We start from the raw sequence: 123,424 nt of genomic DNA, 5'->3' as shown, positions 1-123,424 counted from the left end.
TTAAATCATGTTGAATGAAGTCGATGTCTTGTTATTCTCATGACGAATCCGAATGAGCAATGTAATTATTTCCTGACAGTTTACATTTAAAAAACACACAGCAGATCCTACTAATTTAAGTACACATTATGATCTCAAAAAAGGAGAGGCAGCTTCAAAGAGAGACAGATTTGTTTTTTTACAGTGAAACAATCATGGATGTCTGCAGCATTTTTTATGGGTTGGCCTGTTCTTTTCTGGGGCCCAATGAGTAGGCTAACCTTAGGGGGCCGCCCTCATCACAAGGCCCAGGACAACTTTCTGGGTTGTCAACCCCCCCAACCATCATCCCTCACCCAAACGAAAGCCCAGGTCTATAGAGGAAAAGTGTCTGGGAAGGACTAATCGTAGGACAAAGAGAGTTGCTGGTGAGATCACTGGTGCCTTTCAGCATGGGCAGTGCACATATGAGCTAACCAGGGTGTGGGACTCGTTTGACCTTTTGGCTCAGGCTGGCGGGTGCAGGCAGACTGGAAACACAGCAGGAGGGTGGTGCTGGTTGCCAGACTGGTGTCTCCGGGCTGCTCATAGGGAAAAGGGGCCTGAACCACAGCAGGTGGTCAGCAATATGGCAGATCACCATGCTGAAGCTGTCATCCTGACTTTCAGAATCCCCAACAGGGTCCTGTCATGACTTGCCTGATGTTAGTTCCCTAATCGGACAGAGATTAAGGCAGACGGAATGTAACATCCTACCCTGTGGCAGGCTACAGGTCAAGGATGTGCTTGGTGTTTTCATTGATCAGGTCAGGTGGTAATTGTGTCAGATGGATAAGGCTACAATTATTAACCTCCAGAAAATAAACAAAGCAAAATTCTGTTATGGCAGCTGATACCAAAAAAATACATCACGGTGATAGTTTCCCCCAAAATACCACAGCTATGGTTACCAATATTAATAAACAATTTTTTTGTAACAATAACTGTACTTGTATTTTGAAGAAATCAATGGTTGCCGAGTTCTCCATATGAACAAAATCCAATAACTTGTGAAACATTTGTGACCCACATTCAGTTTTTGGGGTCTACAAGGAAAAATTGTAGAATACAAAGAATTGTCAACAGCAAATGAAAGGCTAGCAGTTTGTATCGGTGAGCAATAGTAAATTAACATCTGCTTGTACTAATTAGGAAACATTCTCGTCCAAACTATTAAAGGGATAGTTCAGCCAAAAATGAAAATTCTGACATTATTTACACAACCTCAATTTGTTCTAAACCCATATGAAGTTATTTCTTCTGCTGAACACAAAATAAGATATTTTGAAGAATGTCGGTAACCAGTTTCTGGTCCCCACTTTCCTACTGACTTATGTAGCCTATATTTTTTTCTATGTTAAGTCAATGGGGAAGTGGGGACCAGAAACTGGTTCCCCACATTCTTCAAAATATCTTATTTTGTGTTCAGCAGAAGAAAGAACTTCATACAGGTTTAGAACAACTTGAAGGTGAGTAAATTATGACAGAATTTTGGGTGAACTATCTCTTTAATGCTGTTGTTTAGCCTACTAAAGACAGCCCAATGTCTAAGCCCAATATTTTATACAGAGTTGTCAACTATAGTTGAAAAAGCAAACTGTATTTTTTTTAGGTTGGGTAAATAGTCACATGCCCAGAGCCTTTTTCTTTAAAAAAGCATTTATTTTAATTGTATTTACTTTTATTTTTGTTTGATTGCTTATTTAGGAGGGCCAGCATTGTAGCCTACATCGAGCTATTCCAAAGAGTAAAGCTGATCCCTAATTATAATTACGTATAGGCTATAGCATTGTGCCTGTACTAATTAGGACATCATTTTCACCAAAGTATAGTAGGCTTATGTTTATGATGTTGTTTACTTAAAGACAGCCCATGTGCGCCCGCCCCACCCACGAGCTACAGCGGGCTATTTAAAGCGTGTAGACATCAGCAGAAGCAACGAGACCATCAATGCAACATTACAGATCATGTTGGATTTATCTCCGGTCTGGATTATTCAACACATTCAATATTAAAATCAACTCAACTTCATGATATAATCGAATGAAGTAGCAAGACTTCAAGTAATCTAATCAACCAAGGACTTATTCTTCATTCTTATTTTCAAGGATAAGTTATTCAATATGATTCCAGTGCAGCTGATCTCAACTTTGATAGTGGCGTGTGGTTGCAGTGTGCTCGCGGACGCAAGGCAAGCAAACTTCACCCTGGAGAATGACATTCAGTCCAGCTTCATCCAGCGGCGGCTGAAGAGCCAGGAGCGCAGAGAGATGCAGCGGGAGATCCTCTCCATCCTCGGGCTGCCGCACCGGCCCCGTCCGCTCCTGCTCGAGAGACACACCGCAGCTCCCATGTACATGCTGGATCTGTATAACGCCATCCTGGAGGACGGAGATCGACGCAGCGGGATTGCGTACTCTTATGAACACGCGTACACGACCCCGGGACCCCCGATGATGACCCAACAGGACAGTCGTTTTCTCAGCGATGCCGACATGGTGATGAGCTTTGTCAATATGGGTAAGTATCTTATGATATATCATTTTTAAAACACATCGTTTATAAAAAAATATAAAAAAAGTGTATATGGATTGCTAAGGGAATTTGGTAGCAAAACGCGAATCCTGTAACTTAAGAGTCAAATATCAGATCAGTTATCATGTTGTAATTTAATCAGTTTAGAAAAGAGGATATTAGGATTCTGATATTGGTGATTCCATTATTTAACGTTACTCTTAGATTTTGTTTTTTGTATGGTTTTTATGTCAAGCAAAGAACCCCTTTTCATATCAAGAACCGTTTTGGTTGTATTGGGTTTTTGAGAACTATGACTCTTTGGAGATGACAAAAAGTTATTGTTTCGCTCCTGTTTATTTACATTATAGCTAAATAGGTGTATTGTAAAGAACTGGAGAATAATCAATTGCTGCCAAAGCCATTTGCTTTTACTTTGAACCTGAAGTGTTTAGTAAAAATTGTTAAAGCAATCATTTGGGATTATTTTGTTGCGAAAACATTTTAATTAATTCTACATTTTCATATACTAAACTATATTTAGATATAAATGAGATTATGTAGCCTATGTGATTAGCTCAATGATTGTGATCAGATCAAATATTCTCAATATTTAATGTGTTAAGCAAATGAATGCCCAAATCTGGGATAGCAGCTGTCATTTTTCATACAAATAATGTGTTATGCAATAATTCCATTTCAGAGGGATAAATATTTTTTTGGGTTACTCTTTATTTTAAGGTATTTACATTGTTCTTACTCAAAAAAGGGACTGAGTAAAATTAATTAACTTCATGTAGCCTACTTATATGGTTAGTTACTTGTTACTAATTATGCAAAATGTACTGTTATTAATATAGTAAGTGCATGTAACCTTTTTTCACTTTCCTAAATTAACATATTCAACAGTTAAATGTATCGCAGCAACCGCATATCCAATTTCCACAGAATCTTCTCAAAGCTCTGAGACATGGGGTTTAATGGGGCTTTGTTTCGCATGACTAGGATTTAGGGAGGCATTTTTTGGAAAGTGCTGAGGGCAGTAGACATGGAGGGTCACATACATCATCCAAACACTCTTGCTTTCAAGACTAGACCTCTTAGTTTTTGTGAAAAGTGTGTATGTGTGTGGTCGACACAAGTTTATGCTGAATATTTGAAATGCGGGGCTTTAAATTTATTCCGAGATGTGTGCATTAAAGCAGTCGTGTGAATTGAAACAAACGATGCAAATGTCTTTGCCAGAGTGTGTTTTTATTATGTCCAGAAGGGCAAGATCCGGTCAGGGACTTCCTTGAACATTTCTTAAACCCAATTTCTGTCTTTGTTTCCCTTGGACAAGGGAAACAGTATTCCAATGCGCTAGAATTTCATCAAATGAATTTCAATTTCAAATGTTTTTTACATATAATTAGTGGGCAGGTGCTTGATGTGTTTGGAATAAGTGTTGGACGGGGTGATCGGGCTGGTGTAGCACAGGGTGTTTTCTTTCTGATGACTGGCATAATAATTTCACCCTGGAACCCACCCAGAACACCCTAACAACTACTCAGAGCACCTTAGCAACCATGTAGCAATCAGCTAGAACCTTTGCAACTACCTAGAAATCACCCTATGAATCACATTTAAAGGCCCTAGCAACTACCAAGCAACCAGCCTGTCAAGTAACCACAACCTCCTAGGTAGACATGCATCCCTTCATACCTGAAATCTCTCTTCAAACTACCAAAGAGTATAAGCACACAAGGATTATATAACAACCTTCAAACTTTACACCTCTCTTCAAACTGAACAATTTTGATATAGTTTTCAAACTGTTTTAAACTTCCTGTAAATTTTTTTTAAAATCTAAATATCAAAAAAATGAATGTGTTAATAATTCTGACATTCTTCTGTTCTTCTCTGTTTTGACTGACCAAGATTAAAACTGGTTGGAATGGACCAAATAAAAATAAATAAAATACAAGCTAAAATCTTAAACAATGCGTTGTCAAGCTAACATCAAAGTTTGCTGTCCAAACTTTCTTTTTCTAGTTTTAATTTACAAAGAGGTTGTGGTTTTCCAGCAACCTGGCTGTGACCTCATAGAGCAGCTTGTGGTTAAAATGACTCCCATTTTCCATGTTTACGTGTTTCACTTGGAAGTTTGACGCAGACACTGATGCTCCTACTATTGAAAATATAAATATCCTCCCCAACCTTTCTTATCAAAATGAAGACCTTTCACACTTATTCGGCCTAGTACATTTAGACTGGCATGTCTTTCAGCCAAAAATACCTTAAATTAACTGTTTGATATGGAACATGAGGCTGCAGCAGACACCTAGTCAGTTCACATTTAAGATAAAAAGTCGACCAAGATTATTATAACCAAACAAAAATGAACAGCGATCCCTTATGTGAATTGTTAATCCAAATTCCCTGCAACTCTTAACTCTAAAAGTAGAAGCTTGTACAACAAGCAGCGTACAAATCCACCTGTCTATGTTCATAAGCTGATTTTGAAGAAAGTAAGCAGATCTTACCTCAGATTTCTTGCATCGGTATCAAAAGCCGATTAGACCCCCAATTAGTTTTTCAGCCATCTCAGAAAACACATTTGTCATTGTCTGATATTTAGCATTTAGCCTAGCATTGAGCCAATAGAATGTTCTCTTGTTAACTAAAGCCACTATTTGTAAAGTTTATGCAATAATTTAATTATCTTTTAATAGTTTGAGGGCTTTTCTAAGCAAATATTGATATATGCGATTGATTGATTGATTGCCATGTATATAATTTGATTAAAACCTTTAACTGATTGATAGCACATATCCCACAACTGAAAAGGCTTTCATCTGCAAGTATAATTGTTTTTGATTAAGAGAGATTATAACAATTAAAACGGTTTGTTCTGCCAAGTGTATTGGGCCTCATTCCTGTCCTCAGATCAAGAATTAAGTGTTAGAACACAGCACATGTTGCAGTATGCATATCTGAGCGTAGATCATTGCATCATATAGTATTTCACATAAACGCACCAAGCCTTATACAAGCAATTATTACCTCAATAAAATACCCATGTTTTCCTTTCCACTGTTTAATGGAGCTCAAACAAATGACTCGCTATTTTGAGTATGCACAATCCTCAGAGTTCTTCCTCTCAGAGTGCTTCACCAGTAACTGTGCTTTCGTAAGATAGTGAGATGTAGGAATCATCATGCCTTATTCCCTGCATACCTGCAGGAGCTCACTTGAAAACCTTAGAGTAAGTGTAGGGGTGGTAATCAAGGATGACAGATTGGTTAGCATTGTAAAAACACCACAATACCTCCAGGAAAGATTCGGCTCATGCCACCATCAGACTGGAAATTCTGAGGATGGCCTCAGCTGAGTTAGGGCAGTGAGGAAAAAACACAGGCCTTAAGTCTGTGTCGGGTGAGACTTCATTCATATGATTTTTTTTACTCTGCACCCATGGAGATGTTTATGGGTATGGATTAACAGATTCAGATGCCAATTGTCAACAAATGGGGAAATGAGGCCTACCCCACTAAAAAAAAAAAAATAGCTTGGACTTGAATTTCCATGATGGTTCAGAAGGTTATGCTGGAATGTTGACCAGAAATTATCTTTGGTGAAGCTAGTGGATCCTAGCATCCACAACCCATCAAATGCTGGTGATATGGTGGTCTTTTCAACAGGATAGGAACAAACTTGTCCCAGATGTGGTCAACCATGTCTAGAATATTTGGAACATGCCAGATGCTACACAAGACCTCTTCCTTATCCGTAATTAGATTAATTTACCACAGTTAACAGGTCTCTCAGGTTAGCATGCCAGTCTCCATCTGAGCCACCAATATACCATCTGAACGTGCATGTGTATCCATTACGTATATGTATATGTGGGGCACCGTTGATTTCCGGGCCAGGCTCTTAACAGAGTTTTTCTTGTGGTTGGCACATGTGTGTGATTGAAGTCTATGGTGGGTGGGTGCAGGGCATGTGGTTTCTCCCCCAGCTTCACTCCCCAGGGTACCCAGCGCCCAGATCAATCACTGGCTTATGGAAGCAAACATTTCTTTTTTGGACACAGTGATGTGGGTGAGGCAATCAAGTGTAAGCGTTCAGTGTGACTCGACTGTGTTTCTGACAGAATGAAGTCTGGGTATGGTGACTTATGCTGTGGTGTGAGTGTGTGTACTCATTAGTGGGCAGCGGCACTGTGAAGTTGAATGAGACAAAAGCCTGTAGTTTGCATTGAGACCAAACCGACTTGAGTTTTTAACCAACTCAGCACAGTGTTTGACATTTTACATAGATAAGGTCTATGCAAAATATCAGTTAATAACATTACATTGGGGGAGTCACTCCACAAAAAATGAATGTGGACTGTGTCAAATAGAAATTAACCAATTAGATAATGATTCTTTTTTCAAATAATATTTCTATCCACATAATGGAGGACAGTCACACTGTGACTATTTTTCACATTATTGTCTTAAAATATCTAATAATAGATTATTGTATTTTTATGTACAGCTAAATGAAATGATAATAGAAATAAAATTATAATAGAAATGGCTGTTTTGTTCTTGAAGGACAGTTAAATTAGATTTCATACACATTAACTTCCATTTACTGAATCATCTCCCTCTTTCTGAAGTAGACCCAGATGAAGACCTCCATTTATATCATCAGCACCGTAGAGAGTTCCGCTTTGACCTCTCCCGCATACCGGCAGGAGAAACCCTGACAGCGGCAGAGTTCCGTATCTACAAGGACTTTGTGCACGAGCGTTATGAAAATGAGACATTCCGTGTCAGTGTGTTCCAGGTGCTTCGACAGCAGCCAAAAAGGTATGTCATTATAAAATACATTAGAAAAAGTAATTGTATTTGGCCATTCAGCCCATGACATTGCCAAGAACATTCCTTGTTCAATTGTGCATGATATTTCAAAATGCAATCAATTGCTCCTTCTTTCAATCTACTTTCTGTTTCGACTGACTTTACAAATCCCTTCTCAACTCCTCCCCTCCAACTTTCTGTTCCATTGTGGAATGTAACACTCACTTTCATGATCCAATCAATTACCAATGGATAATATCGCGTCTCGTTCTTTCATTGAAAATCTGTTCTATTGTACAATATATCAGATATTGGAAGTAAAATTGGCATGGTGTTTCACATTGACTTTAATTTAGATGTGCATCTGTTTGCCCTGGGCCTTTAATGGTTCTGTTATTTATTGTGTCAGCTGTGAGTAAAGGATATAATTTTTCAGATATGTGAAATCTAGTGGTATGTTAAAGTTGGTTGGGTTTGTAATAGAGCAGTGTCTAACGACCTCTAGTCAATAAAAAAAATACAGTGAAATGTCTGAAATGAAACATATGCCACCACTCACACTGTTTAAGCCTAAATGTGGGAGGAATAGGCACACACACACACACACACACACACACACACACACACACACACACACACACACACACACACACACACACACACACACACACACACACACACACACACAGACACACACACACACACTGATTTGTCTGCCCAACGGTACATGTCTAGTGCCAGGGCTCCCACAGAATTCCTCTATCTGATTTACGGTGTGGCCACTAACAAGCACTGAGGGCCGCCGCCATTACAAAGCTATTACTGTCAATTATTGAGATGCAAAGTCCTCAGTGGAAGGGAGGTTCTTCGCCCCAGACATCTGGAGAAACACCCCATTCCTCAAAATGATTTCCCCTTCATTCCCTCATCCTTGATCACAACTCTTTGGAAAGTTCTGATTGTGTCCATAAAGTAACAAACCTGAAGAAGTCCTCCAGGTGAGACATGTTCAGACAGACTCTCTCTCTCTTGAGTTCTCCATTGCTTGTCCTAAATTACATGCACACTAAAGCATTATCCACCCCCGATGCACACATTCCCTGTGAAGACCACCCATTGTGAATCATCCTTCCTGCACCTCTCCCATTGTCATGCAGAGACGGTTCGCCCCGTTGTTGTGCACAGACAGCAAGGCGACTAGACACCTAGTCTCCTGATGCCCTCAAGGTTTGAAATCCTACCTGTAAGTCAAGTCATTGTTCAGGAGAACCATCCAGAAGCCCCCTGTTTTCATCACCAGAGGACAATCTGATGTCTTTTAAGTAATGCCACATTTAATAAGAGAGAACTTTGAGCTGTCTTGGAAACATGTTGTTGCCTGTGCAGCGTCATTTGTTTTTGATTTTATGGGTCATATGAGCCAGACCTCAAGTTCTTATCTCATGGAATAGAGCTTATTTTGTGTTATCTTTATTTGAGAAGGATAACAAGTTCTGGCATGAGATGGCATTTTAGCTTCTCATTCCTTGTCTGCAAAGAAAACCTCATGAAGGAATCATGATGTTAATGCTAATGATGCTCCTGTTCGACTACATTATGAATTATGCTTTACATTTAAACTACTGTACACCGAAGGGACAGGCTCATTGAGATATTTAAGGTGTGGCCACATTTACCAATGTCTGGCAAATATCTGGCAGATATCGTAACAGTTTTATGGTCTCACAGATTTGCTCTGTGTTGGCCAGGTAGCTGCTTGGTTTGAAAGTTACCTATGTGTGAGTTATGCTTCATACATTTCTACTGCACTGAAAAATCCAGCATTTCTGGTCACCAGCTTAAAGTATGTTTTGCATGCTAGGACCTGCATTGGATGCTGGCTTGCTGGTCAACAGCAGAGGAAGCAGGAGGACATGTGGACCAGCTATGGCTACCAACTAGCTACCAACATGGAATTTATCCCGGGTTTATGCTGTATTTTTTCAGCAGGGTACACTATTGACAATAGACAATGAATGGACCTATTTTGCCTGTGAAATTTCGCTAATGTAACCCCACCTTTACTATACATATATAGAACATTTAAATCTACTACATAAATTAGAAGGTCTAATCATTCCATGTCTGTAGTTAGTGGTGCTATTGTGGTGTTATTTCAACAAACTTACCCATAAACATTAAAGTTCAGCATGTATCTTGTTCCTCACACTTAATGCATCATAATTGATTCCCTTAACTCATGTGACTTGTTGAGAATTGGTGTGCTACTGAACTACTACTACTAAACAATCTGACTTTTAATTTTCACCTGGCAGACAATCAAACAGACGAAAACTCCCATAGACTTACACTGAATGAGGGGCTCGATTCAAGCCATATCTAGGGACTAGAATGTCATAGAAATTTGGGGGTGGGTTACTACTACTGACTTGTACAGCGCCCATTGCATGACAAAAAAAGATAATCTGGCCACAAATTAGAAGCCACAATTTACCTAAAACAAGGAAAGAAATTAATAAGTCATGATGGGAACAAATTCTTAATTCAAAGCCACACTATCTTGTTTTTTCCCCCTATGTTTGTCATGTGTGGGGCCTTGAAGATTTGTACCAGTAAGCCCAGAACATTCTAGGACCTGCATAGCAACATGTGTTTTCTATTGTTTCAGTCATCATTTACACTTATATTTTCGATCATATAGAGCTATTGACCGATATATAACCTCTTTTGACCCTGCTTAGGGAGCTGTACCTGCTGGACTCGCGAGTCGTATGGGCGGCAGAAGAAGGATGGCTGGTATTTGACCTCACGGTCACCAGTAACCACTGGGTCATAAAACCTGGTCAAAACTTGGGACTGCAGCTTTCTCTGGAAACCGCATATGGTAGGTAACTTCAAATATCAACATATCTTTATAACATAACCTGCCAAACTTCCATCCTACCATATGGCAGAATGGCACTTAAAGGACAACTCCGGCGCAAAATGAAACTTTGGTCTAATTACACACTGGTACATAGTCAACTGTTCTCTGAAATTTGTTTTCATGATTATCAATGTAAAGAGTTTTATCTCTAAGAACTGTTTAGCTTATATCCCCATCTCTGGCTTATAACGCTAGTAGATAGGGCATAGAGTAATGGAACTAAAAATCGCTAGTTAATACCACTAAGAAGGCTCAAAATAGCCCAACACTAACACGGTAGCATAATCTGTGTCCCTACCTGCAAACTGAAGCATTTAGAACGTTGTAAGTGTACAGACAGTTTAGTATGAAGATATTTTATAAAGACAGTCCACTTCGCTTATACAGGCAGGAGCCATCTTTGGAAAACAGTCTCGACCAGTCGAATCATGAATGCCGAGCCAAGTGCGCTGAACTGTCTTGGAATCTCATTTGGTGTTCGGCGTTCATGATTCAACTGGTCAAGATGGCTCCTGCCTGTATACGCGAAGTGGACTGTCTTTATAAAATATCTTCTTATTAAACTGTCTGTACACTTACAAAGTTCTCAATGCTTCAGTTTGCAGGTAGGGGCCCTGATTATGCTACCGTGTTAGTGTTGGGCTATTTTGAGCCTTGTTAGTGGTATTAACTGGTGATTTTTATTTTCATTACTCTATGCCCTATCTACTAGCGTTATAAGCTAAACAGTTTTTAGAGATAAAACTCTTTACATTCGATAATCATGAAAACAAATCTCAGAGAACAGTTGACTATGTACCAATGTGTAATTAGACCAAAGGTTCATTTTGCGCCGCAGTTGTCCTTTAAAGGGATGGTTGATCAAAAATGAACATTCTGTCATTAATTACTCTCCCTCATGTCGTTTCAAACCCGTAAGACTTTAGCTCATCTTCGGAACACACATGAAGATCTTTGTAATGAAATCTGAGAGCTTTCTGTCCCTCCATTGACAGCCTGCGCAAATATCACTTTCAAGCCCCAGAAAGGTAGTAAAGGCATAAAAAAAAGGAATCCATTTAACTCAGTGGTTTAACCTCAGTTTTCTGAAGCGACTTGAGCGCATTGTTTTGCTTTATTTACAAAATGTTAATCTCCTATTTCTTGTCTAAATCCCCAATGTCTTTACTTCCTTTCTGTAGCTTGAAAGTGGTTGTTGCATAAGCTGTCAATGGAGAGACAGAAAGCTTCTCATTTGTGTTCCGAATATGAACGGTCTTACAGGTTTGGAATGACATGAGAGTGAGTAATTAATGACAGAATTTTCATTTTTGGGTGAACTAAACCTTTGCATGTCAAAGTTCAGGCAAAAATGAAAATTCTGTCATCATGTATTCACCATCATGTAAAACCAGACCTGTACGCATTTCTTTCAGCTGTGAAAGACTAAAGAAGATATTTTAAAAAACAATGTCTCAAAACATCAGGGGGCTCCAGTGTTGTTCTGAACAACAAAAACAAAATATTGTAACATGAGAACTCATAAGCAGAATATCTATCTTAAAGTCATCATGCAACTCATGTCGCCCTCTGTAGGTGAGAGAATGAACCCAAGGAGAGCAGGTCTGGTGGGCAGCAGTGGACCTCAGAATAAGCAGCCATTTATGGTGGCGTTCTTGAAAGCATCAGGAATCCACCTCCGTAGTGTACGCTCAGCATCAGGAAACAAACAGAGGGCCAACCATCGTTCTAAAAACCCCAAACCTGGTGTTGCACCCAGCCAGGTGGCTTTAAAGACAGCTGAGGCCACAGGTGACACTTTTTACAATAAAGTGTTAACATGTGTTGGTTCATTGTTGTAATTTTCAGCCTTATGCATTTTTTTTATTTCTACCATCCAACATAGAGTATATACCATCATACTACATAACCCCTAATAAATATACAGTTTATTAACATACAAATGTGCTACATTTAATTATCCTTCTTCCTGTTCTATGCAGACAGTGCCAGCGTAGATCCCAAACAAGGCTGCAAGAAGCATGAACTCTATGTGAGCTTCAGAGATCTGGGATGGCAGGTACTGTGATGAGCTAAGTGTTTCACACTGCTCGTTTATTGTATGCCTTTATATCATCTTAACTTTCTCATCTTTCTTTTTTTTTTACAGGACTGGATCATTGCTCCAGAGGGTTATGCTGCATACTACTGTGAAGGAGAATGTGTGTTTCCTTTGAACTCTTATATGAATGCCACAAACCATGCTATTGTACAGACACTGGTAAGTCCCACAATCATTTTTTGCGTTTAATGAATGTTTAACCCAAAAATATTGTCATCATTTACTGATCAACATGTCTTTTCAGTCTCATATAATTGTCTTTCTTACATGATGATTTTCGGCTGTTTTTGTCCATACAGTGAAAATCAATAGGGTCAGAATCTGAGCAAAAAAGTGGTTATTCACTCTCAAATCAAATCAATTTATTGATCAACTCAAGTACACAAAGCTCAACTAAAATATAGTGACACGTCAATGACACTCACTGGTAGAAAATTTGCGAGCCAAGGTATTCTAAAGGGCTTTTCACACTTGAAATAGTTAACCCTGGGCCTTTCTAAACCCCACTTAAACGGAATCCTGGGTTCACTTGCTTCACGTTCCACACTGCTTATAATTTACCCAGGGCTAATAATTAATCCTGGATATTCATTTAATGGCATTTCACACTGTAAAATCCTAAACCTTGGGTGAACATTGTAATTTGCATTTTGATGTGTCAGTGTCATTGATTGGACGAACACAGCACACAACCTGTTTACATATAGGCTCTAGCATTGTGCCTCCTCATATTATATATTTCAGACTGTACTATCAAGCTTTCGAACTATAAATGTAAAAATTATAGTCTCTTTGTTACACCAGCTGACACATTTTCCATCACCTTTTGACATTTTTCCCCCATTAAAAACTATTGTTCATGCAACATGCAGTGTTTCTGTGACTGTTCAAAACACAATAATATGAGGTACTTGACTGGTTGTCTGTTGTGAAGCATCTAGCCATAACATTTTAACACAGCATTGTTTCACGGTGTGCACGTCTGGGCTTAAGACTGTAAAAGTTGTGCTAACCCTGCTCCGGAGCAGTGTTTCATAACTCCAGGTAAAAAGTGGTTTAACCCTACTTCTGAATTACAACTGTGAAACATTCCTCTACCTGGGGTTAAAAGTGGGGTTTAGAATGACAGTAACCTGGGGTTAAGATCAGTGCCCTTAATTAAGCCCTTAAATTTGCAGAGCTCTCTTTGGAGTTCTGTACAGGAGGTGGAGATTATTAATAAAACATTTTAAACATTGATATACTTATGCGCTGCAGTTGTTATAATCATAATTGTTCACTTAAAATAATTCGGTAGCACTTTGTTTTACAGTCCTGTTTCACATGAACATACTATGTACTTATTGTTCTAATGACACTAACTATGTACTAACCCTGAACCTACTCCTAAACCTTAACTTAACCCATGTAGTTACCTTACACTACTCATTACTTTTGAAGTGTTACCAATAATTAATTTCTCTGGTCTTTCTAGGTCCATTTCATAAACCCAGAAACAGTCCCGAAGCCCTGCTGCGCTCCAACTCAGCTGCACGGAATTTCCGTTTTGTACTTCGATGACAGTTCCAATGTAATATTGAAAAAGTACCGCAACATGGTCGTCAGAGCCTGTGGATGCCACTAATCACTACTTCTGCCCTTGCTGGAGGGATTCATAATGTTTGGAAAAAATATGGGACGCAAATACTTATTTTTTTAGTGACTATCAGGTGCCCAGTAAGGAAAGAGACTCATTACTGGATCAAAACTGTACTTTTCTGTTAGAAGAGAATACACTCAAAGCATTCATTTTCATGTAAGACTCAAAACTCTTGGAATTGTTTGAGGTTGACCAAAGCTGAGTCAAGTGTGGGGCCTTCTGGCTTTCATTTCTGTATAGAAAGCCAAGTTTGGAGTATCAAAGAGGACATGAGAAGATACAGAGAGAGAGAAAAAAACTGGCCTCACAGATTTAACCAGGGAAGTTGCAATTGATTTAAGCACATTGCTCTATAGAGTTGTAATTACAAAAAAAAAAACAAAAAAAAAAAAACACTTGTACACACTATGGCATGTTTTCTGTATAGAATTCACTTAAGTAATTTCTAAGAAAAATCCTGCCATGACTAACCTTATCAAAAGTTCTGAGACCACTAGTGAAAATGCTTGTGTTTTGGTGAAATGAAAATGAATTTATTTTTTAATATGTCCTTTAAAAACTATATTATAAGCATAACAATGTGAGTAAAAAGTTTAATGAAAAAAAATATGAATTTGAGAATGTTTTAGTACCTGGTATGTCCCTCTTTCAGCATGATTTGAAAATGTGTGCTTCAGTGGGAGAATTTATAATCTTAAATATTTATTTTGAATTCTACATCAAATTTGGTTATTTGCAGGTTTAAATGAGATGTTAAATCACAGAAATTCCTTGTGGTCGCAATCTTTTAGACCCCAGCACAAGATATATACAAAATATAAGTTCTGGGTGTCTGTTACAATGAGTCAAAGCAATATTTTCACTCTTCACATAATTGCACTATTTCAGGACACTCAACAAACCCTTTCACATATGTTCAGCACTCGATTAAACAGAACTGCAGAAAATATGAAATTAAATTTTGCCTTGGTTTCATCGCATACATGAAAGAACCCATGTTTTCTCTCAGCAGTTATCAGTTCCTCAGACATATCTGGATTTGGCCTTTTAGGGGCTTCGGTCAAGCTCATAGTTTCGTGTTTACAACTCCATTGGCAATTGATTTCGAGTGAATATATTTAAATTTCTCTGGATCTCATTCATTAATAATTTTACACTTATGTCGAGCATAGAACAGGTCCTCATGCTAAATTTCTCACTATGTGTGTATTTGTTTTGTTCTGACCCTCATTCTGTTTTTGATTAATCCAGTGTCAATCAAGATCCTCTCAATATACCTGAATAAAAACATTAGCACAATATCACAATCTCTTGTATTGGCTAAACAAAAGGGCCATTATTAAAAGGGCCATAATAGGCCATTAGGCTAAGCGCTATCTTGCTAACCAAAGGCTAACTGAAAACACAAAGAAAAGGAAATGTTGGTAACATTTTATATGACGACCATGCTTATAATGAATTATAGCTCTACTGTATTTATACTTATTTATAAGTATTACTATTTTATAAATGTATTTATAAAGACTCGTTAAGACCTATGCATTATAAGGACAGTTATAGTTACATTTATATTATTTTAAAAATAACTTATAAGTCATGCATTTGCTTTTTCAATGTGCATGCTCATACACTCATTTATAAGTAGTCAGTCGTATATGGTTAGAATGACTTTTTAGTAATTCAGATTTATTTGTCAAGTGAATATATTGTGTTCTTATATATACTTATTGTGAGTAATAATACAGTTACTAACCTCCATTAATGCATAATTGATGGCTTTAAGTAAAATGAAAACATAGGATGCAATTTTCCTAAAGCAAATGTTAAGAAATTATGAAGATGTGCTCATTATACATTTTTAAGTTGTTTACTTGTAAATGTAACCAATGCACAATAATTCATTCCTGCAATAAAATAATGGAGAAAAAAACACAGAAATCATTAATACAAACAGTTGAAAACAAGTATCTTTTTTTAATGTTACATAATAGCAAAACGCTATAACAATATTTTGTTACATTGTAATTCCAAACTGCTATAAGCAATACCATGCATATGGCTCAGGAGAGATAGATTTGAACAAATCATGACTTCTAATGCAAATATTAGCCATTAAAGACATAATTGATAACTAATTGGTACAGCAAACAAGTGTCCCTGGAATTATTTTATATTCAATGATTTATAAATCAGTGTATAATGGATTATGAGCGTGCACATTAAAAAAGCAAATGCATGACTTATAATTATAAAAATATAATATAAATGTAAAACTGTCCTTATAACGCAGTATAGGTCTTAATGAGTCTTTATTAATAGATTTATAGTATAGTAATACTTATAACTAAGTATAAATGGATGGGGCTATAATTCATTATAAGCATGGGCTTCATAGAAAGTGTTACTGGAGTGTTTCATTGTACTGTTATTATTATAGTAACCATAATAAAATATGTAACAATTAACACATTAATTAACATAAATATCTTTGTGGCGAGCAGGACGAGGCCGAGGGCCGTGAGAGAGCTGCGCGAGCGCCACCTGTGCGATGCACCGGTCTCGTTTCTCTCACGGAGGAGCGGAAGCGTAAAAGGAGGAGCGATGACAGTGGAGATCGAGAGGGGCCAGGCCCCGGATTTTATTTGATGTTTTGTTTTATCACGTGTGGCGGCGTTTTGTATTTGTTTATTATTAAATTGCTTGGATGTCCGCCGGTTCCCACCTCCTTCTTCCCGTAACATCGAACCTCGTTACAATCTTAATTGAGAATAAAAAGATAAATGTAATTTCTACCAGACACTAAATAGAGTAGCCTACACATAAAAAGTTGGATGGAAGCGTTTTTGGGTTCATTGAGGATATATTTCTGATAAGATCAAATCATTCTCAGTCAGAATATACAGTTTGGAAACCATTACGTCTATGGAGAGTCCCACCAAAGATAGCGCGCGCATGTGTGTGTGTGTGTGTGTGTCTGGCAACTAATGTGACTCATGTGACTCATGTGTCAGTATTGCAGGATGTGTCCACCTGCAGTATCCGAGTCATCACTTAGCTCGTCCTCTCCTGTGAAGAGTGGCCAAGTCAGCAGGTGGGCGGTATCAGGGGAGAGCATTTGGTTGTGATCTGAACATTCGGAATACATCAAATGATAAAATGAAATGAATAAAACTGTCTAAAGAGGAGCAGGTGTGATAGATTTTGGCAGATGAAAATGTGACCCGTGCAGCTGTTCTTAATAACGACGGTACAATACAACATTGTAGCGGTTCGTTAAAGAGAGGTTCCAGTGATGGAAAAGATGACTTTCGAAACCAGATGTTTGGAGAACTGAAAAACATGTTATATGCCATATATTTTGTTTTTTAATGTCGTCCAGGAAATATGTTGTATCATTATGAAAATCGCAATACAAAAAAAAATCACAAAGTAACCAATTCACGTTAATCAAACAATGTAAATGTAAATATTCTATGAAAATGAAAGTTTTATCGAAGGGTTTCTACTTGAGACATGAGAATGTTAATGATTAACTCGGCATTAGGAATTACATAGACTCCCTTGTTCAGAAAAGACCACAAGTATATTCCATACACCTATTTTCTACCTACAATATCTTTTTACAAATAGTGTGTAAAACAGTATGCATTATGCAAATCTTTCAAACAGCAGTATGCAACATTATTGTTACATGCCCTCATTATATTAATTCAGCTAGTGGCATCCAGTTATCTCATGAAGTTGTGTGTGTCTGAATGGAAATGATAACGGATAGTTTTCCCCAGGTATTATAAACATCTGTAGGTTGCATAGGTATGCTATAAAATGCAGACATTTATTGCACACAAAAAAATAAAAAATAAAAAACAATCTACACACTGTTGATAAAGAAATTATGTCATAACTATTTTTGCGTAGGCCTAAATATGCTGTTTATTTGGTCGGCTTTTAGGAGTACACCGGCATATTACCACTAAGCTAACATACATTAAGTCCAATGTAAAAAAAGAGAAAAAAAACAAAGAGTCCAATATCTGTCAGGGTTCTGTCACTTCTGTCTAGTTTATATCTTGGTTTGGTGACAGAGCTCTGACATTCTCGGGTTTGTCATGTGCTTGTGTTATAGTCCTGTTTGTTGTGAGCAAATGGCTTCCTTGTGCCATGTGCTCTCCTGTCCATTGTCTACCCCCTCCCATCTTGTTATCTGATTATTGATTAATTTGCCCCACCTGCCTTCCCTCTTACCCCCTTTTGTTTGCTTCCCTATTTATTCTCCCTGTGTTTACAGTCTTGTGCTGGTTTGTCATCTATGTATCCTTGTGTTCCTGTGTCCTGCTATAGTTTCTGATGTATTTTGATGCCTGCGTTGTTTTTCCCCCACAGGGAGGTTTTGTCTGTATTTTGTTTCCTTTTTATTATTAATTAAAGCTCCTTCCATTCTCGCACTTGAATCCTCGCTTCACCATTATTCCACCTGTGACATTACAAACCAGCCATTATGAGGATGTTCATGCCGACCACCGGTCTCCCCTGCCTCCTGCCCTCAGTACGAACACAAACTGAAGTTAAGGAACTTAATTTCCCTCCGTCAACTGAGGACTGGGGACCAATGTGAGAGAGTTTGCCCTGAGGTTCAGCACGGCTGCAGAGGGACTAAGGCTTGGTGATGCGACTCTTAAGAACTTGTTGAGTTATGTCCTTGATGAGCCCATCAACATTTGGAGAATGAGAGGGCTGGATCATTTGACGTTTGTGGAATTTGTGAATTCCCTTGATCGTCAAGGGACTCCTCCAGCTAAGGCAGTTGCAGTCTGCCCAGAGGTGGTCATAAGAACCACAGTTCCCCAGTGGGTGGCGGTTGTTGTTGCAGCTTCTCCAGAGGCAGTTGTTTCCACACCTTCCGCATAAGGAGGAAGGCTCCTGTTGCTCCCCTAGTTTGGCGGTCCAGGAGGACATGACTTCGGAGGTCTCAAGTCTGGTGATCCGAGAGGAACTGACTTTGGGGGTCTCAAATTTGGTGGTCCAGGAGGATGTGACTTCGGGGGTCTCAAATTTGGTGGTCTAGGAGGACCCGACTTTGGGGGTCTCAGGTCAGGTGGTCCAGGAGGACCTGACTTCAGCTGTCCCAGGCCGGGTTGTCCCAGAGCTCTCCCTGCAGCGCCCCAGTGTTGGCCGAAGAGGCTGCAGTGCCCCCAGTGGTGGACAAGGAGGCTATAGTGCCTGCTGTCAGCTATAGTTTCTGATGTATTTTGATCCCTGCGTTGTTTTTCCCCCATGGGGAGGTTTTGTTTGTATTTTGTTTCCTTTTTATTAAAGATCCTTCCTTTCTCGCACTTGAATCCTCGCTTCACCATTATTCCATCCGTGACAATATTAGATATCGGAAAGGTTTTTAAGATGCCGTTTATACCAATGTGTGAGCTTACAAGAAATGATACACTGCAAAACATAAAAATAACTATTGTAATACCCTACTTTGTTGTACTGTGTTAGTTGTAAGACGGTCTGTTATGCGTTTTTTGTAGCCTAACTAAATAAACTACTGTTCAACTTTTGGGGTTGATAAGGTTTTCTTTTTTAAAGTGTAAATTGCAGGTTAACCCCCGCAACCAGTTAATTTGTAAATTAAAGTGTAATATGTATATATCTAAACATTTCTGTCTTAAAATGCGTTAAAATAACATTTATTGGGGTTTCTTCAAAGGTAGCAAGTTTTTTTTACCGTAACTAGGTGATGTCATAAGAGGGAGTAGCAACCCATACTCTGCTAGATTCCTACTATTTGATGCTTGTCTATCGACGATTTCGAACCAGTCATGCTTGAGAGAGGGGAGGAAATTGCCAGAAATCATGGCCCTCAAAGAGTTATCAATGCTTGTGAGGAAAATGAGTGCAGGGTTGGCCAGGTGTCCTGGTGAGTAACGGTAGCTAGAGCTAGCCTAGGTTAACGTGGTGCTAACCTGGATAACATTAGGGAACAAGCCAAAGTCTTTTCAAAATCTTGTCATGTAGAATAGCAAGGAGGGACAACGACTGAAGACATTATTTACTTACATGGTGTTAGTAGTCCTAATCAGAGCTGTAGAGCACCACCCTCCCAATACACCACCCTTAAGGGCATTTGCTCTAAATCTGCGCCAGTCTTACATGGTGTGCCACAAGGAACGGTGCTTGACCCACTGCTGTTTAATATCTACATGCTACCTCTTGGGATGATCATCCGGAAACATGGATTACACTTCCACTGTTACGCTGACGACACCCAGCTCTACATCAGTACTAAGCCTTCTACTCCCCTTCCACCAGTGCCACTTATCAACTGCCTGAAGGACATAAAGAACTGGCTGGACAGTAACCTTCTAAAACTCAACAAAGACAAAACAGAACTCATGGTGTTTGCCCAGCTGTCACTTCTTAAAAATGTTGATGACATTATACTGGATGTGGATGGCTGCTCAATCTCTTCATATCCTCAAGTACGCAACCTTGGCGTCATCATGGACTCCACTCTCTCCTTCCAACAACACATCAAAAACACCATTAAAACTGCATTTTACCATCTTAAGAACATCTCCAGACTCCGACAGTGTCTCTCCAACTCTGTAGCTGAGACCCTCATTCACTCCTTCATCACCTCCCGGTACCTCCCAGTATCCTGTTCGGTCTGCCTATCAAGACAACTGACAGACTCCAGTATGTACAGAACTCTGCGGCTAGGATGCTCACTCACACAAATCTTGGACTTCACAACACTCCCATCCTGAAGAAGCTTCACTGGCTGCCAGTTAAGTCTCGGATCAAATATAAAATCCTCCTCCTGACGTACAAATCTCTCCATGGACTTGCACCTCAGTACCTTATTGATTTACTCCATCCCTACACTCAGCAACGGTCCCTGCGGTCCTCTGACAAGGACCTGCTCGCTGTACCTAAGTCCAGGCTCCGGAAATTTGGTGATAGAGCTTTCTGTGTTGGTGCTCCATCACTCTGGAACAAGCTTCCTCATGCCATCCGCTCTCCTCCCTCTCTAATAACCTTTAAAAACAGCTTAAAACATACCTCTTCACTGAGGCTTATGGGGTTTAGCTCCCCTGGCCTCTCACCTCTCTCCTCCTATCCCCTCCCTTCTCCCCCCTCTTGCTTTTGTGAAGCGTCCTTGGGTTTTGTGAAAGGCGCTATATAAATTAAAGTTATTATTATTATTATTATTATTAGAGATGCACACACTGCCCAGGAACAATGGCGCTTTTGCTGGCATCTGCAGACAGAAGGCGATATTGCGTGTGCTAAATCGCAAGTAATTAGCGATGCTCATTGTAAGAAAGAAAAAACGAGATAGATGTCCCTATCGCTGTGTTTGACAGGTGTTTTTGTGTGCTATGCCACCCAATGGAATAAGCAGTGGAGAGTACTGTATGTGCTGCCGTGAGGTGAACCCGTTTTGGAGTTTAGTGGAGCAGCTCGTCCCGCGACCGGCAAATCTGACGTGCCTCACACAGCATCCTGGTTTTGACGCATGCTGCCTGAACCCGTTTTTTTTTGCGAATAGCTTACTCTCATTTCAGGCAGGATCACGGTCCTCTTGAAGCCAGCCAGCACATGAGTATGTTTACAATTGAGTTATTTTATTAATCAACAACATTTTTGCTAGCTGAGTTAGGTCTCCATTATAACTGCTAGCCTACTTGCCGTTAGACTAACGGTGACTCTAGGCTTGGAGTCCCTTTTATGACGTCACGCCCAGCCTAGTTTAAGAGAGAGGGAGTGCTTAAAACCACTGTAAAAAGTACCAACTTTTCATATTATATTCAGCAATTTGGTATAAAAAACCATACAAAACAATGGTGGGCGGTTCTTATCTTTTTGTTTAATAAGCACATTGTCTTCGTGAAAAATATAAACTGCAATTTACACTTTAAATCTTTATTGAAAGTAGTCTCTATGCTCACAAAAGATTGTGAAATATTATTACATAAAAAAAGTTCTATAATATATTTTAAATTGTAATTAATTCCTGTGATTTTTCAGCAGCCATAACTCTTATTACTAATATGCTGATTTGGGTCAAGAAAACATTTATTTTTATTATCCAATATTTGAAATTCTTGCTCTGCTGCACTCCATTGTGCATCACTCTGTATGTTGTTATGATGACAAAGGTTTAAAAGTTACATTTATACTTTGGTCTTCCTCAGCATTCATCACTGTCAAATTGATTGAAATGGCCAATCAAATCAAAGTAGGCCGAGTTTACAGCAAGAAGCCTCAGTTCAAAAGAGTATCCTAAATAAAATATGTAAAAAGAAAATCATTTAATACATGTCAACTGGTTTATAATTAAAAAGTTAAATGACTGACAGTAACATCCAGTGATGCAAACTACCTGACTTATTTCACAAATATGGCTGTTTTGAATGGAAAATGTATGTTATTCATATAACTATTGTTTTACAATTTTAATGCAAACCTTTTTAAGACATGGCTATGGCCTTGCTATAATTACACTGTTGACCCTTCCCTTACCCCTTACCCCACTCTTAAACCTACCCAAACCACCAAACCTGTCCCTAACCTTACATGTATCCTACCGCAATAGCAGCAAAAGCGTTTTGCTATACAGCATGAACTCAATACGTATATTGTACCATCTTGTTTTTTATGTAAGTACATAGTAAACCTCATATAAAGTGTGACCATAAATCTTACTGACGCCAAACTTTTGAATGGTAGTGTACTTGATTTGGTAACATTGCAGTTACTATGTACATAAACATATTTGCAAAAGATGGCAGTTACAATGTACACATAGGCCTACTGATGTATAAGTGTAATATTTGCTTTGCGCTTTCCTGTAGCTCAAACAGTAAAGCATTGATGCTTGTAGCGCTAAGGTCATGGGTTCGATTCCCAGGGAAAGCAATAACTGAGAACTGATAATAATATAAAAATGTGTTCCTTGAAATGCAAAGTAAGTTGCTTTGGATAAAAGTGTTTGCAAAATGCGTAATTGAAAATTTGACTAATTCTGATATTTTTAAAAGACAAATAAACTTTTTGGTAATAATTCAACAATATATAATTCAGCCTTTATTTGCTCAATCTTTGATTTTTGGAATTTCCCTGAACTCAGGAGCTGTGAAGTGTCTCTTTCTTGATTTATCTTTTATCTGTGGTGTGGGCTTCTTTTCGGCATTACACTTCGGGACCAAATGATGTCCACCCACTTCAGTTATGCCCTGATTGGTATGTTGTGATGAAGAGGCGGACATATGCGTCAGTGCCAAGCACACGTCGCCCACCCTTAGTTGGCGGCATTGTAGTCTGCAGGATTGACTTGTGTGTTGAGGGTTACAGGAGGACCAGCCATGCCCACACACGATGAAAGGCAGCCCTTCACTCACCTCCAGAGACAACTGCAGAAAATGTTTTAAAATTTTAAAGAATAGTTCACCCGAAAATGACATTATCATTTAATATAATTTTTACTCCTTATGTCCTTTCATTGTTCTAAAAAAAGAGATCCTTGGCAGAACACATATTTTCTGTTTCAGAGAAGATGGTTGGAATAGTAATTCAATATCAATATATAAATATATAATATAAACCTAATTCAATATCAATATGCAGCATATCAGGAATATTTTCTGTCCATGTGTGTGCTTACCTGCGAGTGGTCATGCTCAATCTCCACGTGCAAACAAGACAGCGCAGGTGTCTGTGAAGGTGTGATCTTTAATACAGTGAAACGTTTCAGCATCAGCTCAGGATGTAATTGAGCACACTGCTCCAAATCTTCTGTCCTTAAATCCTCCACCCGCTTCAGTCGACCACCCTCAAGCTCCACCAAAGAGCCTTCTATAAAGCGATGGAGAATGCATAGGGCAGAAGAGGAGGATGTAGATTGTGTGATAGTGTTCAATCCTGCATCTCCTCTCCAGACCAGTAGGGGGAGCTCCTCTCTTGTTTGATTTTCACCTTGCCACTTTGATCCTTCAGGCACTGCATGAGTAGAACAGTTCAAATCAAGCGGCTGATGATGGTTGTATTTTGTGTTGTGTTTAAAATACTTTTTATTAGAATCTGTATAAAGTAGCGAACCTAGAACTGGGTTGTTTTTCACATAATGTCTCTCACTGTCTCTTTTGGAGCAGATTCTTTGACTTTGTGGTTCGTGGTACCAATGTGAATACTTTGATCTCTCATTTTGCATGCACATTTTGACTTCCTCATTTGGAATATCTCTTCTTCGAACGTCCCTAACAACCCCTGTATAGTAATAAGAAGCTGACAACGGGTCGACTTGTGGATTAGGCAGCTTTCTGAAACCTTTGACAAGTCCATGTCCTACTCCTGGAGTTAAATAACTCCAGTATGAAGTATCCCTTCCAATACTATGCAGCGTATTTGGGTCAGTCACAAGTAATTTTGATGAAGGTGGCAGATATATACTGCTAGTAGAGTTCTGACTCAGTGAAGAGTGGATCTGATTCGCTCCAATAACACAAGAGAGGTCAGGAGTCACAGAGCCTAAATCGTACCTGTAATTATACAAGTTAAATGCATCTGTGACAATGTCAGGTGTGGACTCCCGTACATGTCTAGGTCTTCTGAATATTAATTCCTGATTCCAAAAGGGTGAGGGGGTTTTAAAAATATGTTCAGATGACTGTTCATTGGAATTTGGTACAGAATTCCATTTATCTAATACTGAGGAGGAACTTGTATTTCTTGCCATCAGCACAACAAAGATTGCACTGTATCACATTTGACATAAATGATCTGTTGTCCTTCTCGTTCTCTCTTTAAACGTCTTGCTTAGTGGTTGTGGAGAAATGTCAATAACTTAGTTTATGAATTGTTTATGGTGTCAATTTGCTTATGGGAAATATCATTTAAGATGCTTTCAGAATCTTAGGGCATCAACTCTTAGCATTCAAGGCTTTGATAGTTCTTTGTGTTGTTGTGATGGGTACATTGATTTTGATATTAATGGAGACTTATGGCATCACACTAACTGGAGAACTGTTGGGTGGTTTCCAGTGCTAAGAATTTCTGAAAAACAAAAAAAACAAAGCACCTTTAGGCAACAGATACAATATTAAGTCTTAAAACCCCTCTGTAAACTTAAATAATACAGTATATTGTGAAGTTTTCTATTTTGTACTTTTAGGAGGCACATTCTTTTCGAAGTTTACATTTAACATTAAAATAACCAACTGGGCACCACACATTTACTAAATAGACAATTTATTCGTCAAGTAAATAAATAAATATTGCTTGACAATTACACATGCGTCTAGCAAATTTTCTACAAAAGCAATGACAATGGCAATTTTAGCTTTTGTGTAATGCCGCATTCACGCATTCAGTATAAAGTCTAAGACCATTTTTGTATCAGCAAATGACAACAAACAAAAATTTAAATTCAACATAAAATCAAATATGACGCTATTTACTGTCTTAATGCATGGTCTCATGATTCATCAGACCATATATTTCATATTAAAAATTACTCGAAAAACTTTTCTTAACTTTTCTTAAAATGTAATAATTAGATCTTCCTCTGAAAAAAATATTGAGTAACAGTTTATTTTGTAATCCCTCCCTCCAAACACCGGACTATTTTTCATAATGTAATCATCATAATCTCTGAATATCCTGTTTAACTCAGAAATACATCAGATTACTTAAAAAGTGCATTTCATTACATCATGGTAAGGTAGTGTTGTTTTGATCAGAAAAAAAACTGCTTTATTGCATGGCTCTGTCTTAATGTTTCTATTTATCTCCTTTAACTGCCGAAATAATTTCTTTTTTTATCCAAGTGTAACACTGTGGAAAGAGTGCTCTATACTTTACAAGTGCCTCTTCACTAACAATTTGAAAACTTAATGGTACACTAATAACAGCATTCAGCACCAGACGGTCTGCCTCACGCCAGCCTTTAGTCTACAAACTTCAGTCTGCCCCCCTGTCAGGGCTTTGGCTACAAATTTTCCATAATAACAGTGCATGTTGGACTGCTAGAAGAGTTAAGAGTGAAATAACTGACAAGTAGGAAAGGTTTAAAAACACATACTGTTTTTGGTATGAAATGAATCAAGAACAACTAAATATTTGTTTGATCTAATTTCTGAAGGGGATACAATCTGTCCTTTTCCTTTGATTTTAAACCCAAATATTGAACTTATGAAAGTTTTCAATTCCCACGCTGTCAGAAGGACATTATACTTATCACATATTATCACCTGATGTATGAACTGTTGAAATAGGTATTTACCTATTCAAATCCTTCAGCTCTTTATTCAAATGAAATGACTAATACTGTCATCCAATATTTATAGCCCTCAATCTATACATATACTTTAGAACATAAAGAGACCATTTTTCAATAACACCCTCTCAGACAATACTATACAAAACATCAGCACCAAAGGGCTTATTTGAATGAGGGATAGGCAAATACAAGAATGGCTAATTACGGTGGGTTGATTTTTCCATGCAAAAGTGAATATTTATCATGGAATTGGTGCTAAAAAGAAATTAATCAGAATTGCATAAACAACTGAATGATCTAAAAGAATCCTTATCAGTTCTGCAATTTATCTACAGCATGATATATCTATTCTATGCCGACTTCAAACAGTTCAAGAGAAATTCTAGAGTATCTGTAAAATGTATGTATGTATGTATGTATGTATTTATATATATATAAAATTATTGTTCTTCTTTTTCTAAGTGTTCCATCTACATAGCAATGACAGCACATAATCACAATATATCTTGCATTTGTTAAAGAGGAGGTTCTGGCTCTGGTAATATCATACTGTTCTCTCTAAAGCTAAAAATGAAACTGTGCATAACATGCAAATTAAATAATGTAGGCTGACTTATGAAAGCAAAAGTGTTATGAAATGAAATGAAACAACTAAATTGAACTATTTTTTAAAATAATTTTAAAACAACAACTTGTGCTTAAATATATTCATATTACTGCAAATAAAAATTAACGTTTACGAAACAACATTTTACAGTCCTAATTTCTGACTCTATATAATGATTTCTCAAGTATAAAAGAGGTACCACTTCAGCCAAAACACATTATTAAAGATGTATCTTACCTCTAGACAGCCCCTTGCTTTATGTAACATAAGGGCATGTGTTGCTGAAATGCTGCGCATCCAGTTGTGATGCTGACTTGCATATAAACTCTTATTTTCATTCCTCCTACTCTCTCTCAGTCTCTCCCACTCTCCTCTCAACTCTGTCTGACGCTGACTCTCTCTCTCTCTCTCTCTCTCTCTCTCTCTCTCTCTCTCTCTCTCTCTCTCTCTCCAAAATAATTTTTTAAGCATGAATGAAGAATAACCAATAGTTTTATTCGGCTGCCTCAACTGATTTAAACAGTCATGGCAGAACAAGTTTAAAGAAATTAAAAAAGCTTTTAGGAAACATACAGCCCAGACCTGAATCAGCCTTTCGTGTCATATGAATTCTCCGGTGTAATGCAATCTCATGCAGAATGCAGGGCAGTGGTTGGAGTAAACAAGTTTCTTCTCGTTAATGATGAGCACCAAACCGCTTAATGAACCGAGCCGCTGAAAATTGTTATCACAATTTGCACGTGCACACTTCATGAAACACAATGCTGACATATTTACTGTATCTAATTAAATCGTAGCCAGTTTGCGATTCCAAAATCGCACTGACTTAGCAATATAGCGATTTCTATTTAATGTTGGTACTAGGGCTGCAGCTATCGATTATTTTTGTAATCGATTAATCTAGCACTTAATCGATCAATTAATCGAGTAATCGGATTTTTTTTTGTGTGTGTGTTTTATTAACAGAATAGTTATATTAAACTTGTGTCTATTTCAGTTAAAGCTGTTATAAGTTATATACTATAAGTTATATAGTATGCAAGTTATAAAGCTATCTCATATGTGAATTTTCCTTTAAGATGTTATAATATAACCTCTCTAAGCATCTAAGCATATTTGTGTATTCTGGTAGTTTAACGCTGAAGAAGAGCTGTAACGTGACTTGTTGTTGAACACGCAGTACAAGCCGACGCACTTTTTGTTCCGTGTGTTTTAACTGAAAAATGAGTACTCCGAATCTTTATTAAAAACCAACAGGCTGGGGACTTTAATTTTTTGTTGTTGTCTGTATTTGGCAGACGTGAAATACAAACAAGGTCTCGCAAAGACTGCAATACAATATTTGTTCCTCCATCACGTCCCGGTGTGTAACAGTGAATGCATGCTGAAATTATTGTTGCGTGGCTACATAAAAGTTTAACCGTATGTGATGCATTGCTGCAATCGGTCTGACTGGCGTGTGTGTGTGTGTGTGTGTGTGTGTGTGTGTGTGTGTGTGTGTGTGTGTGAAGGGGTTCCTTTTTAAGGCTATACTCTCTTGCAATTGAACGTGATAGTTACGTTTACTACTTAAAAAAGCTAAAAATCATATCTAGTCAAACCGCATCACGACGACATCGCTACAAATACAGTATGGGATTAAAATCAGCGAACATCAATAGGCTTAGACTACGTCACCTTGTTTCAGCGAGTTAAGTGTATTAAGTGAATTAAGTGTGTAATCCCTGCGCCGCGCCTATAGTGCGCGTCATAGGAATTTAACCAGGCTTCGAGGCAGAGTTTTTGCCTCGAGGAATTTTTGTAATCGAGTAACTCGAGTAACTCGAGGAATCGTTTCAGCCCTAGTTGGTACATCATGCAACCTGTTTGTGTGTGTGACATTCTAGAAACAAAAATGTTGCTGCCCTCATCCCACTCTGCGACCCACACATGTTTCGTGACCTACAGTTTGAAAACACCTGTTCTAAGGGTTTCTGGGTGGTATCTGGGTTGAAGGCAGTTGCTAGGGCATTTCTATGCAGTTGCTAAGTTCTGAATTCTGAATGGTTGTAAGAGCTTTGCTATGTCAAGTCAAGCCAAGTCAAGTCACCTCTGCTTATATAGCATTGTTATACAGCATTATAAATTGTTTCATATAGCAGCTTTACGGTAACAAGCAGGAAAGTGATGATCAATTATGCAAACAGAATTCAATTCTGAGGTAAAGCAGCTCTATAAAACAATAGTGTCATTGTTTAGCTGAAGACAGTTCAGTGTTGATTCAGTTCAGTTTAATGACTATGTAAAGTTCATCAATTATGAAATGAGTTCAATTCAACAATAAAGTAGCACTGGAGAAAACAGTAATGCAATCATCTAGCTCAGTTCAATTCTCATCCGTCAGTAAAGTCTTTCTTCAGTACACTTAATATACAGTGTTTCTGAATATTAAGTGTCCCTATCTGAGCAAGCCACAGGTGACTGTGGCAAGGAACCAAACTCCATCAGGTGACAATGGAGAAAAATCTTGTGAGAAACCAGGCTCTGTTGGGGGGCCAGTTCTCTTCTGGCTAATGGTGTGATTATTATTCCAGGCTGCTCGTTTACAATATTTCATCCATTTCCTTATTTCAGGGATAAATCATGCCGATATAATGTGCAAGGTGTTGAAGCTGACCATAGGGTCTATGCAGAGGACTTGCTGAGGATCTGTGCCGATGCTCTAGTCAACGAGGTCTTTAGTGGATCGGTTTCTAGGGCTTGTCTAGTTGTTGTAGTCTCCGCTGACATCCAGGGCTGTGTTTTGGTTGTCTCTAGGTGCAGGTTTACCATTTGGTCTGGAGACAGAGCAGATCCGGCTGACTACAGTAACCTTAGGTTAAGAATGAGACAAACAGACTAATAATAGCATAGATGTAATTCCTCTTACGATGTAACAAGTACATCGGATCTTATTGGAAGTGTTCCCAGTTGACCTAATTTACGCAGCCAAACAATCTTTTAGCATTTACATTTGACATTTAAAAATGTAGTAGATGCTTTTATCCAAAGTGACTTACAAATGAGGAGAACAATAGAAGCAATCAAATCAACAATAGTGCAACATTATGCACGTGCTGTGACAACATTATGCATGTTCAGTGCCTTAAGTTTGATGCCAGCGGCTATTGGCAACCAGTGCAAACTGATAAGGAGAGTTGTGATGTGTGCTCCCTTTGGCTTGTTAAAGACCACTCTCACTGCTGCACTCTGGATCTGTTGCAGAGGTTTGACAGTACATGGTGGAAGGCCTGCCAAGAGAGCATAACAATAGTCTTGGACCAAGAGTTGAAGCACTGAAGTGCGGTTTCTGAGATGCCTATTGTCATGAGGGTTGATATTAGGATCTGTTGGTTAACCATGTCAAAACCAGCAGACAGATCCAGCAAGATTTGGAAGCTGCTCTTGCCAGTCTCAGAGCTTTAATAACTTAGAGAAAGGGAGTCTCAGTTGAGTGGCTGGTTGTTGAGCAGGAGGTTCTGTGTAGAAAGGAAGAGACTTGGTTCAACACGACTCGATTGGCAATGAGTTGAAAAAGGGATACCGGTCTGTAGTTTTTTAAAAGTGCTGGATTGGAGTGGGTTTCAGAAGCAGTGGGGTTATCTGAGCCTGCTTAAATGCTGTGGGAATACCAGGGTGAAGAGAGGTGTTGATGATGTGAGTGAGTGCAGGTACAAATGAAAAAGAAACGGCTTGAAAGAGATCAGTGGGAATAGGATCAAGCAGATAGGTTGTCGGGTGATTGGAAATGATGAGTTTGGGGACTTCTGCCTCTGAGAGCAGAGAGAAGAAGGGGAGTGTATGTGTGTGTTCGCTGTTAAGATGTATTTGTCAGTTTGTGGTGTGGAGAATTGGCCGCCGATGGTTGTTGTTCAATTTATGAAGAATGTGGCAAAGTCATCAGCTGTTAGAGTTGAGGAAGGAGGGGGAGGAGGACAAGGAAGAGAGGAAAAGCGTACAAGAGTCAGAAGTATTGTTAATTTGTTTGTGGTAGAATGTTCTTTTAGCAGTGGAGACATTTGCAGAGAAAGAAGAGAGGAGTGACTGGTACAAAGTAAGGTAAGTGGTATCTTTCATTTTGTGCCACTTCGTCTCAATTTAGAATGATGCTTGTGAAGAACATCAGATAGCCAGGGGGCGGAAGGGGTGGCGCAGGCTGTCTACATGAAAGGGGGCAAAAGTTGTCTACACAAGCTGTTAGAGTGGAGCAAAGAGCATCAGTAGCACTGTTAGAATCTAGTGATGGGAACTAATTAAAGGAAGGAATGAACCATATAGGGTAAACTTGACAGAATGTGTCTGCCTGCCAAACAACTCTAGGAAGATTGTTCCAGAGTTTGGGTGCTAACTAGGAAAAGGATCTACCGCAGAAGAATTTGTTATTCTAAGCATTTTCAACTGGAGAGACTTTTGAGACCACAGTGGACATTAATGCCTATGCAGTTGATAGGGTTTTGTGCCATTTGATAAGGTTTTTTGAGAGCCTGTTAGTTCATTATATGGTGTTCTGGGTTGTTGCTATGCATTAGATAAAGTGTTCTGACTGTTTTTTAGCACGTTGCAATGTATTTTCTAGGGTAGATGCCAGGGTGTTGTTAAATGGCTGCTAATGCATTCTAAATTTGATTACAGTTGCTAGGTATTCTTAGCCTGGTCCCACCAGACTCTTGTACCTTTCATTTGTACATAGAGTCTGGCACCGCTCCATTGACAAGCGTTAACTTCCTTGTAGGCGGGTACTCTATTGAAGTCTAAAACTATTGGATCTGCCATAACCAATCGCTAAAGTTTGGTCGTGACGAATGTCATGTCGAACCCCATGGGGAGGAGGGCCACAACATCATGGCCACCAACAAAACGAAGCAAAGATTGATCTTGCTCCAGCTCTAACTTTTTTGATATTCAGCAGAATGGCTTCGCTCGCATCTTTCTCCACTGCCATTACTGAACTACAACTCAAAATAACGCACGACATCAACGTCATCGTTCTCAACTCCCTCTGTTCGCTGATTGGCCTGGTAAAAAATTGACTGGAGGAAACCAAAGACTACAGCACAATCCCATACGTAGTACTGAAGGAAAATGAAAATTGAGCGGAAGTACGTATAGGAGGGCGGAGCCAGGCTAAGGTATTCTGGCCTGTTGAAAGGATATTATTATGTGGTTTCTAAAGTGTTATTATGAAAGGCAGATGTCCGAATGTTGTTATATGGGTTTTAAGGTGTTCTGAGTTGTTGTTAGTGTTAGTGGTATGTGGTTGCTAGGGTTTTGTGTTTCAGTTCAATGGTGTTGCTATGCAACTGGTACGATATTGTGTCTGCTTGTTAGGTTAGGTGTGTTCCATTCGACTGCAAGTGGACTGCAAAGTGGACTTCACAGGGTATTTCACCATCTTAAGTGAGATTCCAATCCGAAGGGAACGAACATCTTCAGTTCGAAGGGCACTGCAAACGGCGTAGGGAATAAGGGAACATCGATACATCACTTCACAGGAAGTGGAGAGCGAAAATCAACCAACTGTCATTGGCGTCATAAGTCTGAACTAACCATAGAGCAGAGCCGTTGGAAGAGATTTTAAATTTAAATTTCTAACGGTTCTGAGTTTACGTAACGTTATTGTCACGGGTGGTGTATGGCAGGAAGCACGAGGAGACGAGGAATTCAAATAAACAATAAACTTTACTATAAATCAAAACAACAAACAGGTACAGGCAGACAGAGCGGATGCAAACACCAGTTAACATAGACGAGAACCGACAAAGACAGACTGAACAGAAGAAACTATATACAGAGACAAATGAACCATAATGATGTGAAGACAGGTGACACAGATGATGATAACGAGGAACAGGCTGGTAAGTGAGGGAGTGAGTTCAGGTGTGGAGACAAGGAGGATTCTGGGAAGTGTAGTGCAGACAAGGACAGACAGGTGCAGACGAGGACTGTGACATTACTCCCCCCTCCCGGTAGGCGTGACCTCACGCCTTAAAACAGGGGTGGGAGGGTGGGCATCCTGGAGTCTGTAACGGGAAGGCGGACCGGGTGTAGGAGGATGGACTCCAGGATGGACCAGGCGGCCATGGCGGAGCAGGACGTGGGCGTGGCCATGGCGGAGCAGGACGTGGGCGTGGCCATGGCGGAGCAGGACGTGGGCGTGGCCAGGGCGGAGCAGGACGTGGGCGTGGCCAGGGCGGAGCAGGACGTGGGCGTGGCTGAGCAGACGAAACCTCGGGCGTCCAGGGTGGAGCTGTCGGACCCTCGGGCATCCAGGGCGGTGGGGACCCTTTGGGCGGCCATGGCGGTGCGGACCCTTCGGGCGGCCATGGCGGTGAGGACCCTTCGGGCGGCCACGGCGGTGAGGACCCTTCGGGCGGCCACGGCGGTGAGGACCCTTCGGGCGGCCACGGCGATGAGGACCCTTCGAGCGGCCACGGCGAGGGCCTATGGCCCCCCCCAAAAAAATTAAAGGGGAGAGTGACAGAGTCATTACCAGTCTCTGGGCTGGACGGAACCAGCGGTGAAGGGGTCTCTGGTCTGGACGGGACCAGCGGTGAAGGGGTCTCTGGGCTGGACGGGACCAGTGGCAAAGGGGTCTCTGGGCTGGACGGGACCAGCGGCAAAGGGGTCTCTGGGCTGGACGGGACCAGCGGCGAAGAGGTCTCTGGGCTGGACGGGACCAGCGGCGAAGGAAGCTCAGGGCTGGACTGGACCAGCTCCAAAGGAAGCTCAGGGCTGGACTGGACCAGGGGCAAAGGAAGCTCAGGGCTGGACTGGACCAGCGGCGAAGGAAGCTCAGGGCTGGACGGGACCAGCGGCGAAGGAAGCTCAGGGCTGGACGGGACCAGCGGCGAAGGAAGCTCAGGGCTGGACGGGACCAGCGGCGAAGGAAGCTCAGGGCTGGACGGGACCAGCGGCGAAGGAAGCTCAGGGCTGGACGGGACCAGCGGCGAAGGAAGCTCAGGGCTGGACGGGACCAGCGGCGAAGGAAGCTCAGGGCTGGACGGGACCAGCGGCGAAGGAAGCTCAGGGCTGGGTTCATGGGCTGAAATGAATGTGTGTGCTGCCCACACACACACAACAGCCATGGATCCCACAAGTAGCACTGCGTCATCCAGAGCTGGCTGGACTGTCTCTGGCTGGACGGTCTCTGGCTGGACGGTCTCTGGCTGGACGGTCTCTGGCTGGACGGTCTCTGGCTGGACGGTCTCTGGCTGGACGGTCTCTGGCTGGACGGTCTCTGGGACTATGGCCTTCCTGGCAGCACGTGCTGATATAAGTGGGGGATCGGCTATGCAGGAAACCAGTCCAGGACGTCCATATACTGATCCGGAGGCTGGTTTGATGGTAGGCGTGGTGGAGATGGCTGGAGACGGTGGTTGAGTGGCTATGTCATCAACCTCGCCTACGGTGAGGGTTGAGCCACTCAACCACAGCACAAGATCCAGGTACCACTCAATGGTCTCACCGGGATTTCTGGGCGGGATCCACGAGTAGAAGTGTGAATCGAGTCCACTCCAAAATAGATCCCCCAACTGCTGATCAGAGAGCGAGGTTTGATGGCTGTACTTAATGAACTCCTCTACGTAAGATTCTATCCCACGGCCATTCTGGGTAATAGAACACAAAATTGATCCAGCTTCGTCCATCTTTTGTCTTGGTCGGTTCTTCTGTCACGGGTGGTGTATGGCAGGAAGCACGAGGAGACGAGGAATTCAAATAAACAATAAACTTTACTATAAATCAAAACAACAAACAGGTACAGGCAGACAGAGCGGATGCAAACACCAGTTAACATAGACGAGAACCGACAAAGACAGACTGAACAGAAGAAACTAAATACAGAGACAAATGAACCATAATGATGTGAAGACAGGTGACACAGATGATGATAACGAGGAACAGGCTGGTAAGTGAGGGAGTGAGTTCAGGTGTGGAGACAAGGAGGATTCTGGGAAGTGTAGTGCAGACAAGGACAGACAGGTGCAGACGAGGACTGTGACAGTTATGCATTTGAGTATTCATAAATATTGTTATTATTTTACAAGCTAGAGTATTTATGAACGTTTGGGGTGAGGAATGTTACATTTCCATAGTCTATTGTATGAATATCTACACAAAATTAAAAGTGTCAAGCAGCTGAGGCGCAGTCTAATAAACTAATACAATGTTTTGATTTTTATTTATTAGATAGGCTAAGTGTTTTGTATATATAGGCCTATTATATGATTTAAAATTAGAAAGCAAAGTAAATTACAATATTTAATTTAATTAAGATATAATCTGCAAGACCCCGTTGTTGCCTTTCTTTGATGACGTTGCAGTGCGTTCCAAATGAGCGATTATTGTCAGCGAAGTCCACTTCAACTGATGTACCGTGTTCAGGGAGTAGGGAGCAGTGAACACTGCGTAGGGACCCTGTCGAATGGAACACACCTTATGTTTCTATGCAGTTGATAAGGTGACTGGTTTTTAACACATTGCAATGCAGTTGCAGAGACCGACCTGTTGTTATACAATCGCTAAGGTGTTTTGAATCATTAATAGCACTTTGCTATGTGGTTGCTAGGGTTTTGTGTGTCAGTGCAAGGGTGTTGCTATGCACTTGATAAGGTGTTGTGAATGCTTGTTTTTTATGTGGATATGCTGTTTCTGGGTGGTAACAGCAGTTGTTAGCATGTTGCTATATGGTTCGACAGGTGTTTTGAGTAATTATAATGTGATTGCCAGGAAGTTCTTGGTGGATGCCAAGTTGTGTTGATTTGGGGTGATTAGTGGTTGTTAGGGTGTTCGCTGGGTAGTTGCTTACTTGCCCAGTTAAGGTTTAAAGCCCAGGAAACACATGTAGGGTACAACAGGGCTAAAGGCTCCACAGGGTAAAAGGCTCCTTCGATTTTGTTTTCCTCTAAACCACTAGATTGCACAAAAACTTGCAGCAACCCTTTCCAAAACATCTGCTTTTCAAGATGCACGTGAATTTTTGACTGATCCTTGACGCGATTGCGGGCAGCAGCACAAAGTTGATTTTGTGCTAATTGGATAAACTGTTTTTTTGTTTGTTTAAAAAAAAGAGAGAATCGCTAAAATTATAAGACAAAAGTCTTGATAATTATTTTAAGTTTTGTTCAAGTTAATTAAAGCAACTGTTTTTTCAATAACAGAAGAATATGTAAAAGTATGCTATTTGGGGTAAAAGGCGCCCCTGCTGCTAAAGGCACAATAATCAACATGATAATAAACAGCTGGCTGACTTTTCTATTTGTTGACATGACATGGTTAGATTCAGATGGTAAATATCATATATTAAGTTGGGTGTCCACTTTATAGATATAATGATCCTATTTATATAAAATTTTTAATATTATGATGGTTTCATCCATCATAATATTAAAAATATGATATTAATCATTTCACATAATAAAATATGATTGAATGTTAGTACTGTAAATCTAAATTAAATGATTATGAGATAAAAATATATTTTTATATTAACATATTTTAATGACAGTATAATTATTGAACAAAAATGAATTATTTTATTTATCAAAATAAACGGAAAATAGTTCAAACTTTGTTAAAGGAGCATTGCGTAGCTTTTTACTTAAAAAAAATCTTTAAGATAGAGTTTTCATTTGTACATTTATGAGCCAACATAATGTAATAGAAAGAATGACACCTTAATGTCCACCACGGTTGCCTCTATCATGTGTGCGGAGGAGTCGGGTCCGAATTGGCGGGAAAATTCACAAAATGTGACGTCATGCGCGTTCTCGTCTACTTGGGCTTACATCCGGCCATTAGTAAGCAGCGGCAAATCCGGTAATCGCTAGCAGTATCGTGAATCAACTGGACTCTGCGGACGGAAAGAAGCGACCAGCCTCCAGGACAATCCAGACACCCACGGCAACTCCTCGTAAGTTTAAAAAAAAAAAAGCCTCATCTAGTTCGGCCAAGATAGAGAGTGAATGGCGTCGGGCAAAGACAAGAGTCAACATTGGAGCGGCTTTTGATTCTTGGATTCTTGGAGGGAGCTCCGGTCAGCGCTGCGTATAAAAACAGACTCGAGCTGGCTTTCTTTTTACTGCAAAGGTAAGACATAGTTACAGGCCATTTTGCAATATATTATTTTATTGTTTTTGTGGTTTTTGTTTTTATTGTTTACGAGTGTGCGCACCGAGAACGAGCATGAGACTGCCTGCAGTTTCTCTAACGGCCACTGGTGTCAGTAACGGTTAGAAATTTCAGAACCTACGCAATGCTCCTTTAAAGTGATTGTTTTGCACAAGTTTTAGCTTAGACATAATTAAAAACATATTATTTTAGCTACAGTATTTTTACAAATACTGTGTGCCTTTTGCCCCATGCTGGTGAGCCTTTTGCCCTGTATGTGGGGTAAAAGGCCTACCTTGCGACCTCATACATTTATAAGATTTTTTTTTTAAATAAACCACTTTTATGATTTATTTTCTCACAAAATCTGTTGCTCCATAAACGTTCAAATATATATATATATATATATATATATATATATATATATATATATATATATATATATATATATATATATATATATATTAATATTTTTTTTTCTGCAATCATACTCTATGGGAATAGTGAAAAGCCATTTTCTTTTCTTAAGGTGTGCCTTTTGAACCCAAACATCAGTCAGATGTGTCAATATTATCAGGTTAACCCATTTGCACTTTTGCTTTATTCTGTTTGCACCTGAAACGTTAGTGACATGCTGCGACCACAAACACTGAAGTGAAGCCCACACACAGTCGCAAGGATTCTGTCTGAGTCATATAAGAGATCTTTAACACCACACACCCCTCCAAACTCATACAGATACACTGCATGAATGTCAGTCTGGATTGTAAAGATATGTGTGTGTGACATTTAGAGAGAACTAATGCTGATACAATCATGTTTTCCACACATCCCACACACTCTTACAGCTGTGGTAAACTAATCTTCAGACGCAACAGAAGTTCAGCTGCACATTTGAGGCTGTGTATTTTCTGAGGACAGTTGAAGCGGAGTTTCAGTACTAAACCAGAGAGCAACATTAACCTCAATTCTGATCCTCTCAGCCTCTCATGCACAATATTGTCATCAGTGGTGATTGAATGTACTGAGGAAACAACCAGTATTCAATCAGTAATAAAATAGAGGTGTTTTTTTTTGTATTTGGCAATTTAGATATTGCATTGGTTACTTGAGTGATGCCATTTAATGTTTTAGACATTTTTAGATAGGCTACATAGTTTGTATGTGGGTGTTCTTTAGTCTAACATTCACACAAGAGGCAGTTTTTAACTGTAAATGTACCACAGTAACACTGTGCACAGTAGCACTTTACACCTAAAGTTAATATTCAGGCCAGTATGAAGAAGGCTATAACAAAATAAATAAACAAAAACGCACCCTGGTTTTGTTTAATTGCCACTAGATGGCGCTTTTGTATTTATCTTAAAACTAGACTAAGTGCAGACCCCCCCCCCCCCATTATTATTATTATTATTATTATTATTATTATTATTATTATTATTATTATTATTATTATTATTATCTAGCACACTCTTAACCATGAGGCACATCCCAGGATGATTTTTAAACAGCACTGAAATTGAATGTACTGTATATACAGTATATTATATATCAACTGCCTTTGAGTTACTAGACTATCCAAAAGCACACATTGAAAGATGAATGTGTGTATACGCACAAACACAAACACATACGTTTAAATTTAATTTGAATTTAATTTTAAGTAAGTTTATATTATATGAATACATTAATGGTCGATTTGTTTTTAGTGCATTTCATCAAATGTTAAAGAAACATCCTTCTCCTTTCATGGAATGACCTCTAAGACAAAGAGAGTTTGAGAGACAGAGCTAGCTTAAATTTTCTTAGCACTTCCTCTCTCGTTACATAACCCCTCCCCCCTTCCTCTGTCTGATCCCATTTGTAAATTCAACTCTCCTCCTTCTGTGAGGGTGGACTTGGTATGATCCACTTGCCCCAGACCCGAGGTCTGACTCTGAGCAGACAGATGCGGCCACTAGTGCTGCTGCAGAGGAAGTGCATGACTAAATCTACAGCCTAAAGTCTCAGAGACAGAGAGGGAGATGAGCTGTGTCAGAATCCAGTCTTGCTCTGGGACGGCAGACTGACTGAAACTGCCGGTAAAGCACTCAGTTTTCCCAGCCGTGCATATCTGTCACTCTGGAGTCATGAGCTCAAAGGGGACGAACCTGCACAACAAACGTCTTCCCTGTGAGTATTTAACCTTTTATTGAATTATTTTGCTCATAAAGATATGACTCTTCTTACACTCTGCTTGACAACATGCATGGCAGATGACCAGTCATTAATCAAAAGAAGAATCATTGTGTCATTAAATAACATGCATGGCTAGTTGTCACACTGTTTACTCCAGTGAATATTTCTCAGTTTAGGGTTATTATTTTTGATAATCAGTTCCTAAATCGATACAAACCCTAAAAATTCCCTTTATTTCCCAAGAAGTTTAACTCTTCTGACTCCATTCCTCACTGTCATTTAGCATGCCCACCTGTTATTGTAAAATAATTATTAAACACAAAAGATTAAATGTTTAAGACTTGCAAAATATGAAACCACTGTACTCAAATATGTATAAAATTACAAAATTTAAAACATATGGCAACTTGCCCACACCTTTATGTAAAAAAACCCTTGTCCTGAAAAGACTACTAATCTTTTCAATTAAAATGTACGGTCATCTTATACTTTTTATCTGATGAATGCCAGTTTGGTTTTGTTTACTTGTTTGCAGCAAAATGTTTAAATATTTGCTGATGTTTCAGTTTTAGTTTCAAGACTTCATAATGAATTTATAAAAATATTCTATTCTGTTTGAATCCAGCATACAAAACTATTGCCAGTGAAAACAGTGTAATTTACGGAAGCAAACAGAGCTCAATGCACTGCAACTAAAGAAAGCACCAGCAAATACAAAAAAACACCAGCAAATTAACATCTTCATCAGTTTGCCAACACATGTGCTACAAATACTCACAACACAACCAAATACAGAAACGCGCTGTGAATATTCAACGCAACCTAAAACAGAAAAGCAGTGCAAATACCCGCAATGCAACCAAATACAGAAACACACTGTAAATACTCAACGCAACCAAATACAAAAAATATGCTACAAATAGTCACAACGCAACCAAATCCAGAACCGTACTGCAAATACTCACATTGCAACCAAATACAGAAACACGCTGCAAATACTCTCAACGCAACCAAATACAGAAATGTGCTGCAAATAGCACAAAGCTTTCTGCAACTGAAGAAAATTCATGCAAATAGAAAAGAAAAAACACCAGCAAATTAAGAGAACGTCTTCATCAGTTTGAAAACAGTTTTCAACAGTTTTTCATCACTGTTCCTGATGGACTGTTTGACTTTTCTTCCTGTGTCCTCTGAATGCTCATCGCTGTTTCTAGACAGCACAGACACCTGCATGGACAATGAATTGTTACCTTTGACCCTGTCTAGTCTGCCTCCGTCACTGCCCTGCTCAGCTAGTCCTCCACCCCCACTTCTCCTGGAGGTTGTCAGCCCTTCACCATCTCCTGCAATGCCAAGCACTCACATCAAGCCTCAGGTCCTGCAACCACCATTAGCGCCTGAGTGGATAGATCTGGTGGCTCCACCTCCTGCCTCAGATCGTCTCACTCTGCCTTGGCCTGTCGACCTGTCTGCTCAACCTTGGCACCACCAGACACCCTCAGCCTTACGGCTCCACCGGTTCCTTCATCCCACCGGTCAGTCGTCACTGCTCCTCCGCCATGGACTTGCTACGCTCCGTTCATCCACCCCTACGGCTGCAGCGGGCTCCTCTTTCCCTTCAGGTACGCCTCGGCCCTCCATCACACCGGCATCAACTCAGTCCTCCGGTAGTCTGTCTCCTCCTCAGATGATCGTCGCTTCGGCATCGCCTAGACCTCCTGATGTCACGCTTCTCCCTCGGCTCTCACTACCTAGGTAGTGGCTAATGGGGATCCAAATAAACAGATAAACAATTAAACAAACTCATCAAATCATCACACCTGTTCGTCATCTCCTCATTATCACTGTCTTTTAAATTCCTCAACTTTACTCTGTGTTTGTCGGTTGTTGTTTGTGTGTGCGTGTTACACACACTTTTACGTTGCCTTTCTCTACATGGATTACATGGAGTTTATTTTATTAAAATACCTTTTTGTTCATTGAAACCTTTTTGAACTCTCCTTCATCCTAATCATCTTTATCTGGTAACAATTTGTAGCACAAGTATTGTTGGTAATTGAACTTTTGACTAAATGCATATCACTTCATGTGGCAACTAACCGCGGTCTCACGTGAATGTGTGACAAAACATATTACCTATTATTCTCCTTGTAGAATCACTAATAACAAAATGAAAAATGCCTCCCTTATTTGGACTTTACTTGGGTTAGGGGGGAAACATCTGTTATGTAGATTTTCTATTTTTAAAGGGCTTCCGTTGCTTTGACCAAACATTTAAAGAGCTGATGACTTGATGAACCTGTCAAAGTTTACTGGATTCTAGATTTATTGGGTGTACCCTGACTGAAATCCCTCTAAATGAAATTGTTTTTCTGCCATTTTTAGCAGATGGGACTGTAAACAGTCCAAGTTCCCACACTCTCTGGTCTCAGACACACACATGCTTAGAGGTTGAGACTGGCAATTAGATTGTCCACATGATACTATTTTTCAATTTTGCTCAAATTATGAATCCCCAGAATGCTTTAGTATGTGAACCACTATGACAAAGAAAGCTGGAGGTAGGGTGGCGTGGAAACAGAGGTTTGCCTTGTATGGAGAAAATGACAAGGCAATATGGTAAAATTGAATGACATGGAAAATAGACTTAATGTATGTACTAAATTACACTTCACATTTTAGCGACCATTAATTCCAAAAAAGGAGAAGTGCCTACTTGATTCTGTTACCTACTGATGCATTCAAAATCAAAATTGATTAATTTTGGACTACAATATGCTTGGTTTTGATCTTCATAACTGTGTGTGTGTTCAAGCATAGTGGCTGATTCTGGCTTCATAATTGCACTGTGATGTGAATCAAACTGACTCTACAAATGCTGTCAAAAAGTATTTGCCCCTTGTCTTTTTGAGATTATGTATAACTACACAAAATATGTTTTTTTATATTTTGATTTTGGTGGGCAGATCTATAACTTTCTATAATGACATACGATGTAAATTGTAGTATTTTTAAATCATGAAGGATAATTTTTTATAATTAATAAGTTTTGGATGAAGATCTGAATGCCATTTAGTGTAAAATGTATACAAATAAAAAACAATACAGAAAATCAGACCGCAACAAACTTTTTAAAAGCACTATATGTATCACTCACAAGTCTTTAGATGATAGCATGAAAAGTCGGGAGAAATTTCACTGAACCTACAAGGACTACTTTTTATCTTCTCACTTTAGGAGCTTGTATATAATGTGGGCAAATGAATGAGAAAAAGATAAAAGATACACTCAAGTACTTTTGGTCGACAGCACTTGCTATCTAGTTCCTTACTCCATGCTTCATACTTTCCTTATGACTCATTATCATGTCGCTCATATTGTGGAATCTTCTAGAAATTCCTCTCAGTTCGTTTCACTCATGTTGTTCTCTGGTACTTTTGTGTGAATTGCAGTATATCTGAAAATAGAACTAATAGAGTTGGTGGTTGCTGCCTTATAAAAGATGCTGAATTAAATATATTGAAGTTTAGCTTGTTAACAATCATTTCCTTGTCAGATAACTGAAGATATTTAGTTTCTGGGGTTTCCTTATTTCCAAAACTTTCATACCCACACATTCTGCACACACATACACTCCCACTATTAATAATTCAGTTTGTTTTGGAAACCACAGTTGTGTGTGTAGATTCGACACAGGACAAGGGAATTTCTGTGTTATGCAGTAACTATTTAGGCTTCTCTTATTTCTATATAAGGTTTTATCAGACTTCCAGAAATATGCTCTGGTAATACTCAGACACTTAAAGGTACAGTAAGTAAGCGATTTCTGAGAAACACTGTTGATAGTTAAATCAACCCAAACAAACACGCCCCTCCCTTCCTTGCTCCGCCCCCAAAATAATTAATTTGCAATGCAAGAGTGAATGTCTCTTTATCATAGCTGAAGCAAACCAAAACAATGCTTCATAAAAAAAGATGAAGATGATGAACAAAAAACAAGGAAGAACAAAACGTGAACATACAGTACACAAAAGTATATATAAGCATGAATTTGTTTTTAGTCGCCAGCGGCACCCGCTCCAGACAAACAATGGCACTCAAAACCGTACTGTTTCTATAGCTAACATTACAACAACAGCATATCTTGGCTCTCTGTAACAGCAAAAAATGTTTAAAGCGCGTATAAAGCAAAAACAACGTTGTCATGAAGTCTAAGCATTGGTGTAGTAGGCAAACCACCGGGCGATGAAGATGAATACAAAATTAGATTTTTTAACTGATATCACCATAAAAAAACAAACACACACACACACACACACACACACACACACACACACACACACACACACACACACACACACACACGCACGCACACACGCACGCACGCACGCACGCACGCACGCACACACACACACGAAATGTGTGACGAACATGACCTCACCTCATATGTACTTATGTCAGATGCTTTTCAAAAACTCTTGCAAACCTGACTCAAAGTATCATCACCCACATGCACACAGCTCAGTGTGTCAAGGCATCATCAGTGCTAACCACTAGTCCATAGGTCCATAGAAGCATGTTGTTTCTCTAAGTTTAGTGTGTAGCATTTTTGGGTACATCACCCTTCACATTATGCGAACATACTGCAAAGTGATGACTGTTTAAAGCGAATACAGTGTGGCATGTTTCTGTCTGCTGTTTGATGGATGGCAGTTTGAAATTGCAGCAGGTCAGAGATCATTAAAATAGGGAAACACTAATGAACAGCAGCAGTTCCAAATGACCTAACAAATCATGACATTGGTATGGCATGACATCTTTTATAACAGACCTGTGACATCATCACATTGTGCTTAGGAATGAGTGTTACATAATGATCCTAGGAGCAAATGGAAATGATAATAGACTGTTGTTATGCCTTAGATCAGCTGTTTTTCTTGTATGATACGTGGATATAATAAGTTGCTTTGCATTTTATCAGTTATAATACTTTAATGAATAAATGTATTCATTATTACTATATAAATCCTGGATATGTTTTTAAGTTACCCATGAAATCAAAACTAGAGTTGTGTGGCAACTTTGTTAGCCTCGTGGCTAATATCTTGGTAACATGGTTGCATGTTCCGTAGTAGGGGTGGGCGATATACCGGTAGACGTGATTAACTGGTGTAAATATGTCAACCGGTAGAGATTTTGGACTATCGTCTGTATCGCGGTTACGCTCATGTTATGTTGCTGTGCTATGTGGTCACGAAAGCTTATCATTTGCATGCATTTTTAAGCATTGCAGTTTAAATTAAAACTGCAGTGTTTATTAAAAACGTTTTATTATTCATGCCAGGCCAGGAGTTGCCGGGATCACTTTGTAAAGAAAAATTATGCACCTATAGACTGAACATGTGACATAATACATATGCGCATAATGTCACCATTTTAACAAATTTGTGTTTTTGTAGTTCACACAGAGACAATAACACTATCATTTTCAAAAACTAGCACTTTGAAAGTTTGGTTTTTGGGCCAAAATTCACAAAACGTTTTCCGGACAAAATGGCCAAAACGCATTAAAGTTTTTTGTTTTTAGTTGAAAACGCTGTAGTGTAAAATGCCCCTGAGAGACGTGAAGTCGTGCTCAATAGACCTCACAGCCATTGCACAACCAGCCCAGAGACAGAATCCTCGCCCTGTATTAACTGTGATCTGTTATTAGTGGTCCCGCCCAACCCTCCTCTCCCAACTCCTCGTCCTCCTCCAAAGCCACCATAGATATATACACTAGATGTCGCCTTGGGGTTCTAAGCATGCGTCAAAACCGCCTCACTCTTGGAACAGGGGTCTTGTCATAGCTAGATAACGCTGCTATCTCCGCCTGTACTTCGAATTCATGGATGATGCCCGACTTTTGTGCTGTGTATGGATGTTCGTACGAACGAAATCTAAAAACCAGACAGCAAGGGATTACATTTCACAAGAATGTGAAATTTTGTAAATTTTTAAACATTTCTCTGGAGTCAATGATAAATACATGTCTTACCACTGGAACAAACCAAAAAAACTAGAAAATCGCATTCATGACTATTTATGGTGATTTTATTTCTGTTAGACCTTTTCCTACATTGACGCTGATGCATTAAAGAGGAGGGGCTCCCCGTTCCATGATGGTGGCTCTATTGACGCATTCATTCCAATGAACTGCTGTAGCCAAGGCGACATCTAGTGTTTATATCTATGCAAAGCCCCCACCTTCACCTCCCTCCGTCACTCATTTCCTGTTTGTCTTTGATTTGGTTGGGGTGGTCATCCCTTCTGGGGAGGGACGTAATGTCACAGACACTCATTCTTAGTTTCATTATCATGGACTTTTAGTTAGTTTGTCTTCCTTTGTTCAGTTTCCCACCCCTTAGCAGTTGTCATAGTGATTAATTTAATCATCACAGGTGTTTGTCATTATTTCCATAATTTGCTTTGTATTTAAAGGGGTGGTTGATTGCGATTTCACTTTTTTCATTTTCATTCACTGTTTACAAAAAAAGGGGGCATGGCCATATTTCTGCGGCTTTGTCGAAGAGGAAGAGTTATAGTGGAGAGCTGTAGCCATGCCATCGAAAGTATGTTATTTTCACCCAGCTGTCAGGTCTTCTGTGTCCGGGCTTCCTACGGACGCTGTAGTTCGTCAACAATGGCTAAAATTTATGTTTGATTATGTTCCAGAAAATTACAATCGTAATTTAGCTCTTTGTTCTGCGCATTTTACGGAAGACAGCTTCCAGAATCTCCACAAATTCAATGTCGGATTCAACAACAAACTGTTACTAAAGCATGAAGCAGTTCCAACTTTAAAACCAGAGGCAGCAGTTGTTGGGCCACAACCTGTAAGTAAGACTTAATCATTTTAAATGTATTTGCATGTATAATTTCAGACGTAATGTTTTAGTTCTTATCAAGGACGTAAACAAATGCCAGCGCTGACTTTAGTAGCCACTTAGTTATGCTATTGTGTGTCTATGACAAATGTGAACAAACATTTTGGACCTGAATTTGTAATTATGTACTAATTTTGTAAATGTATTTTCCATGTATACTTTATGACGTTATTTTTCAATTTGATCAAGAACGTAAACCAATGCCAACGCTGTTTGTTTAGCCAGTTAGTTAGATGCTATTTTGTGTGTTTAAGACAAACGTGTACACCTAAAGAAAACGATACAATGAGTAAACTAAGTTTTGTGAATAGATAAACGGTTGTCATTATATCGATAAAACAATAACTTTAAAAACGGTATTACTCTGTCATTTATTCAGTTATATTAAATGTTTAATCAGGAGAAAACCGTATCTCAAAAGCTAACAAGCAGCAGTAGCATTTTCAAGTAACAGGGTATCGAAATTCTTATATAATAATAGTAGAATAGAAAAGAATAGAATAGAATAATAATAATAAAAAATTTACCATTCAGAAACGTTTTTTAAGAGCCGTGGGGAGGTTCTGATTGACTCTCTTCATTGCCGCTTTCTGGGTCTGATTCTGGTTCAAACATTATTTACATTTGACCGGAGCACATGCAACTTTCGCCCGTAAAGGTAATGGGCGTGAAGTTTCCGGACAACGTGCGCTACGCAGTTTAGCCAATTACAACACACCGGCCCAACTAACCAATCTGAGCCCATTGCCTGTTTCTGAGGGAGTGGTTTCATAGAATCAGGAAGTCAACCAGTCATTCTAAAATAACAGAAGAGAAAGCGGCTTACAATAAAGATGAAATTTATGAAAAATAAGGCTTTTAAAAAAAAAAACACAAATACATGTTATAATGCACCCCATAAACACAATCATGCAAAGAAAAAAAGCAGTAAACCACCCCTTTAAGATGCAGTCTTTTCAGTGTTCATTTGTCTGGTCACGTCAGTAGCAGTTTTGTTTGTTTGCCTCATTTGAAATATCTTCTGTGAGGAATATTAAAGCCTTTTGACCCTGATCTCCATCTTCATCGTGTTTCCTGCAACCATTGGTGACATTATCGTTTTCATGCAATAAAATTTGGATATATCATGATATAAGATTTTGGTCATAACGGCCACCTCTATTCCTTAGCTGACAAAGTAGAAAGCTGAAGGGAAATCTGAGAGTGTATGTTATAGTGAGTTTACCATAACTAAGGAGGAGGGGTTTTAAAACCCGCTGAAGAAAATGGTGAACCAGTTTCTGAAATAAAGTTTTTTTTACAGTGTATTGTCAAGCAAGCACTTTGACCTTTCTTTTACCATATTTGATGTACTTTATTATTTGTGCATTGATCAATGTTTATATGTAAGAGCAATCAAGTCTCTTCAGTAAACTTTAATTAAACTGCTTAATACATATGGATTTCTTTTACGATCTTGTTATGAATTTGGTGGTATGATTTTTCAATGGAAGGACAGCAATCTCTCAGGTTTAATTTAAAACATCTTCAATTGTTTATTGAAGATGAAAAAAATTTTATGGGTTTGGAATGTCATGAGGGTGAGTACATGATGAGAGAATTTTCATTTTTGGGTGAATTAATCCTTTAAGAGCTTGTGTTAGCTGAATACCACATCCTTCATTCAATGTCTTCAAATAATTTTGGTTTGTGGTTTTGAAAATCCCCATTTATGGTTTAAGGTTACCATACTTGTCAAAAGTGAGTAAAATCTGTTTTAGAGAAACATTCTCTTGTCATTTTTCAATGAGAGAAATTAGCATCTGCTTTTTAGTTATATTTTAAGGTATGGTTTCTTAGTTAGTAAGTCGGAGCTTTTACTCTCAGTCCCTGAGGTTTAACACATGAACTTTTAACTCATTCATCTGGAAAGTTAATTTCCCATGTCCTGTTTTTAAACTGTCCTTAGAGGGATGTGGTGGACTGGTTTTAGGCTGTTTGGGGACTGTAAAGTCTGAAAGTCACCTTCTAGAAGAAAAATGTATGTTTTTTTGAATGAGATGACTGGAAGAGGTTGATGCGTGGTTAAGGCACTCCTGCTGTGGTAATTATACACACTTATGACTGTCTATTTATACAAACAGAATACATTCCTGTAGATGAGTCCAAGATCTGTTAAAATCAAGGGCTGCATGACGTGTTTATTTGTGTCTGAAAAGGTTAAGACTGTTGGCAAGTCTCTGAGAGTGCCTGTATGGATGCTGTGCCATGTCCGGTATCCTGCTGGATCATAATCCCCAGAATGCTTTAGTATTTGAACCACTATGACAAAGAAAGCTGGGGGTAGGGCGTGGTGGAAACAGAGCTTTGCCTTGTATGGAACAAATTACAAATCAGTCCTTACAGACAATCTGCCTTTCTTCTGCTTTGATCTAACAAGTCTTGCTCACCCCTCCCAACCGACCGTTGTGTGAATGGACAGCACAGTGCGAAAAGGGGGATGGATGCGAGAAAGAGATGAGTCCAAGAGAGGATGAGAAAAATAGAGTGATCTCATCCTCATGCGGTTGTTTACTTGGCTTATGAATGATCTTATTGGATGATTTGGGGCAGCGTCAGAAAGCCTCGTGGTGAAGTCATTCACTTTAAATCAATCACCGATTTAGTCTGACAGTGGCTGATTAATTGTGGAATATACTACTCCACAGCAGATCTGACTCCATCCACTACTGCACTGTTAACGTAAACTCCAACAACTGACAATCTCAATTAGCTGTGTGGTTGTTAAGGTTTTTTGGGTGGTTGAATGGTGACAGTGGTTGGTATACACTTGTGATGCAGCCTGAATAATAATGACAACGTGTTTGTTTGCTGCCAGAGGAGAACTGCCCACCCCCCGCATCTGGCATGCTTAAATGGGGACACTTAATGTTCAACAATATTATTGATTTGACTGTACTGACGCTGTTTAATGAGCAGATTCAGCAGAACTGCTTTATAGATTAAATTAACTAATTTAATAAGTGATGATCTTTACAACGAAACTGAATCAACACAGAACTGACCCTCAGCTGAACAATGACAATATTTTAATTTAGAGCTGCTGTACAGCCGAAATGAACTTTGTTTGCATCATTGAATCATTTTCCTGTTGTCACTGAAAAGCTGCTTTGAAATCATACTCGGTTACTAACGTAACCTCTGTTCTCTCCAGAAGAGGGAACGAGTACTGAGTAATATCTTACGCTAGGGGAGTCTTACGCAAGTCAAGTCACCTTTATGTATTTAGCGCTTCATACAATACAGTTCTCTTACAAGAGGTTCTCTCGTACTGCGTAATATCTTACGCTGGGGGAAAAACCTTTTTCCACGAGATATTGAAGCCAAAAAATTATCCTTAATTTTGAATTAATGTAAAATGCGTTACGGCAGCATGCAGACATAGGCAAGACGGTTTGCGTGCCCAATTGGCTGACCTGCGGCAACAGCAGCAGCCTATCGAGAGAGGCCCTACGTGACACCATATCCAATGGGGGTGCTTCGCGCCTACTTCCTCCCGTCCCGCCAAAATGGGCGTGGCCTGGGCCTATATATACAGCTCGATTGGCTGATACAAACTGGTTTTTCATCGCCGAAGCGAACCAGAGCGTGTTGCAGGCACGGCAAGATACGCAGTACTTGTTCCCTCTTCGGGAGAGAACCGAGGTTACGTTAGTAACCGAGTACGTTCTCTTACGAGTGGTTCTCTCGTACTGCGTAAAATCTCACGCTAGGGGAACACCGTGTAAAACACCGTGCATGCTGGGATCCAACACCAAAGTCCCAAGGGCGGGAGCCCGGGGCTCATATAGTGCATAATCACCAGGGAGTCACAGAGAGGCTGAGAAGAGAGGCTAGACGCGTCATTCCCAGTAAGTAGTGTCCTACGGGGCTAACCGCATCAACAGTGTTCCACACAGTCAGGGTGAAAATTTACGGCCTGAACTGGGTAACAGTATGGGTCTTACTCAACGCCCATGGAGTTGTTATATCGATCAGCGAGCGGTGCTCAAGCGGTTGCAGCATTCTGAGCCAGAGCAACGGGGCAGACAGTACTGATTTTTAGACCGACAGTAGTTAGCCTGTAAGGCGGGAACCTCTAGGTTATAAAACCTTATAAATGTAGACGGCGAGGCCCAACCAGCCGCCATACATATATCCTGCAAGGTAATCCCGCTAGACCACGCCCATGAAAAGGCCCTGCCTCTTGTGGAGTGCGCTCTGACACCCAAAGGAAACTGCAGGCCCATGGACGTGTAAGCCAACGCTATGGCATCAACTATCCACCGGGATAGGCTCTGTTTCGAAGCGGCCAGCCCTTTGGTATGTCTGCTGAATGAAACGAAAAGCTGCTCAGTCTGTCTGAAAACAGACGAGCGGGACACGTAAGCTCTTAATGCCCTGACAGGGCAAAGGAAGCCCGCATCCTCTTCCTCGTTGTACACCGGCAGGGCAGACAGGGAGATAACCTGAGCCCTAAATGGTGTGTTGAGGAACTTAGGCACGTATCCGTGCCAGGGTTTGAGTATGACTTTCGAGTCATTTGGCCCAAACTCCATACACGTCACGCTTACTTAGAGCGCTTGTAAATCCCCTATGCGCTTCACTGAAGCGAGAGCCACCAGAAACGCTGTCTTGAACGACAAATGTTTCATGTCTGACAGATGGATTGGCTCAAACGGGGCACCTTTCATGGCTTCCAAAACCGTAGAAAGGTCCCACATGGGGACTGAAGGGTGTCTGGGAGGGTTTAGCCTCTTAGCTCCTTTAAGGAAGAGGATGACCAGATCGTCCTTCCCCATTGACTGGCCAGTGGCTGGTTTGGTAAACGCTGCTATGGCCGCCACATAAACCTTGAGCGTGGATTGAGTTCTGCACTTATCCAGTAGCTCTTGAAGGAAGGAGAGTACTTCCGTAACTCCACAGTCTGGGGGTGAAAGGCCTTGAGCTTCGCACCAGCCAGAGAACACATATCATTTTGAGGAGTAGAGTCGCCAGTATACGGTGCTCTAGCCTGCGTGATCGTGTTTAACACTCCCTCTGGGAGGTTAACGGGTACCCGTTTATGGCCCATGCATGTAGGGACCACAGCTCCGGGCGAGGATGCCAAATCGAGCCCTTGGCCTGGGAGAGGAGTTCTTTCCTCAACGGTATTGGCCATGGGGCAGTGCTGGTCAGCTGCATCAGAACTGGAAACCAGGCCTGGTTTTTCCAGAGCGGAGCCACAAGCAGCACTGAGCATCCGTTTTCCCTGATTCGCACCAACACCTGAGGCAGGAGCGAGATGGGGGGAAAAGCATAGAGAGGGCAGCGGGGCCAGACATGGGCCAGCGCATCTCTGCTCTTGGAGAAAAACTTCGGACAATGAGCGTTTTCTTGGGACGCAAACAGGTCTACCTGCGCTCTGCCGAATGCAGAGACCATTCTCCTGCTGGAATACTGTTTCTGGACAGTCTGTCTGGTCCCAAATTGAGGTGACCAGGCACATGTGGTGCTCTTAATGAGAGCAGATTGTGCTGAGCCCAGATCAGGAGGCGTTCCGTCAGCCTGTGAAGGTTACTGGACCTGATGCCACCCTGGCGATTTATGTAGGCCACCACTGACATGATGTCCGAATGGACCAATACGTTGTGACCCTTTACCTGGGGACAAAAACGCTTCAGCGCGTTGTTCACTGCCATCATTTCCAGACAGTTTATGTGTAGGAGCTTCTCTCGTTATGACCACTGGCCAAATAACGGTCTGCCTTCGAGCAGCGCTCCCCATCCCGAGGTGGAGGCGTCCGTGGACACCAGCTTTACACTCGAGGGAGTTCCCAGGTTTACACCCGACTGATACCAGTCGGTTGCTTTCCACGGTTTCAGGGCTAGGCCGGAATAAAGAAAATACACCTCATGTGATTTATCTGGATCGCCGTGAAAACGGCTTTTGTGTGCAAGCAAGCGGGCCGTGGTACCGGGTTGTTTACTGCAGAATACACTGGAACACTCGCATTTTCAGGAACTTAACTAGCGAAAAATTTTCGGTGCAAGTTTAATGCACAATCGACAAGAGTTGATTTTTTGCTGTGCGAGCCCTGTACTTTGGTGGGCTGTGCTTGAGTGTAGGAATCAACACTGGGTCATGGGCGTTTTTTTTATTACACTCATAACACCATCGGCCGTGGCTGGAATACCGGAAATTACATTCTTCATGTGATTTATCTGGGTCGCCGTAAAAACGGCTTTTGTGTGCAGGCAAGCAGGCCGTGGTACCGGCTTGTTTACTGCAGAATACACTGGAACAGTTGCATTTCCTGGAACTGAACGAGCGGAAATTTTCGGTGCGATTCTGGCCGTGGCGAGACTTAAACAACGTTGCTTACCTAGGAGGGCTAGGAAGACTTTGAGGCCTCGGGCTTTATCTCAATCTTCGGCCAGGGCCCACGCGGAGGGGAGCGGCGGCCGGCAGAGCGTGAGCGAGCGAGAGTGGAGAACACCTGTCGAGCCGGTTGTGCAGAGGGGGGGGAGTTCCACAGAGCTCGCCCAATCCTCACTGTCCGACGCCAGGATAGAGCAGATGTCCTCCTCCACAGAAGCAACTATCTCGTCGTCACCAATGGCGGAAGCGGCCGCTGTCCGTCGGTGAGCGACTCGAGTGAAGCTGGCGTAGTTGGCGGGCGAACCGGCGAGCTTTCGCAGGCTGGAGAAGGCTCGGGGACACGTTGAGTACGGCGCTTTATATGGCGCGGCACTATAGCGGGTGGAAGTGCAGAAGTGCAGAGAAAAAATGGCAGGCGAGTCCTCAGAGTCGCCATGGCAATAGCTCGCAATGATGGCAGCCGGCGTCAGCGAGCGCGAGAGCTGCATGATCCTCACCCAGGCAGGAAACGCAGATGACATGGCAGTCCCCGTCGCTGAGTGCAGCTCGGCACGAGCCACAGGAATGAGGCATCTTTAAAAAGCTCTTTTTTTGCTAGATAAGAGAGAGAGAGAGTGTGAGTCGCGGCAGCGAACACACACTCAGCAGAGTAAAAGGATATATACGCCGGACAGCGTAGCAGGTACGGCGACTGAAGGCGGCGAGATGAAGGCCATCGGCTTCAGATGCAAAGACTCGTCCCGCAGAAGGCTTTTTCTCAGACGGCGCGGCTTCTTCACTCAGGATCCAGCGATGCGTGAGCTTCGCTGAAGAGATGAAAATCAGTTTGTATCAGCCTATCGAGCTGTATTTATAGGCCCAGGCCACGCCCATTTCGGCAGGATGTGACGAAGTAGGCGTGTAATGCCCTTATTGGATATGGCGTCACGTAGGGCCTCTCTCGATAGGCTGCTGCTGTTGCCGCAGGTCAGCCAATAGGCATGCGAGTCGTCTTGCCTATGTCTGCATGCTGCCGCAACGCGTTTTACATTAATTCAAAATTAAGGATAATTTTTTGGCTTCAATATCTCGTGGAAAAGAGTTTTTCCCCTAGCGTAAGATATTATGCAGTACGAGAGAACCTCTCGTAAGAGAACTGTATTGTATGAAGCGCTAAATAAATAAAGGTGACTTGACTTGCGTGGTTGTTGCCAGGGTCAATGGTTTTAGTTTTCCTACATGGTTTCTACCCTGTTCTTTGTATTAGCCAAGGTGTTTCTATGTAGTTGCTAAGGTTACAGAGTGTTTTTTAAGAATATGGCCAGGTGGTTTCTAGGGAAAGGGAAGCCAGCCCTTCTCCTGAGGGTTAACTTCTTGAAGAGTTCAACTACAACCCTAATAAAACCCGAACCAGCTAATCAAGGTGATCAAGAATTATTATAAATAACAGGCAGGTGTGCTGGAGCAGGGTTGGAATTGAAGTCTGCAGAGGGTAGCCCTCCAGAAGCATAGTTTGGCACCCCTGTTGTAGGGTGTACCGGATAGTTTTTAGGACATTACTAGATGTTCTGGGTGTTTTTTAATTGCCCAAAAGTCAAAGACCCATCAACTTAAGTCTTATGAGAATTAAGAATTGAAGTACTGTACATTAAATTAAGTATTGTATTGTAAATGAATAGAATGTAGCTATTGCTGCCTACAAGTTGATATGTGATGCTGATCTGCCAGATCTGCCAGCTGACATGAATAAACACCATGTCCACTGCCCTGGCATTCTGCAAAGTGCAAGAGTGGCCAGCAAAATTTAGTTTTTTCAGGACAATAGCTCAGTCAAATCACATTTTCCCTGACTTGCTCCTTTCTTGATCATATCAGAGAAAATGTGATTTGACTGGAAGGGAATGCCAGAGAATAAAACAAACTGCACCCCTGAGCAAAGCACTTAACCCTGCGTTATTTCAGAAGCATCAAGTCATCATATTTTCACACACTCAAATATGCAGATGTCAAGGAACGAGTCATACCACCCTGGTTATGCAATATCCATTCATGGCATGTCTGTCGAGTTTTAAGTGCCTCAACCTTTCTTAACCTTTTATATAAACACAGGCATATGTTTTTAAATATTAAACTTGGACAAGGTCATGGAAAAAGGAGAGGAGATCCCTGCAGTGTTCAAAGAGCCGAGTTTACGTGTTGAATGGTTTGTCTTTTGGTGACTAGAATGTCACTGTAGGTGAACACTTTATTTCAGTCCCACTGTGATGAATTCCTGCTACAAACCTAGTTTGTCCCTGCAGGATTGATGGAATGTTCTGGGTTTAATTTACGTTTAAGTCTTTGTTAAATACATGTTATTGATCTTATTCTGAACAATACATTTAGGCCACCAAAACCCCAGCCCTTCTTATAAAATTGGCTACAAGTCAACATCCACATTTTAAAGAACCAAGTCCCCGCCCTTTATTTTCTATTTTTTGATAAGCTGTTTCACTCAAATGTAAAAAAAAAACTAAAAAAAAAAACTAAAAAAAAAAAAACTAAAAAAAAACTGTTGCTAATTACTTTTATTTCATCTAACTTTAAGCTCTTTTGGTAGCATCTGTGACATTCTGTTAATTACCAAAAAAAAGTATGATTTAGACAACTTTACTAGTCAAAAAACTATTTTTGTATAGGTAAGAACCAATATAAGCTCTGGAAGGAAGAGGAGCAGTATCAGGGTACAACATAATCATATGATCACCACATCTCAACTTTTAAGAATCTGAATAATGTCTGGGAATTTGAAGAAAGTCAAGCAGCTAGATCGAATGAAGATTCATTTTGTGACAACATGATCTCGTGATATTTTGTATAGTTTGACATTTATGCATTTTGGAAATGGAATGAACTTATTCACGGAAATCAAGAAGAATCAAATTCACAAACCTTTTACTACTAAAGTTTAAATGAGAGATTACAACATCTCTGTTAATGCTCTCATACTCGCAATCACAAAACTGATTTAATGAAAGTACATTAAAAAGAGTTATCTGTTATTCATAATGTTGCTCAATTTTATATTACCAGATAAACCATCACAAATATATGTTAAATATTAAATTTATTGCCCAGTCCTAACACAAACCAGTTTACACACACTTTGTGCTGAGCCACAAAGTACTGTCTGATGGAAAAACAAATGGGACACCCACTCCCACTTTGCCCATTCTGGCTGCAATGGTCAGCTAGAGCAGATCTGATTAGTTATTCAGAGTGAAAGCGTTGCGGCCCCTGGATGCCACCACCAGGTGAGAGAGAATGACCCCGTCTTACACAACTGCCTACTCTGGCGGTTTGCCTGTCAAATGTGATGACTCATGGATTCTTTAACTTAAATGAAAAGGAAGTACAATCATCACAGTCTTACCCAGGTTCTCCATGTTGCAAAAGTATTTTGCTACCCTAAGTCATCATTTACTCACCCTAATATCACCCATTGACTTTAACTGTGTGGGAAAAAGAACATTGAGACATTTAAAAAATATATATATAAATGTTTGTAGGTGTTCCACAATAGAAAGAAATGCATAAAGGTTTGTAAATATTTGAGACATCTGCTCAAACATTGGTGGTGGAGGATGGTCTCTGTGTACTGTCTATAATGTAAACACATGTTGGCAGTTGGTTTTGGAAAGTTACTGCACAGCAAAACCCCCAGTGTTAAATTAACTCTGCCAGAGTTTATATAATCCACATGGATTAAATAAAAAAACTGGCAATGGTAATTTAACACCAGGAGTTTTTCTGTGTCGGAACTGAATTTCTAAGGCCTCTAACGTATCAACATGAACTTTGCTGAAAATCCTGTTTTACAATTTACTACATGCTTTCTGTCATCTGATTGACAGTTGACACTTTTTTGGCTAGTAAAAAGACTTTTGGTTTAATTAATTTTTCCATTCGGATCATGGTGCCTTTTATCTTTTCTGATTTTTATTAAGTAAATGTAAATACCTTCGTAAATATTAAGTATTGTTAATAACAAATCTACAGAGATTTGATCATAAAACTAAGCATTTAAATAACATATTATTGGGAGATATATTAATTTTATGTAAGCAGTTTTCTAGACTTTTAAAAGACCTCATTGATTTACATTACAAGCTATCAGAATTTCACATGACATTTTTGGCCATTTAAATACCAAATTGCATATAGAATTTGCTCTTGTTTTTTTTATATCTCCGTATTATCAAATGCATCATACATGTATGATGTATCAAATATGACATCACACAACACATATCCAAAGTAGAAAAAAATGGTGGGCCAGAAAAAGCTGTTTGATTTTATTTTGTAATGGCACCACCACATGGGGCTGGCATGATGAGATCACATGACTAGCCTAGCACACACACACACACACACACACACACACACACACACACACACACACACACACACACACACACACACACACACACACACACACATATTATATATAATATATATACAGTAGTCAGCATTTGAAGTGGATCAAAACCTTTCATCGAAGTTACACATGAATTTTGAACAATACTCGACAACTTCGATGAACTCTTTTGATCCACTTCAAATGTTGACTACTGTATGTATATGTATATATATATATATATATATATATATATACTGTATATATACTGTATATATATACTGTATATATACAGAGCCTGGGAAAATGTTCACATTTATCCCCCTCGTTGACGGCCTTGTTCGCCCAGAAGCAGTTGAATGCGATCAGCTCTCCTAGCGCAAACCAGATAATCTTTACATTATTCCTATTTTAGACCAGGTTTAAAAGGCAGATCCAATTATTTCAGGCTCTGCCTGTGCCTTCTAATTATGGCTGAGTTGCGGGACACTGTCTCTGTGAGGCTGGATGTATTAATGACTTGTGAAAGTAAAAAGAATGCCATTCTCTAACACTTTAGGGCTGTGGTGCAAGCTTTAGGGCTGTTATTTCAGCTGAGCTGATACTTGCCCCGTGTCACTTTTCAAGGACAGTGAAACACAAATGTCAGGCTGAACATGACATACTGACAACCCATAATTGTTGCTTGTGTGTAATGTAAAAAGATTCTTATGCAATAAACAAAACAAAAATAATGAATGCGCTCTAAATACTACCTCTATTAAATGTTTATAAAACTGCATCTGATGAAAGCTGATATTAAGTTTTCCAGCATTGCTTTACCCAGAACTGGATGTTTATGTTTTGAATTGCTTAGTTTCTGGGTTCAGGGTGGCAGATGACTCATACTGTCTATTTCAAGATGGTTGTGCATGTGCTAACACACATTGAGAGGACTCCGTATATAGACCGGTAACTAATATCTCTGCTTCCAGGTCAAAGGTCAGTTTTCTTGGCCAGACAATATTAGTCAAAAAACACATTCATACATATTAAAATGTTTTTAATGTATGGTAAAACATGTTTTATATGATTATGGAAACAAGACATTGATTACTGCTCGTTCAAGAAAGTATTATGACAGTACCATGGTTTGATATGTGTTTACATCGCACTCCAAGTTATATATAAAAAGAGCATGACATTTCAAATAAAACTAGTTTTGAAGTAAACGGAGATTATTTAGTGTCTTTATCGACCATTTTTCCCTTTGAAGGTTTTAAAAGTACTCTGGGGACAATTTGTTAGCTATTTTGTCTCTATAGACACACAAATAAACATGTTTACGTGATGTCCTATATTTAATATGAATAATCTACTTAAGAGCCTAATACACACCACCTATATACAGTCATTCCAGCTTGTCAAATAAGGCTTAAGTAAAGAATGTTTATCAGTCCTCTGACTCATCAGTCATTCTGAACAAACTGATACAAAATGTTCCTAGTATATCTGTAACACTCGCATACATTCCACAAATGTTTATTTTCTCTTAGCACATCATGTTCTCTTTCTAGCCTTTTTACTTTAATTTAGGCTACAACAAAATTGGCTAAAGTAAACAAGGCACACAAAAACTGTGAACCAAAACTGAGAGATATGAGACATGCAAATACATAACTCTAATTGTTGCTCTGAACAAACAATCAAAATCAAATTAGATCTCAATGTAATGAGTCACAAACAAAAAAATAGAGTGAGAATAGATTTCAACCAACTTATGCCCCCTGCTGGCGCATTGTTGTTGTTTTTTGGAGGAAGGTTCTAGACTGCAGCTTGCCCATTCAAAGAATTGTAGAACTCTCTGTTGCTCAAAATTTTGAAAATGTTGTGTTAAGCAAATATCCTGTTAATGGGTGTAGATATAACATGTGACTGAGGTTACTGTCCCTGTTTTTTCTGATAGCGGAGACAGAACATGCACAGAGAGTCCCGGACACAGAGTCTGCCCAGCAAATAAGGCTGAGAGAGAGACAACGATTCTTTGAGGAGGTGTTTCAACACGATGTGGATGTCTACCTCTCCTCTGCACACCTGCAGATAGATTATAAGAGACGTGAGTTTGAAAACACATATGACTCTTTTCATAAAAAAAAAAAAAAATATATATATATATATATATATATATATATATATATATACATACAGTGGGGAGAGCAGGGTAAGTTGTCACATGGGTAAGTTGTCACACTGTTCATAACTCCAACACTAGAGGCTCTATCTCAAAAATCAAATAGCGACTTTCTGTGGATTCTTTTTCTATAGTCAACTTCCTGTTCACATGTGGTCAAGATCACTCTATCTGACGTTAGCAAAATGTTCTTATTTTTCTGCTTAAAAAGTAAAAAAATTGCACTTTACTTTTTATGCAATACAACTTTGTTAGGTATGAATGTTAAAAATAATTATTTTGCACAAAATAGAGGAGACAGTAACCAGTCTTTTGATACTTTAGCTAAAGTGCTATGTTGAGCTAATCATGAGATTTAGCCTACATTAACACACATGTCAGTTTGGGGCAAGTTGTCTCACTGACTTTGGGGCAAGTTGTCACATGTGACAACTTGCCCCTGTACAAATAAACGCATAGAACATGCTCATTGTGATATTGTATGCTAATTTATTTGTAATTGCAATAAGGGTTTTGAAGGAAAGAAAGGAAGGACGGAAGAAAGATGGTTCGAAATTATCAACGAAAGACAGAACATGGCAGTACACCATCTGACATAATGTTAAAGGCCAGGCTCTAGCACCAACTCTGCTCTGCCAGGCTCTAGCATCAACACTGCTCTGCCAGGCTCTAGCATCAACACTGCTCTGCCAAGCTCTAGCACCAACCCTGCTCTGCCAAGCTCTAGCACCAACACTGCTCTGCCAGGCTCTAGCACCAACCCTGCTATGCCAGGCTCTAGCACCAACCCTGCTCTGCCAGGCTCTAGCACCAACCCTGCTCTGCCAGGCTCTAGCACCAACCCTGCTCTGCCAGGCTCTAGCACCAACCCTGCTCTGCCAGGCTCTAGCACCAACTCTGCTCTGCCAAGCTCTAGCACCAACCCTGCTCTGCCAGGCTCTAGCAGAAACCCTGCTCTGCCAGGCTCTAGCACCAACCCTGCTCTGCCAGGCTCTAGCACCAACCCTGCTCTGCCAGGCTCTAGCACCAACCCTGCTCTGGCAAGCTCTAGCACCAACTCTGCTCTGCCAGGCTCTAGCATCAACACTGCTCTGCCAGGCTCTAGCACCAACCCTGCTCTGCCAGGCTCTAGCACCAACCCTGCTCTGCCAGGCTCTAGCACCAACCCTGCTCTGCCAGGCTCTAGCACCAACCCTGCTCTGCCAGGCTCTAGCACCAACCCTGCTCTGCCAGGCTCTAGCACAAACCCTGCTCTGCCAGGCTCTAGCACCAACCCTGGTCTGCCAGGCTCTAGCACAAACCCTGGTCTGCCAGGCTCTAGCACCAACCCTGCTCTGCCAGGCTCTAGCACAAACTCTGCTCTGCGGCTCTAGCACCAACGCTGCTCTGCCAGACTCTAGCACCAACTATGCTCTGCCAGGCTCTAGCATCAACACTGCTCTACCAGGCTCTAGCATCAACCCTGCTCTGCCAGGCTCTAGCAACAACCCTGCTCTGCCAGGCTCTTGCACCAACCCTGCTCTGCCAGGCTCTAGCACCAACCCTGCTCTGCCAGGCTCTAGCACCAACCCTGCTCTGCCAGGCTCTAGCACCAACTCTGCTCTGCCAGGCTCTAGCACCAACTCTGCTCTGCCAGGCTCTAGCACCAACACTGCTCTGCCAGGCTCTAGCACAAACCCTGCTCTGCCAGGCTCTAGCACCAACCCTGCTCTGACAGGCTCTAGCATCAACACTGCTCTGCCAGGCTCTAGCTCCAACTCTGCTCTGCCAGGCTCTAGCACCAATGGAAATTTTGATGGAAATGTGCATTGCTTGGATTTAAGTAATTGTTTTTTCCAGATTCTCCAGGCACAATAGTTTATATTTCCAGTTTTGTTTCGAAATAAATTAAAATCATAAATAAAAAATAAAATAAAAAAAATCAATATTCCCAATTAAGTAGTTGTGTTCTTATTTTTAGATAATCTAGTGTGACAACTTAACCTCAGATGGGGCAAATTGTCTCAAGTGCACACTCTCTATTCTACAGTCTACAACTCTATAATGAGATAAGATATGAAGATGTTATGACCACAACATATGTGCCCAAGACTTCCTTCTTTCATTTGGTATGACATTTATACCATTGTGATGTATGGTGCTCAGTAAATGTTAGACAGTGTGAAAAGTGTGACAACATACCCCGCTCTCCCCCTATATATGTATATATATATATATATATATATATATATATATATATATATATATATATATATATATATATATATATTAGGGGTGTGCAAAGCAGCCGGTATTTGTATCTATATTTGTATTTGTCGAGGGGGAAAAAGTATTTGTATTCGAGTAAAATCCAAAATAGGCGTAAAATTCTAGTTTTTTTGCGTTACACTTCTAATTTACGTTATAGTGTAAGTATTCTTTAATTATATAAATCCAGCAATGAACATGTAGCCTACCAAGGAACGTCATTGAAAAGAAAATAACATAACAGCCATTACCTCATCCAAGGTTAAACCAACAACTAATAAAATACCATTGTGAACATTATGAATCCAACCACCACCCGTCCTTGCTTGAGGACGCTGAACAGACAGAATAAGTAAGGGATAATGTATAGCGAGGCGGTTGATTATGAGCCTGACGCGAAGCGGAGGGGTCTTGAATCAGCCTGAAGGGTTTGTATTCGCTATAACAACCACCTCGCTATACATTATCCCTTTTACTACATGGCTATCTACCAAATAAATCAATAATTTGACTCAAAATATTGATTTAAAAAGGAGTTTATTGATAAAACTATTGTATTGCTTCCGCTAAAAAAAATAGTCCGTTCCGTCTCTACGTTTAGAATCCATGGCAACGCTCTGTTTTTCGTGGCAACGGTGTGTTATACTTAGCAGCGGTCTGTTATTAAGAAATAACCATGGAAATAACAGACCGCATTCTACATTAGAATTCAACCAAGCCATGTAATAAAAACAAATAATTACGGAGCTAACTACGTAAACAGAGCGAACATGAGAGCACCCGGCTGCAGACGTCAATAATGCAGCGTAATGAAATAATCTCCCGATCAAACTCCACTTCCCGAAAGTTATAAACTGCCTCCGGAATAGAGGTCAGCACTCCCGCGGGTCCCGACGCAAAACAGTGCGGCGCGGGACAAATTTTTAAAGGTCATTGCGGGAGCGGGCGGGATGATGAGGTGCACTTGCGGGTGCGGACGGGAGGGATGATACGCTGCACTCCCGCAAATTAAATATGAGTATAAAGTAAAATATATAAATGATTAAAGTAGCGTACATAATTTGTAGTTGTGAGGGAGATTCTGATTGGCAGCAATAAAAACATTTTAAGCAGCCTAAACTTGTGAATGTTGTCGGGTAGGGCGGGGCCTAATCTCACGCACACTTGTTTAGAGACAATTCCTTTCCCGCTGCTCCGAGTTCGAATTCGAAAGCTAGTTCAAGTTCAAAATAGACAGCATGGACGAGGAACAGAGCGCCTCTAGTGCTTCAGATAAAGTACTGTTGTGAATATTATGCTGTTCGTAATATGGGACCAATAAATATGTTACCAAGTATTGGTAAGGAATTTTGTGTGCACGCATTTTTTCCCCCAAGACCTTTCGTCAGACAGAAAGTGCGGGCGGGAGCGGGACATTATATCACAGATGCGGGCGGGAGCGGTACTAAAAATGACAAATCTTTGCGGGAGCGGGCGGGAGCGGGACTGAACACTGCGGAAGCGGGCGGGAGCGGGTCTGAAAATTGTGTCCCGCGCAGACCTCTACTCCGGAACCCAGTTAAGGTACAAAAATCTATTCAACAAAAATAGTAATGCAGTTAAGAGTTTTTTCGCTCAGCCGAGCCCTCTCTGTTGCTGTGTGGAGCAGCCTGTGTCAGTCACCTCTTCCTGAACGTCACTCACTCACTCGCGCACTGCGGTCTCGTGAGGAAACGCAGCTTTTTGATATAAAGTTTTTCTTGTTCCCGAATACAAATATTTTCTAAAGTATTTGTTCGAAATAAGTATTCGTAAAAAACACGTTATTTGTGCCTTTCCGAATACCGTATTCGGGTTCGGCTCCACCCCTAATATATATATATATATATATAATTTGGGGCCTCTAAAAGGTTAATTTAAAATTGATAAATTTAGGAAAATTACACTTTACACTTTTTTTTTGTCAAACGTATTTAAGGAAATACAATATCTCTGCCAGAATGACAGCTTGAAGATCAACAAATGTCATAAATTTTAAGATTATTACACCAAGATCTGAAAGTAGATATGGAGTCATATAGACCAACTGTTTTTTTTTATAAGTTCAAACAGTAAGAACTGTCATTATCATCTCTCTAAATCTCTTTCTCTCTCTCTCTCTCTCTCTCTCTCTCTCTCTCTCTCTCTCTCTCTCTCTCTCTCTCTCTCTCTCTCTCTCTCTCTCACACGCGCGCACACACACACTCACACACACTGGTTTCCATGTTTAAAGGGGATTTTCCTTAGACATAATGATTTTATACTGTACAAACTGTAAATTCTATCTACACTAAACCTATCCATCACATAACACTTTATACAGTGTTAAATTTACAAAAAAACTGTATACGATTTATACTATGTTTCCTCACCGGGACCAAAAATGTTTTCCCAGGTGGTCAAAAAATATTGGTATTACTATCCTTGTGGGGACATTTGGTCCCCATAAAGTAGGGAATACCAGGTACACACATAAACAATATTAATAGATCAATATCACACATTATAGCAAAATCCACTTACAGTTTTTTTCAATTGCCAACAAGCATTGTTCAATACTGAAACCACATTTTCAAAACTCTTCACACATTCAGCGACATGGGAGCATCCCACGGGAGCTAACCATATTAACAGTGCACCACGCAGTCAGGGTGAAAAGCGTTCAGCCTAAACTGGGTAGCAGTACGGGTCTTTCAATACCCATGGAGCTGTTCTATCGATCAGTGAGCGAAGCACAAGCAAAATTCAGCCTTATGAGCTGGAGCAACGGGGCAGACAGAGCTGATTACTAGACCGAAAGAAGCTTAGCCTGTAAGGCGGGACACCCAAAGGACACTGCAGGCCCTTAGAAGTGTAAGCCAGCGCTATGGCCTCGACTAACCATCTGGATAGGCTCTGTTTTGATGTGGCTGGTCCCTTAGAACGCCTGCCAAACAAAACAGAGAGATGCTCAGTCTATCTGAAAGCAGACGAGCGGGACACATAAGTTCTCAGCGCCCTGACAGGGCATAGGAGACTCGTATCCTTCTTTTCATCAAGAACCGGAAGGGCGGACAGGGAAATCACCTGGGCCCTGAACAGTGTGTTGAGGGATTTGGGCACGTACCCGTGCCTTGGTTTGAGTATGACTTTCGAGTCATTAGGCCCGAATTCCATACATGTCGCGCTCACTGAGAGCGCTTGTAAATCCCCAATGCGCTTCACCGAAGCGAGAGCCACGAGAAACACTGTTTTGAAAGACAAATGTTTCATGTCTGCAAATGGATTGGCTCGACTGGGGCACCTTTCATGGCTTCCAAAACCGTAGAAAGGTCCCACACGGGGACTGAAGGAGGTCTGGGAAGGTTCAGCCTCCTAGCTCCTTTGAGGAATCGTACGACCAGATCGTTTCTCCTCAGTGACTGGCCAGACGCCGGTTTAGTAAACGCTGCTATGGCCGCCACATAAACTTTGAGCATGGATGGGGTTCTGCCCTTAACCAGTAGCTCTTGAAGGAAGGAAAGCACTTCCGTAACCCCGCAGTCTAGGGGTGAAAAGCCCTGAGCTTGACACCAGCCAGAGAACACAGACCATTTTGAGGAATAGAGCCGTCTAGTAGACGGGGCTCTAGCCTGTGTGATCGTGTTTAACACTCCCTCCGTGAGGTTAGCGGGTACCCGTTGATGGCCCATGCATGCAGGGACCATAGCTCCGGGCGAGGATGCCAGATCGAGCCCTTGGCCTGAGAGAGGAGGTCTTTCCTCATCGGTATTGGCCACGGGGCAGTGCTGGTCAGCTGCATCAAGACTGAGAACCAGGCCTGGTTTGTCCAGAGTGGAGCCACAAGCAGCACTGAGCATCCGTTTTCCCTGATTCGTTCCAACACCTGAGGCAGGAGCGAGACGGGGGGAAAAGCATAAAGAGGGCAGCAGGCCCAGACGTGGGCCAGCGCATCCCTGCTTTTGGAGAAAAACTTCGGACAGTGAGCGTCTTCCTGGGACGCGAACAGGTCCACCTGCGCTCTGCCGAATGTCTCCCACGGCCGTCTGATCATCAGCGGGTGCAGCGACCATTCTCCTGCTGGAACATTGTTTCTGGACAGTCTGTCTGGTCCCAGATTCAGGTGAGCAGGCACATGTGCTGCTTTCAACGAAAGCAGGTTGTGCTGAGCCCAGACCAGGAGGCGTTCCGTCAGCCTGTAAAGGTTTCGGGACCTGACGCCACCCTGGTGATTTATATAGGCCACTACTGACATGTTGTCCGATCGGACCAGGACGTGGTGATCTTTTATTCGGGGACAAAAACGCCTCAACGCGTTGTCGACTGCCATCATTTTCAGACAGTTTATGTGTAGAAGCTTTTCCCGTTCTGACCATTGGCCAAAGAATGGTCTGCCCACGAGCAGCGCTCCCCATCCCGATTTGGAGGGGTCCATGGACACCACCTTCACACTCGCGGAAGTCCCCAGACTCACGCCTGACTGATACCAGTCGATTGCCTTCCAAGGTTCCAGAGCTGAGACACATTTCAGATCGAGCTTGAGGCGAAACAGACCGGAGGCCCATGCCCGAGGTGGAAATCACGCTTTTAGCCATGACTGCAGTGAGCGCATGCGAATCAGACCAAGCCGGGACTATAGTGCCGCAGCGGAAGGATTTCGCGGCGCGCTGAACGTTCAGTCCGCGCTCCGGCGACAGGCGAGCTGTCATAGACAGCGAGTCCAGTACTGTGCCCAGAAAATAAATTTTCTGACTGGGAGACAGCAAACTTTTCATCCAATTGACTGTTAGACCCAGGTTCTCGAGATGCTCGAGTAATATGGTCCTGTGTTCTATAATCGAGCTAGAATCAGCCAATAGTCCAAATAGTTCAAAACTTGCATGCCCCGATGTCTCAGAGGTGCGAGAGCCACGTCCATGCACATCGTAAATGTACGGGGTGCCAAGGACAGGCCGAACGGCAGGACATAAACCAGTCCTCCTGGCAAACTTGTGCAAGGATTTTCCTGGATGTAAGCATTCTGAACTAGCGTTTCACAAGCACTCTGTTCAGTTGCCGCAGATCTAGAATGGGTCTGAGACCCCCGTCTTTTTTCGGTACCAGAAAAAATCTGCTGTATACACCCCCTTCGCTCTGAGCCTGAGATAAAGGTTCAATGGCCCCTTTGCTCAGTAGTTTCGCTATTTCGGCTCGAAGTAGATGAGCTACCTCGTTCTTTACTGTAGCTTCGACTCGCGCCGTGTAACGACGGGGACGTCAAGTGAACTGCAGCGAATAGCCTCTTTTTATAGTGTTCAGCACCCATTCTGACACCCTGTGAATGAACACTGAACACTTGAACACTGTGCTTGCAGCATCTGAGGCGGGGAGCGCGCTGATCACAGTGGGCGGTCTGGCCGCGCTCGATTTCTCTATGGCAGTTTGCAAAGAGGAAATGAGCGGGGTGAAAACCGTGGGTTTTAACATGTCTGTGAGATAATGTGGGCGCGGGACAGCGGGCACATTTACTGCACTGAAAACACCGTCGGCCTGAGCTGACTGAATGTGTGTGTTGGTTTCGCTTTCACAGAAAAAGCGGGACATGCATTATGTAGTGTTTGTGGGCACCGAGATGTGGGCACATACACTACATGTAATGCACAATCGACCTGAGTCGCTGGATGCGTTCGATGTCTCTATGGCAGTTTGCGTAGAGAGAGCGAGCGGGACAAAACCCCGTGGGGTTCAACGTGTCTGTGAGAGAACGTGGGCGCAGGACAGCGGGCACGTTTACTGCACAGAAAAACACCGTCAGCCTGAGCTGACTGAATGTGTGTTGGTTTCATTTTTACAGAAACCGTGGGACATCTAGCGTTTGTGGGCACTGAGTTGTGGGCACATTCACTATGTAATGCACAATTGACACCATCGGCCGTGGCCGGAATACAGAAAATACACTTCATGTGATTTATCTGGGTCGCCGTGAAAACGGCTTTTGTGTGCAGGCAAGCGGGCCGTGGTACCGGCTTGTTTACTGCTGAATACACTGGAACAGTCGCATTTTCAGGAACTGAACGAGCGAAAAAAATTCGGTGCATTTTTTTTTTTTTACACTCATAACACCATCGGCCATGGCCGGGATACCAGAAATTACATTCTTCATGTGATTTATCTGGGTCGCCGTATAACGGCTTTTGTGTGCAGGCAAGCGGGCCGTGGTACCGGCTTGTTTACTGCAGAATACACTGGAACAGTCGCATTTTCTGGAACTGAACGAGCGAAAAAAATTCTGTGCATTTTTTTGTTTTTTACACTCATAACACCATCGGCCATGGCCTGGATACCAGAAATTACATTCTTCATGTGATTTATCTGGGTCGCTGTAAAACGGCCTTTGTGTGCAGGCAAGCGGGCCGTGGTACCGTCTTGTTTACTGCAGAATACACTGGAACAGTCGCATTTTCTGGAACTGAACGAGCGAAAAATTTTCGGTGCAATTTTTTTTTCACTCATAACACCATCGGCCATGGCCGGGATACCAGAATGCATAGCAGGTACGGCGACTGAAGGCGGCAAGGTGAAGGCCCGCGGCTTCAGATTCGAAGGTTCGTCCCGCAGAAGGCTTATTCTCAACGGCGTGGCTTCTCACTCTGGATCCAGCGATGCGTGAGCTTCGCTGAAGAGATGAAAATCAGTTTGTATCAGCCTGTTGTAACAGCCGAAGCGAACAACCCCCATTGAAACAACCCCCATTGGATGTGGTGTCACGCAGGGCCTCTCTCGATAGGCTGCTGCTGTTGCTGCAGGTCAGCCAATAGGCACGCGAGCCGTCTTGCCTATGTCTGCATCCTGCTGCAACGTGTTTTACATTGATTCAAAATTAAGGATAATTTTTGGCTTCAATATCTCGTGGAAAAGAGGTTTCCCCATATCGTAAGATATTACGCAGTATAAGGAGAACCTCTCGTAAGAGAACTATATATTTGCAGGATATTTTTCATATGCCAACACACTGCTTTCAAAACTGATAAAAGCACATTCAAATCAGAATGGCAAATTTCAAGCATTTCTGCAGTAATTATTTAGAAATACAGAAAATCTTAGCAGAAAATGAAACAATAGTCATTCCAAGCTAATTGCGATTTCAGCTCAAAGCCAACCCTAGAGTCCTGATTTAGTCTCATTACCTTGTTTTAGTAAAAGGGGATAGTTTGGAACTGATTTTGTTTGGAAATATGGATCACAGAAGACAGGTTGGTGGGGAAAGAGGAGTGGTACGAGGGAGAGTGCGTAAAGGACAAATGATATCTGATGGTGATCTGGTGATATCTGATGAAATAAGGGCCACAATTATTGACCATGTTGTGAACCATGGTCTCACTTTGAGAGAGGCCGGTCTTAGGGTGCAACCAAATCTTCACCGCTCAACAGTTGGATCAATAGTACGAATGTTCCGGCAAAACAACAGGTGAGATGATACATATTACAGTACAATACAATATGTCTAAATTTTGAAACCTATTACAATAATTGTTGTGTTTTAGGATCCAAAGGTTGCCTCAGAAAGGTGGGAGAGGCAGAAACTTTTCAGATGTGCAGAAATTTGCCAATGTTGGCATGATAATTGCCAACAGTGCAATAAAACTGTGGGAAATTCAGGATAGAGTGCTGGCAGACAATATCACTTTTGGAAATGTGAACAATGACAAAGGTCAGCACAATGACAATTGCCAGAGCCTAGTGAAACATAACATAACGATGAAGCAATTGAACACTATACCCTTTGAGAGAAGCTTTGAACGAGTGAAAGAACTCCGGTATCAGTATATCCAGGTAAGATGTCTGTTCAGTAACCAAACAGGGTACATACACATGCAGTTTTGCATAATGTAAATTACTGTAAAACTGTCTGTAATTTAGAGGGTAATGGAGATGGAAGCCAGCCAAACTCCACATACTTTTATCTCTGTGGATGAAGCTGTATTCAACTTGGCAAAAACAAGACGCAGGGGAAGAAATGTGATTGGACAGAGAGCAAGCGTGGATGTCCCAGGCCAGAGAGGAGCTAACATCACAAAGTGTGCAGCACTGTCCAATGATGGTTTGCTGTTACACAAACCACTCATTGGCCCTTACAAATACAGAGAGGCTTATTTCTTTTCTGTATGACTTGCATAATCAACTTGTGCCAGCAGAAGAGAGAAGGCAAGGGGCATCAAACTGCCCTACCTTCGTTCTTGTGTGGGATAATGTGGCATTCCACCACTCTGCTTCAGTCACTGACTGGTTCGCAGCACATCCCAGGATGTCCGTATTATTCCTGTTTCCATACTCCCCCTTCTTAAACCCCACAAAGGAGTTTTTATCTGCATGGAGGTGGAAGGTTTATGACCACCATCAACATGACCCGGGGCCTCATTTATAAAACTGTGCGTAGGATCCTTACTAAAAGTGTACGTGGGCCAGAAAGCTAAAAATGGCGTACTCAAAAAAATATTCAGACTTATAAAACCATGCGTACGCCAGAACCTGCGCAGAATTCACTTTATAAATCCCAGTTAGCGGAAGATTGTGCGCACATGCGTCTCCTCCCCGAAACAACCATATATGGAGCTTACAACGCCTAGTTTTACTATGCATATCCTCATCTGCATATCATTTGCATATGATTATTCATCCACGTGATAACGTTTAAGGGTACAAGACATTAGGAAAATATGAAATGCGGCTGTGCTGACACATTAGTTACATTAATAAAAACTAGTAGCCTATCCTTGCCTTGTTTTTGAATAAATAAATCAAATAGTATAGAATACATTTCGGAGAAAGTTTTTCTTAATCTTTTCCACTGGAAAATACAAAGAGTATTTTTAATTGATTTATGTTTTTAATGGAAACAGATAGACCTTGTTGTGCATTATTTGCATGACACCATTTTCTCAGACAATCTGCTATTATCATGATAAGCAATTATCTCTTTAGTTAAAACATTAAAACACAGCATGCAAGAGGAAAAGTGTTCGAAAGCATTGCATCCACAATAAATATTTCTATTTATTGAATATAAAAAATGTTGTAACTTCTCAGTAATGATTTCATGTAATTTAAGTGTTTAACTACATTAATCAGAATGACATTTAATCTAAATCTTTACAACAGAAGTAAAACAAAGTTTAAATCATTGTTTTATTTAAACTGTTATTGTGAACATGAACTGTATTTATGATTAGGACTTATAATAAAGATTTACGGTTTTAGATGCGTTATGCTATGCGTCAGTTTCACTAAACAGCCAAACGGGCTCGCTGGCGCGGACATTTAAGAAGGGATGGATGTTTGCTTCATGTGATGGGCATGGTTTATGAAATTATATTTGTATTATCTTTCTGTATATGTATAATTTTCTTTAGATTTTCTGTCTAAAAGTGACCAAAAAGACATTTAACTCCAGCTCACCATCGGTGTCGCCAAACTGCTCCATCTCCAAAATGTTTGTATGCATGGGTCAGAGTTTGCGTGCAGGTGCGCACAATTTCCCGTCAAGTTTTTTTTTTTTATAAATCACAACTTGTGCGTTGGAAGTGGCGTACGCCTCTTTCAAGGCCTGTTTTGTGCGTACGCAATGGTTATAAATGAGGCCCCAGATGATTTTACTGGAGGCAATGAATGCGGGGTGTGGAGACGTTTCTCCTGAAGACTGACAGGGTTGGATTAGACATTCCAGAAAATACTTTCCAAGATGCATTGCAGCAGAAGACATCAGATGTGATGTTGATGACAACTTGTGGCCTAATGCAAGAGAGAGAGAGGACTAGACCCTTCACAGGACTTTACAATGAGTGATTAGACTACACGTGTCGTTGATGTGCTGATATTGTATTTATTTATTTTTGCCCTGGAATTTCAGGATTTGTTTTTTTCTTTTCTTTTTTCACCTATAGGTGTTCACCACTAGTTCATAAATAAAGTACTATATTCAAAGAAAACAAATTATTTCCGATTCATTCTTGTTACATACATATGCTCTAGTACATTCAATAAATTACAAATTTGTTATTCTATAATGAAATACTGTTTATGTGAAAATTCATTCAAACTTTAAAAATAAAAGTTTAGAATTTATGTAATGCTCCCTGTTGCTAGTGTTTTTTAGGTCAGTGTGTTATGATTGACATGCATGTTTTCTGAATAAGAATTTGTTGCCAGCGATTGGCGGAACAAGCTTATTTTGAGACATGTATGAAGTGTTTAGTTGGTCTGAGTGAGTTTTGGAGGTTAGATTAACCATTTGGCCAAAATTAATGTTGGTAATGCAGACTTATTGGTTTGAGTATTGAATAATGCTTGTTAGCAATTGAAAAAAATTTACAGTTTGAAAGACCACAATCTTTAATTCAAGACATGTGATGATATAGATGAAACCTACTTTGAAGATGATTATAAGTAGCCATATATGCCATATTCACATCTAATAATTTTCTTTTCATCTCACATGTTGTGTCTGACCCTCCTATTGCAGCTCCCTTAGGAAGCATCTCATCAATGGAGGTGAACGTCGATATGCTAGAACTGATGGACACGATGGACAGCTCTGATCAGGAGACCTTGGATGTCTTCTTCAGTGCCAGCGGAGAGGAAGGAGCACTGACATCTCCTCTTCCAGGTATAAACTCCACACCAGTCTAAATGGCCATTCACACTGATTGTGGGTCGACAAGTTTCTGTATTGCTAGGTGGTATTCCTGCTTGACTATTGGATATGAATATCCAACTGTATCAGGTATCAAGTGACGTGTGCATTCCCATTTGGTATTTGCATAAAGTAGAACTCTACTTCACTGCATTGCCATCAGTCTCTGTTGCTAATGACACCTGAAATGGACATCTTCTGGTTGCTTTGTTGCAACAAATTGCCGGCAGTGTAATTGTTTCCTAACCAGGTGCAAAGTTCCCTGTAAAGTATCTTTTTTTAAATCTACTGAAAACTAAATAGTGCTTGAAGTGATAGTTACTACCAAAAAGATAATATTTTTTCCCAATGTAATATATGGAGTGGCATTGTGGACTAATATAATTGACAACCTGGTCTCATGGGAAAACTTGACAATTTAAGGAGATGGTGATGTAATTCACATGGAAACATACAATTGTTAGAAAATAAGCATAAAGGTCCACACCTACACAGCTTGTAATCCATAAGCAGATTGTATGAAAATGTACAAATTCATCTGAATTAGCAACCAAATCCTCAAAAGTTAAAATAGTTAGGAAATGCTGTGAGTGTGTGTTAGAATTTGCACCCAGGTTGTGACACAACAAATATAGCAACTTTTGATATACTCAGAGTAGCATGCAGCAACAAAGCAACCTCATTTTCAATGAGAGTTGACGGTTTTGGAAGCATATCTATGTTCACAGGGTCTTACGTTCCCCAGATGTATATGACTCATAATGAACATAATATGTTCCTAGGTCCTGTTCCCCAGTTATGTTGCTCACCAGCAGGGGTGTAAAGATATTCAAACCGAACCGAAAAACCGCGATTCAGAACCCACGATATGTATCGCGATACTCTCATGGCGTACCGAACATGCCCCACCACCTGCCACCCTGGCCCAGCCCTTGCTCATTCAATCTTATGTGTAGCTACACAACGAATTCAATTTTGTTGCCTAACCATTAACACCATATAATAGCAAGCTCCGTGTTTTGTTAATTTCGATAATAAGCAATGTGTAATCTTTCAAATTCTGTCTATTTGATCACGAAATTCAAACAATAAATGCCGTTTTGGCGCTCTTTGATATGGCGTTACAGATTTCTGTACTAGCTCCTCATTACAAGCGGCAGTGCGGAGCGCGAGTAAACGCGATCATCTCTTCCTCATTTACAGAATAAACATGAATGGACACCTGAAGGTATGTTGAAAGATACAGTATACTTACTGAAAGGCATCATAACTCGTGTAATCACTCAATCATTGTTTCAGCAGCTTTGTCACATAGCATGATATTTACCTCAGCAGGCAAGTCACCCAGTTCCTAAAGAAATGAACTCTTGTCCTAAATAAACCTATATTAGCCTATATATTAAGCTATATTTTACTTAACCTGTGAATGATATCTTGATTAATGTATGTTTAAAATATCTTTCATGAAAATGACAGCAACTGTGTAAATTCTTATATTTTTAGAGTAAAATTAGAGTAAAAACATAAGTTAATGCAAAAACTGCCTTATGTTTAGTTTACATGTTTTCATACAATGTGTTGGGTGTTGATTATTATATCTAAAAAATAAATAGCATCTGAATTTAGGCTAAAAGTCTAGGCTCTGTTGTTAACCTGTAATGTTATAATAATGTGCGGGCTCCCGATAGTTTACAGCATTAGCAGATCTTTTTTTTAAATCCTTACGAAATGTTTAATTGTAATTGAACTCATTTAAAGACAAAGACACAATTTTTTCATTAAACCACTGTTAAAAAAAAAAGAAGAAGCAATTTTAGCTTTCTTCACCGCACCGAATCGAACCGAACCGAGACGTCAAAACCGTGGGAAGAAACGAAACGTCAGTTTTGTGTATCGTTACACCCGTATTCACCAGCCACTGTGGCTAGTGATTTTCCAAAGTTACTAGCCATTTAGACTTTACGCTGGCCACAATTTTGACACAGATACAATGGGGAAAAACTGGCATATATATATATATTTTTTATATTTTCTCATAATTTGGTAACAAAGTAGGTATATTAGGCTGATGTCACCTTAAGACCTGACACATAGACCCATTATACTGTTTCACGTGCATTTTCTTTCTTAACTGTTTACAATAACTGTTTACGTGAATACTCGCCAAGACCTGGATTTTGACATTATTTTGGGTGTGAGCACAAAATATGCGGTAATGAATACAATTATGCACAATATGCGCAATCCCATGCTGAAATTCAAGCCCTGTTACACCAACCATATTCATCCGGAGCAAATTAAACAAGTGTGTAAGGGGAGGCGGGTTTGTGTGTCAACTTGCTGTCGGAAAGATAAGAAAGCAAGAAAGCGCAATTATCTGTTCTAAGGGAAATGAGTATTGGAAGTGTTTCAGATATTTCAGTATCGATATGTATCGAAAAATCGATATTTCTGATGCCTTTTTAAAAGACTACAACTGAATAATGTATATATATCTGCCAAATTTGCAGTCATTCCTATATATATATATATATATATATATATATATAAAAGGAATGACTGCGTTACACACCACTGCTGAAACCCACCCACATTTGGTAGGTTGGCGTGTGTAGATGTCAAGCCCTGCATATAGAAAATAGGAGCCTTTAAATTTGTATTCCTTATTTACCATAAAAAAGAAACTAGAGGACACAGGGCCCTGGGAACATAGGACCCTTTTTCATGTTTACAGGTTTTTGCCTATTGCTTACACACTTTTTGGAGAATTTGGCTCATTATGTCTAGTGTATAGTGTATAGTGTTAAAATGAAACACTATAATCAAAACTTAACACTCCTTTCTAAAAATGAAATTCTTTCAACAAAACCATACACACAATCACCATTTGAATTACTCTTTCATATCACCATATCACACTGATGAGCTTTATATAAAACACCGCAGTCCTTGTGTTTCTATATTGCCATTTTCTCAGACTAAGTCTTTTGTAAAACTCAAAAGTATAATTTCTGCAGTAGCCTAATCAAACAAGAGTTTCAAAAAAAAAACATTCTTACTGAAATAAAAAAAATAGACTCACAAATCATCAAATTTAGCAACAAAGCAAAAGTAAAAGAAAAAGAAAAAACAATTACTGGATAAATTGGTATTGGGGGGGAAAAAACATACACTTGTTTTGTGTGTATGTGTGTGTTTGTGTTTGTGTTTGTGTTTGTGTGTGTGTGGCAGGGGGCGGGGCTGGGTTCGGTGGCTTATGGATCCCGCCTTCTGTTCGGATATGGCCACAAGACCTCGTCAACATCACAGGCGATGTCCTGGCTGATTGGTTCAACAACCATAACCATTTAACACTTTTATACCTGCCCCCTTACAGCCCCGATGAAAGGGATAACTCATGTGGCAGTTCGGCGGCATCAAAATCCAGAACTGTCTGTAACAGAAAATATTGAATAGTGTTATTGAAAACACATACAGTAACTTCAATGTCCATATTTTCACACAAGTAGGGGCTGGGTTGGGTCAGTATAGAGTAAAACTACAACCGGCAGGGTAGTTGGCAGCATAAACCCTCATTCCCACATCAAAATATGTAGTACATAAAGTACTATACATAGACACATACCTGCACATAATCATCGCAGCGCTGATCCTTGACCCTGACACTGTTCCTCTCAAATGGAACCCTATACAGCTGCTTCATACTGAAGTTATGTTTCTGTAGGATGTGACTTAGTGTAGAAATGCTGACCCTGTTGATATTGTTGAACACATTTCTATTTGCAATTATGCGTTGTTGCAACTCACAAAGTCGGATTGCATTATTTTCTCGCACCATTTCAATGATGGCAAGCTCTTTTGTTGGTGAGTGAAAAACCGTTCCGTTCCACCTTGAGGAGGTCGTCCAACCATTCTGTTGAAAATCCCACCACAAGATGTCATTGGTTAGGTTCTTTTTCACATACTGTACTTTCAAACTGTACACAGTACTGTAACATCACAATGGTATCCCTGTGTAGCGACTGAGGTTAGGGTGGACTCTTTGCCCAGCCTCCCTCATGGACAGGCCTCGATTTATCACATGGTCCACCAGAGTAGCCCTGATGTCATCTGATACACGTCTCCGTGCTGGTCCTCGTCTTTGTCCTCGTCCTCTTCCACGTCCGACCATTTCTGAAAATGGCTTACCTGAGGCCTATTTGTAGTGCTAAGGCTCAGACCGATTGGTGTTCTGTTTTCTTTGCAAGTGTTTTCAGGTCTGTATGTAAGTGCCTACAATTGCCAGATGAGTTTTGCATTTTGAACAGAGTGTTTTCACAATGATAACATGTGATTTCATTTTTGAACAAAGTGTCTAATGTAAGAAAACGTGTGTAGTGTTTTGCAATAAGTGTGTTACAGAATTGCAAACAAAGTGTGAAGTTGACAATGTGTTTAAGCTATGGTTATACTGCGTTTAAGGTATACTACAAGAAGTTTAGGTATTGAGGCTTTGGTCTAAGCATTCGGTTTTAGTGTGTAAGCAATGGGCAAAAACTGTGTGTCATATAAATCTGGGGGACATAAAAATGATCTTGACGATTTCTGGCAAAATGAGTGATAGAGACCAACAATGAAATAACATCAACTATAAACAAAAAACAGTGATGCAATGTAGTGAGCACTGAAGTATAGACAATGATTTGCCTCATACAGCTGCATACTGCAGTCGAGTTGAAACACCCACCAGCAAACATGATTTGTTTTTGTCAAACCAGTTAAGTGTGAACCCTGTCCCACAGACAATTTCATTGACCAATGCAATTACATAGGGTTTGAGTAACAAAAACCATCCCTGCAATGTAAACACTGTCAGTGTGAACAGGGCTTAAGGCTTTCAGACAGGTGTCATTTCTCAGAACACCTATTTCAGTGATTTCTGTCAGGTGTTAAGAACATTTTCTATGTGCTGTTAAATAGAGATCGCTTACAGCACCAAAAAGGAATGCTTTCAAGTAAAAACCCTTTATTGATAACCTAATAACAAGGAAGTGTCAAAAGAAACAGTCACTCATTGTATGTTGAAGCCATGTGGCTCAGATCTGAGCAAAAATCTTGTAAATTCCATAAAATTCCATAGTTAACAAATTATACATTTCTTCTCCAGCTTTTGGTCACACTGACATAAAAGAGGAAGGATTGCAGAGAAATGACGTGTCCTTGAGAATTTCTGATCCTTGTGAGATCAAAACAGCTATGTTGTCAACTTCTTCAAACTCCACCTGTGACAGTCAAGCCTCCAATGAGGACGGATCAAACACTTCTGTCTTCCAATCAGATGATGAAGAAGTGCATGAAGATAGCCTGTTGCAAACAGAGGTGCCCACAGGCAAAGAGGCCCTGCCGTCTGAGCTCTCATTATAACCTGCCTTGCCATTTATTACTGACAGTTTGGGAAAAGTTACATGTCTAGTTTGAGAGTGTTTTAAGTTTGGGTTGAGTGGTTTTAGCCATAAATCAATCTACGAAAGACCTTCAAGAACATTGCGAAATATAACACACAAGGCCCCTATTACGCCACACAGGGAGTGTCACACTTCGACAGACCTGCATTTTTATATTGTCATTTGCGTCTTATCATTTAACTGTATCTTAAATATAAAGGAAAAATATCTGCAGGTTTATTGACACTACATACACACCACAAATATTTTGCTATTCTTTTTTACAAAGATTGATGCTGATCTGTAGCGACACTAAATGCAAACAGGGGTGCCCACAGCCAAAAATAAGAGATTAAAACTTCTGAGGTGAGTCTCACACAAACATTTCACCTAAAAAATCCAAAGAAAACAAAACCTCTTATTTATACCATTAAAAGGTATGTTCAACTTTTCAATTTTTTCACAAGGAATCATTTCATAATTGTTATTTTGGTAGAACTATCCGTATACGTTTTTTTGTATCTTGGCATTATTTTACATTTATGCATTTAGTAGACACTTTTATCCAAAGTGTGTATTGCATTGAAGATATGCATTTTATCAGTTCATGCATTACCTGGGAATCAGACCATGATCTTGACATTGTTAGCACCAAGATCATGCTCTACTTTTTCTCCTTCTTTCCTCTTTTTTTGTAATTTGTGTTAATCTTAATGGTGATTCTCATTAATTTATAACTGTATTTTTCTAAATGTAAACCAACTTAAAAGGCAATGCAACAAATACTAACATGGTGTTCAAATACAGTTTTAATACATAATAATAAATTTTTTATGAGAATTTAAGAGGAAATGTGCTTAATTGTTAAGAAAATAATGTCACAATGCAAAAAATATATATATATTTTCAAGACAGTAAACAATAAGGTTGGGGCGAGAGGATGGTGAATGGACCCATAACCACCCAAAATTTAACCTGGATACTATGAACTCACAGTCATGTCATGCACAACCCATTATGTAACATGCACTGATAGACTTCATTTTCTTTAAGCAAAATATTATTATTTTTTATTTCTTTTGATTGGTTGAGAAATATGACCCATTCTTGACAGTTTTTGTGAGGCCTAAAACTGTTGGGTGTCTAGGTAATTTTTTTATTTTTTTTTATTTTTTTTTATGTGCTGAGGATATGTCTTCCTCTCTGATGTCCACAACAACTATGCTTTGCTATCAAAAATAAAGCCAAATGCCAGATAAAGAGTATTGGTATTTAATTATTTATTATTTCATTGTTTCTCATATTTCCAAATATGAGTGAAGAAACTGATTGAAAAATATGCAGGTCTGAGGTTAACCCCACTGTGATATCTTTAACGCAGCCAATAGTATAATAATAATAATTGATTACATTTATACAGAGCTTTTCTGGCTACTCAAAGCGCTTTACATATGGAAGGGGGAATCTCCTCAACCACCACCAATGTGCATCATCCACTTGGATGATGCGACGGCAGCCATACTGCGACAGAACACCCACCACACACCAGCTTACTGGTGGAGAGGAGACAGAGTGATTATTCAAAATTGATAAATAATAAGGTTACAGTAAAGGTTTAAATGTTAATGTAGGGTCTAGTCATTTGTCCCACAATACATATTGACTATTATCAGTTATGAAACTAAAGGCTAAATGTAGTAGCTTTCTAAACTGTTACCAGACAATTATATGTTTCACGCTGAAGCCTTTAGATAAAAATGTTCTATCGATCATGAGTAACAAATGTAGCGAATTAGCTCTATGAGATATTAATAACCAATCATAACTTGTTATAAATGATTATGAATATTTGTCAGTTAATTTGGGTTATCTTGATATAGCTAGATTAACATTACAACCAATTACTCAGTTCATTCTGTGAACCCTCAATATTGGTTATTAATTAATTCATATAAATGTACATTTGCGGGGCATGGGAAATGTTTACTAAGTACTACAAGTAGTAGAAAGTAGTTAAGATCAATATGATTATTGACTTCCAGATATGAGCTTGAGACATGGACAACTTTACGTGTGATATGAACAAGACTTTATTAACAAGACTACACATTTAAACTACTCTAACATACACATACATACATGCATACAGTTTACCAAGGGAAAGAGAGTTGAAGAATAATACAGGAAGGCAAAAAGTTATAGCATTGTTTAAAAATTCAGCAGATCAACAGCCTTGAGCAAACCATCAGTTTAGTTCTAACACGTCCTCTAAAAGGTGTAAGAATAGCCTACTAAATGTATCAAATTGTGATGAAGAGTCAGAGGCTTTCGGATCCATGTGCAATCACTTTAATGATAAACTCAAACAGACAGAGACAGAGAAAGCACAGAGCTGAGAAATATACAGGGGCAGTCCAAACTCGGAGAGGTTACCAGGCAAGGGTCGTAGGCAGGCAGCAAACGTTCATAGAGTAGATGGGGAAACAGGCTAGGATCAAGGAACTAGGAATAAACAGAGATTTGGAAGAATGCTCAGAGTTGCACGCCGTAGCAGAAACAAGACTTCGCAGGGAACAAAGGGGAGCGAGGTCCAGATAAAGGAGACTGAGTGGGAACAGGTGGCGGTGATGATGGAGATGAGACAGGGGTGGAAAAAGATGATTAATGACGGGAGTGATGGGAAGTGAAGTCCTAGAATTCAGGAGAGAGAGAGATCTGGTGAGGCCAGGAGAGGGCGTCGTGGAGCGCATTGTGACACAAATAATGAGACTAAGTATGATACGTGCATGTCTCGCCCATTTGAATTAAAATGTCCTGATGCAATTTGTTGAGGCTCCAGTTGATCTTTGCTGATGTTGTTTGATTAGAGAGAACCGGTTGGAGTCAGAGGATCTTTGGTGAATGAAAAAACAAGGCCGCAGCCTGGCACAAGCTTGGGGTCTTTAGAAAACTTCTAATACAGCATCATCTTCACATCAGGACTAAGAGACTCAAGGGAGTCAAAAAGCCAAGAGCTTCCAGAGAGACGAGAGAGTCCAGAGAGTCAAGAGAGACAAGAGAGAGAGAGGGAGCTGATCTTGATCAGTGATTTTTAAAAGGGTGAAGATGTCACACCCTCTGGGGGTGTGTGAGCCAATAAGAAGTTGTTTCTTTGGAGGGAGATTTTATGACTCTTTGTGTTCAGGCAGCACATTTGAATCTGTAATTTCATTGGGTGTTTAAGAAAATAATCTTCAAGATTCGTATAATAACCATGCATCACAAACCCATTAGAGTTTACAAGTAAATATAGGCCAAAACAACATCAGAAGGAAAATCATGAGATGTGAAAATTAGATACATGTTTATACATTTCTCAAGTGGTTATATATATTTAGAATATACAGGATTAACAGGGTTTATTTCTCCTTCTCATGAGAATTAAGTGAGTGTCACATCTCTCAGGAATTTTCATTTTGAGGTTGTAAAAATCCTTATCTATGTAACAGGACCCCGAGTTCTTCCAGTGGTGTTAGCTTCAGTGGGATGTTAGTTTTGGGGGTAGTTACACTGATCTTTGTTGGGAGAGTGAGTTTGCCGGACTATTCATTAGATAAAATGAATAATGTGTGTGTGTGTGTGTTTGTGTGTTTGTGTGTGTGTGTGTGTGTGTGTGTGTGTGTGTGTGTGTGTGTGTGTGTGTGTGTGTGTGTGTGTGTGTGTGTGTGTGTGTGTGTGTGTGTGTGTGTGTGTGTGTGTGTGTGTGTGTGTGTGTATGTGATTGGTCCAGACACTACACAAATATAGTCAGTGGTGTCTAGAAGGATGTTTCATTATGACTCATAATATATGAAGTCCATGAATGCATTATATTTGTGCAACATCCTACTCTATAGTAGTGCTCAGACATTTGCCTGAATGTGTGAAATTCAGTTAACAAAAGCAAGAGAATGCCAAACATTTCCAAATATTTTTAAAGTCATCTAAGACTGCTCATTTACCTGTAAGAATGACAGGCTAGCAGGAGTACTTGTAAAGAGTGACAGCATGTTCCTGAACAGTCTGTTAATGTGATTGCTCTTTGTTGTCATGTCCAAACACCTCATCAAAGGAATGTACTGGGGCGTCATTCAAGCAAATGTCACCCATGTTTTCTTATACCCTATAACTATCACGTTATAGTTGATTTTATAAAGGGTTGGGCTTACATTTTATATAATAAGATTTTCATGTCAATCATAGATCTGCTTTTAAGCTGTGACACCCATGGAGGGCTAGGAGTGCCACTGGCAAATGATTCAATTATTAGTTTATACATTTGACAATAAAAATGTAAATAAGTAAAGAAAATTGTGGAACATCAACATAAATCACAATGAGTATAAGTTTAAAACTGTGAGTGTAGGGCTATACCATACATTTGTCCAATCTACACTGAAAAAAGGTGAAACAACTGTGTCATTTATTTAAAGTGCATTTTTATGTTGGTCTAATCAAAAACGAGTTTTCAGTTCAAACCAGTTTTGTTCTGTTTTTGCAGAACACAGTGGCTAGTTTTACTGATTGAAGAAATCACTGTGGGTTAAATTTAGGGGTGAATTCAGAGTGATTGGGACACATTTTGCCATTGAGAAGTCTTTGAAAAAGTATCCCAATCGACCTGAATTCACCCCAGTTTATTTCATTATTCTTTTGTGTTTTTCTTTTTATTAGTACATAACATCACAATAAACATTAAACTTTCAAAAATAGTATTCCCATCTTAATTTATAGTAAGTTAAACATTGACTAACAAAATGTTTTTAGTTTTATCTTAAGTGAAAATTCTACTTTCATATTTTAGCAAATTCAGCTTTTGTTTATGGTGAACGTAAGGCATACGTCAACTGTCAAACGTGTAACACAAACAAACTGTCCAACGTCATCAGATAAAGATGCTAGGATAACAGCCAGACACCTCTTGGAGGGCAATATGAAGACCTCTGGTACTAAGCCTGGGAAGGACAGGACTTCTCATTGGTCCACATGCAGTTTAAGGTTCCTAAGGTTTGTCTGCCATAAAAATTCCTCAGGACCTCAGCAGCAGTGGGTGAAACAAAGAGAGATCACAATTATCCGTCCAAATCCATTCATAACTGTGTCTAGAAACCTTAAAACCGATGTAAAATACTCACATCCATCGCATACGTATTCAGAGAAATAATTATTCTCGGTGACAGCTGTTTGTAATGCAACATCTTACACAATTTCAGCTGTTAAGGTACAAATGATTGAATGCATGACAGTTCTTTTTCCATCATGTTTGGTCTCTATTTGTTTAGAATATTGCCAAAGGTATTCTGGTGGTGGTTTGGAAAGTGAGAAATGAACTGAACTTTAAAGACACTTTAAAGACATCTAACTGTGTGCTTTATCCAAATGAGTTCCACAGAGGAAAGAATGGTGAGCCACACCGTGTGTCTCCACTCTGATGCCAGCAGCCAATCACAGCAATGAAATTGAGAAGCGCCAAATTGCAATCTCCTCCTCATCGAAAAGGGATAAAGGTACCCTTTCAACAGACACTCTTTGTGTCCTGTCCTGCAAAGCTGAGACATAACAGATACCATTTTGGGTGTCAGTCCTGTAAGGGTCTAGCGAGACAGTAACAACTACAGGACGTTCCAAGTCTCCATGCCAGAGAGACAAAAGCGGATTGACCAAGTTCTGAGTGTCTGTCCCAGTGGGACAAAAGACACACGGAGACACTTGTAACAACGTTTAGCTCAGGAGAGCAAACCTTCAGTTCAAGGTACCTTCGTCTGTTTGTCCCAGATTAAAGACCTTCTGCACCTACTTCAGGGCCTCATCTGCGTGTCCCAGATTTTAGGACCCTTTGGTGCTCCACGAGATCAGCATCCCACAGAGCTTTGTGTTCAAGGCTGTTGAAACGGATTCCGACTCATTTCCCAACTGCATTGTCACCCAGCACAACCAATGGAAGACGTCATCGGACTACTCACCCGACCACGTGGAACTTAAATAACACTTAACCAAACCTCTTTCCAGAGATATTGGAATTGTTCTATATTATCAGTATATGGTTTTCTATTTTACATTTACATTTATTCCTTTATCATTCATGGCATTCATTTAGTAGTTGTGTTAATTATTCTTGTTTATCTTTTGTTCATTTTATTACACTTGTGTCTTCCTTGTACTGATAATACAGAAGAGGCTCTACAAGTTAGTAATCTCACTAATCTTTCAGATAAATCAGCTGACCAACTCCCTCCACTTTACATTAATTCTAAATGATTGAACAGCCTCCTGTTGGGAGTGTTCTCATACTGCCAAGGTAAAAGACCTTGACTGGTGCCCTGAGTACCAATCACTACATTACTTAGCTTTTTCTACGATTCTCCTGCGTGTTCATTATTAGATGTGAAATAAAGACAATCACCTCGGTTTCCGACTGTAACCTCGGTTCCCTGAAGAGGGAACGAGACGCTGCATCGATTGACGCTAAGGGAACGCTTTGCGTGATAATGTATTGAAGCACATGTGAATCACAGTCGTCTCGTTCCTTCTTCAGGGAACCGAGGTTACAGGCGTAACAGAGTGTTCCCTTTCAAGAGAACTCATGCTTCATCCATTGACGCTAAGGGAACATCTATACCAACGCCACCATAGGGAGAATTGTCTGTCCTGTGTGAAATCATAAGAACAGCACTAGGACAAAAGCACCCGATGTAGAGTCACCCTGATGTAGAGTTCAAGTCCAAAGAGTAAAACCTGACGAATGAATGCGGTGAGGACCACCCTGCCGCATCTCAAGTGACCTGGAAGACCACTCCTGACATTAGGGTCTTAGAGGCCGCCATAGTCCTAGTAAAGTGTCGACTCATAAGCAAGTGAGATAGCCTCAACAACCCTCTTGCTCATTCCTGGCTTAGATGCCAGGGACCCTTTGTTAGGGGGCCCAAAACATACAAACAGTTGTTCAGCTTTATGCCACAGGGCAGCTCTGTGGACATAGGCATCCATCACCCTAACTGGGCATAGCAGATTGTTCTTTTCCTGGTCCAAATTTTGAAAAGGAGGAGGACAGAAGGCCTGCAGTACAATTGCAGGCACTGTAATTTGCTCTGCCCCCTTCCTGTTCGCCGGAGTGATGAGATACTTAGTAGACTGTCCTCACTCAATGGCTGGCTGTCTAAGTGGTGTCCGCAGAATAATATAGGGTTCATAGACAATTGGAAAAGTTTTTGGGTCAGACCTGACCTGTCTTGGTAAAGATTATTAAAAGAGAAAAGAGAGGGTATTCATCCCTCCTGGGATGGTGCCACTCTTCTCTCTAGTAATGTGGCACATAGCTCAAACATGAATTGGGGCTCAGGCCAGGAAGCTGACCAATTGGCTAAACCGACCGTCTGCTAGCTGTCTCATGTCACTGTGGTCAGATAAATCCCATAACATAGAGACTCTTTAACCTAGATATTATCATATAGAGACTGTGTCTGTTCCCCGAATTAGGAAATACAACAAACTCCCAAACCCATTTAAGGGTAAAAATGTAATCGATGTTCAACAAATAAAAAATAGATATAATACAGATGAACAAATAATAAAGCTTGGGTTGCTGAATATTCGATCCCTTACTTCAAAAGCACTTATTGTTAATGATATGATTACAGATTATAACTGTTATGGCCCTTGGCCTGTTTCTGCTCGCTCTCCTGCTCCTCTCTTTCAGGCCTAATTGCTGGCCCCTGGGAAGCTGGAGTTTAAATAGGAGCTCCTCTGCTGCATTGATCCCTTCCTGCTCTGGTCTGGTGGCTAAAGGCTCGAACGCTGCTCTGTTAGCATGTCCGGGTCCACGCCTCGCTCGGGACGCCAGGACTTCACACAGATGCACATTTAAGTTATATGAAGTTTTTGTCTTTTATTTTTACACTCAACACTTGCACCCACACACAACACATCTTTGCACCTGCCCTACACTACTAACACTGACATTCACACCCCATTGTTGGTTCTGATGTTTAAATTTGTGTTAGATACACAATAAACTTATGTTTTGCACCGTTTGCTCGTGGCATGATCTCCTATCTATTGTTATGACCCTGAGTCAGTCATAACAATTACCTAGACATGTTGTGTCTGACAGAAACCTGGCTAAAACCAGACAATTACATTACTTTAAATGAGTCGACCCCCCCAAGATTACTGTTATAAAAACGAGCCACGTCTGAAAGGAAAAGGGGGTGGTGATGCTGTAATCTATAGTAATATCTTCAGAACTACTGAGAAGTCTAGTTTCAAATATAATTCTTTTGAAGTCTTGGTGCTTAATGTAACACTATCTAGTGTAAATGATAAATCTCGCATGACATTTGTGCTAGCTACTGTATACAGGCCACCAGGGCACCATACAGACTTAATCAAAGAATTTGCTGATTTTTTTAGTTAGTACTGGCTGCAGATAAAGTCCTAATTGTTGGTGATTTTAATATGCATATAGATAACGAAAAAGACCCATTGGTATTGGGATTTAGAGACATTCTGAACTCTATTGGAGACAACACGTGTCAGGACGCACTCATTGTCATAATCATACTTTTAAATCGGCCAAGGGCCATAACAGTTATAATCTGTAATCATATCATTAACAATAAGTGCTTTTGAAGTAAGGGATCGAATATTCAGCAACCCAAGCAGTCCCGAGCGAGGCGTGGACCCGGACATGCAAACAGAGCAGCGCTCGAGCCTTTAGCCACCAGACCAGAGCAGGAAGAGATCAATGCAGCAGAGGAGCTCCTATTTAAACTCCAGCTTCCCAGGGGCCAGCAATTAGGCCTGAAAGAGAGGAGCAGGAGCGTGAGCAGAAACAGGCCAAGGGCCATAACAGTTATAATCTGTAATCATATCATATCATTGTCATATGGAATCAATGTTAATGCTGTTGAAATTCTGCAGCAGAATGATGACATCTCAGATCATTATCTATTCTTGTGTATACTGCATTTAGCCAAGGTAGCAAAGCCGACTCCGTGTTACAAATATGTTAGAACTATCACTTCTGCCACTAAAGATTGCTTTATTCATAATATTCCTGATCAGTTTCATCTCCTCAGGATCCCAGATAGTTTAGAAGAACTCGATATTGCGACAGAAACTTTTGACTCTCTCTTTTCCAGCACTTTAGACACAGTTGCTCCTTTGCACTTAAAGAAGATTAAAGAAAATAGTCCAACGCCGTGGTACAACAAGCTCACTCGGCCCCTTAAAAAAGCAGCCAGAAAAATGGAGCACAACTGGAAGAAAACAAAATTAGACGTTTTGTCGCATTTCAAAAAAGTCTTAAAAACTGCTAGATCTGCTTCATTTTCTAGGACTGCCCTCATTGGCCTGAGCACTTGGACATCAGGACTTTTTCACTGCAGCCTTAGTGGAAATAATGACGGTCCTCAGATCCATCTTGCCCCTTGAAGTCTGCGGTTGAGAGCGCTTTTCCTGTCCCCAGTCTTTTTATGGGGGAGCACGGGATGCAATGCTCTGTTTATCATTAAGGACAGTACTCATCCCTTTCATGATCTGTTTGCACTACTGCCATCTGGAAAACGCTACAGAGCGCTAAAGACTTCCACTTCCAGATTCCGAAACAGCTTTTATCCAACAGCCATTTTTGAACTGAATTCCCTGTTCCCTGCCTCTATCCTCCACAGTTGCTTCAATAATTTTGAACAGACGTGTATGCCATATTGTTGCAATAATATGCACAAGACACTTTAAACTATTTTTATTGTTTTAACATTGTTTTTATGTGTGTTGTTATATGTGGGTAATATGGATGAATACAGTTTGTTTTCTATGAGAAATGTCAAATTTCGTTGTAAACCATACAATGACAATAAAGGTAAAACTAACTAACTTTTTGTTTGGCATGGTGTGAGGAGCTATAACCAGCGGAAGGCTTTTGATGCTTAGGGCTGCTTTCTGGAAAGCAGCCGCCTGTTTGGCTGACTCCTGAAACCTCTCGACAACCGAATTTACTGCGTTGCCGAAGAGGCCAGAAGGTGATAGAGATGCATCCATTAAAAAGTTTTTGTCTTTCTCTTTAATATTGCTTAAGTTAGGCCAGAGATGTCTCTCAGTGACCACCAGGGCTGCAATAGACCGGCTGATGGTTATAGCCGTCTCCTTGGCGGCCCTGAGAAACAAATCTGTGGCCCGATGCAATTCGCAAACCGCGTTTGGGCCAATTCCCCAGCCCTCATCAAGATCTCCTAACAATTCAGCCTGATAGGCCTTCAGCAGCGCCATAGTGTGGAGGCATGCTGCAGCCTGACCAGCAGCTGAATATGCATTACCCACCAATGCCGATGTTGTTCTGACTGGCTTGGTGTGTAATACCGGGGCCTTAAGGGAAGATACTCTTCCACCTTCAGGGCTGGACTGGTAATCTGGCATACTGGGCAAATGCCCGGTGGGCCAACGCACGTGGGGGCCGGACCGGTAGATGATAGTTTTTTTTTTATTAATTGGCCAACAACCGGCACATAAAGCAGGGACAGCGGCCCATTGGTTATTTCCATACTGACACTGGGCTGGCCCAATCATCTCTTAACAGGCTCCACCCCTCCCCCTCTGTTTCTTGTGTCAGATGCAGTCAGTGGCTCAGAGCCAGAAATCTGTGGATTTAGGATGTAGAAACAAAAGCGCAAGGGGGGTGCGGAGAAGTTGCGGGCCAAGAAAATAAAAAATCTAGTGGTTGATGCCTCAACATGTGCAAAAATAACAGACATGTTTAGTGCTGTACCTTCAGTATAACAGCCTACAGTACCTGACGACATTTTGCAAAAGCAGAGTGAACATAGCACATGGAGGAGAGGTGATTAGTCAGGTGTCTGACAGTGAAGTCAAGGAGAGACAAGAGTGAGCAGGAGAGTGTAATTGAAACTGTAAGCATGGTAGCTACATGATTAACAGCGAGGGAGTGTTAATCAGGGCGAGTGCAGGAGGATAGTGTTTGTGGGCCTGACTGGGCCACGACGAAGATGATGATGATTTACCTGAATTAATGAATATTATAATAAGACAACATAATCGTTGTCGCTATTATAAAGTGGCCACTCAGTCAGCTAAAGTAAAAAAACACAGAATAAGCTATTTTTTTTGTAGCGAGCAGAGTTCACTTATTCAATTGCAACTTTGGCTGACTATTCTAATGTTAACCCTTTAAAATCCATAACGGCCATCGACGGCCCTTCTCTAGAAAAAAATTAAATGATGCCATTTGATTATTTTAATTTTTACTCAAAATGACTGCGTCAAAGCGCCCACGATAGAGATGGGCGGATGGGCTATTATTTCATCCGCGACCGCATCACAAAACTCATCATCCGTCCGCCATCCAAAAAAACAACGTTTTTTACCAATTTTCCCGCCCGCCATCCGCTGATACAAGGCGCTGCTGATGACAGCCGCGAGACTAGAAACCGCCCGCCACCCGCCCGAATTTAATTAAATTTTTTTTTTTCCTCACGTCATCCGCCCGATCCGCGGTTTATCCGCGGAGTCCGCGGCTATAACCGCCAACCACGCATCTCTAGCCCACGACACTGTGCGTTCACAGCAGACGCGAATAGAGCGTCAAATTCGCGCCTGCTGCTTCTAGCTTACGCTTGAACACTTTGAATCCATTCAAGAGCGAAATTGATGTGCTTCAAACTTTTGTTTTTTACACGCGTCAATTTCGCTCTTGATGTGCGAATGGATTCAAAGTGTTCAAGCGTATAACAAGTCAGAGGCGAAATCCGTTGGTGGCCAACTTTTTACAAGATTGCTGATGTTGATCGAGCATTCATTGAGAGAGTCACCACTCTGTATTTGCTTTGGAGAGCAGAACAGCGGCGTAGGGATCATCGTTGCCGTATTTGGGTCCACCAGACCCTTCGGAGGCGAACCCAGTTTCACCATTTGCTCCAGGAGCTGCGCCTGGATAACGGCCGCTTTCAGCGGTACTTCCACCTGTCCCGCTCCCAATTTGATGACCTGTTGTCCCGCATTGGAGCGAGGATCACCCTCGCCCTCACCCATTAGTTTTGTTTTGATGATAAATGGAGCCAGGCTCCTCAAAAGTAATTAAACTGTCCTGTGATTTTTTTTTTCCTCACACAACACTGTCCAGACACGAACTATGTTCTTGGACTAAAGTATGTTGGTTGTCTTTACATTAGAATAATAATAATGTTTCATATAATCTAGATTAGATATGGAATAAATAGCATTCAATACAAAATTAATGTCTCATATATTAAAATCAAGTTTTTATGTGATAAAATATTGACTTCACCACGCGACAGCATCAAGCAGGCTCCTGATTGGTTAACGCGGAGCGAACTGCAAGGAAATTCAGATTTTTCAACTTGGGCGGCAGACGTGAATTCGCGTCTACCGCGCTGCGCTCTACGCCTAATTCGCGCCGCAGGAATTTGTTATCTTTGCATTGACTTAACATTGAAGTCACTCACGCCAGACGCTCTATTCGCTAACGCATGTTATTTGGGGATTAAAACCTGCCTTGCATTTTGAAGCTGCATATTTTTTTTTAGCTGTATATTCAACTAACTAGATATTTTCTCATGTTTCTTCTGAATTTCTGAATTGTCTGGTTCACTGAAAAAAACTATACTTTTTAGAATTAGTAGTATTTTACATCCACATTCCATTGGTTTCTAAAGGGTTAACTAGCTTTTATAACATGGAGCACATTGTCCATCTAGATATCCGACTCTTCAAGAATATAGGATTATATAACCAAAATGGATCCTTAGTAAGTGTACTTTTAGTAACTCTTCCAAATAATTGTAATCATCTCTCTCTCTGTCCTTATGTATAGTCAAGACAGGTTGAGTTAGCAGTGGAGGAACAGGCTGTAGACTACTTTGCCCATCCTGAGCCTGCTATGATGCAGGTGTTTTTAAAGCATCACCCCAAACAAGATGCTAAACACCCTGTGGTGAAGAAGGTGTTCACCAGTAGAGATGGCAAAAGCAGAAAGTGGCTGACATAATGTCATGAACGTCATGCTTTATTTTGTTTTTTATGTCTGGCCCTCAGCAAGCCAAATGACTCCAACATTTTCATAAATGGAATGTGAGACTGGAGACATGTGCACCAGAGAGCATGAAAAAAGCATGGCACACAGAAATTGCTTATTTTTTAAACTGCTCAAAAGCTGACATCAAAAACCTACTGGGGGGCAGACAGCTGACAGAGCACAGAAATCAGGTCAAGAAGAGGCGTCAGGTTTTGGAACGGGTAGTGGAGGTCGTAAAAGTGATAGGAAAGAGGGGCCTAAGCTACAGACAGGTGGAGAATGAGGCCCTGTCCAAACGGAGATGCATTTAGCTGTATACATACAATTTTTTTTATCGGATCGGCGTTTCTTCCAGACGGATCCAGCGTTTTGGGAGACTGAAACCGCTATTTTTTGAAACCGGGTCCCAGGGTGGATAAATCTGAAAACGACACCCTTGTGTTTTTGTGTGTACGGCCAATCCGTATATTTTGTGAAACGATGATGTCATCACCTCACGTGTCCACTAGTCAGAAACGCTAAATCAGTAACAACAACTGCGACTACTTGCTTGAGTTCATGGTTCAGAAGCTACTGAGCCTCTTTTATTTCTTTATTTATTATTTAGGCCTACTTTAATGGATTTTTATTTTATTTCTTTATTTTACTTCTTTATTTATTTATATTTCTTTCTTATGCTATGATGCTTGTATTTTGTCTGATTAAGACATTTCGTATTTTGTAGGGATGGGCATTTCAAGCAAAAATAATATTTGACGATCGCTGGGAATTATTTTATTATTATTCAAAAAACGCACCTCTGCCCCCTCATGCTCACCCGTAACACGGCGTTCGCTCCGACATTAAATTTCTCTGTACTGTAGGCCTACATGTTGTAGCCATTAAAGAAAATTTAGTTTCATATTTATGTTCAAATATTATGTTAATTTTTTCCATTTCATATATGTTGATTATATGAAAAGTGAACAGCGTGAGTAGCCTAATCATAAGATGCGCAATATCGAGACACATCATTTTGACCACTTCATAAAGTTTTGTTTTGTATAAAGCCTTTCTTTAAAGTGAATTTCGTTTTGTATAAATTGTATCTTAATTTTAATCAATGTTTCATCATCCCATTTCATCAACCCATGGAGGCGCCGACGCGATATAACTTGCATCGCACGTGAACTGGAGCTTGTCTCATAAATGAACAGAAACTCAGAAATATATCTAAGCTTGAAATATCTACTTTTAAACAAAACAATTCAAAACGAAAAGAAACAGACAACTCTAATAATCCGTATGAAGTGCGCATTTTTCTCTAGGCACCTTCACAATACTGCGAAGGTGGCGAGTCAGCATGTCACAGAAAACACTAGTTTATTAATAAACAATTAAAATGTCTCCTTGCTATATTTTACACATTCATAATGATTAGGCTATTTGCCGGTTCTTTGTGGCAAGCTTTATGCTTTAGCTAACTAATCGAATACGATCGTGACTCATTCCTATTTTGTACCAGGCCATTTATGGTTTTTCATATTGTTCAATAAAGTTCTTGGTAAAAAAGAAAACAAGCTACTGTGCCTAATATTACATACTGTAGGCTATATTATTGTATACAGTGCGAAAGGTTTATGCGCAAGTCTTCTTCTCTGTTTTTAGTGTATCTATGTCAGAAATACAGCGCCTCATACTGGTCTGGCATGTATACTACATCGGTCAAAGTCGGTTTGAGTGGTTTTGTGTGTACGCAGATATTTCTTGAGACGGCGCCGTGTTTACGGATTTTTTTTTTAGAACGAGGAAAAAAAAGATCGGATAGGGAAAGCTCTGGCTTCGTGTGGACGTGGCCTTAGGCTGCGTATACCCTGGATAACGATAGCATCGACCATGGACATTTTTTGGAGCTGATCATTTTATTGGGGAAATATGATGTGGGTTTAAAAGAGCATCTAAGTAATGTGATTAAGAAGAGCAAAAAATTGCATGTGTCGCCAGGATCAAGAGGCAGAGGTTCCCTCATCTCTCTACTGTCTAAAACGACCGTCAACTCTGTGATTGATACCATCCGGAACTTAATTCAGCAAAACATCTCCACTGAGATCCGGAAAGCTGGAACGTTTACTGTCCAGCTGGATACAACACAGGACATAACAGCGCAAGACCAATGCTCAGTCATTTTGAGATATGTGACTGATGTTGTCAATGAGAGGCTTGTCGCAGCAATACAAATACGAGTTTTTTCCTGCGGGACGGGAGAAGACACAAAATAATGCATCTCTATTATTATGCGGGAATAAATTCTCAGAGTTTTGCGGGAGCGGACATACATATTGCGGGAGCGGGCGGGAGTGTAACACATACGTTGCGGGAGCGAGCGGTAATGGTCAGAAATTCGGCGGGCGGGAGCGGGATGAAGAAAACAGTCCCGCGAAGGGCTCTAGTACGCACCAAAGCCAGAGGATACAAAGAGGCCCTACTCGGGTATGAGACAATACTGACATATAAATATTCCTTATGATATTTGAACATACATCACCATTGTCAAAGTACCTGCAGATGGAAGGGATGGACATCCTCTCTGCCCATAGGATGGTCATGTCAACACAAGATGCCCTAAAAAAGATGGCGAGAGATTTCCAGGCTGTCAAGGCTGCTGCTGATGACTTTATGAAATGGGCAAATGAAAAACTTGAGCAGCAAGATGAGGAGACCGACATGGAAGTGGAGGCTGCACTGCCCGAGAAAAGAAGAAAGAAGAAGAAAGCCATGCCAGGTGAGATGTCTCAGGATGACACCATAATTGATGCTGAGAGAGCCTATGAGGTAAAGGTTCATAACCAAATTGTTGATACAGCTATTGAGGCCATCCACCAAAGATTTCTGACACATGGCACTCTTTATGCAGATTTGTCATTTCTGGATCCCAAAAACTTCTGCCTGATCCAAAACCATGCTCTCCCTAAATCTGCACTTAAAGACCTCAGCAAGTGCCTGGTTAAATTTGATAGCAGGCCAACAGTTGACAACCTGCAGTATGAGCTGAAAAGCTTAGCGGGACAGTGGGACAAGCTGAAAGAGTCACCACTGGATGAATATGCCACCAGGACAGTGGAGGATGGACCTGATGGATAAGAAGACATGGAAATCATAAACAAAAGCTGTGCCTCCTGCAAAGACTACCCACTGTGCTGCTATCAGATTCTCCAGAGATTCAACATGCTCACTGATGCATATCGCCTGCTTGGACTTGCGTACAAGTTTTTGCTGACACTTTCAATAACCCAGGTGGCCTGCGAACAATCATTTTCAACCCTAAAATATATCAAAAGCAGACTGAGGAGCAGCCTGTCCGCCAGCAAATTGAAAGCCTTCATGTTGATGGCCACTGAAAAGGACATCCTTGTGGCTTTGGACACCGACACTATAATAGACAGAGTTGCAGAGAAGAGCAAGCTACTGAGGAAACTGTTGTTATTGTAAGGTGAGATGAGATTATTGTTATTATTATTATAAAAATATTCATAATATTGTAGAATGAAAATGTGACTCATTATTCCCTTCACTCCCTCCCTCCCTCCCTCTCTCTCTCTCTCTCTCTCTCTCACTCTCTCTCTCTCTCTCTCTCTCTCTCTCTCTCTCTCTCTCTCTCTCTCTCAGGATGCCCTCACTTTTGAAGTTCATTGTTTTTGAGGATGTTCAGAGGACCATTGAGCCATTTCCACTAGTTCCAAGTATAGAATATTAGAATATGTCCAACCATCTCTCTACATTGTTATATATTAAAGATACTTGTATGGTTATCATTTTACTCAATCAGTTCTCTCTCTCTCTCTCTCTCTCTCTCTCTCTCTCTCTCTCTCTCTGCGCATGCGTGAGCGTCTGTTGAGCGAGTGTGAGGTGCGTGTGGTGAGTGCGAGTGGTTTATGCCCGCTGTGGCTTTCTTCCTTCAATTCTTTTTCTTTCAATCTCTTTGAGTTTTTTTTTGTATTTTTGGTGTATCGGGTGGTGGAATAAGGCTCCCGCGAGGGGTTTTCGGGCGTCAGCAACCAGTGTATGTGTGTCACTGGGAAGCATGGCAGCCCAAAACACAAACACCTGTTTAGACTCTCTCACGCGGCGCCACGGAGTGAAAGTGGTGTCCGCGGGGAATGTGGAGGAGTGCATTCTTGCCGTTGGAAATGTTGTTGGCCATGAGTGCATTTTAGCGGCATCTAGGATGAACAACGCAATGGTTTTGTTTTTAAATTCTGTTGAGAGAGCGAATGAAGTAGTGGAAAGAGGTGTAGTGATCAGTGGTTTGTTTACCCCAGTGCTTCCCCTTTCTACACCCGCGAAAAAAGTCACTCTGTCTAACGTACCGCCGTTCATAAAAGATGAGATGCTAATAAAAGAGCTGTCACGGTTTGGAAAGATAGTCAGTCCCATGAAAAAGATCGTTCTGGGTAGCAAATCAGACTTGATTAAACATGTGGTATCTTTCAGGAGATTTACTTATATGATCCTGAAAGATAATCGAACTGAACTCAACCTGAATTTGAAACTCAGAGTTGATGACTTTGATTATACTGTCTTTGTAAGTGTAACGAGAATTTAACCCGTCTTGTAGGGGAAAATATATTAGTGCTGCCACGGAAGACTGAATAACGAAAAGATCTTAGTCCCCGCTTTCAGTGCTTTTAATCTCACTACACACTAAATGGGTGTATGTTATGTTCTACTTTATTGGGTACAGACCGACGAGAGTAGGCTTCAGCCTAAGTAATGTCACTGAAGTAAAAGTAAAATGGGTTAGACAGTCTAATATACCCCTCCCTCCTCTGGTCTAATAAAGCAGCTGAGATGCCCCTACTCCTTGACAGCTCTAAAACAAAACAAAAATACAAAGAAGTAAATATGAAATCAAACAGTATTTATTCTTTGTCTCTTTTCTTCTTTCTTGTAATCAAATGTTCAATTCAGGGTTAATGACCACAAAATAAAAAAAAATAAAAAAAAAAAAATATTAAATGTATGGTCTTTGTGTTTTCTTTTAAACTCACTCTCAATCACTTTAAATGTAAAAGCTCTAATCTCTTTCACTTGTACCAAGATAAACCTCACTCAAAAATAAAATACAAAACAAAAACCTTATATAAACACCACTTAGGATGAGTTCTCCGTTTCAAACGGACAGATTCAAATGATCAATAAATCACATTGAAAAAAACAATAATATACACAATGCAATCTCACATATGGAAGAGCACTTACGTGAAATGTCCCTGAACTGTGCTCACTCAGTTCACCTTAGTTCACCTGTGATTCAACAGAATTCTCACAGTTCCTTGGATCAAAAATATATACAAAAAAAAATTAATAGATAGAAAAATTGAGGGGAGTTGTCTCGACGTAGTGTGCGTTGAAATTCTCTTGAGGTTTCGTAGCAATATCACTCAAGCTCAATGAAATGTCCCACGAAAAAAAATGAATGAATCAAAAATAAGTCAGAGATGAAATGTATCACAGGAGGGTAACAAAACTGAGATATCTCACAGGGATGTATCCACCTAAGATGTCGTTGGATGGCAGGGTAACACCAAGTGTTTTAGACTCAAATCTCCTCCGGAAACAACTATGTTCAGCACCAGCTGCGAACCGCAATTCCCATCTCACGTGCGACAACACGTGCAGAACACTTATGTATGTGCGCGTGACCAATACGGTTGAAACGTCCGTTTCAAGAGTGCTTCTCAATCAAAATGAAAGTCCAAAACTTAACAAAAATGTGAAAAATCTCTTAAATCGTCGTCAATCAAGCTAAACTTGTACTTTTAATGCACTCACAGTTCTCGTAGCCTTCACGGAACATTACTGCGTCACTCCAACAGTCCAATGCGATGCGGTTCACGGATCAAAATTCCCAAAAACTACGAAACAAGTGATACGGTTCACAAAAATCCCATGATGTCGTCCTTTATCCGACCAAAGCCCAATCAACTTCTGTTTAAGTCCTTTTTTCGAACGAGCTTCTCGAACACGACACAACACTCACTTTTGTCTCATCCCCCCTCTCATACTCCGCGCTCTTCTCTTCACCAGCACACACTCAACTCCGAAAACCTGTCCACCCGCCAAAATAAAAGTCCGCCAAAAATAATTATTATTTCTAGATAATATATACCCGTTACATTCCCCCCTGCTAAACCCTGCCACTCCATCGACATCTCCAGCAGACTCATCTCTGAAACACAAAAAAACATATTAGGAATACATCACATGTACATGTATAACTCTTTCTCCTAAGACCTTAAAAGTTACAAAACTTTCTGGAACCTTATTTTAGAATGTAATCATTCCTGTATTTCACAGGCATTCTACCCTGGGTTTCCCTCTTCGAACGTCTAAGATTAGGTACCCCCCTAGTGTCAGCCTCCAAACTGTCAGAGCCTTCAGATTCCCCATCTTGACCTGTGTCTCCTCTCTCACTCCCAGCTACATTACCCTCCTCACATACCACTCCACCCTCGACTTCCCCAGGTAAGCACGTGTTCGGTAAGTGTGTAGTATATGGAATGTAGACAATGTCTTGCGAATCTGAGTCTGACAATTCTTTTTCTCTTCTTGCATGTGTAACCTGCTTTGTGGGTGAGGGGAAAGTACAGTGTCTCAATTGATCTCTGTGAACGACCTTTGTGGAACCTCCCTGCTCAGGACGTACAGTAAAGACTGGTAAACCTGCATGATTTTGCTGCACTACCAAATACGGTACAGACTCCCACTTATCTTGGATTTTGTTACGTCCTCTAAACTTGTGGTTACGCAACAATACTCTGTCACCAGGTCTAATGAGCGCTCCTGAAGCCTTGCGGTCATAGACCCTCTTCCTTCTCCTGGAAGCTTCTTGAGCAGTTACCTTCGCCGTCTCCACTGCAGTTCTCAGGCGTTCATGATGATTCTTTACCCACTCATCAAGATCATCCGCCTCATCATCAGATAGGTCTTTTCCTCCTAGGACATCCATGGGCAGTCTTGCGTCCCGTCCAAACATTAAATCAAATGGGGAGTAACCGGTCGATGAATGAACGTGGCTATTGTAGGCCATCACAAGTTCAGGCAGGTGTGTTTTCCAATCCTTCTTCTTTTCCGCAGGTAACGTTCGCAGCATATCGTGCATCGTGCGATTGAACCTTTCGCACTGCGCATTCCCTTGCGGATGATAAGGACTGGTACGACTCTTGCTGATTCCATACAATTTACAAAGCTCCTTGATTACGTTTGCCTCGAAACATCTGCCTTGATCCGAGTGCAATCGGGCGGGACACCCATAGCAGACAAACCAGTGTCGTACGAGGGCTTTGGCGGTGGTAAGTGCTGTTTGATTTTTCGTTGGAACCCCCACAGTGAACCTTGTAAACATGTCTGTCAGCACTAGAACATTTTCATAACCCCCTGCTGATCTCTCAAGAATGGTGTAGTCCATGGCAAGAACTTCTAGAGGTGCAGTTACGTTGGTGCAAGTCATAGGAGCACGAATCTTAGGGAATACATCCTTAGCTAGGGTACATCTTCGACACTGGGTTACCCATGTTTGTACATCATTGGCCATTGTGGGCCAATAGTAACTCTGTCGCATCTGCTCTAATGTACTCCTGCTACCAAAATGTCCTCCATGTTCATGAACTCCCCCATACACTTTCTCTCGTAAAGACTCAGGCACTACCAACTGCCATATCTCCTCTCCGTCTCTTGGGTCCGTAATCACTCGGAACAGCACTTCATGTCTTAATTTCAAACGCTCCAACTGTCTAGCTAGCTTCTTTTGCTGGGTTTCCATATCCCGGAAACTACGTGTCATTATCCTCCTATTCTCGAATACAGCGTTGTACACAGGCGCTATACAAGGATCCTTCCTCTGTTGCTCTTTGATGGATGGCCAGCTATAACCATCAACACCCTTCCTTATGGCTGCTTGCCTGGCAACTCTGACAACAGACTTGTCAACCGCTTCCTCTCTACCTGGCCACAGGCATGCCCGTACCTCGTCTGATGTCAACCGAATGAAGTCTTTTCCATCGTCCTCCTCCTCAGGTTCCATTCCCCAGGGAATCCTAGAAAGAACGTCAGCATTGATGTTCTGTCTGCCGGGCTTGTAACACACCTCAAAGTTGAACTCCGCTAACTGTGCAGACCAACGCTGTTCCACTGCTCCGAGGTTGGCTGTCTCCAGGTAGCGAAGAGGGTTGTGGTCAGTAATAACCTGGAACTTTGCAAATATCAGGTATTCCTTAAATTTCTCAGTTACTGCCCACTTAAGGGCAAGTAACTCCAACTTGAAGGCACTGTAATACTTGTCATTTCTTTCAGATCCCTTTAGACCTCTGCTCGCGTAAGCAATAACACGTTCAACGCCCCCCTGCTTTTGACTGAGAATTGCTCCAAGTCCATTGAGGCTCCCATCCGTCGTGAGTATGAACGGACACTGGAAATCGGGGTAAGCCAGAATCGGAGGTGACATGAGACAACTCTTTAACTTGCTGAATGCGGATTGACACTCATCACTCCAGACAAACGCTTCTGCGGACTTGCCTTTGTTACCTTTTCCCACCAGGGCATGTAGAGGCTTTGCCAGCTGTGCGAATCTTGGAACAAATCGACGATAGTAACTCATAAATCCCAGCAGCTGTCTAACCTCCCTAATGTTCGTCGGTGAAGGCCACGCGTCCAAGCACTGAAACTTGTCCATGTCTACCTGAACTCCCTTTGACGAAATGATGTGTCCCAAGAACCGGACCTCTGGTCTCAGGAGGAAACATTTACTCGGTTTCAGCTTCAGTCCGTGCTGACGCAACCTTGAGAGCACAAGCTCTAACTTCTCACAATGGCTCTTGAAATCCACAGAGAACACAATAATATCGTCAAGATAGATCAAAAGAATATCAAAGGCCAGATCACCTAATGCTGCACTCATCAATCGCTGAAAGGTGGCCGGAGCGTTGCATAAACCAAACGGCATCCGTGTCCACTCAAACAGCCCGAACGGTGTTGTGACAGCAGTCTTCTCTCGATCTGATTCCTTTACTGCCACTTGAAAATAACCTGCCGTGAGATCTAGAGTTGAGAACAACTGTGCATTCCCCAAGGCATCCAAGGATTCCTCCACACGCGGAAGGGGGTAGGCATCCTTGAATGTGACTTGGTTGAGTCTCCTGTAGTCACAGCAGAAACGAACACCTCCGTCTTTTTTTATCACAATGACTGCAGGCGAGGCCCATGGACTGCGACTCTCGTTCAGTACCCCTTGACTGACAAGATCTTGCACATGTCTCTTAAACTCTTGAAAGACGTGAGGGGGAACTCGTCGATGGCGTTGTTTTATTGGCTGAGCATCTCCAGTAGGTATGCTATGCGTCACTGTTGTTGTGTATCCATAATCTGTGTCACTCTTGGAGAAAACATCACTGTAACGTGTCAGCAGAGCATTTAGCTCCTCCCGTTGCATCTCAGACAGTCCATCCTGATTCATCTGAACTTGAATTGACTGTTGTTCGGGCTGGATCTCACTCTTAATGCTGCACTGTACATGTCGTTTAACCCGCAACTCATCATCATCCTCTTCGAATTCCACCATTTGCTTTGGGACTACTTTTTGAGGCTTGGACACAACTGCAATCCTGGATCTCGGCATCAACCTGATGGTTTCTTGACAGAGATTTAACACTCGCACCGGAACTTTCCCTTTTTCTGGGCTTGCAAGCACATTGGCTACTAACAATCCTTTTGGAAGGGTAACAGAACCTGTGCACTCCACCAACACTTGATGCTTCACTTGATGAGGTATACTGCAGTGGCCTTCCACAATCTTCTCACTTAAGGGTGGGATTATCACAACTTGCTTCCCAGACACTTTACCAAATCCTATCCTGCCCTCTGAGCCCAAGAGTCTTTCATCTTTTTTCACCTTTGCTATCACTCTTCTGACATTAGCATCTGCACGTTGGCTCACTTTGCTTTCCTTATCCAAATCCTTTCCAGACAGCACAAGGTTTTTCAATTCACTAAGCACATTCATCCCCACAATTCCAGCCAATCCCTTCATCTCCTTCACATCGGGGTTCGAGTCTGTTAGCACGAAAACACACTTCCCTGGAAGCAGCTTTCCCATGCACTCTATGTCTGCCTGTAGACATCCAAGGACAGGAATGTCTAGTCCGTTTGCAGCAGTGAGGCGCACCCAGTTAGCAGAAGACAGATGTATTTCTTGTCCTCCGAAATGATGTTTAAAGTGAGACTCTGAGATGGTGGTAACCTCTGAACCTGTGTCCAACAAGCATTTGGTGGGCACCCCTGCTATTTTCACATCCACTGTTAAACAGTCTCCAAAAGCACTATCCCTTAGTGTTTCTGGTGCTATATCTGCATTCCAATCAGCTGTATGGCTCCGGATTACGGAAAGCCCACTGGTGCTTGCATTGTCACCCGACGAAGCCCCTCTTAACACCTCAGATACTTCGGCCATTGGTGATGACGCCGTGCCCCGGTTACCCAACTCCTTAAACTGTCTACAACGTCTACTGGTGTGACCTGGTTGACCACATGTGTAACAGATATATTGCCCTTCACTGTTTCTCAGAGGTTGTCTTCTCATAACATCAGGCTGTGGATCAACTCTCCCTTGACTATGGACAATTCTGTACAATTCTTCCTGCCGTGCAGCTATCTTCTCTATTGCCTCGTGCAACTTTTCTAATGTCAGTGAGGATGGATTGTCACCAGTCGCAACTGTAGTGTGAACTGCTACTCTCGCACGCACAGGGGTCTTCAGGTTACCTTCAGCTTGTGCTTCCTCTTCCTCAGACCATGTGATGGCGTCCTGCATCAACTGTGCAAAAGTCAAGCGTTGCTCTTCCTTGACCCTCCGTTTCATCTCTCTTCTTAGGAAATCATCCCTCAGTCCAAGGACTAACTGCTCTTTCAACACACTCTCTTCATCTGGAACTCGCCTAGGCTCTCTGCGTTTCACCTTGTGGAGCTTTTCTCGTAAATCGTAAGCATAGGCGCGTATGGTCTCACCAGGTGCTTGTCTTCGATCATAAAAGTCTTTCAACCTTGTGCCAATAGGTACCTTGTCTCCATAGGTTTCCTGGAGCAGCTGAAAGATGGACTCCACGCTGTTATCCACTTCTTCCATCATGAACTTCACAGTATCTTTAGCTTCCCCCTTTAAGTGCTGCTTTATCAGCTCCACCTGATCTTCTTCTGGCACCTTCATAACTCGAAAGGCTGATTTCATGGAGACAATCCACTCCTCCACACTTCCTTCTCCAGGTTTTGTGGTGCCAGTGAAATCAGTAAGTTTATGATCTCTTGGGATATAGATCGTTGCTGGGGGTGCACGAGTGGATGCTTGCTGCTCCATTACTGCTCTGGCCAGTGCCAGGGCTTCTCGCTGTTCTGTTCTGGCATGATCCAATGCCCCAGCTTGCTCCGTTAACCTCTTCTGCATTTCCGCGAACTCCTTCTTCAGTTCTTCCAGTTCCGCCATTTTTCTTCTTGCTCACAGACCTGGGACAGAATACTACAACAACAAAAATTAGGCTAAGTATGATCCTGTTCGTGACGCCACTTATGTAACGAGAATTTAACCCGTCTTGTAGGGGAAAATATATTAGTGCTGCCACGGAAGACTGAATAACGAAAAGATCTTAGTCCCCGCTTTCAGTGCTTTTAATCTCACTACACACTAAATGGGTGTATGTTATGTTCTACTTTATTGGGTACAGACCGACGAGAGTAGGCTTCAGCCTAAGTAATGTCACTGAAGTAAAAGTAAAATGGGTTAGACAGTCTAATATACCCCTCCCTCCTCTGGTCTAATAAAGCAGCTGAGATGCCCCTACTCCTTGACAGCTCTAAAACAAAACAAAAATACAAAGAAGTAAATATGAAATCAAACAGTATTTATTCTTTGTCTCTTTTCTTCTTTCTTGTAATCAAATGTTCAATTCAGGGTTAATGACCACAAAATAAAAAAAAAAGAAAAATAAAAAAATATTAAATGTATGGTCTTTGTGTTTTCTTTTAAACTCACTCTCAATCACTTTAAATGTAAAAGCTCTAATCTCTTTCACTTGTACCAAGATAAACCTCACTCAAAAATAAAATACAAAACAAAAACCTTATATAAACACCACTTAGGATGAGTTCTCCGTTTCAAACGGACAGATTCAAATGATCAATAAATCACATTGAAAAAAACAATAATATACACAATGCAATCTCACATATGGAAGAGCACTTACGTGAAATGTCCCTGAACTGTGCTCACTCAGTTCACCTTAGTTCACCTGTGATTCAACAGAATTCTCACAGTTCCTTGGATCAAAAATATATACAAAAAAAAATTAATAGATAGAAAAATTGAGGGGAGTTGTCTCGACGTAGTGTGCGTTGAAATTCTCTTGAGGTTTCGTAGCAATATCACTCAAGCTCAATGAAATGTCCCACGAAAAAAAATTAATGAATCAAAAATAAGTCAGAGATGAAATGTATCACAGGAGGGTAACAAAACTGAGATATCTCACAGGGATGTATCCACCTAAGATGTCGTTGGATGGCAGGGTAACACCAAGTGTTTTAGACTCAAATCTCCTCCGGAAACAACTATGTTCAGCACCAGCTGCGAACCGCAATTCCCATCTCACGTGCGACAACACGTGCAGAACACTTATGTATGTGCGCTTGACCAATACGGTTGAAACGTCCGTTTCAAGAGTGCTTCTCAATCAAAATGAAAGTCCAAAACTTAACAAAAATGTGAAAAATCTCTTAAATCGTCGTCAATCAAGCTAAACTTGTACTTTTAATGCACTCACAGTTCTCGTAGCCTTCACGGAACATTACTGCGTCACTCCAACAGTCCAATGCGATGCGGTTCACGGATCAAAATTCCCAAAAACTACGAAACAAGTGATACGGTTCACAAAAATCCCATGATGTCGTCCTTTATCCGACCAAAGCCCAATCAACTTCTGTTTAAGTCCTTTTTTCGAACGAGCTTCTCGAACACGACACAACACTCACTTTTGTCTCATCCCCCCTCTCATACTCCGCGCTCTTCTCTTCACCAGCACACACTCAACTCCGAAAACCTGTCCACCCGCCAAAATAAAAGTCCGCCAAAAATAATTATTATTTCTAGATAATATATACCCGTTACATAAGCACTGATGTGATGAAGTGTTTTGGCTGTGGCAAAACTGGGCATTTAGTGCGTGCTTGTCCGAACAGTAATGGTACAAATACACAAGGTGTCTCAGGTGAAGCTGGTGTGCTAGTCAAGAATACAGCAGTTAATGTTCCTGATTTAACCCAAACTGATCCCAGACCATCCACTAGTGGTCTAACTGAAACAATACCTCATGAGAATCAGGCCATAGCTGGGAGTAACGAGGAGAATGCTTTAGTTGATGTAGTTGTAGTTGATAAAGGTGAGCCCAAGGCTGATGAGAGCATGGATATTTCGCATGTTACTACTGTAGTGTCTGAATCAAAGTCTCCTTCAGAGAGTGTCAACGTAAGTGATAATTTAATGATGGATCTAGATCAGGCAGTTTTTAAAACACCGTTAAAGAGGAAAAAGAATGACAAGGTTTCCGAATCAAAACAAGCTAAAAAAAACAGAAAATGAAAAGGAGTCTGATGTCGATGTTAGTAATGAGAGTGATCATTCTGATTCTGGTGCTTCTAGTTGTTCCCAGAATGAGTGGACGTGTCGAGATTATGATACGGATGAAATCAAGAAGTTCTTAAGAATGTCAAAAAACTCAAGGGGGGTACAGGTTGCTGATTATTTTCCAGACATAAAGCGTTTTGTGGAAAATACGAGGGCTTTCATGGCTGAGGGATGTTTCACAAATAAAGAAGTCTACAGGTTGAAAAATTTGTGACAAAACTCCAACAACAATTGAGGAATTAATGGCAGTAAATTGGATTAATTTTTTGGCCCTTCTTGGCTGTTTCTTTCTCTATGGCCTAAGTTTATTTTTTTATAACTTCCACATGGGTGACTTTCGCGTTGCATCCTTAAATGTGAATGGAGCAAGAGAATGCATAAAACGTATACAAATACATAATACTATGAATCAGAAACAACTTGATGTTTTATTTTTGCAAGAAACACATAGCGATACAATAAATGCTGATGAATGGGCGAAAGAATTTAAAGGTCTTTCTTTTTTTAGTCACAAATCCTCACTTAGTGGTGGTGTGGCTATTTTATTTGCCAATAGTTTTACTCCCTCTACTATTGAGACGGAAGAGGTTGTGAACGGTAGATTGCTAAAGATTCGAGCCCAGGTTGAGAACCACATTTTTGTTTTTATATGTGCATATGCTCCAACTCTACCAGCAGAAAGAATGGTGTTTTTACATACTCTTTGTGAAACATTGGACAAATGTAATAGCGAGGACCATTTATTTTTAGGTGGAGACTTCAACTGTGTAGAAAGTAACATGGATAGAAATCATGTAGAGCCACATTTGCCTTCTCGTAAGCGACTCATCCAGTTGATCGAAACAAATGATTTATGTGACGTCTGGAGGAGTTTAAATGGGAATGTAAAGCAGTACACATGGGCACATGCCCGTGATAATAGGTTGTCATTGGCAAGACTAGATAGATTCTATGTTTTAAACATCATCTTAGGACTTTTAAAAATTGCTTCATAATCCCAGTTGGGTTTTCAGATCATAGTCTTGTTATATGTACAGTGACTTTACACTCTGTCAAGCCGAGAAGTGCTTACTGGCACTTTAACACAAATTTATTAAGTGATGCACATTTTAGAGAAACATTTACATTTTTTGGGAAAACTTTAAGAAGGACAAAAATTATTTTCAGTCTTTAGAAAAATGGTGGGAGTTTGGTAAAGTACAAATCAAACAACTATGTCAACAGTACACTCACAATGTCACGAAAGATATAATTAAATCCATAAAAGTTTTAGAAGATGAAATTCTGAAATTCCAAGAAGTGGCAGAGTCAAGTGGAAATCAAACACACATTGAATCCCTTTTTTTAAAGAAATCTGTTTTGTCCGACATACAAAAAGTGAAGGCACAGGGGGCGCTTGTTCGGTCACGTTTTAAATATATAGACCAGATGGATGTACCGTCCAAATTTTTCTTTAGTCTAGAAAAAAAGAACGGTCAGAAACGTTTTATACATTCGTTATTTTCTGAGACCGGTTCTCTTGAATCAGACCCTAGAGAAATTCGGAAAAGAGCAAACAGTTTTTATGAAAAGCTTTATAGTTGTGAACACAAGGAAGATCGCGTTGTTGAACAGTGTTTTTATGAAGAACTACCAAAGGTCTCTGAAGAGTCCAATGCAGAACTCAAGAGAGCGATAAGCTTGGGAGAACTGCACGAAGCGCTCCAGAGTATGGAGAACGGCAAGGCTCCTGGGATAGACGGAATCCCAGTGGAGTTCTATAAAGCCTTTTGGCCTGTGGTAGGGGAGGATCTGCTGGCGGTTCTCAGTGACAGTCTAGACAGAGGACTTCTGCCGCTGAGCTGCAGAAGAGCGGTCCTTACTCTTTTGCCAAAAAAAGGTGATGTGAGAGACATAAAAAACGGCCGACCTGTATCTTTATTGTGCTATGACTATAAATTACTCTCAAAAGTTTTAGCTACTAGACTAGGAAGAGTTTTGGAAGAGGTAATCCACTCTGGTCAGTCCTATTGTGTACCTGGAAGATCAATTTTTGATAATATCCATTTAATAAGAGATTTATTTGATGTTTCAAAAATAGTGGGTGTAGATATGGGTTTGATTTCCTTAGATCAGGAAAAAGCGTTTGATCGTGTAGAACACGATTATCTGTGGAAAACTTTACAAGCATTTGGTTTTAGCTCTGATTTTATAGGTTATATTAAAATCCTGTACAATGACATTGAGAGTCTACTGAAAGTTAACGGTGGCTTATGTGCTCCTTTTAAAGTGTGTCGTGGGGTAAGACAGGGGTGTCCCCTGTCAGGAATACTTTACACGTTGGCAATAGAACCACTTTTAAATAAATTGAGAAGGGTTTTAGAAGGGGTATCTTTACAAGTCTGTAACAGCACTTTATGCTTATCAGCATACGCTGATGATGTTGTCATTATACTTAACAAACAAAATGATGTGGATTTATTATTAAAAACATTGAGAGATTTTGGAACCATTTCTTCAGCAAGAGTTAATTGGGGTAAAAGCGAAGCAGTGTTAATAGGAAAATGGGAAAGAGGGGTACCAACACTCCCAAAAGGGTTAAGTTGGAAAAAAGATGGCTTGAGATATCTAGGAGTGTTTTTAGGAGATGAAACGATTGGTCAAAAAAACTGGGAGGGAATAATTGAAAAAATTAAAGGTCGTCTGATGAAATGGAAGTGGATTGTAAAAAGTTTATCATACAGAGGACGTACTCTGATTATTAATAATTTGGTGGCCTCTTCCTTATGGCATCGACTGGCTTGTGTTGATCCACCTGCATGGATACTTGCAAAAATTCAGTCTCTTTTGGTAGATTTTTTTTGGGGAAAAATGCATTAGATACCTCATAATGTTTTATATTTACCAAAAGAAGAAGGAGGACAAGGACTTGTACACTTGCAGAGTAGGACTGCAGCTTTTCGGCTACAATTTGTACAGAGATTTCTCACTGGTCCAGAGGACTTATGCTGGAAGCCGGTGGCCAGTACGATTTTAAAGACTGCTGAAGGACTGTGTTTGGACAAGTCGTTGTTCTTGTTAAATCCCAATAAAGTCAACACATCCAGAATGCCGGAGTTCTACAAGAATCTTTTTAAAGTGTGGGACATTTTTCATGTTAAAAGAATTGAGTCTACATCCTCGTTGTTTTGGCTGTTGAAAGAACCTCTGATTTATGGGTCACGTTTGGACATTTTAGGAGCATGTGGGACAATGTCTGCAAATTTTATTAAATCTAAGATCACAACACTTGGGTGTTTAATCAATGTGGCCGGCTCAAGTTTTGAAAAAGTTGAAGATTTAGCTGTTTTGTTGGGAGTTAAGTCCATGCGAATTGTTGCACAAGTATTACATAAACTGCAATCTGCTTTTACAACGGAAGAAACAAAAATGCTTCAAGGTTTCTGTGAAGGGGAAGTTATCCCTAATGAGAGGGACACATTTCCAAATCTGCTTCTTTCACCAAAGTTAGGTGAATGTACAGGAGTGTTTTTAGAATCTGAAAAGTTGACAGATATGGATTTGCATGAAAGTAATGGGAAAAATTTGTATAAAGCTTGTGTAAAATCTTTTTACAAAAAGGGACTAAATGAAAGAGTTGACACGCCATGGCGTACTGTGTTTCAGATGAATGACAGTGTCAGGCCAGAGTGGAGAGCGCTGTACAAGCCACCGTTAGCTAAAAGAGATGGAGATCTACAATGGAGAATTTTGCATGGCATTATTGCTGTAAATGCTTTTATTTCTGTTTTAAATCCAGATGTTGGCAAAGAATGTCCTTTTTGTTTCCAGAGAGAGACTGTTTTTCACACATTTTTGTATTGTTCAAGGCTTAAGCCTTTATTTGATGGGTTGCAGAATCTTTTTAATTGTTTTAATGAGAAGTTTTCTGTGCAGACTTTTATTTTGGGCTTTAAATATGTTCAAAAGCGAAAGTATGAGTGTCATTTGTTGAATTTTATTTTGGGTAAAGCCAAAATGGCCATCTATATTAGTAGAAGAGATAAAATTGAAAAACAAAGTGATTATAATGTTGAAAGGGTGTTCGCAGCTATGATCAAATCAAGGCTTGTAATTGATTTTCATTTTTACAAAGCTATGGATTCCCTAAATGTGTTTGAAGGAATATGGTGTCACAGAAGAGCGTTGTGTTCTGTCATTGATGATGAACTGCATTTTGCACTTTTTTTATTAAAAAAAAAAAAAAAAAAAATTTGGAATAACTTACATATTGTTTTATGTGAGGAATCTTTTTGATAAATAAAGATGATTGAAAAATCAAAAAAATCTCTCTCTCTCTCTCTCTCTCTCTCTCTCTCTCTCTCTGTCTGAGGAGAGGTTTGGGCATCTGAGGGTTCCCACGTGGAGAGGGTGACTTATTGGGCTTTTTCTATCTAATACTATAACTTTGATTTCTTTTTTTCGGTTTCTATAATGTAATAAAAAAATAACTATAAAAAAAAAATAATAATAATAATAAAAAAAAAAAAACATTTGTGTGAGGTACTTGTGGAGTTTTGTTTGGGATCAGGATGGCGTCCCTCTTCGTAGGGGTAGCGCCACCTGTTTCCCTTCGTCATGGCGTCAGGTGTGTTCCTGTGACCGGTGTGACTGTGGAGGATGTGCTAATGGCTGTTGGAGAGGAGATCGGGCATGGGAATATTGCATCGGCTTCACGCATGAATAAAGCTGTGGTCGTTTTTGTGAAGGAAGAGGTTCAAGTTAGCTGCCTGATAACTAATGGAATTGTGGTAAGTGGAGAGTTTGTTGTTGTTTCGCCGCTTGTTGCGCCAACTACTAAGGTAACTGTATCTAACGTACCTCCATTTATTCCGAATGATGAAATTGAGCGAGGGCTTTTACGTTACGGAAAATTTGCTAGCGCGATAAAAACGCTTCCACTCGGCTGTAAGAATGAAGCGTTAAAACATGTAATGTCTTTCAGAAGACAGGTGTTCATGTTTTTGAATGAACCAAATTTAGATGTGTCTTTTAGAGTGTTGTACGAAGGAAAGGCATATATGATTTATGCTAACACGGGAAGCATGAAATGCTTTGAGTGTGGGGATGTTGGTCATAAGAGACTAGCATGCCCACGTAAAGCTGGGAGTAGCGGGACTAGTGGGGCGAGCCCCGGGACTAGTGGGGAGAGCCCCGGGTCTTGTGTGGTGAGTGCCGGTACTAGTGGGGAGAGCCCCGGGACTAGTGTGGTGAGCGCCGGGCCGAGTGCTGCGGTGATGACGAGGGCCTCAGAGGACGCGCTGCTGCGAGTTGTGGCGGAGGAGCGTGTTGCTCGAGTTGTTGAACAGGCTGAAAGCGTTACTGATAACGGTCAAAATGAGAAAGTGGTTGCTGAAACAGAATCAAGTCAAAATTGCGAAATGAACGATGATTCGAGTGACCTGATTTATGGTGAAGTGGCCAGTGCTAATGTTGATGCATCAAGGGATGAGGAAAGTTGTGATACAGAGATAAAAGATGATGATACGCTTTCCGAGTTTTCTGATATGGGCTCACAGATAGTAGGAGAGGTGTACACTTTACAAGAGATAAATGACTTCCTAGAGTCGACATTTGGTAAGACTGTTGATGTGACAGATTTTTTTCCGGATTCCGAGAAATTTATTGCGACAGTGTTGTTGTTGCATAGAATGGTTAGCTATGAGTCTTTGGATAAGAAGAAAAGATATAGACTGAAGAAGATGGTAACAAAACTGCGAAAAGATAAATTTGTTTCTCAAAGACATCAAGATGAATAAATCTCACGTGGTGGCTTTTACACTTTGCTGTTTTTTTCTGTCTCTCCCCACTCTATATTTGTTTTCTTACATGGATAGTTTGAGGGTGGGTTCTCTAAATATTAATGGGGGAAGGGACAGGGGTAAATTAGCACTGGTTTCAGAATTTCTTAAAATTAAAAAGGTTAATGTCTCTTTTTTACAAGAAACACATACGAATAAGGATAATGAAATTGAATGGGGTATGTGGTGGGAAGGCAAGTTTGTTTTGAGCCATGGGACATTTAATAGTGCAGGAGTGGCTATTTTATTTTCTGCAAACATGAATGTTAACATTTTAAATGTGCAACAGATTGTTGAAGGTAGAGTATTGCTAATAGAAATTGAGTATGAGGGAAATATGTTTGTGTTTGTTAATGTCTATGCCCCCAATAGTGGTCCTGAACGACAAGATATTTTTTTGAAATTAAGAAATGCCATCCAGAAGTATGATGATAGTGTGTGTCTTGTAATTGGAGGGGACTGGAATTGCACAACAGATTTTACAGTGGATAGAAATGGGGAAGAGCCTCATAGTCAATCAAGTAGCACACTGTTAAAAGTTATGCATGAGTTTCAATTAACAGATGTATGGAGAACAAGAAATATTGGTGTGAAGCAGTATACGTGGTTGAAAGTGTGTGATAATAGATGTTGGGGTGCAAGATTGGATAGGTTTTATATGACAGAAATGTGGAATAATAGAGTAATTGATGCTTGTATTTTTCCAAGCGGGGTTTCAGACCACCATATGATCACGTTGGTCTTAAATGTAAAGAAGACATTAAGATCTAATTATTACTGGCATTTGAATGTTAAATTATTACATGATGCTTTTTTCTGTGAGAGTTTTAAAGTGTTTTGGAGTGAATGGAAGTTGAAGAAGCTTTTGTTTGAGAATCTTTGTCAATGGTGGGATGTGGGAAAGGCGGATATAAGATTATTTTGTCAGAATTATGCTTTTCATACATCAACGTTTGTCAAAACAACAGTAAAAACTCTACAAAAGGACATTGAGTTGTTGGAGAAAAATCTTGTAACTAATAATGAAGGTGTACATTGTGATGGTTTGAAAAAGAAAAAACAAGAACTGAATTATTTTTTACAAGAGCAGGCCAAAGGAGCACTGATACGGGCAAGATTTTGCACTATCAAAGACATGGATGCTCCAAGTGCTTTCTTTTTTAATCTTGAAAAAAAATATACTAATCAAAAACAGATGTGTCATCTTCGCCGTCTGGATGGATCAGTAACATCAAATCCATTTGAAATGAGAAAGTTATCAAGAGATTTTTATAAACAATTATACAGTGCTGAGAGCTGTGATACTGAAAGTGTTCATGATTTGCTTAAGGAATTACCTCAGCTTGGGGATGAACAGAAAAAGGCTCTGGACAATTTGATCACTTTTAAAGAACTTACAGAAGCAATGCGTCAGTTGCATATTGGCCGTTCTCCTGGAATTGATGGACTACCTATAGACTTTTATCAACAGTTCTGGGAAATAATTGGACAAGATTTTTATGAAGTGTTGCTGGACTGCATTAGAAGTGAAACCCTTCCCATAAGTTGTCGTAGAGCAGTCTTGTCGCTGCTTCCAAAGAAAGGGGACTTGGGACTTCTCAAAAATTGGAGACCAGTATCTTTATTATGTTCTGATTACAAAATATTTTCCAAATGTTTATCAAATAGACTTAAACATTGTTTAGATTTGTTGGTTCATAATGATCAAACGTATTGTATAGCTGAAAGATCTATAATCGATAATCTTTTTTTATTACGGGATATAATTAATATCAATAATTTTTATCATGTTGATCTTGGAATTCTCTCATTAGATCAAGAGAAAGCTTTTGATCGGGTTGACCATCAATATCTTTTTAATGTGTTAAAGTATTTTGGGTTTGGTGACAGTTTTATATCCTATATTCGGTTGTTGTATTGTAATGTTTCTGTTATGGTGAAAGTAGGTGGTGGGTTAAGTGAACCAATATCTGTGTCGAGAGGCATTAGACAAGGATGTCCACTTTCCGGGCAATTATACAGTTTGGTTATTGAACCTTTGTTGTGCAGATTGAGGAGGAATCTTGAAGGATTTGTAATTCCTAACTCAAATGATAATTTTAAATTATTTTTATCTGCGTATGCAGATGACATTAGTGTTTTTATCACAAGTCAAAAGGATATTACAACCTTAAATCAAACTATTGAAATATATGAAAAGGCCTCTTCTGCTAGAGTTAATTGGTCTAAAAGTGAAGGGTATATTATTGGTAGGTGGGAAGGTATTGGGTTTCCTCAACTCCCGGGTGGGTTACAGTGGAGACAGGACGGATTGAAAACACTAGGAGTTTTTTTGGGGAATGACCAATTTCAAAAGAAAAATTGGGAGGGTCTGCTGGAGAAGGTGTCTGCTAAATTGTCGAAATGGAAATGGCTATTGCCTCAATTGTCCTATAGGGGGAGAGTTTTGGTTGTCAATAATCTCGCTGCGTCGATGTTGTGGCACAGGACTATAACTATGGAGCCTCCTGAAGAACTTATTTCTATGATACAAAGGACATTTGTTAATTTTTTCTGGAGTGGACAGCACTGGATCCGTGCAGCTGCACTTTACTTACCAGTTCAAGAGGGCGGTCAAGGCTTGGTGGATGTGAGGAGTCGGATCCGGGCCTTTAGGATTCAAGCGGTGCAGAGACTTCTCTACAAAACGGATGTGGGGTGGGCCAAAACTGCAAGTGCGTTTTTGAAGCGGGCAGGAGGACTTGGATTTGATAGACATTTGTTTTTAATGAAACTTGAGGAAGTAAGCCTGTCAGAGCTTCCACCTTTTTATAAGTCTATGCTGCAGACATGGAGAACTGTTTTTAGAGTGGAGCGAGATATGAGTGACCAAGGACATTGGACTCCAGAGGAACCGTTGTTTTTCAACCCAATGGTCCAGACTAGACTGTTGTCCTCCATGAGCGTGAGGAGATGTTTGCTGAGGAATGGTGTTCAGAAACTTGGACATCTCCTGGATGAGAGGGGCTGGAAATCCATTGAGGCACTCCAAGAGATGACGGGGTTAAAGTCCTTGCGTCTTGTTTCAAAATTGAAAGAAGAAATCTGGAATGCACTTCCAAGCAGCTGCAGGACTTGGATAGGACTGAGACAAACACAGGACATGAGGACTGGTCAAGATTTTCCAGAATTAAAAATTTCACCTGTCATAAATGAAGAAGATGAAGGTGAAGTTGCAGATTCGATTTTATCTTTCAAGACTCCTCAGCTAGACCATTTTAAAAAGGTGTCTAAGAAAGCAATATACTGTACTACAGTTAAAGTCACACATCGAGATTCATTGAAGAGGCAAAAAGCTTCTAGATGGCCAGAACTGTTACAACCAGACTTTCTCGTGCGGGACAGGTGGCGGACCCTGTATAAACCCCCTGTAGAGAAGCGCAGTGCTGATCTACAGTGGCGGATCATTCACGGGGCCATAGCTACGGACCGACATGTGGCACACCTGAATCCGGCTGTAGTTGGGGAATGTAGATTTTGTGGGGAGCAGGAGGATCTAGAACATTTGTTTCTAGGGTGTAATAGATTACAAGAGCTTTTTGTTTTGCTTAAGACTTGGTTTAGAAGTTTTAATGAGGATTTTTCCGATAAAGTGTTTATTGGGGGAATGAAGTATAGTTTTTCAATGAGGAGGAAAATATGTTTATTAAATTATTTAATGGGAACAGCTAAACTTGCAATCTGGAAAACAAGAAAGAATAAAGGTCTACAACTTGCTACAATAGATCCTGAAATGATGTTTAGAGGGTTGGTAGAGGGAAGACTGAAAATCGAATTCGCTTATTACAGACTTACAAATAATGTGGTTTTCTTTTGTGATGTATGGTGTTTTAATGAGGTACTATGTATAGTACAAAATGATCAGCTCATTGTGAATTTTTAATTATAAAGTAATTTATTTTAATTTTTTTATTATTATTTTTTAATAACTGCCAGTAATGTAACGTGATGTAAGGTTCAAAGAATAATAAAGTGCTTGTTAAACCTCTCTCTCTCTCTCTCTCTCTCTCTCTCTCTCTCTCTCTCTCTCTCTCTCTCCTCACTTTGTGTGGGCCCTACTCCACTACCACCTTTGATCATCAGGGAGTTAGTCAAGAGAGAGTGAGTATATTGGTACACTTGCACTGGCACACTGGTCCATGGCACTTAGTTCTCAGCTTTGTAGGGTTTTTTGGGAATGGAACAGTAGATATGCATATCTACAGGGCCCTTTTTTGTCCCAGTCCAGCCCTGTCCACCTTTGGCATTTCCCCATAACCCAGCTCTTCATAGTTTGTGATAGAGGAATATTGTGATGTTTGTGGATTATGTACTCTATATGAAACAGGTTTATCCCACAATCTCCACACCCAGGTTGTGAACGAGAGGGCAGGAAGCATACGTCTAGTTTGCTTCTTGAACAAACGCCCTGCTTATCTGCCGGCCAATCGATGCTTAATCTTTTGACCGCTCTCGTTACAACCTCAACGAGCTCCTCAAAAGCATGAGACATGAGGTGGCGAGTCCTCAGTATCTCCTGCTTCGAAATGACCAACATTTAGTTTCTCAGAACTAGATAGCTGCAGTGTTTGTGCCTCAATCAGGGCAGAAGTAACCGCAGTGCTTGCTTCCAAACCCTAAGAGAAGGCACTGGATCTGTCAGGTGAATTGCAGAGATAAGGCTGGGCCGATCTCTAACTCCACTGACAAATCCATTTGCGAACGCCAAGTCGGAAGTCGCCGCTGTGCATCAATAGCAGCAGGACCCGAGCCTTGGGGAACGTGAGCCTGAGCGTCCTCGCGAAAGAACGGCAGACGGGATCGGAGTGTCCGCATGGGAAGCACATCACAGTGCTCACAGCCAGTGCTCACAGCCAGTGCTCATGAGTGTCCCCACCCGTTAAATAGCGCGAGCAGGGGAGCACACACAGTCTGAATTGCTGCTGCTTACTCGCCATTTGAAATAAATATATATTAGCAGTGGGCCGTTATGGGCGTTAACGTGCTGCGTTAACGTGAGACTCTTATCTGGCGATAAAAAAAATATCGCCGTTAATCTATTCCTGTTCCACTCGAGAACCGGTTCTAAGTTTTACGAACCATCGATATTGTATGCATTTTGTCCTTTATCGGGCACCATAGCGCGACGTCCTATACGCATCTGTGCGTCATTCATGATCTCAAAGCAATTTGAGCAGAGGAGGTCAACTTGGAGTGGAAAAGACGATCTAAACCTTGGCTTTATTTTACTAAACGAGACAAATTATGCTGTTTCCTGTTTGCAATAACAGGGTTCTCTTACAAGAGGTTCTCTCGTATTGCGTAAGTTATATCTTCTCGAGATATTGAAGCCAAAAAATTATCCTTAATTTTGTATTCATTTTCAAAGCAGTGCAGCAGCTAGCAGACCTAGAGCAGGCCATCTCACGTGCTCATTGGCTGCCCTGCAGGCAACTGCTGCAGCCTACCAGTGAGCCCGGCGTGACGTCACGCCCAATGATGGTCGCCCGCGCCTTCATAGCGTCACAGCCCGCCAGAATGGGCGTGGCTTAGCGTAAACCAACGAGCTCGACCAACGAGCACGCGGCTAGCTCTCTTTACGTTACAAGAGAGCTACCCCGCCCTCGTGTCCCCGTTCGCGCGTCATGCAGAGCCCTCTCGAGCTCTCTGCATGACCCCGACGGGCATCATCTGTGTCACATGTAGGTCCCGTGCCCACTACTTGTGCGCTACTACTTTGAGTGTAGAAAAGGTGCCCACATCTCGGTGTTCACCCTTACACACAAACACGATACCCCCCGTGTCTCCCGCAGAGCCCACTCTCATAAAGCTGGCAAATGCCGCTCTAGTGCTAGATGTAGGAAACATGCCCACAACTCTGTGCTCACGCCTATTTTCTGCCCGCTCTGTCACACGGCCAGAACAGCCTCAAACATGTCAGGTTAAGGATGTAAGTTACGTGCCCGCTCACGAGCACTCACGCTTACTAACAGACACATCGCCTCCGAAAAGACGCGTGTATCCTGCTGCGGCCGGGACCGCCGTCAAAGTTTATTTCTCTGTCAGTCCCCTTCAAACAGGCTACTGCAGTGGTTCATTTAGGAGCCAACGAGCCGGTTTGTTCACCCTCTCGCCTGCACACAAACGCCGTTTTCACGGCGTCCCAGAGAAATCTCAAAAGAGTATAATGTCTGGTCCGGCTCACGCCGTAGGTGTTTTAACCCTTCGGAGTCTTGGGCTATTTTGGACGTTTTTGAGTACTTTTATTTTTTTTTAAATTTTGCAGCATAAACAAATGTTTACCATACCAATGTTTGGTATAATTTTTTTCAGCACAACATCACCTATATGATCAGACAATTAGTTTTTCACTTTGATGTACTCTATCAACATACTGGACCCAAAATCACACAAAAAACACAAAATCCGAATAGAAAAATTATAGCTTTTCTACTACAAAAAACACAAACATGCTCAATGAAGCATTTTAAAAGGTTTAAAATGTAAACACAAGTTGTAAATGTCAACATATACAGGTACAATTCAGATATAATCAACCTATATACAAAAAAAATATGATTTACAAAAAAAAGCGGGTGTAGCCATAGGCTTTTTTTCTTTCTTATTAGCTCAGCCACTTTTTAAAAAAATGTTGTGCACACAATTATTCAGAGAGCTATATTTAAGGCCTTGCATTCCCAGAGTATGAGGGTTCGCAAATAGTGCAAAAACAACATAAAAAAATGTAAAATTGAGATAAAATTAAACTAAATGCAGCAAAAAGCAGGTGTGGCAATAGGCGTTTTTTCTTTTCTTTTTTGCTTAGAAACTCTACAAAACACTTCATGTACAATTACACAGATAGCTACATTACAGGGATTTCATTCCTTGAGTAAGAGGGTTTCCTCAATAGTGCAAATATACCATACAAAAGGTAAAATTAACACAAAATCAAATTATACATACAACTATTTACAACAAATATCAGGTTTTTTTTATTTTATTTTTTTTATCTGTGCCTCTCCTCAAAACAGTTGATCTTAATCTACTCCTAAACTACCTAAACTACTCCTAAACTACCTAAACTATCTACACTACTCCTAAACTACTCTCAAAATCTACTCAAACTCTTCCAAAAACTAGCAATAATCTCTCTCTCTATGCATAACGTATATATGTCTCTCTTTATCAACTCCGTAAATCCTCTGCCTTTCAATTTTGCGTCTTAGCTCAGTTGGCTCCTCCTCCATTCCCTAAAATGTGCAGCCTGAAGAGCAGAGTCAGCAGATTCACACATTTTTCTCCGTTTTGTTTTATGACAAAAACCGACGAAGTTATTAGAATAAATGCAACGCCTGTCGCATCCCATCTTGCGTTCTTTTACGAACGCGTCAGTATTTTTTTATATAAAGTTTAAATGATCATATCTCCGTTTTTACTTGGTCTATCAACACAAAACAAAAAGTAAAATATAATTTCAAGCCAGCACTTTCGACAGAAGTGGACGGCAGCGCTCAACGTGACTTTGTTTTTATGCTTCGACGTCTTAAACTGGTCATGTAACTTGATCACGCCGGCGTGATCGGCGACCCCGAAGAGTTAAGTGTAGCGAAAGTGCCCACGCCCCAGTGTTCACCCCTACACACAAGCACTTCGAATCTTGTGCCACTCACAGAGCACACTCTCATAAAGCGCAGAAAAGCCGCTCGAGTGTTGAATGTAAGAAATGTGTCCCAAGGTCTGTGCCCACTATCTGCCCGCTCTGTTACACGATCAAAAAAGCAGGTTATGGATGTAAGTCTCGTGCCCGCCAGAGAGCATTCACTCTTGCTAACACAAACCTCCCCCCGGGCTCCCCCCGCGCGTTTAAGTGTTATCACAAAACGCAGGGCATTAATAAGACGCTCCCCATCCATTATGATCGGGACGTCAAATACACTCGTAAGCCTCGTGCCCGCGCACACGCACTCACGCTTACAGGAAGCTTTTCCGCCCGGAGCGCTGCTCGCGCGTCAAAAAGTGAAAAAAGACACTTTGTGAAAAAAAGTGTCCCTTGTGATTGGGACATCTCACATAAATCAGCCGGTTTCGGCTTTCAGCGAGCAGCCATTGCCCAGATCCGAGAGCGCGCGCGCCGCGCTTTCGGCTCCGGTTCAGTTTCACAAGCCTGCAAATGGCGGCGACCTGAACCCGGAGGCCATTTGCCCCCTAGCGGCTCACATAGCTGCGTGGGAAACTATCCCAGGGATTTCAGAATGGGTGCTGAGCACAATAAAGCAGGGCTATACATTTCAATTAATTCGCCGTCCCCCGCGCTTTCAAGCCCGGACCGCGGCGATAGTGAATGCGGAAGTAGCACACCTACTTAATGCAGAAAAAGCAAAGCTGCTGTGCAAAGGGGCTATAGAAAAGGTACCGCCTTCTCTGAGCGAGTCAGGTTTTTACAGCCGATATTTTCTCGTACCCAAGAAGGACGGAGCCTTCAGACCTATCCTAGATCTGAGACATTTGAACAAAGTACTTGCGAAAAGACCGTTCAAAATGCTTACGACCAGGAAAATCCTCACGCACGTTCGCCCGAGGGACTGGTTTATTTCTCTAGATCTGAAGGATGCCTATTTTCAGATTCAGATAATACCCCGTCACAGGCAATTGTTGAGATTCGCCTTCGACGGTCAGGTATATCAACACACCGTCCTGCCGTTCGGCCTGTCCCTAGCACCACGCACATTTACGAAGTGCATGGACACGGCGCTCGCCCCCCTGAGAAGTCAGGGGCTGTGAATAATGAACTATCTGGACGATTGGCTGATATTGGCACAGTCAGAGACAGAACTGCTATCTCACAGAACAGTGCTTCTCAGTCACTTGGAAAGCTTGGGTCTCACGGTCAACTGGACCAAGAGCTCATTACTGCCCAGCCAGTCAATTTCCTTTTTAGGAATAGAATTGGACTCGGTGACCATGACGGCTCGTTTATCAACACAGCGTGCGCGCCGTGTTCGCCACCTAGCCGCATCTTTCAAGAAGGGCAGCTTTCTCCATTTGAAAACATTTCAAAGGATGTTGGGCTGTATGGCATCAGCTGCAGCGGTGCTTTAGCTGGGCCTACTGCGCATGCGCCCTCTCCAACGCTGGTTTAATGCTCGCGCGTCACGCCGAGCCTGGGTTACTGATCCAGAAATCTCTGCAATCTGACGGAACGGCTCCTTATTTGGTCTCAGATGCACCTGCATTCGCTGAGGGCGGCGCATGTATTTGGCCATTTGAACGACGGCCCAGACAAACTGTCCAGGGACAAGGTTCCCCCAGGGGAATGGTCCCTGCACCCCCAAACGGTCTAGAAGCTGTGGCGCCTATTCGGCAGACCTATTTGCCTCAAAAGACAACGCTCAATGCCCGATGTTCTTCTCGAAGGACGAGGACTTGCTGGCCCAGGTTTGGCCCAGCCTCCCGCTATATGCTTTCCCTCCGGTCTCTCTGTTACCACAGGTGATCAAGAGAATCAGGGAAACGCGCCACTCGGTGCTCCTCATAGCCCCGCGTTGGGAGAATCAGATTTGGTTCCCGGAAGTAGCACGGCTGTCACTTAAAGCTCCATTGCCAATTCCGGTGAGGGCAGATCTCAGGCTCGCGGCGCGATCTGGCATCCCCATCCAGAGCGCTGGTCTCTGCACGCATGGTTGATCAACGGGTACTCGTTGCCCTGCCAGAAGGAGTGATGAACACGATCACGCAGCCTAGGGCTCCTTCCACGAGGAGGCTCTACGCGTCTAAATGGTCGGTGTTCTCCGGATGGTGCACCGACAGAGGTCTGGACCCACGGACATGCGGGGTGGCACATCTGCTCACCTTCCTACAAGAGCTGTTGGATAAGGGGAGGTCCCCATCCACGCTCATTGTATACGTGGCGGCCGTGGCAGCGTTCCCAGAATCGACGCACGGCCAGTCACTGGGAAGACATGAGTTGGTCATCCGCTTCCTTAGAGGAGCTAGAAGGATGAACCCGCCGCGCCCCCCGTCGGTTCCTATGTGGGATCTTTCATTGGTCCTCGAGGCCCTGAAAGCCTTTCCATTTGAACCACTAGACTCCGTGGGGTTGAAATATCTATCACTGGAAACCGTCTTTCTGACTGCACTGTCGTCAGTAAAACATGTGGGGGACCTGCATGCGCTGTCTGTCAGCGCGTCGTGTCTTGAGTTCGGGCCGAATGACTCTAAAGTCATCCTCAGAACTAGACATGGCTATGTTCCTAAAGTGATGGGCACTCCATTCAGAGCGCAAGTTATTTCGCTGTCAGCTCTGCCAGCATCTGACAGCGAAAGTGAGGTGAATCTCCTCTGCCCTGTCAGGGTGCTGAGATTTTACACTACGCGCTCCGCCTCCTTCAGGCATTCAGAACAGCTTTTTGTTTCGTTTGGTGGGCGCACCAAGGGTCTCGCCTCCTCGAAACAGAGCCTGTCCAGATGGATAGTGGACGCTATAGCAGCTGCTTACGCGTCAAAAGGTCTGCAATGCCCTCTGGGCATCAGGGCTCATTCCACAAGAGGCGTGGCCTCGTCGTGGGCGTGGTCCAGTGGGATTTCTATCCATGACATATGTGTAGCGGCGGGCTGGAGCTCTCCGTCTACCTTTGTCAGGATTTACAACCTAGAAGTTCCTGCCTGGCAGGCTAAACTTTTGTCAGTTTGAAGGAGAAATGTATTCTGCCCAGATCTTCCTGCTCAGATCACTCTCATGTGACTCAGCTCCCCTGGTTGAGCTGCACTAGTAGGGTATGTGCCATATGCTTATACAGACCGGCGCGCTGCTCTGTATTCCCTATGTGTGCTTATGTACAAGTGATGGCCCGTATGGCTGATCACCTTATTTTTCCACTTATGGGGTTCCCTGAAAGTTCGGGGTCTCATGCTGGATGCTTGGCGTGCATGGCGTTGACAAAGTGTACCCATAGCGTAAGCTAAACTTACGCAATACGAGAGAACCTCTCGTAAGAGAACGATACTCGGTTACTAACGTAACCTCGGTTCTCTCTAGAGAGGGAACGAGTATTGCGTAACTAGCCGTGCTCGCGCCACGAGCGACTTCGCTTCAGTCGACGAAAAACCAGGGAAGTCAGCCTACAGCTCCTACTTTTATACGCTAAGCCACGCCCATTCTGGCGGGCTGTGACGCGGGCGCCTTCATTGGGCGTGCCGTCACACTGGGCTCACTGGTAGGCTGCAGCAGTTTCCCGCAGGGCAGCCAATGAGCACGCGAGATGGCCTGCTCTAGGTCTGCTAGCTGCTGCACTGCGTTGACAATGAATACAAAATTAAGGATAATTATTTGCCTTCAATATCTCGAGAAGATGAATCTTTCCCGTAGCGTAAGCTAAACTTACGCAATACTCGTTCCCTCTCTAGAGAGAACCGAGGTTACGTTAGTAACCGAGTATCGTTTTTCCTGCATTGAATTTATTTTAGCGCACACCAAAGCGAATTTTTGTCCCGCCAAAGTCTTATTTGATCGGTGAGTAATGTAGATGAACTGCTGCACTTGTGACAGGGCACATGTTTAACTGAAAGAAGAACAAGCAGAGAGAGACCCGGTCGCGCGCGCACACTCTCTCACTTAAGAGCCAGGCGACTTCACCATCTCCACACTAAGCGCTGTCTTGCTCTCTCTCCCTCTCACATATTAACCAAAATAAATCGACACGATGTTAAAAGGTCGGAAGACCAAAGTATCATGTGGAGCATTCGGAGATTTTGTTCTCCCGAATTACCGCTGGGTGTGAATTGTGCTAAAATAAGTTACCTTATATTCTCTGAAAAGCGTTCCACACATTCAGCTGACAGTCTCAAGTACCACCTAATCGCAAAGAATCCCTTAGCTAATGCGGTAGATGCCGGGCCAAGCACTGATGTAGCGCAGGGGAAGAGTCGTCGTCAAACTACTATGTTTGAGTGCAACCGAGGCAAGCCTGTCAGCACAGCTCTATCAGTACAGCTCTATCAGTTAGTAAACACAAGTACATCTGTTTGAACATTATTTACTTTCATCACCAATTATCATAGTAGAACAGCTTTCTCAAGCAGTTTGTGATGCATTTTGGAAACAGGAGATGACCCCCCTGGTCCAATGCACCACCTGGCTTGAGAAACCCGTTCTCAAAGACTTACTTTTAGTCATTATTTGGGTAGCACAAATATTCTGAATGCCTTCGGCAGAATTCAAATGAGCCATTTTAATCTAGATTAATCTAGATTAATTCCAAGATTCCAGTGAGATTAATCTAGATTAAAAAACTGAATATATGCCCACCACTAATATATATATATATATATATATATATATATATATGTGTGTGTGTGTGCGTGTGTATGACAGAATAACACCAAATAGACAATGACAGTTTCACACAGAGCGCTTGTGAAGACACAGAAGCTAGCGTTGCTTTGTTTGGACAGGCTTTATAGTTTCCTGGTTCGTGACGTCACCCGCCTGACATTCTGCTCCAACATTGGACTGATTTCACATGTGCTTCAAGACATCATCAAGCAAAGCGCTCCCTTACCGTCAAACAACGCAGCCGTAACAATTATACAATAAGTAACATTTTGACTTCTGTCTGAAGAAAATATATTGATTAAGTATGGTATGGTCTTTATAATAATCTTTACTTGGTATTAATGTAAATTGGAAAATTTTTGATTAATATTAAAACAAAAGAGTTTGAATTTATTTGGCTGTAACAAATTAGTTTTTTTTTTAAGTTGGTCCAAAGTATTCTTTTTTTCAGTGTATGAAATGTAATTTTCATACATTTTTAGTTCAACAAAAATTGGGCACTAAACAGGTTTGACATCAGTAAACACAACATGCAAGTTTGCATGACTTCAGAGTACTTAGACAAAGGCTAAAACGGTATATGGGCTACTTTAATGAGACCTTTTTGGAGCTTGACGGGTGTGGTCACCAAAATGGTGATGGTCTCCTCGTGGTTATAGGCAGTGACTGGTAATGCAGATGTTGCAGGTGTGATCCTAGGTGTGACCTATGAACGGGCGGTTGACTGACACCTGGTTGGGCTTGAGTGACTGCTTCTGCAGTTCATGCACTATAGTTTGGATTTGGATGTGATTCGACTTCACTACAAAAATCTGCAGTAAAAATAAGTATATTTTCAGTAAAAATATCTAAACATCCTTAAACAAGATATCAACATATTGGCATTTATTTATTTTGTTTTTAATCAAATCTAACAAACCTTTGTGAAAAAGTTTATGCTTAAAACAACAAGAAGGAAAAAAACAATATGCCATAAGGGGAAGAAATATCAGCTGAAAATATTTTCTGAAATGTTATTTTGCACAATCTTACCAAAGACTTTTTAATAGTTTAAATAATTTCTCAAATACTTTTATTTTGTCATAAGAA

General features: G+C 41.0%; 2 protein-coding genes and 1 long non-coding RNA gene across 6 annotated transcripts; 2 read left to right on the top strand and 1 right to left on the bottom strand.

The window, feature by feature from the left end:
* The first annotated feature begins 1,986 nt into the window (after positions 1-1,986).
* Positions 1,987-15,312, top strand: bmp7a (bone morphogenetic protein 7a). 2 transcript variants are annotated; one of them, XM_077202761.1, is made up of 7 exons: positions 1,987-2,538; positions 7,184-7,373; positions 10,106-10,248; positions 11,866-12,081; positions 12,273-12,349; positions 12,440-12,550; positions 13,866-15,312. In XM_077202761.1, exons 1-7 carry the CDS (start codon positions 2,142-2,144, stop codon positions 14,013-14,015), a joined length of 1,284 nt encoding a protein of 427 aa, XP_077058876.1. In that variant the 5' UTR covers positions 1,987-2,141; the 3' UTR covers positions 14,016-15,312. The 2 variants fall into 2 exon arrangements, with proteins under 2 accessions (XP_077058876.1, XP_077058875.1); XM_077202760.1 differs by having other exon boundaries at positions 7,181-7,373.
* A 6,565-nt stretch (positions 15,313-21,877) lies between these two features.
* Positions 21,878-42,334, bottom strand: LOC143711352 (uncharacterized). Of its 3 annotated transcripts, none has more exons than XR_013194816.1 (3): positions 40,468-42,334; positions 23,695-25,082; positions 21,878-23,443 (listed from the first exon to the last, which is right to left on the bottom strand). It is a non-coding gene; the product is annotated as an uncharacterized LOC143711352 (long non-coding RNA). The 3 variants fall into 3 exon arrangements; XR_013194817.1 differs by lacking the exon at positions 40,468-42,334 and adding an exon at positions 27,152-27,222; XR_013194818.1 differs by lacking the exon at positions 40,468-42,334 and having other exon boundaries at positions 22,443-23,443; positions 23,695-24,029; positions 24,129-25,097.
* LOC143711348 (dysbindin) lies at positions 38,921-78,662 on the top strand. Its single transcript, XM_077202762.1, has 4 exons — positions 38,921-39,211; positions 58,842-58,991; positions 71,809-71,952; positions 77,126-78,662. Exons 1-4 carry the CDS (start codon positions 39,169-39,171, stop codon positions 77,380-77,382), a joined length of 594 nt encoding a protein of 197 aa, XP_077058877.1. The 5' UTR covers positions 38,921-39,168; the 3' UTR covers positions 77,383-78,662.
* Positions 78,663-123,424: the final 44,762 nt, after the last annotated feature.

This window comes from Siphateles boraxobius, unplaced genomic scaffold, assembly GCF_051911475.1.
Source record: "Siphateles boraxobius isolate OS27281-9 unplaced genomic scaffold, OSU_SipBor_1 5, whole genome shotgun sequence".
NCBI classification, from domain to species: Eukaryota; Metazoa; Chordata; class Actinopteri; order Cypriniformes; family Leuciscidae; genus Siphateles; species Siphateles boraxobius.
The sequence above is the reverse complement of the archived record's forward strand: the minus strand, read 5'-3'. Positions and strand labels throughout refer to the sequence as shown.

Coding starts and splice junctions, on each gene's coding strand:
- LOC143711348 (XM_077202762.1), top strand. CDS start 39,169: ATGAGCTCAAAGGGGACGAACCTGCACAACAAACGTCTTCCCT. Junction 39,212..58,841: donor GCACAACAAACGTCTTCCCT/GTGAGTATTTAA, acceptor TTTTTCTGATAG/CGGAGACAGAACATGCACAG. Junction 71,953..77,125: donor ACTGACATCTCCTCTTCCAG/GTATAAACTCCA, acceptor TTTCTTCTCCAG/CTTTTGGTCACACTGACATA.
- bmp7a (XM_077202760.1), top strand. CDS start 2,142: ATGATTCCAGTGCAGCTGATCTCAACTTTGATAGTGGCGTGTGGTTGC. Junction 12,350..12,439: donor TCAGAGATCTGGGATGGCAG/GTACTGTGATGA, acceptor TTTTTTTTACAG/GACTGGATCATTGCTCCAGA. Junction 12,551..13,865: donor ATGCTATTGTACAGACACTG/GTAAGTCCCACA, acceptor TGGTCTTTCTAG/GTCCATTTCATAAACCCAGA.